The 144,179-nt window shown below is 44.0% G+C and overlaps 2 long non-coding RNA genes across 2 annotated transcripts; one reads left to right on the top strand and one right to left on the bottom strand.

Annotated features, from left to right (window-relative positions):
- Positions 1 to 78,133: 78,133 nt before the first annotated feature.
- On the bottom strand, positions 78,134 to 100,371 carry LOC129387013 (uncharacterized). The gene is made up of 5 exons (XR_011892951.1): positions 99,925 to 100,371; positions 92,566 to 92,650; positions 83,448 to 83,499; positions 82,385 to 82,509; positions 78,134 to 78,208 (listed from the first exon to the last, which is right to left on the bottom strand). It is a non-coding gene; the product is annotated as an uncharacterized lncRNA (long non-coding RNA).
- Positions 89,649 to 91,643, top strand: LOC140216246 (uncharacterized). The gene is made up of 2 exons (XR_011892952.1): positions 89,649 to 89,892; positions 91,056 to 91,643. It is a non-coding gene; the product is annotated as an uncharacterized lncRNA (long non-coding RNA).
- Positions 100,372 to 144,179: the final 43,808 nt, after the last annotated feature.

The raw sequence follows: 144,179 nt of genomic DNA, 5'->3' as shown, positions 1-144,179 counted from the left end.
CGCTCTCACAATGGTGTTCACAGTTAGTTCGAGCTTATCGGAGCAAAATTGACGCACAAGTTTTTCAGATTGCTCCCACGTTTCCGCTTTTTCGGTATCCTCAATTCCAAGGAACAGAACATTGGCACGGCGGGAGCGGTTCTCTAAATCATCAATTTTGTCTTGCATGGCCGAAAATGTTTTTTCGTAGGACTGAGGAACCTGCGCACAAGCTCCCACGCCACCCTGTGACTCAAGTGCAAGAACTCGCTTTTTAAGTATGTCCACTTCATTTTGCACGGTAATCTGCATGGTCAAAACTTTGTTGACAGAATCCAAAAGCTGTTTGTGGCTTGATTCAATGCGGGTAACTGCGTCAAAAACCGAGTTCAGTTTCTCTTCTTGCGCTTTAGTCATTGGTCCCGGGTTTTCCTCAATATCCCCGCTAAGCAATAACATGCTCCAGATACACAGTACTGCTCCACGAACACGTTTCAAACAACCAGGGGGCCACGACACTGCTATCAAGCATACATCATCACTCCGGAAGTTGCACGACGTGCAATAACTAACCTGAAGGTACATAATTGACGAGTGCGCTGACACGGCAACAGTGCCGCAGCCCAATGCACCGAGCAAGTGAGCAGGCTTTTGAAAGGTTGCGCCAAGTGACTCGGTGCGAGGTTGCCAGACAATGGACGAAGGAAAGGCTATTCTTGGCGGCGGAGCACACGGAGCGTCCAAAGAAAGGCCGGGCAGCACCTGGTTCCAGTCCGTGCAGTGTCTGTTAGCCAGGGGAGGCCCCAGATGAACCGTTGAAGCTGAGTGGGAACGCGGATGACCCAGGATAGCCAGCAGCAGCACCTGAAGGTACATAATTGACGAGTGCGCTGACACGGCAACAGTGCCGCAGCCCAATGCACCGAGCAAGTGAGCAGGCTTTTGAAGGGTTGCGCCAAGTGACTCGGTGCCAGGTTGCCAGACAATGAACGAAGGAAAGGCTATTCTTGGCGGCGGAGCACACGGAGCGTCCAAAGAAAGGCCGGGCAGCACCTGGTTCCAGTCCGTGCAGTGTCTGTTGGCCAGGGGAGGCCCCAGATGAACCGTTGAAGCTGAGTGGGAACGCGGATGACCCAGGATAGCCAGCAGCAGCACCTGAAGGTACAGCGATGAGCACAGTTAGGGTGAACACGCGAGCGCGTGGCCGACGACACTGTTGGCGCCGCGTCACGACAATCACTGGAAGCACTGCACATGCGCAGTACACGTTTAGCGAGGCTGTCTTTCTACCGCGCGCATCACGTCACTAGAGAGGCCCGTCCATCGTGTGCTAGCCGAGCTTCTGCCTTGTGAGCTGATACTTTCGGCATTTCAAGTGCTTCAAGAAAACAAAACTGAAAAAAACGCACATAGCTATGTGGGGCGTGACTAATATCTTCAGAGTTGTTCCGCATGCAAATGCAGCATATAAAACACCGAGCACCTACCGCAGACGTTCAGTCTGTCGCCACATGCTATTATGGCTAGAGTTCCCGATCAACAAAGACGTTCTATTGTTGACCTTTCACTAAAAGGTTATTCCCAGGGATACATCGGCTCTTTAGTAGATAGGCCTCTCAAGACTGTGAACCGAATAATTCAGGCATATAAGAACGAAGGTCGCATTCGGGATGCGCCACGCGCACCTCGTCCTAGGGCTACCACAGATGACGAAGATGCATGCATAATTGCAGCTGTTGTCGAGAACCCTTTTTTGCCTGCCGCAGCAGTTCGCGAGGAGTTGGATTTAGACGTTTCGGACACTACTGTTCGACGTCGCCTGCGCAGTTCAGGCCTTCGCAGTTACGTCGCAGCACAGAAGCCGCTGCTTACGACTGCCAACAGGGAAGCACGACGGCGGTTCGCTGAGCAGCACGTGTCGTGGACAACCGACGACTGGGGGCGTGTCATCTTTTCGGACGAGTCCGCGTTTTCGACGCGACAAGACCAAAGAGTGCTTGTGTGGAGACAGCCAGGAACACGGTAACGTAAACTTTTTCGTTGAAGAGTGGGTTTCTTACTTTATTTAACAACGCCATGCAGGAACGATCCAGACAACGTGCAACGTGTCTCTGGCAGCGGGAGAGCAAGTGTGAGCGTGTGGGGTGCGGTTTCGCAATATGGTTTAGGACCATTACACCGCATACGTGGGCACTTATCGTCTCAGCAATACTGCAGTATTTTGAACGATGTGCTGTTGCCATGTGCGAGCAGTCTATTCCCCGACGGCAACTATCTTTTCCAGCAAGACCGGTCGCCGATCCACACGGCCAGGGTTGGGAAGGACTTCCAGGCAGAGCAGCACATACCCATACTCGAATGGCCATCGAAAGGAGCGGACCTTAATATTATTGAAAACGTGTGGGGCCGCCTGAAAGCTGCCTTGGCAAGAAAGCCCCTTTATTCCGCGACTTCCGACCAGTTGTGGGCCGCAGTCAGCCACGAATGGGAAAGCCTAAAGGCCAATCACGAATATGTGCAGGCACTTTATGAGTCACTACCGTCCAGGACAGCGGCAGTCGTTGCTGTCAGTGGTGACATTACTCGGTACTAGAAATTCTAATATTTTATTTCCCTGTAGTACGTCTGTTCCACTTACACTGCGAGCTTGCAGTTTAGTTCAATAAACAGTTGAAACACAAAGTGTCTTATGCTGATTTATTCATTCACGCGCCACATTTTCTACCAGATGGGCTGCAAGTACTGAAAGTGTCAGCTCAGCAGACAAAAATGCGGCTAGCAGACGACGAACGAGCGTCTCCAGTGACGTGGTGCGCGCGGTGGAAATATTCTTTCGCAGAGCGCATACTGCGCATGTGCAATGCTTCCAGCGATTGCCGTGACGCGGCGCTAACAGTGCCGTCGGCCACGCGCTCGCGTGTTCACCCTAACTGTGCTCATCGCTGTACATAATTGACGAGTGCGCTGACACGGCAACAGTGCCGCAGCCCCTGGTCCAATGACGAAAGTGCAAGAAGAAAAACTTGACATAGTGTTCAATGCCGTACAACGCTTGGAAGCGAGTAATTCTAACTTGTTGGAATCAGTGAACAAAGTGTTACACATACACATTGGACTAAAAAATGATCTTGAAGTACTAACTAAACGCGTACACGAAGTTGAAGGTAAACGTGAGTCACTTCCCTCAGAGAGACCAATCTCAAGCCAAGACGTTAATCTAGCAAAAATGCAAAATCAAATCCAGGATTTAGAATCACAATTTGCATCAGGAGTGTGGCCTCAGTCCTGCAGCAGCAGCGAGCATGATATATCGATGATGCACAACAATGTAGACGATTTTGAAAACCGCTCGAGGCGCTCTAATCTTCTCTTTTATGGCATACAAGATACGGGTTATTCGGAAGACTGGGACACGTCCGAGCAAATAGTAACTAAACTCTGCAAAGATGAACTAGGAGTATCAACAGCTTCAATCGCACGTGCGCATCGCCTCGGATGATTTTCAAACCAACGTACTCGACCAATTATTGTGAAGTTTTTCAATGAAAAAGAAATCGAAACAGTGCTTAGTAATGGCCACAAGCTGAAAGATACTAACTTTGGCATTTCTCGTGATTACTCCGAGGCGGTTCGCGGTAAAAGACGTAAACTTTGGCAGTTCTCAAAAACCATAAAGACAGGAAAAGACCGTGTAAGCCTTGTCTTTAACAAACTAAAAATTAACAAGAAAGTGTACGTATGGGACATTCAAGCAAATTGTGCAAAGCTCGTTTCCCCGGTTGTGTCTCCAGTTTGACATAGCACCAACTTTTCAACTTCACCTAAGGTTCAAGAAACACCACAAACATTTACAAATAGTACGATTAATACTGAGGACGGTTGCTGCTTTTTATAGACTAAAATTAGAAGAGTTATGTCTAAAAATGTTGCACTATCTTCACTAATCGACTCAACATCCGTAACAGTTATAGCATTAACTGAAATTTGGTTTAAAGATGCTACTCCTAATGAAAACATATTCGTTTGTGACGCTGATTTTATTATCTTTCGTTGCGATAGGAAAAATTCCCAAGGTGGCGGTGTCCTCCTTGCAATAAACAGACAGTATATTGTAGTGCCCGTGGTTATTGCCACTTTCCTGGAATGCGTAGTAACTTCTTTTAAATTCAGATCAAGTAATGTAATTATTGGTGTCTTTTATCGCCCACCGGACCTCACTCATGGGTTCACAGCAGAATTTCATCGCATTTTTACCGAACTTACTCATCGGTTTCCACATTCAAATGTAGTCATTTTTGGTGATTTTAATTTCCCAGACATACCATGGTCCTCACAATCAAGCTATAGCACACACTCAGAGTCCCATGCGCTCCTGCAGTGTTTTCTCGATTTCAGCCTAACCTAGTTAATTTCAAGCCCGACACGATGTTCCGCGCACTCTTCTAATATTCTTGACTTGATCCTAACGAACAATCCAGATATATGTTCTGAAATAAATCATATTAATGGTTTATCCGATCATGATGTTTTAACTGGTCGCTTCGTTCCTTCACCTATCAAAAGGCAAATTATCAGCAAGCAGATTAGGTGTTACAAAAAAGCCAACTTTGATCGTATTAACAATGAACTATCGCTTTTTTCTATCGACTTTCTGAGAGATTATTTGTCGCGGACAGTAGACGAAAACTGGTTACTACTTAAAAACGCACTCACTAATCTCATAGATAAATACATCCCGATCATTTTCATAAAATCCGATAACACTGCTCCTTGGTTTTCGCTGAACCTTCGTCGCCTAAATAAGAAGAAAAAAAAGATTATTCAGGCAAGCTGGCAGAAATAGATCATCTGAATCCTGTCGTCGGTACAAAGCCTGTGACGAAGAATACCAAAGTTTACTCAAAGCCAAGCGCAGACAATTCTATAAACGGGACCTGTCATCGATGTTAACAACTAACCCTCGGCGCTTTTGGTCGAGTCATTAATCCCAAGCATAATCCTGACGTCGTCCTTACTGATCATGACGGCGCAGCGATAACTGGCACTGATTGTTCCCAACTACTGAACGAAACATTTTCATCCGTATCCAGGCGCGAATGTTTAGAACCGTTAGCCACCATGACTCACACTGATTCGTTTATGCCGGAAATAATAATTACCGATTCTGGAATTTATTATCTCCTTACTAATCTTAAGATTTCATCTTCCGCTGAGAATACTGGCTTAAATAAAACAATTTTAAAAAAAATTGCCCCAAGCATCTTCGCAATACTGTCCGCCTTATTTGCACAATCACTATCAACAGGCGTTATCCCTCACGATTGGAAGGTGGCTAAAGTAGTGCCATTCTTCAAGTCTGGGGATCGTTCTTCACCGCTTAACTATCGACCAATTTCTTTAACAAGTAACATTTGTAAATTAATCGAACATATTATACATTTCCAGGTCATTAACTACCTTGAAGAACATAACCTCATATTTAAGCAACAGATGGTTTTCGCAGAGGCTATTCATGTGACACTCAGCTCGCTGGCTTTATTCACGGCATACATTCATCAATAGACACTGGAATTCAAGTAGATGCCTTATTCCTACATTATTCAAAAGTATTCGACCGTGTCCCTCATCGTCGACTTATTCACAAACTTACACAGCTGAACATTGACTCTACTGTTGTCGCATGGATAAAAGACTTTCTTTCTAACAGGATGCAATTTGCATCGGTTAACAATCACAATTCATCTCTAGTCCCCGTAGCATCTGGTGCACGACAGGGAAGTGTGCTTGGGCCCCTACTTTTTCTAATTTATATTATTAATCTACCAGACGGCATCAAATCCAATATCAGACTATTTGCTGATGATTGCATCACATAGTGTAATATTCACTCTAACTGTGATCACGACATTCTTCAATCTGGCCTAAACGCAATAAACGTATGGTGTTCAACTTGGCTAATGTCTCTAAATCTTACTAAAACTAAATTCATCTCTTTTACTAATAAGGCGCCCCGAGCATCAACATCTTACATCTTAAACGACAGCCTTGTTGAAGAAGTTTCCAGCTACAAATGTCTTGGCGTGCACCTCACCCTTAACTTGACGTGGAATAATCACATTAACAATATCCTCGCTTCCGCAAACCTTTCACTTGGTTTCCTTAAACATAACCTCAAACATGATCCCGTACATTTACGCGAACTGGCATACACAACACTAATAGGCCCTTAAATAGAGTACGCGTCAGCCATATGGGATCCCCATCAGGCATACCTAATAAATGACTTAGAAGCCCTGCAGAACCGTGCTGTACGCTTCATCTTTTCAGATTATTTACGAGAAACCAGTGTAAGAGCATTAAAATATCGCGCCGAGCTTGAAGCCTTGTCACTTCGCCGTAATATATCTCGTTTAACACTATTCCATAAGCTCTACTATCACGTATCTCTTCATAACGAGCTCATGTGTGAACTCTCAGCCATTTTTCCGCGTCGGGATCATTCTTGCAAAGTCAAATGCATAATGTGTCATTCCCTCGCATTTGCTCACTCATTTAACCTCGCACCGCGAAAGAATGGAATAATCTGTCATCGCACCGTGTCACCGAAACAAATGCCTCGAAAGTTACACACGCTCTACGCAGTACCATGCATACCTAATATATTACGCTTCACTCTCTGATTTCTAAACAGATTATTTTTTTAATGCACCGTTAACCAAAGCCTCCGCGACAGTGTCATAGTTTGCACCTATCATTTAGAGTTGCTGTACTGATAACTATCATTATTTTTTGTGTGTTTATACGTTGATGCACTGTAATTAATTTTGTCCCAGTTTTGTTTTTCCACTGTATTTACATTTAGGCACTGAGGGACTTTAGGGTTATTGTGAAATAAATAAATATTTTCTCTCATTTGCGACTTTCAGGTTGAATACAATGTTTAAGAGGAGCACATTGAGGCATTAGACCTTACAGTGCAAAAGGTGTGCCAGAGGGAAGAATCGGCCACACCGTGTTTCACAACACCAGCAGGAAATTTGTCATGCCTATTGCACCGTGCTGAAGGACCAGACACTAGGGTGTGGTTTTTTGGGGGGATTCGACACAATGTCCTTAACACCCGGTGCAGTGAGATACCTCTGTGGCGTTTCTGACAATGTTTTCTCGCTCCTGTTAAGTCTCCTGCCTCATACGAGAGATAAGAGTACTGATGTCAGCCTTCCTACAAACCTTTAATATTTCTATTCAAAATAAAGCACGGAGTGCCTTTTAGTGCAATCGCGGTAATTTTTGGCATTCATGAAACAACAGCAGCACGAACGTTTCATGCAGTTCTGGGTACGCTTGCGGGTGCTGCAAGAAAGTGGATATATAAGCCACATATGCAAGTGATACAGGATAAACGTCCAGAGTGTTTTAAGGTCAAATATCCTGACTGCACATTCATTGTCGATTGCACTGAGGTGCGTACAGAAACACCATTAGAGGTGAGGCAACAACATGTCCTCTACTCCACGTACAAATGTGGCTTTACATTGAAATTTTTAGTTGCGATTGCCCCCTCTGACACCATTGTATTCAAGTCCATATCCTATGGTGGGCGTTGCTCAGACACACAATCGTGCTGGAATCAGGATTCTTTGAAATAATTGGTCAACATGATGTTATTCCTGCAGATAAAGGTTTTCCTGGAACACTAGCAGGTGTGGCAGGTAAACGTGCCGTGCTGATTACGCCACTATTCTCGACTGGCAACCAGCCTTTCTCACCTACAGAACTGCAAGAAACGTACAATATTGCTCAAGTGCGCGTCCATGTAGAGAGAGTGATACAGCGCATAAAAACTCATAGAATTTTGGAGCACCGTATTCCTGTCAGTTTGATTCCTGCCATGAGTGAGATTTTTCATATGTGCTGCATTTTGGCAAATCTGCAAAGTCCAATAATTCAAAGCAACAGAAAGTAAGGTGCTTTATTTTCACTGATATACACAAGCACAGAGTAACAAACGTATTTTGGCATAAGCAAGGCTCCCACCCTTTACAAAATTGTAATATTTAAGGCCAACTTTCCCACCGAGATTTTGAAAAACAATCCTGTCATGTATGTCTTTCATAATTTTTGACAATAATAAAAAGCGGACCAATCCATTTGTGTAAACATGTGTAGACTTATGTGCCTAGCTTGCAAACAAAATACTGCTGTTTTGCAGGCAAGCACAACACAAAAACAAACTACTGTGCTTTATTTTTAGAACATTAAGCGCAGTATGATACTGAAGAAAGAGCTGGTAGCAGTTATGTTTTAGCCAGCTAACATAGTAGGGCTCAGGTCACCAGGAAAGCTAGCAGCTGTATCTGTGATTGTAAAATTATAAACTTGGATGAGAAATTGTAAAGCAAGGGGACAGCACTAGGCTGAACAAATTTGCAAATATACCTAAAAAGATATGGTGTGGCTTTTAACCGTCATGCACACAAAAAATGGGAGACATCAATTAAAATTCAAGAAAACGTGATCAGGTCGACGGTGACCAGACCTCTGGTCTGATATAAATCCCTTGAATGGATGGGCCTCAAGGTTACGTTCACTACAGGCATCAAAAATGGCTTAAACACTGCAACTGTGAACTAGCCTTAACTGTGCAACAGCAAAGGCTCTCACTAAGCAAATACAGTCTGCAAGCTTACATATACAACTGAAAGAATCACTGTGTGATGACCCTAATATGGGGACAAAGGTTCGTGTACTCAAATGATTTAACGGTTCTCTTAGGTGGAGCCTCCGAGAACCCAATTGAGGACAAAGCCGTTGGTTTCGACACACACACAAAGACTTTTAATCAAACTAAAAAGAGGCATAATGTAAATAGAAGGAACTAAAAAGCATGCCTAAAATAAACAGTCAAGCAGACATTGCGGCAAGGAACACACATAGGGCTTGCATGAGGTTAACGAGTGCGCGAGTCCGGGCTTGCCACGAAGGCAGGGACGCGTCACAGTCTCGACGCGGCGACGCGGCGACAAGCTGGCGAAAGGAGTGGCGCCGGTCTCACCATAGGTCGCGGTGTAAGCTGACCGACCGGGCGACTGGAGTGCGCCCGCTCTGGCTAGGCGAGGAAAAGCAGGCGGCTTGTTGGCGCGAGTAGACGGCGTCGGCGTTCTGGCCGGGCAGCTGGGCGTAGAGTTCGGGCCCGTAGCCCGACTGCTCTTGTCCTGCCGACGGGCGCAGAAGCTTGAACGCCGGCCTTGGGCAGCAGGCGGCACGGCAGACGGGGGTGGCGTTCTGGCCGGGCAGCTGGCGTAGAACTCGGGCCCGAAGCCCACCTGTTCTCGTCTCGCCCACGGGCGCAGAAGCTCCTCAAGGCCGGTGAGCTTCTGCGCCCATGAGCCAGACGAGAACAGTCGGGCTTCGGGCCCGAGTTCTACGCCAGCTGCCCGGCCAGAACGCCACCCCCGTCTGCCGTGCCGCCTGCTGCCCGAGGCCGGCGTTCGAGCTTCTGTGCCCGTGGGCAGGACAAGAGCAGTCGGGCTACGGGCCCGAACTCTACACCCTGCTGCCCGGCCAGAACGCCGACGCCGTCTACTGGCGCCACCAAGCCGCCTGCTTTTCCTCGCCTAGCCAGAGCGGGCGCACTCCGGTGGCCCGGTCGGTCAGCTTACACCGCGACCTATGGTGAGACCGGCGCCACTCCTTTCGCCAGCTTGTCGCCGCGTCGCCGCGTCGAGACTGTGACGCGTCCCTGCCCTCGTGGCAAGCCCGGACTCGCGCACTCGTTAACCTCATGCAAGCCCTATGTGTGTTCCTTGCGGCAATGTCTGCTTGAGTGTTTATTTTAGGCATGCTTTTTATTTCCTTCTATTTACTTTATGCCTCTCTTTAGTTTGATTAAAAGTCTTTGTGTGTGTGTCGAAACCAACGGCTTTGTCCTCAATTGGGTTCTCGGAGGCTCCGCCTAAGAGAACCATCAGAATCATTTAGTACACGAACCTTTGCCCCCATAAGTGGGTCATCACACACTGCAACTCCTTCATTGACAAAATGGACATGTCAAAGCTATGGCACACGTTCAGAATCTTTTTGATGCAGTATTTCATGTTTCAGTTATAAAGCAGCTATAAGCAAAGGAATTGATGGTATTAAAGCATTGCTGTTCATTTGCAAGTTCGGGAGGCCAGGCCGTTTCAGAGGAAGATTCAGACTAAAACCAGCTTTTGCCATCAGGTAGCTCGACAGAGTTTAACATTCTAGTAACTTCCTTAAAGAACCGACAAGTGCAAAGAATGTGTCATGAAATGGTGGAAAGAAAAATACCTTATATTGATAGCAACAAGGATGCAGAACATGTTTTAAGGAGGAATTATAATTTTAAATTGGCACAGAAATCGAAAAACAGTTTGTCACTCTTACTGGAGGTGAAACCTTAATACTAACATACTGTAGGTAATTGAGCTGTTAATAAGTGCAGCATAATTTCCAAATCAGCCTTTATATCACACAGGCCTAGGGTCTGTTTCCAAGCTAGTTGGTACAGTGGAAGATTGAGAGAGCAACAAGTATTGGTAAGGCATGGTATGGCAATCACAATGTATTTTCTAATTCTTTCCTCTGTCTGTGTTTTATTTGTGCTTTGCCTGCCTTAAAATCACAGGTGCTTTAACTTGTGATTATTACAAGGTAAACAAGCATGCGTGGTGGTACACATGAATGCTTTAGTACACATGCAAATTTTCATGCAAGTAACCTAAGTTCTGTGGTCCCCCTATGAGATACAATAAGACATCAACTATGCTGCAAGTGGGCCAACTCATCGAAAATGAAGGTGGCGCTACTTTTCTGGACAGTATAAACGAAGCTTTATCTGCACACTGTAAGTCAGGAAAAACATATATTAGAAAGTATACTGCATTTCAGTACTAATAGAAAGGCCAGTAACGGCGTCCACTAGTAGAAGGTCACGTGGCAGACCTCTTATGCTGCTTCATGTGGGGGCCACGTGGTGGGCCAAAGATCATTTTTCGCAACTTTAAGTGCTGGATTAAAAACTTAATTTCCAAGTTTAAGGAGAAAAACATGGCTTGTTTTAGCCACTACGATGTGGAATCATTCCATAAGGAGGCTTATCTGAATTCATGTGCTGAGTGGCTGTATGTACCTTTAAGAGCACACTTCATTCCTGGAAGCCGAAATCTGGTTTAACGCATGAGATGTTTAATGTAACATCAATAATAAAGCGCCTCCAACCGAGGAATGTTTCGAGCAAGGAAATCTTCATCTCTGTCAACAACTATAATAATATCTTGCTTGCTTGTATACATAAAAAAGAAACATTCTGTAGTGTTAGTGACATACATGGCAACCTGAACCTGTGAATAATATCGGTGGCTGCGAGGCAACTGAAGCATTCCATCATGATATGTCACATAGCTAACGTAGCTTTCATACAGAGCATGATCTATGATTAATGTCATCTTTACGACTGTAGGGGCACTTGATTTCAAGCAATATGACACCACTGGTTGTTTGGCTGACAGCCATGGCTGACAGGGGTGAATCACAACGCCAACCTGCAAAGCATATTTTGTAAAGTTAGCAAATAATATGTACAACATGCACGAACACCATATTCAATATGTTTTTCCCAATAGTCATGCTTTCAAGTATCAGTAGCAATCGCCGTGTGTGCAGCAGAGGCTGTGAGAATTTCAGTATGTGTGAGCCAGCCTCAGTGTACCAGCACTTCAATGAAAATGCATTACGCTGATCTATTAATGTGCTCTGGGCGAAAATTATTGGTTTTACATTTATTTCAATAATGCATAGCGGAAAGGGCGATAGAGAGAGAAGGGCAACGCTGCCAAGCTCTACTAATGACCCACTCTTGCAGTCTATATTCTTTCAGCCGGGCTGAGTAAAGTGCACTTGTGCTTGAATTTTAAACTTGCCCTTATCCGCTGTGAACTCGCTTAGCAGTTCCTATAAAAGCACTACAAAAACAACTTGAAGCCTATATTATTAAACTGTAAGATTAGTTAGTTGCACAATTTTTAAATGCATTGCCATGTGACAACGTAGTTACCACCAGAACAGGAATTGGCCTCCCTGGTGCAGTATTCGGCCAGAATCTCCCTGATGATATCTACAATGAATCAATGGCCCTGAGTCCTCAGCAGCTGCAGAGCTCCTTACCAAGGCGGCGGTCAGACCTGTAACGCAGCAGAGGGTGCTAAGAATCTATGGGTCCGAACAGGCCGCCAATGGAAACAGACCCTGTCTACCTTTGACAGCTGAACTATGTCGAGTGAGGCTAGCTAGCTGAGGAACTATCAGACGTTGTTTGGCATATCATCAGCCTTAGTGAGATTAGAAGAACGGGTGAGGCTTATACATTGCCTAATAACGGCCATGTCCTCTGCTATATAGGGCTCCGAGATAAGAAGCAAAACGGGGTAGGATGCCTAATCCATAAGGACATAGCTGGCAACATTGATGAATTCTACAGCAATAATGAGAGGGTAACTGTAGTCGTAATCAAATTTATAAGAGGTATAGAATAAAGGTAGTACAAGCCTACACTCCAACATCCAGTCACGATGATGCGGAAGTAGATCAGTTTATGAATATGTTGAATTAGCGATGAGAAACATGCAAACTCGGTATACAGTAGTAATGGGTGACTTCAAGGCAAAAGTGGGGGAAAAGCAGGCAGGTGAACAGGCAATTGGCAACTACGGCGTCGATTTTAGAAACGCTAGAGGAGAGATGCCAGTAGAATTCGGAGAAAGGTCGTCCGTAGCTGAGAATAATGAACACCTTTTTCAGGAAACATAGCAACAGAAAGTGAACCTTGAAAAGCCCTAATGGTGAAACAAGAAATGGAATTGATTTCATATTTTCTGCCCATCCCAGCATACTGCAGGATGTAGAAGTGATAGGTAGGGTAAACGGCAGTGATCACAGGTTAGTGAGGGCTAGGATTCACCTCAATTTGAACAGAAAAAGAGGAAAATCGGTCAAGAAAAAAACAGGTCAACTTAGAGGCAGTAAGAGTAAAAGCAGGCAAATTTAGGCTGGTACTTGAAAATAAATATGCAGCCTTAGAACAGGTGATGATGATGACATAGAGGCAATGAATGAAACCGTAATGAAGCTGGCTTCAGAGGCAGCAATTGAAGTAGGAGGCAAGCTCTCCCAAGTAACAAAGGACCGAATAAATAAACGACAAAGAATGAAAGGGTCCAACTCAAGAGATCAGATAGAATTCGCCGAATTGTCAAAACTGATCAACAAAGGAAAAATAAGTGATGTTTGAAATTATAACTTAAGACTGAAGAAGCCGTAAAAAATGGACGCAGCCTGAAATCAGTGAGAAAGACACTTGGCACAGGACAAACCAAGATGTATGCACTGAAAGATAAGCAGGGTAATATCATCAGCAATCTCGAAGGTATAATAAAAGCAGTGGAAGAATTCTATACTGACCTGAACAGTACCCAGAGGACTCAGGAGTACTCCATTCGAAACAATAATGAATAGGATACAGAAACTCCTCCTATAACTAGAGATGAGGTCAGAAGGGCTTTGCAAGGCATGAAACGGGGAAACTTGGCAGGAGAAGATGAAATAACAGTCTATTTAGTCAAAGATGGAGGAGACATAATGCTAGTAAAACTGGCGGCTCTATATCTGAAGTGTCTACCGACTGCAAGGATGCCAGAAAACTGGAACAATGCAAACATTATACTAATCCACAGAAAGGGAGGCGTTAAGAACTGAAAAATTATGGGCCCATTAGCTTACTCCCACTATTATATAAAATATTTACCAATCTCCAATAGAATAAGGGCAACATAGGACTTTAGTCAACAAAGGGAACAGGCTGGTTTCAGGAAAGGATATTCTGCAATGGGTCACATTGATGTCATTGATCAGGTTATCGAGAAATCCGCAGAGTACAATAAGCTTCACCATATGGCTTTCATAGATTAGGAAAAAGCATTTGATTCAGTAGTGATACCAGCAGTCATAGAGGCGTTACGTAGTCAAGGAGTACAGAACGCTTACATAAATACATTGGAAAATATGTACAGAAGTTCCACAGCCACAGCTTGCCACAGCTATCTTGCCACCAGCTACCTTCATTCTACACAAGAAAAGCAGGAACATACCTATAAAGAAATGGGTCACACACGGAGACGCAATCTCTCCAATGCTATTCATTGCGTGCTTGGAAGAAGTATTCAAGCTATTAAACCGGGAAGGCTATAGGAGTAAGGATCGACGGCGAATATCTCAGCAACCTTCGGTTTGCCGATGACATTGCTCTATTCAGCAACAATGCAGACGAGTTACAACAAATGATTGAGGACCGTAAAAGACAGAATGTAAGAGTGGGGTTGAAGGTTAATACGCAGAAGACAAAGATAATGATGAATAGCCGGGCAGCGGTATTACAATTGCTAGTAGGCACAGTGGTGCAGGACATTTCTGCGCAGGCGCTAGTCTGAGCAGGTGCGAGAGAGAAAACCTGGGGGGCTTTGCTCCTTGCATATGTGAGTCTTCGTAGGCACTACGGAGGAAGTTTCCTGGCGTGTGTTGTATGCGTTTGTCCCCTAGGCGTGCCGGCATTGTGGAGTGCGGTCCAGTTGGCTTACGCTCCGCCGTTGGCTGCCGGCGCGGTGAGGCAGTGGGCACGGACGTCCCGTTTCCCCGTCTGAAAGGGCAAGGTTCTGACTGGTGTTGTAAAGTCGTGGGTCGCTTTTTTCGTCGTGACGATATATTACACTTTTTACAAGCACTGCCACAGGAGGGCACATGTAACTGACAAACGGAGGCCTCAGGAGAGCACATGAGGTTATAATAAAGCAGGCGGCGCAGGTCTCCAGGGCACCCAAGGGGTAGCGGGGGGATCAAAGCTGGAAGCAGGGTGGCCCGTGAGTTGGGGCCGCGAAGGCCGGAGCATGCCCGGGGGTGTTAGCTTAAAAAATGGGGTGTCTGCGATAGCAGACAGCCGATCATATATACACCCTTGGCAGGCGCAGGCCTCGGCGAGCCCCAACTCACGGACCAGTCCAGGTTCCAGCTTTTAAATCCCCGTTGCTAGTTTGGTGTCCTGGACGCGCAGCCAATAATGTGAAATAATGACACGTTGTTTCAGTTAGTACAATAGACGATCGAATAAATATTGTGACGTCCAGCCGCCAACTTGCAACGCTAAGTTCAGCACTACCGCACCTTGCGACTTCTGTCGGCAAGCCAACTGTCGGCATGCCTAGGGCCAAACACATAGAACACGCGCTAAGAAACTCGTCCGTAGTGCCTAGGCAGAGTCACGCATTCAAGGAGCAGAACTCCCAACATTTGTTCTCTCGCAGCCGCTCTTAATCGCGCATGCGCACAAACGTCCGTCGTCTGCGCAAGTGCCCCGGCCCGCTATACCTACGAGCAATTGTAAATACTGACACGTGTACTTATCTTTATCGAGCGACCACGTTTCGCCGCCTAACAAATGTTATCGCACAGCGCGGGACGCGCCTGCATGTATCCGAAGTTTCTGGAAAGTTATTTATGGTTCCATCCACTGTCTGTGACCTAACCTTGTGTAATCTGATTGCATGTGTGCACGACGCGAATAATGTAGAACGTTGTGGAAGGCGCGCGGGTCCCAGCGATTAGTCTGGAACCTTCGACGATTGATGTATAAAAGCCGACGCGCTTGACCCGCAGATCAGATTTTCGAAGATCGCCGAGTGTGTTCGCCGCTACCGTTGTTCTTTGAGTGTAGCCTGTTTTTGAGGGCACAAGTTCGCCCAATAAAACGCTCGTTTCGTTAATCACAGTTTTGCTGCCTTCTTAACAGTCACTACCACGTGACATCTGGTGGAGGTGCTAGTGCGTTCATGTACCGAACGCCCCCGCAAAGCCGCGATCCAAGCCCGAAGCCCGAGGACAAAACCAACATCGCCCAAGGCCAGCGTGCTAGCCGCAGACTGCAAGGACTGCCCCCAGAGCACGGACTTGGTGAGGGTTCACATTCACTAATTGATCATGTTTTAACAAACCTAGGCGTACCCATTTCGGCGGGCGTTGTCAACACTGACCTCACTGATCACTTTCCGGTTTTTGCAATCTTCGAAACACGTTTGGCCAACATTGACACCTCTTACTTCGCTGCAGTACTCGACACAGGTAAATTAATTTCTACCATTAGCTCCACTGACTGGTCAGATCTGAATTTTATTGAAGACCCTATAGAAGCTCTTAATTTATTCTGCAATTTATTCACTAAAGCTATCAGTACTTGCTCTCGAACTGTGCGCTGTAAAAATCGATTTAAACGCCCCAATATTCCTTGGATGTCAGATGGTCTGCTGAAGAGTTTGCACAAAAAAGATAATTTGTATAAGAAGACTAAAAGACAACCATTTACCTGTTCTCTCAGAAATCGGTACAAAATATACTGCAACGTTCTTAACAGGACTCTCAGAGAAGCCAAAAGGCTTTAGTATGAAACAGCATTCTTGCAGAATAAAAACAACCCTAAAAAACAATGCCAGTTACTGAATAACTTTTTCAACAATGAGCCGCCTAAGTTTATCTCTAAAATTACAAGCGACAATCTTACTTTTTGTCAGCCTTCTCAGATAGCAAACGCTGTTTCTGATCATTTTGCATTGCCTGAGGGAAACAAACTAACAACTTTTCAGCCTAAAATAGAACGCCTGAGCCATTCATTTTTCCTTCATCCTGTCACGCCACATGAAGTGCTTTCTATTATGCATAATCTTCGTAACACAAGTGCAGGATTAGATGGTATTGCAGTGCGCCACCTAAAGCTAGTCGCTGATGCCATATGTGAACCCCTGAGCGTACTAATTAACCTGATCTTTAAATCTGGTGTATTTCCGCCATTGCTAAAGCGTGCAAAGGTTATCCCAGTTTTTAAAAAAAGGTAATAAAGAGTTCATTTCAAATTACCGTCCAATCTCGATTCTTTCTTCCCTAAGTAAAATAATTGCAAAATTAATTTGATCAGATTAAGCAAGTATTTGGAAAAATTCCATATAATTAAATACTACCAGTTCGGTTTTCGGTCTGGAAGCTCCACCAACTTAGCTCTACTTTTCTTAACTCATTTTATTAGGAATAGTCTTGACAATAATGAATTCGTTGGTTCAGTTTTCTTAGACCTTGCAAAAGCATTTGATACTATTAATCACATGATTTTATTTCGTAAACTGGAAGCATATGGAATAACTGGCCCTGCCCTGGCCTTCTTAAAAAGTTATTTCTCTGATAGGGAATTTATTGTTTACGCGTGTGTGTGTGTGAGAGAGAGAGAGAGAGAGAGAGAGAGAGAGAAACTTTATTTGGTTCCCTCAAGGATTTAGCGTCTCGAGGTCTCCGTCGTCTTCTTGGGCGCCGGCGACTTGGAGCCTCTTCCGGCAAGGGTGGGCCCCTATTCCAGGCCTCCACTGAGCCTAGCTACCTCACTAGCATGCTGCACTAAAGCCATTTGGGTCGTGAGCTCGCAGCTGGTAAGCCGATTCTCCCATTGCTCCGCATTCGGGAATGATTGGTGGAATGATTGATAGTGTGGGTGTGGCGCCGCACCATGGGCAGGTGTCTCTGTATTGTGTTGGGTACATTTTGTTTAGGATGTATAAATTTGGGAAGGAGTCTGTCTGCGATCTGCGCCAACTCGTTGCTTCCTCCTTCGTTAGAGCTTTATGCGGTGGGGGATATTTGGCTCTCGTCCCTCTATATAAGTTTAAGATTTCTGTGCATCCTCCTTCACAAGCGTGTGGGTGACACTCCGGGGCGTGCCAGTGCTCCGCTCGGAACGTGGTCTCTCGAGCTAGGCTGTCTGCCCTTTCGTTACCCTCTATGCCTGCGTGTATGTGAAACTTTGTCCAGTCCTAAAAAACTTAACCAAGGGGTACCACAAGGCTCAATACTGGGGCCTTTGCTTTTTTCTCTTTACATTAATGATATGCCAGACGTCACTGACTTAAGTCATTACGTTCTATATGCTGACGATACAACTATATCTATAGCTGATAAGTGTATCTCTTCTCTAGTAATAAAACTAAATAAAACTCTTGACCACCTAATGAATTGGTGTAATGACAACGGTCTAGTCATTAATCCATCTAAAACGAAATTTTTAGTATTCCATTCGCACCAAAAATCCCTAATTATTCCTCCTTCGCTAGCCTTAGGCAATCATTCTATTCCCATTAGCGACTCCGTTTCATTTCTAGGGGTTATCCTAGACAGCCATCTGAAGTTTCACCTGCACATCAATCACGTCAAGCTGAAGTGCGCTTTTGGTATCCGTGCACTTATCAAGGCACGACATTATTTTTCTCCTTCTGCTTTGCTTTCACTCTACTTTGCGTTCATTCATTCACACATTAACTACGGATTAATCGTTTGGGGTAATACATATCTATGTCATTTGTCTTCAGTTCAGCATATACAAAATCGAGCAATCCGTATCACCACCCACTGTTCACCACGCTCTAATGCTATCGGCCTGCTTGAGCAGTACAAAATTCTATGTATAAAAAGATTATTCAACTAAAATTTAGCAATAATGTTTTATAACTTGCTTGATTCCCAGCTGACCTTTCAATATATTCAAAGCAGCTCCCTTAGAAATACAAACCCTACTATGTTCGCTTCTAATTATAATTTTCTGTTATCATCAGTTCGTACTAACTATGGTAAAAGAACATCTACATTCGCTACCATTACACTTTGGAATTGTTTGCCTGCTTCGCTTAAAATACTACCTTCATTTCAGCGTTTCAAAGCTTCGCTAAAAGAATTTTGCTAACCTCTGATAATTTTTCCTAATAAATACTTCTATTTTCATAGTTACCTAACTAATAAGTATCACACTTTCTATTTTTTTTTTTTGCAGTGTTCACATTGCGTCACATTTTTCGGTCCCTCTTTGTTCGTTCTTTCTTTTTGCTTTTTGCCTTTAACAATTGTATAAATTTTGTCACTCCCGTTGTTATATATGTTACACTATATCGATTAGAGCATAGTTTGTTTGGTTTTCTTCTTTTTTCTTTTCGTTATCATTTGATTTTCTTACAACTAATATATTATTATGTTATCCACTGCTATGCTGCCAACTATGTCACAATTCTGTTGTAGTTACTTACCGAGGGTCCTGTTTTCAGTATCATTACTTTGGGACCCTCGTCTGTCTATTACATTTATGTACCTATGTTTTTTCATATGAATAAACTTCAACTTCAACTGCCACCTCAGTCGACAAAGAAGATCGTGGTCAAAACAACCCCAATGGCTGCCCCAGCGTTCCCCGTTACCCTAAACCAACCACGGGACCCACAGACCTTCCATGGAGCAGCGACTGAGGACCTAGAATCCTGGCTGGAGACCTACGAATGAATCGCGACATTTAACAAGTGGGGCTCCGACGACAAGCTGCGACAAGACGACTTTGCCTTAGAAGATGCCGCCAGAACGTGGTTTGGGAACCGGGAGTCGACCTTGACAACATGGGACCTCTTCGGTAGCGGCTGCCTGCGCACCTTCACGGGCGTCGTGCGCAAGGAAAGGGCCGAAGTCATGCTGGACGCCCGAGTGCAGCTACCTAACGAGAACGTTGCCATCTTTACGGACGAAATGAGCTGTCTGCTCGGCCACGCGGACCCGGATATGCCCGAGGAGAAGAAAGTCCGCCTACTCATGCGTGGTGTGAAGAACTTCTCGGCGCAATGATACGAAGCCCACCGACGAATGTAGAAGAGTACCTTCGCGAGGCCACCGGCATCGAGAAGACACTCGAAATGCGGCACCGGCAATTCAACCGCCGTACAAACTATACCCACTACGCAGGAATTCAATCACTGGCCACGGCCGATCTGCGCGAGACCATCAGGGCCATTCGTGAAGATCTGCGCAAGGTCTTGCCTTCGTCGCAGCCTCAAATGGCCTCGATCGCCGACATCGTGAAAGAAGAGGCGCACCGATCGCTTGGAGTTCCTGAGGCGCAACCGGCCATGTGTGCCGGCCATGTGTGCCGTCGATGCCCATATCGCGACCTGGGATTGCGAGGCTTCGCCGTCAACGCACCGCACCCTCGGGAAGGTGAACGCCCTCGTGACATCGCCGAGTACCTCGTCGCTACTCAGTGGAGCCCTCGACGGCCGTCCCGGTCGCCGTCACTAGGCCGTTACCTGTCGCCGCATCGCCGACCATACACTGGCCCAGCCCGGGGCCGGTCTGCGAGCCCATAACCGGAAAACTAAAAGCAGCAACCGATGGAGGTGCGGTTGCTGTTCGTCGCACTGATGAAGATCCGCCGCCGACGAAGACGCCAAAGAGACAATCTCGACGACATAACAACGACGACACACCGCCGTCCCGGTGAAGTCTGGCAGCAAAGAACACGCTGATGAAAGACGAACTGACGACGCGACGTTCCAGCCACAGGTCAACGCGACGCAGCTGTGATCCGACGCCAAGACCTAACTGCAACACCAGACAAAGAACCACCGACCTCGACGTGCTTCTCGACGGCCACGCAGTTACCGCCTTACTAGACACAGGGGCTGATTACTCCGTAATGAGCGGACACATCGCCGCTCAGTTGAAGAAAGACCGCATGGGAAGGCCTCAAATTCGGTCTGCTGGAGGACCACCTGATCACGCCGACTGGAATCTGCACGGCAACAATAACCATTCATAACCGACCTTCGTTATCCTCCAACAGTGTTCACAAGACGTCGGATGCGGTCCTGCCGTACGTAACATTCGCTTACAACACGCGGTGCTAGAAACAACACAGCTCACGCCATTTAAGCTGGTTTACGGCAGGAACCCGACGACGACGCTCGACGCCATGCTGCAGCACGTCACTGACGAGGAAAATGTTGACGTCGCTACCTATCTCCAGCGCGCCGAAGAAGCCCGATAGCTCGCCCGCCTGCGGATCAAGAACCAGCAGAGTACCGACAGCTGACACTACAACCTCCGATGACGCTTCGTCGAGTACCAGCCCGGCGACCGTGTTTGGGTATGGACCCTGATACGCCGACGAGGACTCAGTGAGAAACTACTGCGACGCTATTTCGGGCCCTACAAGGTCATCCGACGTATTGGCGCACTGGACTATGAGGTCATGCCAGACGGCATTTCGCATTCACAGCAGTGCCGCGCACGATCTGAAGTGGTCCACGTAGTGCGTCTGAAGCCCTTTTACGCATGCTGACGAACTTCCTTATTTTGTTGTTTTCTTTGTTACGAGTGGTTTTCTTGATTTCGTTTGTTTGCAGCATCGGGTCGATGCTTTTTAAGAGGGGGGTAATGACACGTGTACTTATCTTTATCGAGCGACCACGTTTCGCCGCCTAACAAATGTTATCGCACAGCGCGGGACGCGCCTGCATGTATCCCAAGTTTCTGGAAAGTTATCGATGGTTCCATCCACTGTCTGTGACCGAACCTTGTGTAATCTGATTGCATGTGTGCGCGACGCGAATAATGTAAAACTTTGTGGAAGGCGCGCGGGTCCCAGCGATTAGTCTGGAACATTCGACGATTGATGTATAAAAGCCGAAGCGCTTGACCCGTAGATTAGATTTTCGACGATCGCCGAGTGTGTTCGCCGCTACCGTTGTTCTTTGAGTGTAGCCTGTTTTTGAGGGCACAAGTTCGCCGAATAAAACACTCGTTTCCTTAATCAGTTTTGCTGCCTTCTTAACCGTCGCTACCACGTGACAATACGCAGCCAGGCTAGGGAACAAGTGTTCAGGATCGCTAGTCAGCCTTTACAGTCTGTGAAGGAGTACGTTTACCTAGGTAAACTAATCACAGGGAACGCTGACCATGAGAAGGAAATTCACAGAAGAATAAAAATGGGTTGGATCGCATACAGCAGACATCATGAGCTCTTGACTGGGAGCTTACTATGATCAATGAAAATGAAAGTATAAGATCAGTGCATTGTACCGGTGCTGACATATGGGGCAGAAACATGGAGACTGACAAAGAAGCTTGAGAACAAGTTAAGGACCGCGCAAAGAGCGGTGGAATGAAGAATGCTAGGCATAACTTTGAGAGACAGAAAGTGATTGGTTTGGATCAGAGAGGAAACGGGTATAGTAGGTATTCTAATAGACATTAAGAGAAAAAAAATGGCGCTGTGCAGGTCATGTAATAACCGTTGGACCATTAGGGTGACAGAATAGGTCCCAAGAGCAGAAAAGCGCAGTACAGGACGGCAGAAGACTAGGTGGTGCGACAAAATTAGGAAATTTGCGGGTGCTAGTTGGAATCGGTTGGCGCAGGACAAGGTTAATTGGAAATCGCAGGAGAGGCTTCCGTTCTGCAGTGGAGATAAAGTAGGCTGATGATGATGATGTACGTAGTTACAAACCTGCGTTACTTTGGCACCAATTTTTTTTCTCGAATGCTGCCCTTACTGTTGGGTCCATAGCAGTACCTTCAGAAAAGCTGAAAAAAAAATGCAGATTCTCTGTGCACAAACTTCCATCGCATGAGTTCAATATAGAAACACTTAGAGAGCCTCATGCTCATTAATGATATCATGGATTTTGCTCTGAAATCCTTCCATAAATCGCTTATCGGTAACAGTTTTGAACATTTCAAGTGTGCTAAGGAGTTATGAGTGTATCCGTTTTACATGATGGCCCCTGGTAACATCAAACCTGAAGTGTCAGAAGTGAAAACGAAGAAAAGGTTGATGAATTTTTGTTGCTTCGAACAAAGAACATGATGACTGCCAAGCAGGTCAACACAGCTAGTTGGGCGAGTTCAGCATTCGATCGTGCATGTTCATGCGCTTACCAGACATTACAGAAGAGATGAAGAGACACACGTAACACACTAGCTATGCGCATCTCATTCTTTCTTTTGTCGTCTACAAAGCACATCTACACACTAGCAAAACTCTGAAACAAGGGCCCTACCAGTACACCACAACTACTTTTCATTCCAGGTGAAATAAAATTATACAGACAGGACTGAAGGAATACTACATGGTACACAAGCACTGGCTTACAACTCAAAATTTGATTAAAACCCAGTTGAGTACGGTGCACGCACAAGGCCAGCCATAATCACTCTTGCGAACATGGTAATCAAACACTACATGCAAAGCCAACCTCAGATATACAAGAAAAATAATTTGCAAAAACCTGTGTATTGCGCATGCCCAAAGGGCCATATTTGCGGCTCAAGACTTTATTTTTCGGTGAAACACTGACATGCTAGCACGGACGTCCAAGCCCCAACCCAAGCATTGCCGCCACTTCAACCTCCAGTTGTTTCTTTTCCTTAGAACATTGAGTAATGAACATCTCTTTTAATTCACTACGGCAGACACATGCCTTGTGGTAAGCTGGCAAATCGGCCCCACCAGCAGACAAACGTTACATTGCATGCCTCCTTAGCTGGTAATCAAGACAATGACCTGGCTAATCAATGTAGCCATGATGTTTCATGTATAACTGTATCTTGGTGTATATATGTTGTTGTTCGCGTACTGCACTATTATCAATTGCTGCTTTCATGCTGCCAGTATGCACCACGGAAAATAAAACCATTTCTTGAAGCCTACGTCTCCCTGTGTGAATACAACAAACAACAAGATGTTGGTTGCCTAGATGCTTGCCTACAGGCTCAGAGGGTGTATGTAGGCACATGGCATTCGAGTTCAATTGCCTGCAGAAGATTCTACGGCTGTCATAATCCTTGCTGTGTGTTCCCTTGTTAAAATGTGCATTTCTGGAGGAACTGTTCCTCACGCATGCATTTAACGGAACAAAGAGCTAAGAATTTTACTGTAACTGATAACCTGATCTACGTTGAAGTAGTATTCAAGCAAAGACCAATCTTTAGCATTGCATATGTAAACATTTGTTCAGTTGCATGATTCAGGTGTTCCTAAGTTATGTAAAGTGGTACATTACAGTGCTTATTGCTGTCACTGGCTCAGGGCTGCTGTTTAAAACAAAATTTATTCATTTCTGTTTCATGTTTTAAGTCCATCAAGTCATTAAAAAAAACGCGTGCCTGCAATACATCAGCGCCGGAACAAGTTGTGTCTTGAAATTCTGCAGCTGCTCGGCCAGGGACTCGAAGGCCTTTTGCCTGGTCAGGATACGGTGTGCAATAGAGTTGGATATCCTTACCGACCTTTCTTTGTGCCAACTGCAACACAAAGAGGATCGGTTAAATTTCATGGCTAGTAATAAAACGTAGAGCACATTCTGAAAGCATGCATCCATGCATGCACCAAGAAAGAGTATAGTGTACTACACGTGCTCATGCAGCAGAAAAGGTAAGAAAAAGAAAACATGCGAAATGTCAGAAATTCGCAGTGCTTTGTTACAAACCGGGGGCATTTTCCCTGTATTATAGTTTCAGCAGCTGTCATGGTTGACTCGGAGCCTGTACATGCCGCTTTTGTGGCAATAAATTGCTGCTGAATTGCAGTGATTGAGGCACACTGTCCTGCTGTATAGTGAGGTAGATTACATTCCCAGATCAACACCTCTTCTACAGATAATATGTCAGCATGGAGGGCTGCCATTGAAATAAGGTCTTCTAAGACGTCTTGCACGTCTCGTTCATTTCGCCCTTGCTCCTCACTTATCAAAGCTGAATTGATTACACAGCTTATGGCGGGGAAATGGTCCAGTAAATAGGATGGTGGTTCTTCTTTTGCGCACTTGCTAGCAACATACAGGGGCTTGTACTCTGCAAGAGATAACAGCTGTTTAATAAACGGTAGCAAAGGAATTGCAGTGATGACCGCTGCAGATGCAAAAGTATGATCTGTATTTAGTGCAACAATATAAAACATGATTGTGATTGAGTACAGACTAGCCAAACTTGTGCTAGGCATACACACATGCCGACTCCATGCTCAGAAAATACATGCTAATTAGATATGGCACTGTTGCGTTGCCAATGCAGGGGCGTCACTACGCCAGCGACAGGACCAGCAGCTTAGTGGTGCTGACCCCCTCCCTCTTGCTGCATACTCACACACATACACAAGCCGTGTGCACGCTTCCACGTGCACACGGCTTCCTTCCACATACGCTTAACATCAGCATGCCCAAAACCAGCTAGACACGACTTTGACCACGTTAATGTCGACTTGTCAAACAGGCATATCAATACGAAAATGAGATCGTGTTTCCAAAAGGCTTTCAATTTCCGCTGTACCGAGAACCAATAGTACCCCAAGCGACATCTTTGCAAGACAAAATGTACAGTGTGCCTCTAAAAAGCTCTTCAATGGACTCACTTTGAGAAGTGTTCGGCTTAGAGGACGGCCGACCCCACCCTCGAGGGCAATCAGTCGAAGCCGGCGCCTCGGCCTCGTTGACAAACAAGACGACGGCAGCTACTTGTTTGCAACCGCCACCAAAGTCGGCCTTGCACGTGCACTTCGCACCCAGTATTCACCGCTGCGATGACAGCTGCCGACGAAAAAATGTGATTATTTAGTCCAACAATAGAAAACGTGGTTCTTACCGCAAAGGGACGTAGCGAAATTTGCGCTCGGCATATACGAGGTAAGGAGCGCTCGAAATTGTTTAGTTTGTGAGGCTTCGCTAAGTCGCACAAAATATAAATAGGGATATCAAGTCCGTAAACGCTGCTCAAACTACACAAGACACCATTCTTCGCGGTCATTGTGAAATAAGAAGCTTAACGAATATGCGCGCTTACCTGAATGTTGACGTCGTACGTAGCTTGACGCACTTGCGAGTGGCATTTCGCCGTCACTTGTGAATCGCCGTCATAACGTTCCAATGTCTCCTCAACATCGCAAGGGTACTTTGCAGCGCACAACTTTCAGTTCTTCTCAAGCGCACTAGCACGGAAATATTCGTCGATCCCGACCACTTTTCTAAAACCGTAGCGCAGCACTACGGGTGCCATGCTGCAGCCGTGGAGGTGGCGGCGCAGCTTGTGAAATTTCTGAAGATGTTGCAACGCACCACGACACAACAACAGAAACAGGCGACAAAAACCTGCCCGCCGTGGGGCCCACAAAACTTACGTCGACGCGGTGGACAGCGGATACGAGAGTATTACTCGCACAGTGTGTGTTGCATTTGTGTTGTGTGTGTTGCAGTGTGTGTTGCCGAAAAATGCATTTCCGTCACTACAGACGGCGCTGTCCCGTTATTTTTGGGGCTCCATCTGTCGAAAGCTGGTTCCCCATAGTTTGCGTAAATTTATTGCATCTGACTATGGTGGCGACAGTTGTCGGCGCGCTCGAGGGGCCGTTCAGGACGATGCGGCGGCGCTGCTGTCGGCTCCGAGGTGCCTCCCGTACGCTGGCGCGCTGCGGTGATTTGGTTCCGCTGTGAAGTGCTTTCTCGCTCCGCGGCTTCTTTGGGCGCGATACGCGTACCAGAAAATCAGTTTATAGGCTAGGCGACATTATCACTGCAGCTGGCCTAACGTACTATGTCCTAAATTGTGGTCATTTTATCGCAGTGCTTTAGCTTCGCGCTCAGTGCAACACTTGTGAAACTCATAATTGCACCGAATAGAGAAAGCTTCCGCAGTAGGCGGTTGTTTGCAGTTTGCCAGTGCCGCTTTTACATTTCAAGGGATCATTATGAGGTGCCGTATGCAGTTCTGTCTCGCGTGACTTTATTATTGTCTTGAGCTACAGGCGCTTGTTCTCATCGTCTACTGGATGGTGCGCGCCTCAGCAGTTGAAACGGGCTGCTCGAGTGAAGCATGATTATTTCAAGTTAATTTAATTTTGCCATAAAAGGTAGAACTGTAGGCACCAATGGTCAAAACTTAACATAAGGAGGGCGCTAAGGGAAATTTCGTTTCCAATATTAGAAACCTGCCAAGAACTAAGTTCGCGTATTTAGTATTGCTCAGATAATGCCAAAAATGCCTAACAAAAAAAAAGAATATTTATTCTTAATAAAATAATACACACGACTCTATATACATGGTTATTAGCTCTCAAACAAACAATATGACACACAATGGAGCGCAAATCCAATATATAATGGAGGTATATACCCAGAAACGGCGAAGAAGGGACAGTGCAAACAATAACTTGTCGGGTGGGAAGTTCTGTTCAAATATGCAGATATGTTTGGGCGTACAATGTAATGTGAACAATTCCTGTTTTACATATAGAAACGCTTTATGTTGGTCTTGTTGATATAAACTTTGCAGTTATGCAGTTATGTTGTGCGCCTCAGCTTGAGGTACTTCATTTTTTCTCGCTTCCCTTGCTTCGATGCGTTCTCTCCTGCGACAAGTACGTGCAACCTCGTGATGACAAAAAACCGTATCACTTGGTTGGTGATCTCTACGCTATGCTGCGCACAGCCAAGCATATCCAGATTATTCATTGACAGGCAGGAAATAAAGTCCATGATGCTGTCAGCCTTCAACTTGTTAAAGCTGAAACAATGCGTGAAGGCATCTTCCATCGCAGCAACGAAGTCGTTTAGTGCCTGAGATGGGTAAACTAGGCCACCTCTATCCATGTCGTTGGTAAGGCACGACTCTTCCGGACGCAAGCGCGAGTCTTTTGCTTCAAGCAACGGCTAGAGAACACTCTTCGCACTTTGTTCTCATTAGCATTTTCCTGGTAAGATACCCGCTAACGTAGTAGTTTATGCGATAGTCGCTATTTGACCCCACAATTTCACGATGATCTGGCATCGCATCACAATGCTTTACCATTTCGTGAACTTCATTTAGGTGGCCCACATCCAGGAGATCATCCAGCTTTCTCTGCATACCGACCAAATTTTTGCAGTGGCGGGCGTCAAGAAGGCTACTCCGAACTCCTTGTGACAAGCAAACTAACGCGGGGCAGGCGAAGCTAACTTCACGACGCGCGCGCCGGAGAGATGGCTCAAACACAGCTTCGCGCTCTCGGAGACGACGAGCGAGCCACCTGTCGTTGTCATGAAAACAATACCGCACCACCATACTCGGCGCAGCCCAGTCGTTGATGACAGCTCTCCCTCTAACGACCATAATCTGGCGACGTCCGCCGCCACCGTTTACAAAGCTTTTTTTTTTTAGTTTCGAAACTGCTCCTCCCAGAGCGGGCGCGTTTTGCGCATAGGCACTGAGATGGCGCTGCAGTCGAAGTTTGCGCTACGCTAGCCACGCTGCCGTGCAGCAACGCTGCTAACGCTGCAGTAGCCGTGAGCATTTGCATCGCGTTTTCTCGTCGAGTGCTCCTGATTTTCCCCTGTAAGCGTGTGTGCATTATCGTGAGTAGTGTGCAAAAGTTGCACTTCAGCAGCTTTCGGTGTATGGTATGGTGTGGGCGCTCATGTTGCCATTAGTATGCAAGTAGCATGGGCTACCGCTCTTGAACGCCCGATTTTTTTATTTTTCGCTGTCAGAAGGTAGGTGGTGCGTGTGATTTATCTTCGTTACAATGGGTTAGGACTGGACAACCAAATACCAACGTGTTTCGTGCCGGGATGTACCAGCGGGTACCGGCGCCACATAGAGAAGAGGCACTCTCCGCCGACCGATCCGCGTCTCCTTGCAAAGTGGCAGAGTGCGATACCCCGCGCAGACAAACTGTTGTGGGAAACATCCAAAGTGTGCAACACCCACTTCCAAGAAGGGGGCATTGTGAAGTCGTATAAACTCATAATCAACGGAAAAGTGATTGAAATTGAGCACGGAGTATGGTCTCTCAGGAGTGATGCAGGTCATACCATATTTCCCAATCTCCCGCAATATACTTTTCCTCAAATCGTAAACGGCGAAAATCTCCGAAAAAGAGAGCAAGTGTCGCAACAAACGCAGGGGCAACTCAGAGCGACGCTGCAGAGGGCACCGTCCAAGAGCAACCGCAGCCCGTGCAAATCAGCTGTTTGAAAATTAATTAGTTGCTGGCGAAGAGCCCGTCATTGCGGTTGCCTCGACAGTAGAGATCGGGAGGTCTTGAAGACTAAATGGACAGCGATCAGAGATTGTTTATTACGAGGCAGGAATGGAGGGAGAGGTATGCACAATATTGAAGAATGTCGTAGTTCGCAAAAACATGAGCTACGTAGTATCTGCCCGCGGAAAAATGGTGCCGGCGTTGCCCATGGATATGGCAATCACTTAAAATCACATAAAATGATGAATGTCACCTGCTGCATGGAGTGCAAAAGGGATACAATGGCTTAGCAAGACTCTACCTCCTTAACCAATGCTTGTGATTGAACGCTAGTTTGTGACTGGCAGCCTTGTTTGTCCTTCAAGAAAACTGTTTAACTGCGTGAAAAGCATAGAACAGACCATTCTGCAAGCATCAAAAAAAGAAGCCTTTGGGGACCTTTTCTGGAAGGTTTTAGATGCACTTGCAAGACAGGGACAAACTGTATCGGTTGCCCAGAGCATAGCTGAGATTTTCCAGCACAGATTGTACACTTCTATTTTGTCACACGAATGCACTTTTTTTCCCGAAAGAAGAGCCAGGAGAACGACAATAGAGCTCGTAGGGAACGTAAAAAAGCAAAGCTCGTGTGAAAAGGAGGGACTCTGAAAGTATGTGAAGAGTTTTAATTAACTATAATATGCTAATACAAGTCCACTACAACATCTCTGTAATGTTTTTATTTTATTACTATTTACCAGAGGTAGCAAAGCAGTGTCAGCATGATATGCATTTATCAGGTAGCCCTCTATATGTGCCTTGAAAACTAAGAAGTCGCTTTATGGAACCACTCTAAACGACCCTGGAGGGTGCATCTCTTCCTTACTAATATCGGGGGAAATGGTCTAACTTCGTTGTTTCAATTTTTGTAAAGCTTGACTTGTGCAATATCGCGTTCGGAAAACAGGAATAAATATAATTGGCGATCAGCGTGATTGATACGGAGAGGGAGCGTCACCTTTCAAGCGCAAGTGCGAAGTAAACTCCTCATTTCTTCTTACAGATGCCGGAGGTATGAAATGCCAGCACCGAGATGCACAGGTGATCAATTAGCTTCCCACGATTTATAAAATTGTTTATAGATGTCTTGATCACTAAACGTTGATTCATACGCCATACATGCGGCAGCGTAGTTTTCCACAGTACGTTTAAAGCGTTTAAACGCATTAAAAACCAAAAGCGCGAAATGCACACGCAAGAAAGTGACTATGCTGCCGAAAACGAAGTGTAATCGCCAATGCACACTTTTATTATATCACTGATCGTTTGTACGCATACGTGGGCTAACTCCTAAAACTTGTACAGCGCAAATAATGACGCCGTGAAGCGTGAAAAATGCCTTCAGTTAAGCGCCGTGCGAAAGCACAACAGAACGTTGCTACGCGCCTGTACCTTGGCGCAAACTTGGACAGCAGCGCCGCGGTGGCGGGCACAGAGACTCGCTGTGGACGCGGCGAGGAGATGCGGAACTGAAAGTCTTCCATAAACGGTGTCCGCCACTGCGATGCGCAGTGTTGCTTGCGGAAAGCACCCGTTACCGGCGGGTTTAGGTTATCTTCAAGTTGGCAGCGTCTCGTGCGACGCGGTGCTCCCCAGACGACTCCACACAGAATCGACTCCTGCAACACACGGCAAGTGATGCAACTTAAAAAAATTAAACTAAAAAGAATTGAAATATATCAAATCTTACTAAACAATGCGTTGAACTTGCAACAATATGAAAGAAAGTTGTCTTATGCGTTAAATAATGTACACATTTTGATTAAAGACATCATTCCAAAATGGATTCGACTGTACTGTCATGCGTTTCTCCATAATAATAGTCAGCGTTCAATATCACAAGGCAGAAATATATTATACTGTCTATCAGGTGCCTGCACAGATAGAAATCCATTTTTTTAGCGTCTCGTGCGTCACCCGAGAGCCCAAGGAGTGTGGTGGGGCCGCAAGCACACGCAAGCTTCTCCGCCGTTTCCTCTCTGGAGCAGCAGACGACAAACGCTGCAAGCGTACAGCACATGCCCACGTTTACGTCGCCACACGCTGTGTTTACAGCAGTCTCTGAACGCCGGATATGGATTTATATACAGTGTGACGGATACGTGAAACTGCAGTCTTCGCACTGTCACTCGAATCTTTCCTCAAAGGGTAGAGCCCGTACTAGTTCTTTGCTAGCTGTCTACCACAAACGTCTGTCACCACGATTCGTCTTCGAGATCGAAGCAACCAGTGACCCAGTTTTGACACCCTATTTCCTACAGCGCCGTGCGTCTTAATGTCATCAAAGCTGCGCAAATATTACTGACTCGGATCGCGGAGAAACCGATGCGGCCGCCACCATTGTGCTGTAATTATAAACAGAAGTAAGCTTTCTTTTCTTGCGTTCCCGAGATTAGCCGTGTCTTCGTGCGTATCGTCGAGTAAAATGAGCGGGTCCTTGAAAGAATTGGGCTGGTCCCGAAGATCATCAAAATGTATTCAAGATAATGTATAATGAAAAGTGACCAAGTCTTGGGCCTTGCTTGCTGGGCTATACACAGAAGCAAACCCATGCTTTGCCATTGGCCAATTATCAAATTAAGGGAACATATTACGAGGTCAGGCAAAGAATGCACCTGCGGAGGGTGGGAGCTTCACATTTCGAACCTATTTCCTATAGTGATGCACAATATTAAGATTCTTTTATGTGAAATGGCTGAACGAAAACAAGTAAAATTCAAGTATGCTCCACATTATAGCTATTATCATCCTGATCGTAAAGCCTCCTTAAATTTCTGTAGTAAGTCTGCCCCTAGCACTTGATCGAACTATACATACACGAGATATTAAAACACTTGCATCTTGAAACACTAATGATACTTTAAATTATATATATAAAAAATCTGTCATTTCAGGCATCTTCGTTCTGTATAAAAAAGAAAGCCATTGTAATTCCTTTTCTCAAGGAAGCAAGATTAGGATCCCTCTTTGGCAGCTAGCAACAAGTCTGTGATACTTACTGTAACTGTCTATGCAAAGTCTTCGAGAAAATAATAAATCGTCATCTTCTACACTCTCTAGAAAGCTAAATAAGCCGTATCAATGCGGCTTTAGGGAGGGCAAGTTGACGAGCAATGACAATCGGTATACACTGAGCCCATCAGATTCTTTCTATCTACATATTTCCAGATATGAAAAAAGCTTGTTACACAACATGGCACTATGGAATCTTGTGAGGCTTGCCAGAAATAAGCATCTGTGACATGCTGAGCACAACAAAACTATGGGAGCCCACCTCACCCCGCTATTGGCTTTTTCGTCACGTACACGGCAGAAACACCCAACTCACTACTACTTAAATTGCAAGCCTCTCATGGTGCCATCTAGTACATCTGTAAAGCACCCAACATCACAATAGTGCAAGTCCCTCTCTATCACTTACGATAAAATATTCAATCACTTAATGCAGTGAAGCAGCTCAAACAAGTTACAGCTAAAAATGCTACAAATCTGTCAATAAATTCACAGACTCTACACTTCCTCACATCTCAGTATTGAGGTGCACTGAGCAGAAGGGCACATATGGAATTGGTTCAACCATTTGGGCAGACCAATTGGCTCAGTCAACGGCCTCATTTGTGACACCTAACTGTATTCCTTCCATCTAATCCCCATGCTCTTCACCACGCACTGGAATCTTGCCTCTGGTGGGACACGTATATATGTGCCTTACTTCCCCGATAAGTCTGGTCCTTGCCTGTGACCTTACCCGGACACAGGAAATATCTCTTCAGAGATTTTGTCCTGGAGTGACCCTTAGACAATGCATCACTTGGGCTTAGCGATTGCCTGAAGTTGACTAAGAAATGTGCCCCAAGTGTTCAACTCCTTTAGCAACGTCAGCGGCATATACCGGGGGGGGGGGGGGGGCACGAAAGACACATCCCCTCTTTCCCAAGATGTCTGTATGTGGCTGGCAAGGCCCTGACCCCCCCACCTCCCCCCCTACTCCCTCAACCTCTGCATCCCCAGTCAAGTGTGCCACTTAGTAACCTCATGCTAACATTCACTCAGATTCTGAACAGTGCGGCCAGACTGTAGTAGATGGCATGTCGAATACTCTGACCTATTTACACAGCCAACATGCAGACTGCCATTCGCAATGCATGTTAAGAGGATTGTCGCCCGATCTTGGACAGATCGATTCTTGGAAATCTTTTAATGACCCATGCTAAGCATTTGCCACCACAACAGTAACGATGCAAAGAGTGCGACACCTCATTTGTTAAACTTCCAAGCATGTGCTAGATGTGCATATATGCAATTGCAATACTTAGAACTGAAATAGAAGTATACATACCCGTAGTTTATCACTGGCGCATCAAAATCACAAGCAATAGTATTGTTTGCAGCACTGGGACGATCTTTTAATGCGTGTGAGGCTGTTAATCGGCAAACAAGCACCTTACAAGCAAAGCACTAGCAGTTATTTTCCCCATAAAATTTATTATAGGCACAAGCATTCACAAAGCTGTATTACAACACATTGAATGCCTTAGCACAGTGAAAGTAATGAAAACATATAAAAACCACAAAAACGTGGTACTAAACTAGTTAGAGAAGTATCTAAAACTAAAGTAATGTTTAACAGTCTTGGAAGGGAACAGCAGTTTACAATAGGTAGTGAGGCACTGGAAGTGGTAAGGGAATACATCTACTTAGGACAGGTAGTGACTGCGAATCCGGATCATGAGACTGAAATAATGAGAAGAATAAGAATGGTCTGGGGTGCGTTTGGCAGGCATTCTCAGATCATGAACACCAGGTTGCCATTATCCCTCAAGAGAAAAGTTTATAACAGCTGTCTTACCAGTGCTCACGTACGGGGCAGAAACCTGGAGGCTTACGAAAAGGCTTCTACTTAAATTGAGGATGACGCAACGAGCTATGGAAAGAAAAATGATAGGTGTAACGTTAAGGGATAAGAAAAGAGCAGATTGGGTGAGGGAACAAACGCGAGTTAATGATATCTTAGTTGAAATCAAGAAAAACAAATGGGCATGTGCAGGACATGTAATTAGGAGGGAAGATAACCGATGGTCATTAAGAGTTACGGAATGAATTCCAAGGGAAGGAAAGCGTAGCAGAGGGCGGCAGAAAGTTAGGCGGGCGGATGAGATTAAGAAGCTCGCAGGGACAACATGGCCACAATTAGTACATGACCGGGGTAGTTGGAGAAGTATGGGAGAGGCCTTTGCCCTGCAGTGGGCATAACCAACGAGACGGTCATTAGAGGAAACGCCAGTTCACGGGATTGGCCAGTCGTTTCAGCGGGTGCGAGAGAGAAAATCTGGGGGCGTTTGCGCCTGAAATTTCTCCCTTTGCCTAGGTACTACGGAGGAGAAGCCGATTTGCTTGTTTCGTATGCGTTTGTCCCTAGGCGCGCATTTTGCCGTGTGTCGGCTCGCGATCCTTCAAATCAATGTCTCCTTTCTTGACAGAGCCGTGCGTGCCGTGCGTCGTGCATAAGTGTTCCTCCTGCGTCTCCTTGGATGTTGCCGGTAGGTTTGTTGCGCTTTTTGGTAACATACGGAACGTGCGACGGGATCAGTGAACCTGTGATATCGAGGACCAATCGGATAACTTAATGCCACGGCGTAATGCCAAAGCATTACGCCGTGTCCATCATGTGTTGGTTATCGGTGCATACTGCACCCTTCAAGAGATACGCGTGAACATGCATGTCTGCATGTCGAAACACATTTAGCACCCTGTAGCTGGGAAAAGCGAAAGTCGTTATGCAATTTATGGCCGAGGACCACTCTGAAACGTGATGGCGGCCGCAGTGTTCCGACTGGTGTTACAGAAGTGGCGGGGTGCTTTTTTCGTCCCGACGATATAATGGATTTTTACCAGTACTGCGACAGGACGGCATACGTCACCGGCAAACGGAGCCCTCACGAGAGCACCTGAGCTTATAATAACGCTCTGTCTAAATGTACATCCGATCCCGGCCACGGCGGCCGCATTTCGATGGGGGCGAAATGCGAAAACACCCATGTGCTTAGGTTTAGGTGCATGTTAAAGAACCCCAGGTGGTCTAAATTTCCGGAGTCCTCCACTACGGCGTGCCTCATAATCAGAAAGTGGTTTTGGCACGTAAAACCCCATAATTTAATTTAAATGTACGTCCGACTTGCCTGCTTTGCTTCCGTTTCGCTAGCTCTGCGGCTCCCGCTTACCGATTTATTGTACATGGTTTTGCTGAAGAACCTTTATTTATATCGAAGGGGACCATTCAAATATTCCATTTAAAAGTCAGAGAGCAGCGTACAAAAAGCGTTGCACGAGCGAAGGTACTGCTCCAGGAAAGCATGCCTGGTCTACACTATGGCCCCTATTCCTCGCCCGGGAAGAGACACAAAACATATTTAATGTGACGAAAGATGGCTCATTAAATCAATAATCCGCCATCACCAACTCGGCACGAGCGCCGCACGGGCGAGAAAGTCTTTCCGACGTACACCCACTTTAGCAGTACATTTCAACTCGACATAGGCGACAGATTTCAAGAAGCACAGGCTGGTACACTTGGCTCACTGTAGCCCAGTACTGCCCGGTACTGCCATTTTTATGAGACACCTGCTGCTATCCCTTGCCACAACTGCGCCGTCACTTCCTTAACAGCGCCAGCACTGATGCTTGGCATCGGTAGCATTCGTGACAGAAAGTGCTTGCTCTTTGGCAACTGATGACCCAATTAATTTGCTACTTTCTTCTGAAATTTGTGCTCATAAGTGCTGCTCTTGTCGTCACTGTCAAACTGATCTCCTTTGTGTGATCCCTTGTAGTTTTTCTGTACCCTTCTCCCTGCACATGCTTGATCACTTTTTGTTGCTCTTCCCTGTCGCCATTCCTCTACAGTGGCACTGTCTTTTGCTATATGTGCCTGGCTGTCTATTGCTTATGCCGCATGTTCACTGTAATGATTTCCTTCGCCAGATACGTGAATTATTAATTGCTAAAAAAACTTTTATCTGCAGGGTCTCCTGGAAATTCATCCACAGCTGGAAACCAAAATTGTGCTTCATCCCAGACCACAGCTTATCTCCACATCAAAGCCTCATATCACCATTACATCTCCAGTCTCACTCACGTTAGCTCTGAACAGAAAAAAAAAAGAACAGTTGCTGCACTTCACAAGGCAAGAATCCATCTCATCATTTTCTCCTGGGGGGCGGAGTGTATTCTGTAAGAGTACACCTAGTGGGCTGTCCATTTCGGCCACTGCCGATTGGATTCAGCTGTGAGAGGAGGAGACGAGCAGCCCTAGCCAATCAGTAGCGGCTGAAATGGACAGTCCACTAGGTGGGCTCTTACAGAATACTCCTCCCCACCCCCCACCCCCCTGCTCACCACATCTTGCCTGCTGCTTTCTCTTGTCATGTATGACTTTGCACATACTTTTCGTTCATGTTCTCCTTTCTGCTTTGGCACTACACCTATGCTTTTTTTTGTTCAAGCAATAGCTCTTCATTGCCATTGCTATTTTCTCGGCCTTCGCGTATTCTATTGCAGTCACTATCATCATACTTACTAATCAGTGCGGAAACAATGGAAGACACACGGAAGGGCACTGGACGAGTGCTGTCTAATAACTGAAATTTGTTGAACACTAGCATTAAATGTCTCTTACCTTTGGTTGCTCCATATAACTTGCTAGAAATGCAATAGAAATTTTCATCATAGGGCATTCAGTCTTGGAGCATACTGAAATTATAGCTATTTGCTTTGTGATGAAGTATTGCTTTAGTAAAAAACAACTAATTAGCTTGGCAAGTTGTTTCCAAAGGCTACATCCTTTGCATGTCCAAATGTCCACACCTTGCAAGTTCCTAAAGAACTTCACAGCTTCAAAACTTTTGCTTCATAATTTTGCAGCTTAATTTAGCATTTTACCCCCGTTGTTCATCTCATTATTGTGGTTGTTGTGTGACAGTACCGAACTTAGTCCTTAAAATGAAGCAATGCTTAAAAACCGTTGTGCTCTTACACGCTTTATCAAATCACTGCTTTGTTTTAATGTTACTGGTGCTGTGGCTTTGGTGTTGGCTGCTAAGCCCAAGGCCGTGCGATCAAATCCAAGCCCCTGCGGCCACATTTCGATCGGGGCAAAATGCAAAAAATGCTGTGCGCCTTGCATTGGGTGCATGTTAAACCCAGGTAGTCAGAATTAATCCAGAGTTTCTCATTATTGCATCCCTCATCATCATTTAGTGATTTTGGCATGTAAAACCACTGAACTTAATTTTTAAGTATTGTCTTTGCCAAGTACAAATCTAGATTTTGGATGTCACTGCAAATGTAACCAATACACAAATTTAAATACTTTGTCATCTGAAGAAAAATGGGACACTATAAAATGCAGTAATCACCATTATATGCCTTGCAGCCAGAACAATATCAGCACGCTAGGAAGCACCATCGCCATTGCCTGTTGCTTGACGACTCCATTACACCTCGTCACAGTCAAACAGAACAGCTTTCACCTCCAACTTTTGTCCACTCTCCTTTGCCTGTTGTCTAATCATCTCGCCAAATTCTATGGTTGCTATCCTGTTCTCCAGCTGTGAATCGTGGTTGAACCACTTCAAACGTCTGTCGACTTGTTTATCTGACACAGTGAAGTAAAAGTGTACTTACTCACTGTGAAGTAAAAATGCACTGCAGTGATGTTGCAGTGATACTCTTGCCAGAATAACCTACTTTTCATGAAACCAGAGTAGTAGTCAGAAGACTGGCATTTATGCCAGCTGCATTGCCAAGCTCCTGCACAAGAGCAGAGCTTAGCATCTGAGCCTTCGCATCATTCTGAGTATTCTTGCATATCATTTTCGCTCGTTAAACCTTGCTACAAGACATTAATTTTCAGCAGCCAAGCCTGACAGCTTTGGTCAATCTTTCGTGCTCTGAGCTGGTTTGATGCAATACTTTTAACGGAATTTCTTTATTGCTGTTTATTATGTGGTCAGTGACAGGATTTTTTTTTATGCAAGAATGTTAAATGGTTCCTTCAGTGAAAAAGCCGGCAGCACCTGTAGCAGCAAAACGGTGCCTAATTTCCCGTTGACTGTGACGCCATGTGAGCACACGAGGCGCGCTCATGACACTAGCTTGCACTTGCTGGCTCGTGTCTCAGCAGAGGAAAGCGAGCGAAGGGGAACATCTGCTGCTGCGCTACTTCGCGAGGGGAGAGTGCATTGCTACGACAAAACATCACCTTCCCTCTCGCAAGCCTGTGTTACCACCTGTTCCTTGTCTACTCAAGCTCTTGTGTGTGTTCTAACTGCGCCTCGGTGAGGCTAAATCAATATGTGCCAAGCGTCTTGACGTGCCCGCTTGCCCGCGAGGAGTTCATAACTCGGACTGCTCAGTGGCGTTCAGTTGGACATTAAAGTATTCACAACTCATAAGAAGTGCTTAGGTATCCTCGGATTTTCTTCGTACTTAATGCACAAACTTCGAAGTCATTTTTCCTGGCGAAATTAGTTAAATATTATCGTCCTTTGTCTGCTGTCCGGCCTTTGTGTGAGCCTTATACATCTTCGCAGCCACTCCTGTCATGCACAGTAATTTGTGTACTTGTGCTTGTATCTTCCATGGCATATGATAAATTAATGCATTTTATTTGCATGATCCAACTAAACATGATCTCAAAAAGCTTCACTTGACTGCTCACTTGTCCCTGTGGCTACATTGTGTGGATGTACTATCAGCGTCAAATGAAACGCAAACAGCAGAGTGCATGCCTGTAGCATCACTGAATGTATAGTGCACACACTTGGCCAATCATCACCCTCACAGGCGTGCACATCTGGTTTCACAACACTGTGCAATGATGCCCTATACTGAGATATTTTTCTTTCTGTTTTGCTTCTTGCTTTCTTAGATTTTTGGTTTTTTTTGCTTTGAAATAAAAGGAAAGCATAACAGAAACAAAATTTGACTGCATTAAATGTGTTAGAAAATGTTCACTTCAATATTTTTTTCTCACACTTCAATCAAAAGCAGTGTGGCAACACTGAGTCTTGATGAAATGAATTGGCACCCTCGGAAACTGTTCCCACTGGTAATCGAAGCTGATCTTGAAGGCCATGCTTTTGTCTACTGCAAAAACTGGCACTGATTTCAGGAGCTGGGAAATACGTTATGGCCCTCATTCATTGTTTTGCTTTTGCATCTTGGCAGTTTGCTGCTGCTCTTTATAGCACAAGTGAAGGAATTGTAGCACAAGTAACACTGACACCTGTGCTGCCCTTTTTGGTGCCAGAGTGTGTGAAGGAAGGCTGCTATCTGGTCTTGAAATCCATCGAAGCAGCCTTATTCCCAGACATCACACAGCCTTGCCAAAATGGCGGTTGGCACGAAGGGTCTAGAGGCAGCGACTTGAAATAGAATTTTCGACTTACCATACCAGAAATGGTTTTATTTCCAACAAACTTTGTTGGGTGTCCTCCAGGCGAAAAGCTGCAACATACAGCTTTAATGTGCCTGAAGGCCCTCGCATGGCAGCAGTAAGTCTCCTATCGGCAAACGTATAACATACGAAACACTAATCTATTAGGATATACATTTACAATGTAGCAAAAGAAATGTGTGAAATCTAAAGAAACATTCATCTTTTCAGATAATTATATAGTATTTATAAAATAAGTTCTTCTTAATGCACAACAAAGCTAAGATGCATATTATATGTATTATACATCCCAAAGGATCACATTTCAAAAATAAGCACTACAGACAACATGTCTAGCATGTACACTCGCCCACAAGATGTTACAGGGTGCGCAAGCGTGTGGCAAAACGACCCTTCTTCCCTTCTAGCTGTGCACCCATGGTATCGAGTTTGCACGCATGCGCGTCCCTCTGAGACTGCAAGCGTGCATGTTTCTGCACTTCCTCCTTGTGCGCCGGCGATATCCGAATGTAGCCGTGAGGTGCCCCTCTTGCGGTGGGCGCGAAACTATGTGAAGCCTGAGCTTGCGCGTGCCGCTGCGGCTGCTTTTTGTCGAGTCACGAGCGCTGACGCATACGGCCCAGTGGCGAACCCAGCAAGTAATTTTTTTTTAATGAGCTGCACCATTTTGTGTCCAATCTTTGTTGTTTCTTTTTATGAATGGGGCATTCTCCCACAGAAGAGCATGTCAGAAAATGCCCCCTATAGAAGGAGACAGTGTCAACTCCCATTGAAGACCAGCAGTTAGGACACATGAACCTGTGACAGAAAAGCTGCCGGATGGATCTGGGACAGCGACGCTGGCCTGTACTTTCCTATTGTCTCCATTATCCATGGCAACCTGGTATGAAGAGCATGCGTTGGCCATTTATGCTTGAACTACTTTTTCCTGGAAACAGTGAACAAAATGTTTTGCATGGAACAAAGAAGGTATGTTCGCCTTCGCAAGTAGTGGCTCATAGGGAAGGCTGGCACATTGGCTGAAGGGATCAAGGTTGGACATGTTGATCTCGACTGCACTTTTAACTCGAAGTCTATGGCAGCCTGAAAGCAAGAGTGCTTATGCTAATTTTGTGTTTGCCCTACGACATAGAATACACTGCCTACTTAAAGTACTCGTTAAAGCTGTTGAACAAGTTCAACTTAGGAGGAATTGTAGAAGCCCGGTAACCTGGGAAAGTTGGTATGATTTCACTGAGAGGGAAAATTAATTTGCACCCATTCAAATCTGAACTACTGGAGGCACCAGCACCTAAGCCAGAGAACCAGGGTTAGAGAGGCTGGCCAAGACTGCTTTCATCAAAACTCGTAGTAACATGATGGGAAGACGTCTGCCAGCCAATAACCGCTTCAACTAAAACGTTGCAGCATAATGTGGACAAAGCAAGACATAAAAGCTATAGAGACAAGCCCACGATAAGTATGCTCATCCCTGTAATGTTGTTTTCCTTTTTCGACGATGCATGGCACAGTTTTACTTCAAGCTCATGTTTACAAAATGGTCTCATACTATGTTTTATTGTGGAGTAACTGTTTATTCCATCACATAGTCAGCGAGATCGTTACAACAGTCAAGTGAAACGTTTACCTCTGCAAGCAGCAACAAGCTTTCAGCACAAGCTTGCATGGGCTGTGAATATGCACAGAGTAAGTGTACGACATGGCTTGTTGCGTCAGGTGCACTGTCACATTGGCCAACTGTATGAGGAAGCTGGGAGATTCCAAGCTTGAGAGTATTAGTCATAGTAATGGAAAGAATGTCGTATAGCAGTAATTCATTACAATTAAACCTTATTATATGAAACAATTATAAATAGAATTACTGCTTAAATAACAGGTAGTGAATCACCAAGAGAATTACATGTATATGAAACTTCATACATAAAACTTGCTCAGACATTAAATGGATATATTGAACTCCGTAGCATTGGACATTGGGACACATATTAAAGGCTTCACTGCAGTACATCGGCAGATCCTGGTGGCGCAAATAGGACCTACAAATTCTGCATGGGCTAAAGGGTAGAAAGCGCTGCTCTGAATGTATCTATGTAGTCAAACGCCTTTTTAACAAAGTGCTCGCACCTTCAAAATCCTTCGCTATGCAGGTCACTTTGTTTTAAAGGTTGCGCAGCTCACTGCTCACAATAGCTAAGCACTTTCAACAAAAGAAAATCTTTAATAAGAATTCAAGAGAGACTTAATGAAATAGACCGCTAATTTTTCTCTGCAAAATGCAGGAACCATGCAAAGCAAAGCCCCCGATTGTCTAGTGCCCCTAAGCCTCCCTTGCTGCAAAATTTTTGGTCGCCTTCGCTGACATTCGCGGCCTATCCATGCATTCGTCAGCCGTTGATCCGTCACAACAAGTAGCATACGAGGTGAGTGAATCCTGGAGCAGGGCAACAGAACTAGTAATATCAGCACGCTCTTCAAATACACTGCTGTTAGCGCTAGCGCACAGCTTACCCTGGTGACATCTTCGCGGGGCAGTGGCGGCACTGGTGCGGCATTCGTTTTATAAAGGTAAATCAGCCGCCAGGGACGCATAAGTTTCTTTGTTTTACAGGCAAATTAATTGTGGTCTTCATTGTAGAGCTGTTCAAGTGTAATCTAGTGCTTATGCTGACGCTACTTGCTGCATGCAGCGGTTCGTTTTCCTCACGTGATAGTGTGCGACGCTGTTGTATCTCAGCTTTCGAACTTTAAAACCAGCAAGCATCTAAAATGTGCTGCATAATAGACAGTTTTAGCTTAGCGTACGCTATAAAATAGTGGGTCATCACTGCGCATGCGCAGAACGCTAAACGACCCATTGCGTATAGCGTACGCGCACTATTTCTCAGATTTAGCATTAGTGTATTTACGTGGTTTGCGGAATTTGCGTGAAACATGGCGGCGGCCCCGGCTGCCAGCTTCGAATTGAATTTGGCGTTGCTTTTGTAAAATGGACTTCATTCTTTGCAACTGACTGTGTAAATGGCTTTCGCTTAGTCTCAGGCTGCTTCGACGACAGAGTATTATGGGTAACCTTGTGGTGTTTTCGAGATCACTTCTCGTTTCGAGTGAGTTGAAACCTAACGAAAGAAACATCCGACATGTTAGCACCACCTATAGCTACAGTCGGGAGATAGCCGCAATGACGGCACATGGCCTCTAAGATCTGAACATCTCACAGGCCAACTCAACCTAAAGAAATGTGTGCTGCTTAGCATACGCTATATATACTTTAGCGTATAGCATACGCTATAGTTGCGTACGCTAAATTAAAACTGTAATGTCAGAGCCATAAGTTAGCTTCATCCCAATACAGTGGTGTTACGCATTCAACCATGCACTTAGCATTGTGATGAAGTATACCAACAGTGGGAAGGGGTCACAAACACTGGACATAGCAAGGTTACGCGGTCAAGCATACCATAGCGCTGAAGCATACTGAAAGTGGAAAAAGATAAAATTACATGCAGAGTATCCTGTGGGAGTTATCTAAATGGTGCATAAGCATTTGCGACTGATCACCTACTGTTTTGTCGTCATATGCTGCTGCGTTCCATATAATTGCGAGAAACGCCACGAAAAAAATCATGAAATGGAGAAGCGCATTTGCAACACCAAAATGTTAAACTGAGACCAGCATGAGTATGAAGCAGAGGCCAGTAGTAGCACTGTTCACTCCTTTTATATCATGGTGCATTTGGATGATGTTGCTGCTTCATGGAAGATGAGCATTGGCCAATGAGTGCTGTTCTACGTGACGTAATTGAACAGTGTCACGTTAGGTAGACGTCATACGTAAATCTGGTCAATGATGCTGCCTCCTCTCGATACAAACCATTATCAACTGTACATCAGCGGCCGCTGCTTATGGCACGGCTGCGCAGGCCCGATCTTACAATTCGCTCGCTCATGCGGGCCTTATCTTGAAAGCAATCATCTTACGTGACGGACGGGTTTCCTCATTGGGTAAGCATAGAAACCTTTACGCATTTTGTTTTAAAGTGAAGCTTTCTTTGTCTCTTCCTTTGACTTTCCCACTCCAGCTGCTGCTGTCGACTGCTGCTGATGTCACACACACCACGTCGGGGGGGAGGGGGGGGGTGTTCAGAGTGTGTATATACATGATAGGCACAAGTAAGAGAGGAAAGGAGATGGGAGAAGCTTGTTTTCACCCCACCGCATCGAATGTGCACAATGTCCTCTGGAGCTCCCTGGCCATTGTCACATTAGCCACCTGACAGCTGCAATTATCCGTGACTCCCCTCAGAAGCACTGAAGAAACTGCAGCGCTTATGTGCGAGGTGAGAGGGGACACAGATAGAACTGTAGAGAGAAGGAAAGGGAGGAGAAGAGGCAGTTCCCATATAAGATGGGGGAAGTGACAAGAGAAGGCAAGGAAACTCCACTAACATACAACAGCGGTTGCGGTGTGCTTATGTTCAAGGCACAATACAATACGTTGCTGCTATTTCTGAAAAAATAAACACAATGAAAATATGTCAAGTGGGCAATTCACACAGGGCGTGCAGAAGCAGAGCCGCATTAATTAAAGCACACTGCAGCGTCCAGGAAACACTACAGAAGTGGTTAACCGTCAAATCAACACTTCTGTGCCCGCTGCATTAGCTCTGCTGCTATGGCATTGCGAGAGGTCATGGATTTGATCCCAATCGCGAGAGCCACATATCGACGGGGGCGAAATAGAAAACCCATGTGCACTTAGATTTTGGGACACATTAAAGAACATCACGGTGTCAAAATTAATCTGGAGTCTGCCACTATGCCGTGCTTCATAATCTGAGTGTCGTTTTGGCATGTACAGCCCCATAATCCAATTCAAGTTTAAAACTTCTGCCATAACGCGATGTGCCATATGAGGAAATGACAACACTCAACCCTCTCGGGTTATAAGATATGGCCCACAACAATGCCTCATGCAAACACCTCTCCCTGTGTGTTCTGCCTATTACGCAGACAAACAGCAGTGGTGCCCACAAGGTAACGTTTAACATCAATTCGCCAATCTCGTGTTAGCCTAAACGTTGAAGAAATTAAGCTTTAGCCGTCAACACTGCTAATTATCGTCAATCAGAGCATCCAGCATGGAAAGCTTCACTTACATCAATTCCCACAGGGTGTGGGATCTGCATAATTTTTCCCTTATTCCTCATTTTTGTGTGCATAGCATGAACAGGAAGATGTTCCAATGAGCTCACTTTTGAAAATATAGTATTATATGTGCAATCTCCGTTTACGGTAAAAGCACCGAAACCCTTAGGAAGTGTACAGGCAGGGATTTAGAGCTATTTCCAGCAGGGTTGTGGTGATTTGGGCCCTTGCTTCGCCCATCTTGCAAGCTCCATATACGAGACTGCAACACAGCCTTGCACATGTTCCCGACTATACATGCGCACATGTGCCGTCATCTGTCACAGTATGAGCCCGAGACATCTAATAACTCACATGACACCCATTCAAAGCTGGTTCTGACGTTGCTGCAGTGATGGACCGCAATACATTACAGAAGCTCCAGTGCATAACACAACTGCATTGCGGTGAAGCTCAGCCTAGGGCATTGGCATTGAAACTTGTTTAAGAAATCACATTTCCTCAAGCCACAACCAGCATGCGTATTCGTGCTCTTAAACTGCACAAGGGCCATCCATATGCCGACGTGTCGGAATGTTAAGTCAGGTGTAGTTCTGACCAGAATGCACATATTGTTTGCATTTCTAGAAAGTGTTCCTAAAGTCACCTCTGCCGCATTACAGTTGAGTTAAGCAGGGAAGCTTATGTAATGTATTGCACTGAAGCATATTAAAAGCGAAAAATTGCAATTTCATTGCTGTGGTGATTTAAACCCCTTGTTTGGGGGGCTATGACCGTGCCCCTCTGAAGGGCACAAAGGAGCGAGGAATCATGGTTGGAGAGCATGACACAAACCCTGGCGATGGAGAAACAGCTTTGATGACCTGCTCTATCGAAACTGCACTGCTTGTTCAGCAGGTCTTAATCAAGAAGCTAGAAAAATGAAACCTAGTAGTTCGGATATTTATTGACTACAGCAAGGTTTTGACAGTCTGCAACACAAGATTCTATTAACAGAGTTGACTGCCAACGGTGTACATGGAATGACATATTTTGTTGTGTTCGTATCTGCTTGATTGCAGGCAATGCGTTGTCATTGGAAATAGTATTTCCTCGGGCGGCAATATTGTTAAATGTCCCACAGGGCAGCATTTTAGGTCCCCTTCGACATTTACGTTAATGACATGATAGACATACGAGGGTTGATCCAGAAATAAGGTTCCCATCAATTTTAGAAGTAGAGAATATTGTTTATTCTTATAGAAATTTACATTATTGGAAAGATGAAACTTACATAATCGCCATCTTTTTCTATGCATTTTTGTATACAGTGCTCCAATTTCTGTATCCCAGTGTCTTAGAAGTCTGCCGCCGACCCATTGAGGAAGCAATTCACCTCTTCGACTTCATCGCTCCGGAAGCGTTGGCTACTCAAATGTTTCTTTAGCTTGGGGAACAAGTGATAATCACTAGGTGCAAGGTCCGGACTGTACGGTGGGTGGGGCATGACAGTCGACCCAAAGTTTGTCAAAGGTTCCTGGGTTTGACAGGAGACGTCAGGTCGTGCGTTGTCGTGAAGCAGTGTTACACTGGCTGCCAGTTGTCCTCGCCGGCAATTCTGAATAGCTTGCCTGAGTTTTCATAGTGTTGCACGATAACTCTCAGAGTTGATTGTTGTCCCACGTTCCATTAAATGGATCAGCAGTACTCCCTTATGATCCCAAAAAACAGTGGCCATGACTTTGCCAGCAGAAGGAGTTTGAACTTCTTTGCGACTGGTGACTCTGGGTGACGCCACTCTTGGGATTTTTGTTTCATATCAGGAGTGAAATGAAACACCCACTTTTTGTCTCCCATAAAAATGGAGTCCAACAATCCTTCCTTATCTTCTTGACAATTTTGAAGAAACTGGCGAGCACAGTCAAGGCGTTTCTCCTTGTGGTCTGATGTCAATAGCCGCGGTATCCATTGAGCACAACACTTCTGATACCCCAATACTTTAGTCAAAGCTCTTTCCACTGTACCGTAAGAACTTCCAGGAATCTGAGCAATAAGTTCACAGATGTTGATCCTCCTCTTCCGAAGCACTTTGCGTTGGGCCATCTTGATAACCACCTTCGAAACTGACGGTCTTCCACTCCGTTCTTCATTGTGGACTTTCTTTCAACCGGCACTAAACTCCCTAAACCACTTTCGGACGTGTTGAACGGACATGCACTTGTCGCCATACACCTCTGTCAACTGATGATGAATATCCACGGGGGAGTCCCCTTGGCGTGCAAAAAGCGAATTGCGGAACAAATCTCGTACTTGGCGCAATCAACAATGGGAACCTCCATATCGGACAGCTGCTGAGCCAAGAATTAGCGGTGCAGCGAAGCAAAGTGCGGCTGGGGGGAATGGAGAGTGGGGGAACAGCCGCCTGCATGAGTGTTGCCGGATTTCACCTCGCACCTTCCCGTGCGGCTGGAGCTCTTTGGGAACCTCATTGCTCGATGAACCCTTGCAGAAAGCGAGGCAACAACCATTCTATATGTGGATGATACCAGCCTGTTTGTCTCTGGTCTGGAGGCTTGCGATGTGATTCCTAAAGCGAACGCGCTCCTTTCCACTTCATTGGGATGGTCCAGTCACAACGGCCTTAAAAATATTATTTCTTTCCAGAACAGTTGAAATTACAAATTTACCACGCACTATTTGCGTCTCATAATAACTACTGCATGGATGTGTGGGGCACCACTGTGAACACTAACACAAGCTTTTTCTTCAGAAACGTGCACGTCGGAATTATTGCTAACGTTCCATACCTCCACACAACATCACCACTTTTCACCAAATTTAACGCGATTTCAAGCTGCCAGATCTGTATGGCTTTCCTTTACTCTATTCATATTTTTTTCCTCTAACAAAGTCTCTTCACTTGTAAAATCACTGTCGGGACTACAGCCAGGATAGATGGCTCGTGCCAAAAAGGCTAACAATTTATCTAATGCAATCGCTAACCTGTAATGTTCCTTTACTTCTTAATAAGTATGAAAACCAAGGCATTATTAATGTTCATGTATTTATCCGGAAAGAAACGCGAAATATTTTTTGGTCTACAATCATTCATTACATGACGCCTGCGCGCAGGAACAAATGTATGGATATCCATAACTGGGAGTTACTAATGCGCTGTTCTTTCTCTCTCTCTCTCTCTCTCTCTCTCTATAATATATATATATACATATATATTTTGATGGGCTCAGACACTGAACCAGTGTTTACAGTCGTCTTCTCTGAAGAAAGACAAGAAGCCCCCGGAAAGGCTGGTGACGGTCATCGGAGACGTTGATCTTCCCAACGATGTCAGGCATGTGTTGAACAAAGGTCCGAAATTCAGCCACGAGCCACGGATAGAAGCACATGAGTTCCTGGCGTTTAATAGGCGCATAGCAGGAAAGGCGTTGGAAGAAAACCGTGAAAGATGCCTTCTGGATGGTGTGGATACGCTTATAAGATCTACGACCAGCACTAACACGTTGACTAGCAAAGATTCTATGGGAAAAGTCGTGTCGTATTTCAGGAAGAATAGACTCCGGCTTCTTCAAGCTGACAAGGATGGTGGGTTTGTGGTGCTCACCAAGGAAGAGTTTCAAAAAAGAGCCGGCGAAGCAATTGCAAAGAACTTCATCCCTCTGAAAGCTAGTGCGACGCGAGTGAGAGGCAAGGCGGCTGCGATGTGCAAAGAATTAGATCTGAGCACGCTGGCCAATGACATTGGTAACAGCAAAAGCAATGCCCTTTCCATGTTCTTTACGGCCAAAACGCACAAACTGTCCGTGCCATTCAGAACAGTGGTCAGCGAAAATGGAACTTGGCTGATTGTGTTAAGCAAGTTTCTTCAAAAGCACCTTACATCCCTTAAAGTTCAAGATCCGTACGCCACAACGAGTTCAAAAGATGTTGTTAGGTTTCTTGAGGAATGTACTTCCAATGGTTATGTGTTTTCAGTAGATGTTGAAGACTTGTTTTACTCTGTGCCCCACGATGCCTTATTTCGTTCTGTCAGAGATGCTATAGAAAGTAACGGTGCAGTAGAGTTCCAAAACTCCTCTGGCGTGTCAATATATAATTTTATGAAAATGCTAGAATTTTACCTTGATGTGACGTTAATCTCTTTCGATCACAAGTTTTATCGACAAAGACAAGGGATTTGTATTGGATCCTGCGTAGCCCCGGTGCTTACTAACATTTTCTTAACCTGTATTGACGGCGCCTTGGAGCCAATTTTAACATTGTGCTTGTCTTGTGTCGTTCTCCCCACTTGTGAACGTCTTCGTTGGCGCTGTTCCTTCCTAAATCAAGTATGCACCATCTAGCCCAAATGAATGTTGTCCTGAACTTCTAGACTCGTTGATTTTTTCATCGCCGCGTCTAGCCATAACCACTATGGTCTAGCCCCAGGGAGCCCAAACAGAGGAAACGAAGGTAGAAATGAACGATAAAGGTAATCTAAAATGACGCAGGAACTAGGCAGCCATCGTACCTGCGGTTAATCAAACATTCAAATTTTGACACTTCACGTGCCAAAGCCAAGAACTGATAATGAGGCACACCGTAGCGGTGAACTGCGGATTAATTTTCACCGCGCGGGATTCGTTAACATGTATTAAATGTACGGTACACGGGCATTGCATTTTTACTTCGTCGAACCCCGTCGAAATGCGGCCTCCACGACCGAGATGTGATCCCACAACCTCACTTTCGCAGCGCGACGCCAATACCACTAATACAACATGGTGGGTCTAGAAGCCATCAGGACAGTTTCAGTTGGCTGGACCAATAAACCATATTGCTTTTCACAAAATCCCGCAAAAGTTGCGGAGTCCAACATGACGGTCTAATGTGAGGAGCTTATTTTAAACTTGTTTCAATGCCAGGGCAGAGTACTCAGACTTCGCCAACGTTACATCGCGATTGCATCTTCTGTCAGAATAGTAGATGCTTTCGGATTGCTACAGGCGCGCCCGTGCAGCCCACGCACTTCGTGCGTGGTTGCGGGCCGGAGGAGAGAGATATGCACAAGAGAGGATATCTGCCACCGCCTTCCGACGTCACTCATGCTTCGCAAAGAGTGACGTCAGCATCTCTCAGCTTTTTCTTTCCTCCATGGTCAGAGCACCTGCAGATATAAAAGGCCCGCTTGCACGCACTGAGCGTAGTTACGTAATCGGTTTTTAGGAAACCCGATGCTTCTCTTCGCGGTCTCGCAATGGCGAAAGTTGCTTCCTTTGAATGTCAGTACTGCGACCGGCGGTTAGCGAACAATCGCAGTCTGCAGAGGCACATAAAACTTGTGCACAAAATCACTCACCCGAAGTACAACTGCGACGAGTGTGAAGTAGCCCTGACTTTGAAAGAACTGGAGTACCGCCATATCAGCGTGCATTTCTTCGAGCCGGAATATGAGAGGTATCACTTTCTGACAATGCCAGGTAAGACACTTGCTTATTCTCTCAAAGCAACGCGTGATTACCGCTGCACCTGTTATTTTTGCATTACGGGCTTGCAGAGTGAACGATTCACTTATTCACTTATTGCTTGAAATGTGCTCATTTATGGTGCTTTCATGCTTAACATTTTATCTGACCATGCACTAGCTGCAACGTATACCATCATACATTAAATTGCATGCTTATCATTGCTGTTTTGAATTGAAGCAACGCAGAATCATTGCTGATGGATCTTTTTTAGGAATCTCATATTTAAGTTTTAAAAAAATATACCCGCCGCGGCGGCCGCATTTAGATGGGAGCGAAATGCAAGAAACGCCTGTGTGGCACGTTAAAGGGACACTAAAGTGAAAAATTATTTCTTCTGGATCAGTAAATTACCGTTCTACAGCACCAAAAACACCACTGTTACAATGATAAGACGTTTGGTAAGCCAGAAAAAGCGCAAGAACGAAATACGGGTGGCGACGCCTACTTGAGTTCCCGCACCTGGGGGCTGTGTCGTCGTGGATTTTGATGGCATCTTCTAGGGCCTACTAATTATATATAGCGGTACAGATTGACTATATTGAGTTCTAAAGGAACCAAATATTAAACATGGCAAGTTTCAGGAACCTTTATTCAGTCAACACGGCCCAAATGCGAAAACATACTTTGGAATCCCTGACGTCACGCTAACGTACCGGCGCTGGGGTTTCGGCGCGAAATTCAAATACTGATACTTGGACCTTCATTTTCTCATCTAATAATCAAACTATTTTTTTTAAATCACTGCCTGCAGGGTTCTCAAACAATGCTTCATTAGTCTAAACTGATTTATTGTTTCGCTTTAGTGTCCCTTTAAAGATCCCCTCGTGGTCAAAATTAATCCGGACTGCGCCACCATGGCATGCCTCATAATCAAATCGTGGTTTTAGCGCATAAAACCCTAGAATACATTCTATAAAAAAAAGTGACTGGAGGAGCATGAATGAAGTTAATGATTTGCTATTTTTACTTTAACTAATGAAAGAAAGAAAACAAATATACAAAGTATGAACCCTGCTTCTAGTTCCCAACTTCTGTAAGGTAAACCATGCGATACAATATATGCAGATTTGGTAGCATGAATATTAGCCATAGTAGTGGCCATGCCATGCAGGAAAGCACTCGCTTTGCAAACTTGGAAATGGGTAAGCACCTATAGTATGGTTCAGGAAAAATTTGTTTCTCCCCATTGCAGCAAGCATCTACTTTTTTTTTTTTTACTGCATTCTTTAGGGTCTAGAAGCAATAGTTGTCAGGTTAGGTAGCATGGACAAGCCTCCTTGTGCACTAATAATGTGTTAAATCAGCTTTTCTGTTCAAGAAATCTGGTCTAATCTTGTGCCTTAAGCTGGTGCTGGTGCTGGAGCTTTCATATGCTTTACAGTCGTCGTATAGTTATGCACAGGCTTGCGCGGTATTGCACACTAATGAATAGAGGCAAGTGCACAGGTATGAGATTGCACTTCTGCCTAAGGTCGATCTGCAATCGAGTACATGGCTTTGTATGAGTGAGAACTCCATACAATGGAAAGGATTGCGTCTAAAAACATGTACACGCAGCAGAAAAAACAAAGTAGCACTTCATATCAATCTTAACACAATAAGTAAAAGCTGAGTCAACCAAAGCGCAAATTTTGCATTGTTTGATTAAAGAAGTGCTAGAAGTACTGTACACTAGTTCTAATGATAGCTCCTGTCGAAGTTTTATATTTCCTGAATCCCCCATGTGCAAAAAATTTAAATCTACTAATTGTTCAGTTAAAACACGGGGAAAACATGGTGTCAACCACGTGCCAACGCACGCGTGTTAGCCGGCATGTCAACGGCGTCTGACACGCCGGCTGAGAAAAAGAAGAGGAAAGAAAAAAAGAAGGATACGCCAAGAAACCAAACTAAGTGTTGTTGCCTATAACTTGAAATTTAGCATAGCGGATAGATTATAAAGCTCCTTTCGAAATGTTTATGCCTATTTGTTGCAATGCTTTGAACCTATAGATAAGGTATGATTCTCTGTATTTTCTTTCTCCTTCAGAACGGAAATTTCTAAGATGCAGAGTTGTCATTTTCAGTTGTCATTTCATGCAGTTCTTGGCGTTGCTCACGAAAAATGTTTGATGGCAGTCACTTTGTGCTGCTATAATTAGACGCCATGTCACAGTGTCAACCTCAAATTAATAAAGCAAATTAGCTTACAGTTTCTATACATACTGTCTTCGCAGGAGTTTGATCTCTGTATGAAAGCTGCAAAATGTACTCAAACAAAGCATAGTTTAAAAATATACAAGAAGCAACATCATTCTTGTCACTTTTTTATATCTTCTTTTTCTTCAATTCCATTATGCTTCGCTCTAAAATTTTGCCCTGAGAAAACAAATGCTTGATCCTCATCAGGAAAAGAGAAAAGATGTCACTGAACCTCTTCTTCATAACTACTGAGTTCCACAACATGTCTACGATTCAACTTTGTAACGCTAGTTCTGTGCATTACACACCCTGAAATGCAGACTGAACATACAAGTGTCCAGGGTACTTAATCTTCTTTCTTCTTCTAAATTACCCCATAAGATATTCTGCACAGCCAACGTGGGCTTACAATAAACTGATTCCCCTTGACACACTGCATACATGTAACATTTGCTTTATTTTATTATCCTGATCAGCTTTGTAGTCATAGAAGGAAAAGGTGGAGAAAGACACACGCAGTCACTTCATTGCAAGGACAGGTACAGAGACTTGCGGCCACCTGAAAAAGAAGCATTTCTACTTCGTCTGTCACCGGTCTGGATGTTATGCTTCACAAGGTATCGTGAAATGCCCGTATCATGACCACCAGTGTGAGTCTCTGGCTTTGATGGGTTTTTAAAAACCACAGCGATTTTTGTTCAGTCATGTTTATACGATTACTCAAAGAAGCGTTAACAGGATATCGGAATGAACCTCAACCTGGACAGTTATCTCGGTATGCTCACCCAAGCTGGGAATCATGTGTGCCTAAAGTTGGGCTTAAACATACTCCAAGGCCATCTTGGCCAAGATTATACATATGATTCTATTTCCTTCCTATCATTCAACACACCATCTATGCAGTAACACTGAATGAAGTGCTAGTGATGCGAAAGAAAATAGAACAGGATAAAAATTGTATACACTAGCCTGACCCTGGTCACCTCAAAGCCTATGCATCAATATTAAACTACTTACACCCGAGTCCAAGCGTACCACTGTCCAAGTGGCTGCCCTTTAAACAAAGCTCTAGTAATGCTGGACCTTGCTGTTAAAGAACTCCTATAATCAACCACAAGACATCGGCTGTAATCGCAAACCAGACCTATGACAGCACCAATGTTAAACTATTTGTTGTCACCAATATGAGTTAAGCACATTTGTTTTAGAACTACACTGTACTATTTCTATGTCAGTGATTGCAGGGGAGTCCTCGTGTATCGTGTTAGACATAAAAGGATTTAAAGAGATGCCTACAGAGACATTGCGAAAGTAGCTGGTATTAGTAGATTGCACCAATGATTGGAACATCTTTTTGGAGCACATGTTATAAGCACATGTAATAAATAATGAACAGTGACACAATACATCCAGCGGTCAGATGCAAGTAGTACTGCTCAACATGACAACAGATCACTCTATTCACCACTGTCGGAGTGGCAAAGTTTAAAGTTCGTTTCCAAAAGCATTGCCTGCCTGGGTTACATGTCGTCATAACCTTCCCATGTTATGAATACGTAAAATTTATAGCAGGCCCATCCCAAAAATTTGGGGACGTCCAAAGCCAGTATATCAAAAAAATGTCTTCTGTTTGATTCTACTCTAACCTTATAGTCCACCGATTTCAAGTGACTGGCCCAGCTAGTAATGCAGGTGGCATGCAGCTCTAACAAGTAGTGCGGCTGGAATAGGAATACTTTATTGTGGCACTGGTGGCCTGAATTCAAAGCCTTTTCATTAAATAACAAAGCTCAAAAAGAACAGTGCCACAGTTATTTTTGTCTTACTGAGACTTCGCTAATACAGCCCACACCCACAGTGGGTGGTGTGTCAGCATGTAGCGGTGGCCTAGCCAGTTAAGGATTTGGGCTAGGAAATAAGTAGTCATGGTGCATGTTGGAGCAGAAAAATTGGCCCTTTTGGAATAATTCGAGTAGTACAGCATTAATGTGTAGCCATTTGGTGCAGCTCATTATTACTGTGCACTCACTAAATGCTGCTCAACAGCAAAGGAAGACACCAAGGCCAACAGCCAGCAGCAGCCAATTAGTACCACGTCAGTATGTTGCAAACGCTTTTCTTTGAATAGGTAAGAAACCTTCATAAACAATTGAAAAATTCATGCAGAAACTCCTCTGGGACTTAAGTACGCTTAAGCATTGTACCACTTGCTCATCTCCACGCAGCCCAATGTCATTATCAACTAATTTTCAAGGATACGGCAGCCTGTAATGGAAAATTTCAGAAAGGCATCCTAGGAAAAGTAAAAGACGTCCAAACGAATGTTACTGAACTTCTTTCCTAAATGGAAGGAACCTCTGGCGTCACGAGGTAATTCATATGCTTGACACCCAAGACAAACTGGAAAGCATAAAATCAGGGCAATTGCAACACACGTTTGGTGGTAGACGACCTCAGTAACAGATTGCGTCACAACAACCTTATCTTTAAAGCAGTCATTGAGCAACTCAGAGACGTGGCAGGAAAAGGAAGGGCTTGTAATTGAGTTAGTTTCTAAATATTTAGGCATTGCAGCTGGTGAAATTGAACGTGCCCATAGAATAGGACAGAAAAGACAAGGCTATACTTGGCTGATAATTGTGAAATTCCTAAACTTAAAAAAGAAAACACATACTGAAAAATGCATTTAAACTAAAAAAGGTTTGAATCGTCTCATGTGGATTGATAAGGATTTTTCAATGAGGATGCAGTCCAGAAACTTCGAGATCTCGGACGTTCCAAACAGAAGCCCGCTGAAAGGTTCAAACTTCTGTTTGACAAGCTTCTACTAAACAACACGATTTGTCTTTGACCATACCACTAATGAAGTAAGTGCCCTCCCGAAACGTCACGTCCTCGTGAGAACCCAGTGATGTAAAAAATGAACGCTGTGATGCATGTGTGTCAATTCTTGTGTCAAACTTCCGCAGCTTATTTCGTAAGCAAGATCACCTCTGTTCTTATCTTGAATCCTGTTCAGGAGACGTTCTAGGCACCGAAACCTGGTTGTCATTCGACATTTTGGATCGTCCTTGTCTCGTCAGTTTTCATTATTTAGAAAACATAAAACTGAATCGAGAGGTGGCGGTGTGTTAATCGCAGTAAAATCTAGTTTGGAAGCTTGCGTTATTGAAACTAATTCCTGCCTCAAAATTGTAAGGGTTGCTCTCTGTCTGCCCACACATTCTACCTCTGTCATTGGAGTCTGCTATCGTCCACTTGATTCATCCCACTACTTTCCGGATTATCTAAACAAGTCTTTAAGTTTTGTCCAGAACAAGTACCCGACATCACCAATATTTCTTGTCGGCGATTTCGACTATCCCAATATTGAATGGCATTGATGCCGACCCCTGTATGGCACAAGAAAAACGTCACTGCCAATATTTTCCTGATATGCTCTCAACTTTGAATTTGCATCAAATTGTTTCTGTTCCCACTCATGGTGATTCACTCTGACCTCATACTAGCCACAGAACCAAATCATGTCACGGAAAATGTATTGGATGGTATCAGTGGCCACAATATCTTGCATTGTGAATTCATAGGTGCCCTAAAGAAACATGAAAATAGAAAGAAATTAATATTTGATTACACCCGCGTGAATGTCAGCGGGCTTGTTAGTGACCTTTCCACCTTTTCTGTCGGCTTCTTGCAGTCATTCCCTCATTGCAACGTAAACACAAACTGGGTTTTTCTTCATAATGGGCTGATCACACTTAAAAAGAAAAGCATATTCCAAAATTCAAAATAACAGCCTGCACAGAAAGCACTTGGTTTGCGACGCATGTGAAACCTATATATTGCAGAGATGAACTATGAGCATCTGTGGAAGATTGCAGGCCCTATCGTGAGCACGCACACTTCTGCAGGACCGTAACAACAACAGCCAAAGATAAATTTTTCAACCATGACATTTCAGACATGCTTAGCAATGACACAAAAATTTAGGAAACCCAAATTATCGAACTTGACGGTACCGTTATCTAAGGATGGTAACATTCTTTCTCTGGCACGTGTTGCTATTGAATTCAACAAGTTTTTTTCATCCGTTTTCACAAATGAGACTCCTGTACCCAGTAGCTTTCAGGCCCCTATTTTGCAGTCAAGCATGCACAACATTAATATCGCTTCTGAAGTAGTACAGTCCTGTATCGATTGTCTTCCAACTAACTCTGCTCCTGGTCGTGATGGCATCTGCCCTAAACTTCTTAAGATATCCAAACCTGCAATATGTCGCATTTTAGCCAAGCTTTTTCAGCAATGTATTGACACGGGATGCGTCCCAAATGATTGGAAGGCAGCTTGCATAATTCTCATATTTAAATATGGTGATTCGTCTAACCCATCAAATTACAGACCAATTTCTTTAACGAGCATGTGCTGCAAACTTCTCGAACACATCATTTCATCTGCTCTAATGAAGTTTCTTACAGAACATAACTTTTTCTTTATCAGTCGGCATGGACCTTTACACGATTGATTTGAATTATTGACTTGCATAACTCCACTCATTCCTTTTATCGAATCGATGTAATATCTCTAGACTTCGCGAAGGCTTTTGACAAGGTTCCTCAATTCTGGCTTATTCATAAACTGACAGATCTTAACATGTGAGGATAACTAGGTGGACTACCATCTTTTTAACTAACCGGTAGCAATCAGTTTTCATCAATGACCATTTGTCTCCATTAAATCATGTCAAATCTGGAGTACCGCAAGGTTCCATGCTCAGGCCTATTTTGTATTTAGATTATATTAACGATATTAGTAATAGTAGGCATTTCATAGACTATTTGCTGATGATTGCGTGATCTACTAACCCTGAGGACACCTGCTACCTTCCATCTTACTTAGACAATCTCCGTAAGTGGGGCAGTAAGCAAGCGGAAATCAACATTAATATAACAAAAGCTATCAGATTCGGGACTACAGCTAAACCAGTGTTATCATCATCATCATCATCATCATCAGCCTGGTTACGCCCACTGCAGGGCAAAGGCCTCTCCCATACTTCTCCAACTGCCCCGGTCATGTGCTAATTGTGGCCATGTTGACCCTCCAAACTTCCTAATCTCATCTGCCCACCTAACTTTCTGTCGCCCCCTGCTACGCTTCCCTTCCCTCGGAATCCAGTCCGTAACCCTTAATGACCATCGGTTATCTTCCCTCCTCATTACATGTCCTGCCCATGCCCATTTCTTTTTCTTGATTTCAACTAAGATGTCATTAACGCGCGTTTGTTCCCTCACCCAATCTGCTCTTTTCTTATCCCTTAATGTTACACCTATCATTCTTCTTTCCATAGCCCGTTGCGTCGTCCTCAATTTAAGTAGAACCCTTTTCGTAAGCCTCCAGGTTTCTGCCCCGTACGTGAGTACTGGTAAGACACAGCTGTTATAAACTTTTCTCTTGAGGGATAATGGCAACCTGCTGTTCATGATCTCAGAATGCCTGCCAAACGCACCCCAGCCCATTCTTATTCTTCTGATTATTTCACTCTCATGATCCGGATCAGCAGTCACTACCTGTCCTAAGTAGATGTATTCCCTTACCACTTCCAGTGCCTCGCTACCTATCGTAAACTGCTGTTCCCTTCCGAGACTGTTAAACATTACTTTAGTTTTCTGCAGATTAATTTTAGTCCCACCCTTCTGCTCTGCCTCTCCAGGTCAGTGAGCATGCATTGCAGTTGGTCCCCTGAGTTACTAAGCAAGGCAATATCATCAGCGAAGCGCAAGTTACTAAGGTATTCTCCATTTACTCTTATCCCCAATTCTTCCCAATCCAGGTCTCTGAATACCTCCTGTAAACATGCTGTGAATAGCATTGGAGAGATCGTATCTCCCTGCCTGACGCCTTTCTTTATAGGGATTTTGTTGCTTTCTTTATGGAGGACTACAGTGGCTGTGGAGCCGCTATAGATATCTTTCAGTATTTTTACGTATGGCTCGTCTACACCCTGATTCCGCAATGCCTCCATGACTGCTGAGGTTTCGACTGAATCAAACGCTTTCTCATAATCAATGAAAGCTACATATAGTGGTTGGTTATATTCCGCACATTTCTCTATCACCTGATTGATAGTGTGAATATGATCTATTGTTGAGTAGCCTTTACGGAATCCTGCCTGGTCCTTTGGTTGACGGAAGTCTAAGGTGTTCCTGATTCTATTTGCGATTACCTTAGTAAATACTTTGTAGGCAACGGACAGTAAGCTGATCGGTCTATAATTTTTCAAGTCTTTGGCGTCCCCTTTCTTATGGATTAGGATTATGTTAGCGTTCTTCCAAGATTCCGGTACGCTCGAGGTCATGAGGCATTGTGTATACAGGGTGGCCAGTTTTTCTAGAACAATCTGCCCACCGTCCTTCAACAAATCTGCTGTTACCTGATCCTCCCCAGCTGCCTTCCCCCTTTGCATAGCTCCCAAGGCTTTCCTTACTTACCAGTGTTATGCAATTGCATAATTATAAAACATGCCCATAGCCTCGGTATTCACAACATCTGGGTGTTCATTTGTCATCCGATCTGTCATGGAACATTTGCGTAGATGTGATTTTCACTAGAGTGTTTTAGTTTAGTGTCATTACGGTCCACCCCGCTCCAAGTTGCCCCGCTAAGCCACATGGTGGAGTGGTGGGTGATTGCATGTTTTAGTTGTATGTCTAGCCTAGTGGAGCAGAGGGACGGATGGATAGGTGCTACGAGTGTCCCCTTTGGAAAGATGTGTGGGTTGCGCCATGAAGCTCTTGTATTGCCTAATGTTCTACCTATGTTAACAAAGAAAAAAAAACCCCACGATGACTTCCCATAACCAAACTTTCTGAACTTTGTCTTTGCAAGCCTCTGTTGTTTGACGTTTCCCTACTTTTTGTCCACCAATCTTCCATTCGCTGCTTACCAATCTTTACTGCATACATTTTTACTTTCCCTCTGCTTGTGCTGAACCCAAGGTCTTCAAGCAGGCCAGTGGTGTATGTGTGTGAAAACATTTATTGTAATGATGTCCGGAGGCTAGACTTCTCAAGCCAAGGCGGGCCGCTCCCACGTTGGCACTGTCAGGTCAAGCCTTTCAGCGACATCATGGGCCCCCTGGACTGCCCTTAGTTGGTCCTGAAACATTGGGCTTTGAATCCTTTTCTCCCACTGTGTCCATCCTTCAACGAGTTTGGTGAGAGTCGCGGGACACCCCGCCAGCATATGTCTGATTCCAATGGTGCCATTACAATCATTGCAGTCCATCTTAATCTCCCTCTCTGGATATATCTTATTAATGGTATATAGGCCAGTGGTGCCTAAATCTACTGCTGGGGAGATATTTCACATTCTAGTAAAGCATGCTCTATTGTTTCCCTAGCTTTACCGCAGCAAGCACATGCTTCTTCCTTCTTATATCTCGCTGTGTAAGTGCGTGTTCTAAGGCATCCCGAGCTCATTTCAGAAAGTAATAAGCTTCCCTTTGAGTTATAATAGATTGTTTCTTTCCCGATATTGTTATTTCCTCTTCAGTAGTTACTCATAGCAGGTTTATTTTCCATTGCCGCCAGCCACGAGATTATCTCGGCCTCTCTGGCTTTCCGCTTGATGTTCCTTTCGTATTTGCAGTGCCTTCTGGCCGAATTCAGGGTAATGAAACAAAATAAAAGCACCTATAAGTAAAACTTATAAGTAAAGCTTTTATAAGTAAAATGAATACATATAGCTTATTTGTCCATAAAGCATCTAAACGTGAACTTGTAATGCATTACTGGTCCATCTTATGCAGTGGAAAATAAAGCACCATCTTGGGAAATGCCACGTGATAGCCAGCGAGCTTGCATTTTGCATCCAATCTGATCCTTTCTGATGCCAACATGTTGCACAGCATGCATCACATACTCCCGCGCTGCGAGGTTTTCAAATGGGTCAGCATGCGCACCTTCTAGCAGACATAAGCCTTCGTCTGTGCAAATCTGTCTTGTAAAGAGCAAGGCAGGCAAGGTGCCTCGATGCACGTGCCAGAGTGGGTTTGTGCATCGACCACCCTTGCTAGAAAAAAATGGCAGCAACCTTCTGCTCAGGCAGCTTGTAAGCGGACCGTGTTTCTGACTCCACCAGACTGCTTGCAGCTAAGCGGAGGGCGCATGTGCATTCACGCTTTCGCTCCGCTCAGCTGCTTAGCCGAGTGTAAAAACGGCAAGCTAGAACACTCTACTAAAGCAACCAGATCACTTGGCTTCATAAGGCACTATTTGCACTCGGCTAACTCCGAGACCGAATTTCTGGCTTACACCACCTTAGTATCCTCTAAAATCGAATATGCCTTCTTAATTTGGAATCCACACATGAGGCCTACCTCGGACACAAACTAGAGTCTCTGCAAAATAATGTTGCTCGCTTCATCACAAGAAACTACTCGCATACATCTAGTTACGGAAATCAAATATTAGATTAATTTAGCTCCTCTCAATATACGCAGGCTTCTGACACTATTGTCCTTCTTTCATAAACTTTACTCCAATCGGTTGTCCCACGTGAGTCTAAATATCAGACTAGCTCATGACATGTGTCTTGACGGCTTGATCACCAACTTAAAATCGCACCCATCTTCACCCACACTAATCCGTTTTTCCACTCACCTCTTCTCCTCGTTATTTGTCACGACTCATTTGTACATAATTTGAAGTTGTTCCTAGAAATCTGAACTACCTCTTACCTTGCTGTTCCGTTCCAGTTGCATTTCTTGATGTTCTTATTTAATATGCAATTTTGCTTTCCTGTTTAGTAATGTATACTTAAATTTTTTTCCATTGTTTTGTAACGTAAAACAGCTCATTGTGATAAGTCAAGTATTTTAGGAACCTTGAACCTCGTCATTACTATGTTTTTTCACACATTGTATATACCCTGTAATAAGTCGTTTTTTTGCACTAATTCATGTTGTTCCAATTCATATTTCTTGTTTAGTTGTGTACTTTTGGTATGTTTTGCTCCTTTCATTGTAATCCCTGTAAGAGATGGTGTCTGCCCTGAAAAGGGTACTTGGCCCATACCATCGTCCGACTCATTCATGCTAAGGATGTTGTTGAAGGGAGGAATGAGGAGTAGGGGATTTATTTACAATATCTACATGAAGGGTGGAGAACATTACATCTGATCAGTCTAGCATGACTGAAATGCACACTGAACAGCCGAAAATGTAAACACTCTCTGTCCTTACTAGATCCCTAGGCCAGGGAAAGCTGCCATCCAACCTTCATCCAATCAAAGCGTCCAAAGTCGTCGAAGTACCCGCCTTTGAGGGCGAAGGTTCACACACTCTCTTGCACTTTTGTTTTACTGAACACACCAAAACCAGTGAGGCCTCATAGACAGGTGTTGTCACGCTTGACTCAAGCTGGCATGTCGTTCCTGAGCTGACTCTGCAGTTTGCTGCTGAATCTATCATGACCATGACTATTACCAGAGTACATGGGGGAATGCCATAGAACAAACATTTCCAGGAGTTTTCTTGCTCCAATTGGTCCCTGAAGGTGACAGCGAACCAGCTAACAATCCTGTCCGCCAAACGTGTCTAGCCTTACTGGCTCCGAAGGGCTATTCAATGGGGGCGTGTTGTTGGCTTCACGAAGCGATTCATTGCAGTGAAGCCAGAAGGTCACTATCCGCGCTGGCCAATCGTAACATCCCCCACCCCTATGCCTCCTGGGCTCTTTAGGGTACTTGAACAAAAAAGACTGTTATGGAAGTTAATATGACCGGTATAAACAGCAGCGTCGCAGCAACACGGACTGCTGCAGACGGCGGCGCCAGGCGTGCTGATGACGTTCTGATCATTATAAGCTGATACTGCTCTTTAGTGCCTTATCCATCCACGTCAAACCATTATGCGCCGCGTGGACCATATCTTGAACTCCGTGTTCTCGTCGCTTGGCCTTGAAGAGCGGGCCCATATCTTGAAAGCGATCTGCGAAAGGTGCAGGATGCGGTGTGTGCTGAGAGATTTGCGAGCGCTGCTTCGATCTCGTGGTAGCGACAGGCAGAACAAAGGTAAAGCCACTCGCTGCTGCATGCTCTATCTATATTGTATGCACTTTTCACTTTGTTGGGTGCTTGAAGGCTGTTCACCTCCGCCGTGGGTCGGCCCAGTATTGCACTATCTCTGGGATTGGCCCACATTTTTATCTTGCGTGATGGACGTTTGGTAAGCATAGAAATGCTTACACATTTAAGAAAATTTTAACACCCAGAACCAGCCAATTACTACCATGGGAGTATGTTGCAAGTACTTTCATTTGAGTAGGTAGATGCCTTTGTAAATAAATAAAAATTTTGTGGGCTAATGAAAGCAGCTGTGTGCCTAGGCGTCGGAGAGGCAAGAAATTAAAACTGCACTAGAACAATTTGCTCTGTCACACATAACAAAAGAAGTGAAGGTGAATGTCTTATGTGCATTGCAAATGACACATGTGCTTTCATATGCACTATGGCATATGCACAAGTGTATTACACCCGATAACAATGCAAGAAGCTCGACAAGAGACTGCCGCGAGGCTATGAACGGCGTCCAGAAGGTGGTGCCATAGCACAAATGGATGCAAAGATGGCAGTGGTGGACACAAACCATTGCTACCATTCCATGCACTCAATTTTGTTACAAGGTGGTTTGCTGGCCTCTGCAAATAGATATGAGTCGATTCAACTGTAAATAGATATGAGTCAATTCATCAGCTAACTGTAGCTCTAGTTACTGATACCCAATCGACCTGATGAAGCAGTGCTGATTAGGGCCAATGGTCAGGGTAGTGTGCCATGAAATTAGCTTTTGGTGATTGTGATATGGGCTGCAAGCAGTTACACGAAGCTTGGTGTTAATATATTGGTACGATTGGCAATTGTTTCCGAGATCATTAGTACGAGTTTTTGATAACTGATGAAGCACTGCTGTACGAGTCCACAAGATCACAGCAGATCTGCTTTCCATGTGAAGCTTTCATCACTTTAACTTGTATATTATTCTACTATATGCAGGGCTCACAAACCATATACAATATTTTCCGGACAATAATTTGAACCTGGCACAAGTAACCTCCCCCTCTTTTCACAAGTCAGCAACTATCACAAGTGTGCACAGAAGTTAGTTCCTGTACTTAAAAGATCACAAATTGTCATACAGTTCTGAACCACGTGCAAGAACACATGTATGCAATGCAAACTGTGTGCCTTCCAGTGGTCAATGGGTCTTAGCGCATGCCATTGTGCTTGCTATGAATGCTGCTTTTGTCACCGTACCCTGTTAGCATCGCATATAGTAATTGCTTCGATTGGTGTTGACAGCCAGGACGAAACTTATACTGAGAGAGGCATGCCTGATAATCAGATCGTGGTATTGGCATGTAAAAACCCAAATTTGTTTTATTTGTTCTTGTTTCGAGACAAACCAAGTGCCCTTGAAATGCTGCATGCAATGCTTTGACCTCGGGCAATCCATTGCATTACTGCAAATATTACTCAATATTTGAAAAGTCTAGTAGATGATCCATCTCAAACTGAATTACTTGCACGTTCACTATTTGTTTTTTACATTTAAGTCTTCTCTTACCCCTGCTGAAAACGCTGCGTTGCCCTGAAAGCGTGAAAATACCACACCTTTGCGCAGTTCGCGTAGCCAGGTTTCAGGCAAGTTGAATTGTAGCTAAATGGTGTAAATGGTGTAGTAGAACCACCACTAAGCATGTGTTGGAAGTCCAGTGCTTAAGTTAGAATAAACTACCCGGTTATCTTTTTCCACAGCTACAAGTAAACAAAAGCTGAAGCGGCCTTCAAGTGTCAAGTGTGGAAAAAGATGTCTTGCGGCAATGGCTGTGACTGAAGACAACACAGGTGTGTATGTGGTTTTCCAATTCAAGCACAGAGGCCACGACTTTGAACTGGGTCGTGTTTTTCTGTCGAAGTCGGAAAGAGCTGCTATTGCTGGTAAGAAACCGCTTTTGCCCTGCTTTATAATACATAAAGAGTGGTTGTTGAGTTTTCAACATCCCAAATACAAGGCAATACTCATGCCAGACCATGCAATGAACTTGGAGCACATGAAATTCATTTGAAATTCATAATTTCCACATAATTCGAGGCCACCTTTACTGACTGCAGGGCATTATAGTTAGTTGACATGATAAACATGTTTATCATTTTGCTACATTGTATCAATGCCTGAAGGGTTCAGAGAGAGAGAGAGAAAAAAGGGAACCGTTCTCCAATTTCACAGCGGTAACAACTACCTTGGCACAGCCAGTGGCCTATATTTGACCTATATGGCTATTCTTATTGCAGGCAACGACTTTAGTTATATTATACTTGTTTGCATCACTTCATGTACCAAGCAGGAAGGTGTAGTGCCTCCTGGTGCACTGTAGGCCACGCAGCAGACTGTGGCTTTTTCTTTTTCTGTTTTATTTTTCAGGCATTCAGTTAACTGTATTGGTATGACTTATGATCCTAGTGGGATTCAATGTCTCAAAATAGCAGTGAGCTGGAATAATTTCCACTTGGGATTACTTAAGGTGCATTGTACATAATTATGTCTGCCATTTTGCCTAAACTGAAGTGCAAGTATTACAGACATCGATGAAACTGCGACCTCTCGCCACTACTGTAGGTCATCCACAGCAGATGTGCTTTCCATGTGAAACTTTCATCAGTTCAAGTTGTATTTTACTCTACTATATGTAGGGCTCACAAACCATGTGCCATATTTTCTGGACTATAATTTGAACTGTTGTACAATCACCCCCTTTCCCCCCTCTTTTCACAACTTTCAAAGAAAAAATATGTGTATATAACTCATTGTATAAGATGGATCTATCTTAACTTGGGTCAGCATCGTGAAATGCGATTGTGCATGTTTATACACTTATCCTAATATATCGTACTTACCCATTTCAGGGCACTAAACTTCAGTAAAAAAAAATTTTATGAGCCACACATTCTAGCAGACAAAATAAACTGCAAGTACATTGCTGGAGAAAAAGAATGTCTCATGTTGGTCTTGCATATATAAATTACACTGTTCTACAATACGCTTGGACGTAAATGAAAAGAAAATGGTGGCACCTATGGTTTGGAAAATATGGTACCTAAATATTTTGAATGCTCATGAAGCAGCTATGTGAATGAAACATGATTGAAACGATCACGATAATTAGGCTTATACCCCTGTCACACGGCGAAAACTAATGTCATTTGAAAATGATGACAATGACGATAGTAAAAAAAAAAAAAGACACGCCTCAAACCCACTTTTGTGCAATAATTATTTTCCAGTATGCTAAATTCCACTAGAATATGTGATCGTTGCTTTCAAACCGTAGTGTTCGATTACTAACTTGTCGACAATGCCAACGAAGTCGAGCCGAGCTAAGGCAAGCAACAGGGCGAAGAGAACGATAGGCGCGTCCGCTACATCTGCTAAAGTGGTACGAGAAGGGCAGTTGCATGTCATCGCCTTTCTGATGTGCATGCGAGCTTTTAATATCCTCATTCTTGGCGCGTGCCACAGGAAAAAACGCGCACGCTTTTATGCCAAGTCAGTTGAAGTGGCCGCGGCCGATGCTCCGGTGAGAACCAACACGACTGCTGCAGCGAAAGCTAAAGATGGCTGTCTGGTCACTGGACTGAGAGTGGTTTTCTGTATTTACCTATGTGATGGACTTCAATGTCGTTAAAGCTATAATTAGGTAATAAAATGGATAGAATAATAGTGATTTTTTTTGTTAAAACAACAAAAGAAGCACGTACTGTTTGCGAAACACTGGTAAACTCGTGGTGTCGAGGATACACATTCAGTTCCAAACGAATGCGAATGAGTTTGGCGAACAGATTTGTTTGTAAATGTCATTTTCGAAAATGTCCTTACGTTTTACCGTGTGACACCAAAGAAATGGCATTATCAGCGAAGGTCATTCGTTGTAAATGACATTAGATTTGCTGTGTGACAGGGGTATTAGACATGAACTCGTAAAACAGCTTCAAGTGTCCAGTCAGTACTCTACTTGACTGAAATAATACTAAATAAATAATACCTTTAACTCAAAAATCCACATGACTGCATAGCCTTCAAAGCATACGTTCACAGGTGTGTCTGGTCTGTAAATATGGATGAATGACTGATAAATCAACCATTAAAAATAATTGCTGAAAGCTTTAATTGACAATTTTTATATTGACATTAATCAAATTATGTGCATCAATTCAGTCAGTAACAGTGATGTTTATATTTAAGTTAATCTAAGTTAATCTGGAAATGCTGCACATGTTTTCGATTGCAGACTGTTGCCCTTCTATGGTGGCATGCCACTATGGAAGTGGCAATAACTTAGGCTATGGAATGTAATTGGAAAATTAAGTTCTAACTGTAGGATAGAAATTGATAACAATGGCAATATTTAGTAAAGGAACTAAAAGTGGAAGACATTTTTGCCCTGGGTAGGATCTGAACCACAATCTGCACATGTCCAGTCCAGTGCAATGCTTTTACAATGGTTCAGTAATGTATTTTGTGCGATCAAGGTTACCAACAGTGAAGGATGAAATTGGCAGCCTAGCTGTAAACTTGGTACACACAATAAATTTCTTCACTTACGTACCTGATAACACTGGTGCAGATAATCCCTATGACGGTTTATCAATGACACCAAACATTGAAACACTTAAATATGTAATATTGCCTCTTCAAATGTAATGTAATCGTGTAGTGTAATTCAGAAATGTAATCTTGCCTCTTCAGCAGCTGAAGGCTGCATAGCACCATGTCCTTGCAAAGAGCTGACCTAAAAAGAACAAAAATTGCGACAGCTTGAACTATTTAACACACCATTGCAAAAGGTTTTTGTAAGTCAATGTAACTCATTATTCAATTAAAGGAAGTCTAAATAATGATATTAAAAATGTTCATCAGTGCCTATTTCACTTCCTTGCGTGCTCGGTAATATTTACTTATGCTTCAACTAATATACACTTTTTCTCCACTCTCTCAAGACAAGCTGCGAGAAGGCGTGTCCATGGATGCAGTACTGGATAATGTGCGGTCCAACATGGATGAGACATTCCACCGCATTAACCTTTTAAGCAAGCAGGATCTCCGCAATATAATGAGGGATGCCAGAGTCTCGAAGACCGAGCGGCTGCGCGATAATGACTATGTGAGCGTGCAACTCTGGGTTGAGAGGATGCATAGTGAAAGGAAAACCCATTGCTCTTCTTTAAACACCAAGGACAACCTGACAAAAAGTGACGTTTTTTTAGAGAAAAAAATGAGGACTTTTTGGATGACAGAGATTTTATGCTAGTCATCATGACCACACCACAACAGGAGCTTTTCAGGAGGCTTGGAACTGATCGTATATGTGTCGATGGAACACATGGAACAGCAGGTGAGCAGTACTATATAAATGCATTAATAATAAAAGCAAGAAAGAGGGAATGCTGTCCGAGAATAATTGCAATAGATATGATGAGTAGTATTCCTTCACACATGATATTTCTCTTAATTTTTCATTTGATGGAGTTCTCAATTATCAGTAACAGAGCAAGAATGAATTTAGCGCTCTGTACACTGGAGATATCATTCCATTGCTACTGTCCTCATCGCTACATGCCCTGCATATCCTGTCTGTATTGTCACCACGGAGTTATAATAGGTCACATAATACAGCTCTTATCACATTTGTCTTGTGGGGATGCGCGACTGTCACACGTCCCCTGATATGTTGTTTTTCCCGCATAGCTTCCGTCTCCTGCATTGCGGCTTTGCCGCGGGCCCCAGGCCACGCGAGAGATGGCGCGAGTGTTGCGCTGCTAACGCCGCCTCATGGCAGGGTTACTTGGGGGCGCAAGGGAGAACACGTTTCCTCTTTGGTTCGGGACGGCAAGCAGCACGGACGTGCCGCCCGTGCGCCGATCCATGCTTCTGCGAGATCGTCTCGTGAGGCCTTGTGCGAAAGAGCCACCGTTCGCGTGACCGTACGCGTGAACGACCGGGCATTGGGATCCAGCAAGGGGCGAACGTATTCGCTCGCTATCCGGTCGCAGTGAGTCGGACTTGCGCGATTTGTCGCACGCCCATCGGCATGTTTTGTGGATAGCAACTCGGCTAGCAGGCATTGATCTATGAAAGGTGCAATAAATGCCCTTGTGATTGTCGTTCCTTTGACCCAAGGTACGGGATGAGAATCCCACAGTCTAGGGTGCAGAAACAGTGCATTGCACTGTGTATTAGTGCCTTCTGTCAGAGGTACAGCTGTCTCGAGGCTGTTTAGCATCCTGAACTGTTTGCCAATTAGGCGAATCACTGATTACTGCTACAGTCAAAAGTGCTTTTTCTTGGTGGCGGTGGGTGGTTCCCGGAGGACCGCAAAAAGAAAACATTTAGAAAATCAGGCAGTCGAAAAAAAAAATTAATGCACGCCTTTTACTGCCATTTAAAGGGAGGTGCTAGTCTAAAACATAACAAGAACCTAGAACTATGAAACCCCAGCTGCTTACATACTCTTATGGTAATTTCAAATACTATATAAATCAGTTTTATAGCAAGTTCCATAGGTTGTGTTCTGTACAATGACAATGTGTAAAACGTAGGCATTATTACCCCCATTTTTTTATCTCTAAACTTCCATAATTGCAGACCAGTGATGGCGCATAATCCTCCAAATCAACTGTAGAATACTGAAATGTGTTACCGAAATCGTTATTCACTGTTGTTTTAAAAAGTGCATATAAGTGTTAAATTAGAACCTGTGAAACCATTTCAAAATGTTTAGACAACCCGTAAGTGTTACTCAAGATTTTATCTTAAATATATAAGTGATGTTGAAGATCAACTCCTCAGTGGTGGTCAAGACAGTTTAGGGTTTCAAGCACAAAGTTGACATTCTGGAGCAGTTTAGGAGCAGAAATATTTTTTCTACTTCGTGTTCCAAAAGTCTTCTTGGAACACTTGGAGTAGTACAGAAGTAATCTAGCCATTTGGTGGAGCTTATTATTACTGTGCAGTCAGTAAGCGCTGCTCAAGAGTGAAGCAAGACACAAAGCCAACAGCAACCAATTAAGCTTGCCTTCCCAAGGACGGTATTCCACGCACATCATGTTGCAAACATTTTTGTTTGGGTAGGCAAGGAACTTAATTTGTACCCGCCCTAGTTGCTTAGTGGCTGTGGTGTTGGGCTGCTAAGCACGAGGTCGCAGGATCGAATCTCGGCCAGAGCTGCCGCATTTCAATGGGGGCAAAAGGCGAAAACACCTGTGCACTTAAATTTACTGTAGGTGCATGTTAAAGAACCCCAGTTGGTAGAAATTTCCGCAGTCCCACACTACGGCATGCCTCATAATCAGAAAGTGGTTTTGGCACGTAAGACCCCATAATTTAATTTTTCTTAGTTTTGTCGACCAACCACAACACTTATCAGGCTTCTTGGTGCTTGTGCTGTAACGGAAGAGAGTATGTATGTGTGTAAATAAAAAAATTTACAACATGCCATCTTACAATGGCCCCTTTTCACTGCTGGTATGCTCCACCACGATACATTGCATAAGCCTCTTCCCCAGTGGCGTAGCCAGAAATTTCGTTCGGGGGGGGGGGGGGGGGGGGCTCACTTTGCAGCTCGGCCTCCTCCTCATAGAAAGAGTCGATGGATCAAATACATTAAACATTAATAATAACTGCGTTGCCATTGCCAAAGATGCTGCAAACGAATTCTTGAACGCTACGCACTGTCAAGACAAGTAAAATGTGTATTTTTTTCATAAAAGAATATAATCGTACGTCTCAAAATTATGCCCGAAATATCTTATATCATGTTTTCTGCATATTTAATAAGGTATGCAAATGTCAGACGAACTTTACAACTAAATCGGTTAGAAACCAGCAAAGCAGTGCATGCCGCTGATATGAAAAATGTAAAGGCCATGAAATGTACAAGTTGAGGGCAAATATTTGAATGAAAATTTGTTAGCCTCCCGGCATTTATGTCATTTGCATCTCTCTCTCTCTCTCTCTATCTTTCTCTCCATGTCATTCAAGAACCTTGTTTACATTTTTGTATGTATGCAACAGCCAGGGAAAAATCTCAATGACGCTGTCCTTTGTTCCAATGTATTGCGCAGCAGCAGCTGTCATCGGTCATGTATTGTGAGTAATTGCACTGAAACTATAGTCAAAACAGAGAGCACATATAAATAGCAGGAGTTCTGCTAAATATAAGAAGGCGAGTCAAATGAAAGGGAGCCAATGCGAATATGTGACAAACGGGGTACTTTATTTAAAAGTAGTCTCATCCATGAGCATTTCGACATTTGTCCCACTGACTAACGAGTCGCGTAATGCCCGTCTCATAAAACTCCTTGTGTCGCTTCAAAAATCTGTAACTGACTCTACGTCATCGTCGGACACGAATCTGGTTCGTTCCCTTGAGCAGTTTTTTCAAATGCTCCCAACTGTGGAAGTCGCAAGGCGACAGGTCTGGGCTGTATGGCGGATGTTGCGGCGTTTCCCCCTCGAACTTTGCCAATTTTGTATTAACCACATCAGCGACGTGGCGACGGTCAATGTTGTGGAGCAAGATGATCCCATTGCTCAATTTTCCACGTCGCTTGTTCTTGATTGCGACGCGCAGCCGATCCGACGTTTCACAATATAGGAAACTATTGATAGTCTCTCCAGGTTTAGCAAATTCGACCAATAATGACCCTTGACGATCGAAAAAAAAAAAGTCCACAACACCTTTCTGCCAGAAATGACGGTCTTTCCTTTCCTTGAGGGTAGTGAATTCAAATGTTTTCACTGTAAGTTTTGCCGTAGTGCTTCACGCTAGTAGTAGCGGCACCATGATTCGTCGCCGGTCCCAATAGCAGACAAAACGTCGTCACCCTCATCGAGATACGGGATTAGATGAGTCAAGGCAGCGCCGAACTTTTCCGTGTTCTGGCGATGGCTCAAAGTCTTGGGCATTCATTGCCCACACAAGAGCCGATAACAGAGATGTTCATGACATATGGTGTGACCCGAACCGTGACTGATGTTCACACGCCCTGCCAATTGACATCGATGCTTATCCTCCGTTCTTGTCTAATCAGCCTTCGCAATTGTGTTGGGCGTGATTGCACGGTGGTTTTGGCCCGGTCATTGATCGTCTTTGGAACTTTCACGTCCTTCTTTGAACCGTTCGCTCCAAAGCTTCACAGTGGCCAATGAAACGCAATGTTCAACACACACGGCAGCCATACGGCGACTAATTTCTTTTTAGGAAACATGTTCATCTGTCAAAAACCTCAGGACACCACGCTATTCAACTTTTAGAGCGTCCATATTTCACGCAACCATGTTCAACCCAGTGTATGAGAGCATTAAAGAACATTTATCCTCACCCCTGCATGTCCCTTTTGTAAATGAGATGCCTATGTGCTATGCGCATGCCTCGCAAATAATGAACGGAACCATTATTGCGCGGAGTGAGTTGGCGCTCTTTCAACTGACTCGCCCTCGTACGTTAGAAATGCGAAGATACAATGGAATATACAAATGTGAAGACATAGCTTGATAAAGGGCAAAAAAGTGTGACTGGAAACAAAGTTCACTGCATATACACAAAACCTCGCAACAACATATTTAAGTATACGTATAAGTCTTCAATAGATCTACGTAGTAAGAAAAATCACTATATATGATGCGTCAAACAATGCAAATATACATGTTGCGCAACCACAGATTCACAGACCACAGCCCCCCCGCTCCTCCAATCTCCCATTGTATCGCGTGCGACGGAAGGTGGCGCGCTTCCTCCCCGCTTTTCTCCCTTGCGCACACAAGACTAAGCCACCATCATCGGCTCACCCATGTCGCCCCTCCCCTGCCCTCACGCAAATACAGCATGCGGCGCGCGGTCACGATGTTATCGCCCTTGGACTTTATTTATACAAAACATGAGGGCGACGGCGACGGCAGGAATGTTCCTGGAGTCGCCGCATAGCTGCTATCGCAACATTATAATAAGAGTATTCGGCAACTGAAGCGTCCCGTGGCCCATTATTTCCGCAAAAGACGTAACAAAATAGAACTTTCACCATGCGACAATTCGCTGCGCCGAAACAATCTTTTTTTTCCTTTTGTGGGGAAGGGGGCACCGAAATGAAATAGCGCAAAGGAAAGCATGTTGGCTACAATTGACTGCCTACTTTGGGCACCTAGTGTGGCTACCGAAGGGATATCGAAGAAAACGTGAGACGCTCGGTCCACAGAGAACATTACGCATAATGCTGGGTATCCTACACCGGCGAGACAAAATTTTCCAGAGGTTGCGCTCAAGCGAACGCGTTGCAATCCGTAGAGTCCCCGCAGTGCTGGTGGCGAGCGACTATGCATTGTTTCTTTTTCTCGTTTGCTAAGCAGAAAGTGCCCAAAACTCTGCCAGGTGAAAATCCAGTCGGCCAGAGAAAAACGAACGCGCATCGAAGTGCGCCGCGCGGTGGTCGATGCAGCAAGAGGAAAACGCATGCGCTCTGTCTGGATCGGCAGACGGCGGGTATCGAGAACAAAAAAAAGAAAAGAAAATGTGGCTCAATGTGCCCTCGCAAACAAAAGTCCAAGTAGAAAAATAAATAAGAACTTAGTTACCTTTGCTGGCTTTAGTGTCTTGACATGCATGCTTTGGCGCAGGTGAAAAAAAATGTTGATATTCTTTTATGACATGAAGGCACAAATGAAGCACCACAACGCTTCGTCTCATCGAACCTCGAACCTCGTTGCGTGCTTTGTCAACTTCTCTGATAATGTGTTGATTTGGCTTGTCTCGTTGTATGGTCCAATGCACGACTTTAGAAAATGCAATGCACTTTGGGCATCAAATGTTTATAACAGCATTAAACCCACAAAGTTTCGGAACTGAAAATCTAAAGCACGACTTTGGAGACGTCAATGCACCTTTCGCATGAAAAAGTTATGAGAACTTTATACCCATAAAGTTTCAGAATTGAAATCCAAGCGCTCCGTAGATTCTGCGGCCTCCGCGAGATGCCGAGACGAGCCCGCTCGACATCAAAACGCCCTCGAAACTTTGTGCTCGGATGGGGTTCCTTGCGTTACGATATGTGACTCCTGATGCATGGACATTCCCGCGAAAGCCAGCCCGATTTCGCAATGTTCACGCTAAAATGTCTTTCCGAGCGCGAAAAGGACATTCTAGACAAAACCGAGCATGATTTCCGGCCCCGGAAGTTGTTTCGGTCGGCGGCGCATGACAACACGAAAAAATTTCGGGGGGGCTCAAGCCCCATAAGCCCCCCCCCCCCCCCCCCCCTGGCTACGCCCCTGCTCTTCCCGTAGGAAGCTATATTGCAGCAAAGTTGACGCTTGAAAACCGGCATTATACAACACTTTCTACAATGGTTGTGCCTTCCGCACTTTGAAGGCAAAGCATTTCAGCATCCGAAATTTCAGCTTTGCTTATAATTAATTGCCTCTGTGAGGTACGTGGCAGTGTTGCAAGGATACCCGAATTCTCATGCATGTCCGAAAAATAGTTTGTTGGGTGTATTTCTGCTTGGTAATGAAGACGGCTACGACAGTGCACATTAGTGACACAACAGTGGCCAAATGCTCAGATTCCTTTTAAGTAGAGTGCTGTGTGCTTTTATGACTTTGATGAAGTTAGCATCTGAATTTGCCATACACACACCTGCAAATTATCTATTCATTAAACTCACGCACACATAATATCACTATAATGAGAAATGCATAGTGTTTTAGCTGTTCCTTGCAGAATGTTTTCTGACAACTGCTTTGATGATGGATGGATGAATAAATTTCTTGACGTCCGTCGGTACGTGCGATTAGTGCGCAGTGGGCCACTCCCACGTCGGGACAGAGAGGCCATGCCCCTCCGCCGCGTCGCGGGCCCGATGGACAGCCCAGAGCTGTGCTTCAAGGTCCGAGCTGTGTGGAGCTCGGTCCCACTCTTCCTTGGTGGTCCTGGCACCAGGGGGCAAGCCCAGAGCTTGTGATCAAGGCTAGCTATATCCTTACAGTAGTGACACGCATTGTGAGGGTGCACTTCCGGAAAGATATTGTGCAGGAAGGCCGGGCATGCGTAGGTGCCTGTCTGAAGCCACCTGTACGCGACTTCTTGTGCTTTATTGGGTGCTTTGTGCGGTAGCGGCATGGTTCTCTTGACTAACTTGTAATGCTGGGTGAGATCGTTGTGACGAGGGGATCGTGATCGCTTGCCCATCCTGCCGAGAGGGAGTCCGGGCTCACACGGTGAGTTAGATCTTGTGCAGTCTCGTGTGCTGTCTCGTTGAGGTCACTTTTTAAGAACAATATTTGATCACGAATATACTCTTAATGCTTCACACACAAAACAATTTGTTACCTTGTTGAGTCCATGAAAGGGTTGTATTAAGAATAATTTTTGGCAGCCTTGTTGACAGTTTGACAGCATCAATCAGTGAATCCTTAACAGGCACTCTGCAACACTTTTTCGAGAAGGAAAGCCAACCTACTGAGTCTCCAACACATGTGATTTTACATTTTGTCACAACCTTAATGCAGCTGGCACATCTGGGTTCAAGCTTATATAGTGCTAACTTAGGCAAGTTGGCACAGGTTGCAGCACTTCATTTGTCTCCTTTATGTCCTATGTGTTGTAATGCTATGTTATTTATTCAAGCTCATACTTCTGAGCAGCAAGCAAAATGCAGTTGACTTCATTCCGTTAATTCGACTCTGACGGGACTGACGAAACAGATTGAATTATCTGGTGGGTCAAATTTAAGAAGATGCAGAAGAAATGCCAACACACATGACTGGCCATGGTTTACGTACAGATTCTAACATGCCCCAGAGTGAAACACGCGCCCGCTGTCTGTGTGTCCAAAGTGTAAACTAGCATAGAAAGGACAAAAGCCCCTAAAATGAAAGAGAAATCAAATGCGCACACAATTTTTATTTAAAAAAAAACGGACAAGGCTCCAATGTGTTGCACATTGCAACCAATTTTCCAAAGTCAGCTTCGCCGCAATACATTTGTGTTATGCGGTAAAGCATACGAAAATTGCCAAGAAAGTTCTGTTAAAGATGGCACATTAGAAATGGGTGAATACCACAATCAGACGCTTTGATCTGTGATTATTGCTTGGAGCTCCTCCTGGGCAGGCAGAAAATAGGCATTTCCTGCAGGAGATAAAGTCTGTTTCACACATCTACTGTCCTCTAAGGTATGTCACCAAAGGGGTCGCTTATTGGGTTCACTGTAGGGGTCAGCATGCATGCTGACTGCTCAAGTTGGAATTATTGGGTGAAGGCCTATTTTAGTATCAACATAACCGAAGTTTGGACCTATAGAAATGCACGTGTGTCGGCTGGGACTTTCAGACGGGATCAAATTTATAGGAGTCTACTGTTCTGCAGCCACTGAGCACTGCAGCATGCCAATATTCTGCTATGTGTAGTAGGAGATACATTCTTGCTGCAAAGTCCACTGCCATATGGTACAGTCGACTTCTGTTAATTCGACTCCGGGTAATTCAATCCTGGCCAAAGGTCTTGGCCGGCAGTCATACATTTCTACAGTCCCGAATCTCTTATTTTGATTGTAAAATTGGCCTTCACAGGATAACTTGAACTTGGAACAGTGACTCGCTGTTGACCCCTATGGTGAACCCAATAGCGACCCCTTTAGTGGCAGCACGTCTAGCTCGGCGATGCTTAGGAAACAATGTATGCATTCAACACGTGTGATCGCGTGTCGACAACTCCCATTTATGCTTGCCATAGGAAACTTTTGAAGCAAGAACCATATATCACAAAGTTTAATTACGGTATTTACCCGATTCTAATGTGTGCCTCATAAGTTAGCACTAGTAGAATGCAATAGTTGTACACTTTTCTTTTCAGTGGCACCCGCCGTGGTTGCTCAGTGACTATGGTGTTGGGCTGCTGAGCACGAGGTCGCGGGATCGAATCCCGGCCACGGCGGCAGCATTTCGATGGGGGCGAAATGCGAAAACACCCGTGTACTTAGATTTACGTGCACGTTAAAGAACCCTAGGTGGTCGAAATTTCCAGAGTCCTCCACTACGGCGTGCCTCATAATCAGAAAGTGGTTTTGGCAAGTAAAACCCCATAATTTAATTTTTTTCTTTCAATGACAGTGGTAAGCTCCCAGCCATGATTTGGTAATGCCTGCCATATGCATTCCACCCCCTTTTTATTCTTAGGTAAATTGCCTTTTCATGATCAGGGTCCCTTAGAGCAACTGACTTACTCCTGTACAGACTTCTTCAACATTGTCTTCTGCATATTAATCTTCAAGCCCACTCTAACACTTTTTTTGTTAAGGTCCTCAATCACTAGTAATTTGTCCCCACTGTTGCCAAGATATTCACCATTGATCCGCACTCCGAATGTGCTGCAACTGCAGATTTGATATGGCATTAATCAAAGCCAACACCGCCGTGTTATCTCACCACCTTGAACTGACACTCTCACACGCAGATCCACTGGCCACTGTAATCACCATGGCGGGAACGCTAGGCCTAGGTATGCTATTACGGTTCTTGACATTCGGTGCTGTCTTTTTCATTGAAAGAATTCACCGCTGTCAGCAAAGGTACCCACTCTGCCTCTGCAATCCTCGTAAAGCACGGCGCGTTGCATATTGCTAGTCCTCGAAAGGCAGCTTTGCCTCAGCATAGTGATGCTACGCGGTGAAGTGTATGGGACGCAGCACATATATTGTTAGACTCACGTGCACCTGCCGTCTCCTGTCAGAGTGCAAGCACCTATATGCCTAATAAGTGTACTGGCAGACCTTCAGAGCTTTTTCGGACGTGCCTGTGGCGATTTGGGTCCTTAAGGGCAGTAAAAGACATGCATTCATTTTTTTTCGGACATTGTAGCGGCCCTTAGGGAGTCTGAAAAATCGGACTGTACAACTGACCAAAAGGATGCTTCATCCATAGGGCGAACACGCAGCGTAACAAGGACAAGAATAGGAAGGACCATTGCATTGAGGAATAATCAGGAAAGGAACTGTGCCGCCGCCTCTTTGAAGGAGCTTGCGCTCAAAAAGCAAAGTGTTGGCTGATGCTAAGATGCAGGTTACCCACATCCAAACCAAAATAAACCCCTTAAAGCAGTGGAATGCAACACTGAGGCATTATGCGCAGGCTGAGAGTATGTCAGAACAGTTGAGGTTGACTTTCCAGTTGCTTGGACAATCTCATATGTGACAAAGTTCGGGCATGATACCAATGAGCTTGCTATCAGTTGATACAAATAGCTCTATTTGCTTTTGTATGCATCTCTTTTTATTCGCATTTTAAAATGTTTGACTCTATTTGCCGTGAGCTAGACCACTTTTTTTACAGTGAAGCTGTCTATGGTGAGGATCTGGCAGATCGCATCCGCGCATAGACCAACAATTTTTCATACGGTGGGCCGATCCCGAAGAAAGTGCAATACCAGGCCAACCCGAGGCAGAAGTGAAGCAAGCATTAAGCACTCCCCATATGTGGGCTGATCCCGAAGGTCGTGAAATGCCAGTCAAACCTGCGGCGGAGATGAAGCAGGCTTTAAGCACTCCCCACACATGGGCCAATCCCATAGGTAGTGCAATACCAGGCCGACCCGCGGTAGAGGTGCAGTTCACCATTAGGGGCCCACGTACGCAGCTTTGCTGGTCATCCTTCACAGAGTAAAAGGGCACCGAGTTTCTTTCGAAGATATTTTAGTAGCTGTGCATTTTACAAACCCCTCTTTTCAGTTTTCTATTTTGAATAAAATAAACACTACTCCTTACTGTTCAAAGTAGTTTGTTTTCATTTTTTTAACATGCTTACCGGAGAGTGACAACATCAGGTGACATGGTGTCAGCCCATCTTGACATAAAACAAAGTTCTGTGAAACTTGGCGAAAACCTGAAAAAATCAGGGAATTTGAAAATGTCAACTTGGTAGACACGTTCTTCTAAGCATGCAGTATGGCACATAAGCTTGGAGGTTAACAAAGAATCTCGAGAACATGTTAAGGACCGCACAAAGAGAAATGCAATGATAAATGTTAAGAGACAGGAAGAGAGCGGTGTGGATCAAAGAGCAAACGGGGATGGTCGATATTCTAGTAGACATTAAGAGGAAAAAATGAAGCTGGGCAGGCCATATAATGCATAGGGTAGATAACCAGTGGACCATTAGAGTCGCAGAATGGGTGCCAAGGGAAGGGAAGTTCCATCAAGGATGAAATTTGAAAGCACAAGTTCGCATCAGCTAGTGCAAGACAATGATAATTGGAGATTGCAGGGAGGCGCCTTCATCCTGCATTGAACTTTAAAATAGGATGATGAATGCGTGCAACTCTGTAAAAAGAAATTTGGGCCGGAAATAGCTTGCACAGTTCACCAAGACACGAAACCAAATTTGTATGCTTTGCCACTAACACGGATGTATTCCAGCGATGCTAACTTATGAAAAGCGGCCACCATTGTGCAATCATCTATTTCATTGTTGGAACAGCTTGCGAAACGTAGCATGTGTTGGAAGGAGCCCTGTAACTTTTTTTCTTTATAGCCGGCTATATGATGCACATGCTGAATTTTTCATAATTAATGCTAGGTGATGTGCAAATTAAGCAGTAATTTTATGCAGTATTAAAACATACCTTAGTGTAACAGTACAATGAGAGACGTAATCAAAAATTTGTATGTATGCACATCTGAGTTCGCATGCAATGCGTGCTGTCATCCTTGAGTGCGCAGAGACGTGAAACTGGTGCACTGGTCTTAGTGCAGCTTGGTAGCTCATAGTTTGTGAGGGGATTCGTAATGGCAGTGCTCCACCACGCCACAATGCAGCAGTCAACACTGAAGAGAGGAAATGCTAATCTTACCAACACTACACATGCTCAACAGGCCAATGAGAGTGCTGACAGGTGAGCTTGAAGCTCGCCAGATCCATCTCACAATTTGTGCGTCGTACATGACAGCATAATCAACATTTTTTCATCGATTTATTTCAACTACCATGTACGTCGACGTTGCTTCTTTAGTGTTAATACTTTGTTGGCCCCCCTCCCTTTTTTTCTTCAAGGATACTTCTGACAGTGAAAAATAACACTGAATGTCCACATGAACAGGAACTGGCATAAGATGCAACCATTTGTGACCTTTTTAACAGAAGCTTGTATTGCCTCACTGGTGTCCGTGTTACCGCGCGAAAAAAGAAATTGCTTAACAGGCTGCGGATTCGAACCACCGACCTCTGGGTTGCGAGAACACCATGCTAACCGATTCAGCCACTGTCAGTTCATCAAACGCTGCCTTTAAGGGGGGTAAGTAGAAGCAGTGCAAGGCATGAGCCAATCACGGGCGTCCCCTTCCTCCAGAGGAGGGAAAGGGTGTGTTCGCTCGCCTGACACCCGCAGTTTCCCACACCAGTTCAGGCCCAGCAGTCAGATGGGGAGGCTGCGTTTGGTCTGTTCTGCCGAAGAGCAGGCTGTGTTGAAGGAATGGCAGTGGGAGCAGGCCACGTGTTGTGCCTTTGGCCAAAGAACAGGCAGTGTTTGATTGATGCCACCGGGAACTTGAAAAAGGGGTCGACGTTGACGTGCCGCCCTCGCCGTGAGGTGTTACAAAGAGCCGCAGATCCCAAGTTTCGCTTGCACCCCACTTCGCAGCAGTGGAAGGGCAGTAACTTTTTGGCCTCCATCCTTGTGTCATAGTCCAAGCATGCTCTTGCTAAATAGAATCATTCTTGGCAACTAAAGCTTAGTGTTTAGGTGCAATTAAAGTTCGTCATTGGAACAGTCTCCAGTACTTCAGAATTTCACAATAAGTAGAATACCATTTTGTTGGCAAGTACCACGGCAGAGATAGTGACCTATAGGTAGATACTGAAAGAGCCAGTATAGTAAGAATTTCATTTAAAGTTGGAGGAATGGTACAACTCTTGGCATTCTGGGGAGTTAAAAAGAGTGGAATTAAGAGATCTCAACTTTGTCAAGCAGGAATGAAATGGAGGGCCCGCCCCATTCTGCAACTTTACTGTGGACCAGTGTATGCCAACATGGCAAGTAAGAAAAAAAATTGGGTATTTCATGGTGCGTGTAGATCCATGGACTTTTGTTCCCAGTGGTATCTTTTGATGACATGCCCAGGCTTTTTTTTTCTAGTCACTTGTTACACTTTAATGCGATAAAATCTACTTGAACCTCTTGTGGTTGCAAGATCCGCAGGCGAGCTCGTTCCCTCAATCGGCTGCCATCACCCAGTCTCTACTCGTCACATAACCATATCTTGTGAACATTATATACATTTTTTTTTGCCTCTTAGCATTTTGGGTGATATCCTGAGTGATGAAAACAAGCACTACATAAAATCAGCAACATCTATCACTACGACAGATTCATAACAATAGTGCAGCCACTACATTGTTTTAGCTTTCCATACTAAATAAACTCACTGTGTCTGCGTTCAGTGTGGGCAGAGGTAAGCTTGCACACGTGTTTTTGGTAACATTCATAACAAAGCAAACAAGCTTTCAGGACTATAAACCTTTGAGTCACATCAGCTATGTGGGAGCAAAATATACATTCAAAAAACAGGAAAAAAAAGGCACACTGTTATGTGCCACTAATCCTTTCTTAAAAAGCTGCAAGGATTTTAGGCGGTTTTGATAGAATTATAGCATGGCACAAAACTGATGGTCCTGTGCATTTGGTCACCGCAAGCAGCTGTACATTGTTAACCTCTCTGGTCAATCATGTCTGCTGCAGAAGCATCCCTAGTATGTCTCCAAATTTCAAGATACTTGATTTAGTGCAGTATCACTCTTTGTTGGCCTTTTTATCAGACTGACGCAGAAGTGGGAGCACTGTACACTGTTCACATTTTCTTTGTGTGCAAAAGATAAATATGCGTTGCATTCACCACTAAGAGAATGTATTTAATGCTGTTCTTAAGTTTACAGCCTTACAGCACATGACACAGATATTCATGACAAATCTGTGCATGTCATACAGACAGCTGAAATTTCAAATGAAACGCCACTTTCCTCCCTCTCGAGAAAGCGCCACACCCAGCCAGAGTCAAGGCAACACAAACAAACAGTGCGACGCAAAACACAGTCGTGTCGCTCGCCATGACGCATTACTTCGGTAAATCGCCCAATTCAGAATGCACAATGCCACGGTGGAAAATGTGCCACGCAGCAAAAATGGATAAGAAAAAAAAAGCGGGTGGTGCTAGTCACGTGAACCCGATGTGGTTCTTCGGCTCAAGTATGTGACAAGGCGAGGAAGGAACGTCGCTTGCGGATGCTACTCAAGGCAGAGGGAGAGTGTGTCTCTGTTGGCAGTCACGCTCACCTCATGGTGGTGTGGTAAGAGGGCATTCAATTTCTTCTGTCTCCTCTAATACTAAACCAGTTTAAAAGATTATTTCGGTAAAGCAATGCCAGAAGTCTGAAGTCATTACTCCAAACATTCATCATGGATATGAAGTCCAATGCATGTGGAACTGTCGAAAGTGGTTCACTCATATTCTTCTCATCTACTTTCAAGAAATTTCACACTAAATTGATCTAGACCTCTGCATTGTCACAAACAGCAGGAAGCAACCTTGAAGTCTGTTTTGAATTCCTCATTAATGCATGAAAATCCAGGATGCAGCAGCCAAGTAACAGTCTACTACACATAACTCCATCTTCACCTCTGTGTTCAGGCAATGAAATACAGTTTTTACCATAGCGAACATGAGATGTTCACTTGTTGGAGATGCAGCTCTTAGCCTGTCTACGCATGACTGTGACATTTAAAGAAGATGCCAGTTATTTAAAAGTATGTTATTAAAAAACATATCTTTCATGTTCGTAACATGCCTGGAGGCAATAATAACCAGCTTGAAAAGTAATTATGTCCCATGGCTGTATTCGGGTCTCAAGAAGCTTTAAATTGCAGTGTAAACTAAAACTTGCTAGGGGGCCTGATGTAAGGCCCTCAAAAAACAGGCCAAACGGGGCTAAATGTTTCTTCAATAGGATAGAAAGTGCGCTGGAAAGTTAACACCAAATATAAATGAAAATATATTAATTCAGGCTTACCACCAGACTTTCACAATTCGAGTCTTGTTCTCCAAGGTGCATTGCTATTCCGACTTGTCCAGCTAGTGAGAAATGCAGTTCCTATTGCCTCCGCCAATGTGTTGCACATGCACAAGTGATGAACTCTACAAAATGAGAGCAGCATTGAAGATAAACTGAGCAGCTGAAAGTGCACGCACTGTTGCTTCTACGCACAATATGGAAACTAAACAGCAGAGGTAAATTTCGTTAATAGAATTGCGTAACACTTCATTCCCGTTCATATGGAAGCATAAATCGACTCTGAATATAAGACAACCCCCTACTTAAAGACATCGCATTACAGTCCCCTTTATAATGGAAAACTACATGTTCTATAAAAAATTGGGCACCGAAAGCACCATGCCCCGCTTTGCTTCAATTGTTTCGCTTAAATCTTTTGTGTACCCAGCAGAAATTCTAGATTCTAAGCTTTTGTTTTAAATGTAACAAACCTCGTCAAATTTGGTGCAGTGGTTGCCGAGAAAAACGAATACTGCGTTTACATGTATTTAGATTGGAACACCCGAGCTAAAGCTTTCTCTTAAACGCGCCCCCCCCCCCCCCCCGCGGAGGCATTGCCGAGCCCAAACCGACGGAGCAGTACGGGATCCACATTTTGTCTGCTGGAGGCACCGCCAAATTATACTAAACAAAGAAACGTTGCGTACACTTAGTACACGTACAAATTTCCTCTTTATAGCGACAATGTAGGCGACTGCGGCTTGCAGTGGCAGCCGGCTTTACCTATGCGCCGCCAGTCTGGTTCCTCAGACGTGTAACGATTGCGACAGTGTACGCGGCGGAAAAAGCACCTGGGACTCCTGCAAGACCAGACAAAACCTTGCCTCTGTGCATTATCTAACTCCTTCTCATTACCATTAAACGAAACTCGAGAACGCAGTCAAGAATTTCGTATTGAGCTGAGAGTACGCTGCACAAGGATTACTGAAAGACGGAACTTTTAACGACAGCTTGTAGGCTAACTTCAAGATGTATCGATAAGTAACTGTTCAATAACTGTAGAATAAATACGTCCACTTGCCTGTCTGTTCACGCCAATACCGCAAGCTCTTTTCAGAAGCACGAGACGGGCGCTGAAAAGCGTCGAGACATTTCATTTGGCGAAATTAACGGCTTGCGTTTCCAATGCAGCGACAAATCAAGTGAACGATTAGAGTGTATTAACGATTTCGACGATGCAGTCAGCCATTTTGGGAAGCTTTAGGCATGGATCGGCTTGGCTATAGATGCGCACAATCTTTGGAAGCGACTTTTTTTTTGTCACCAGACGAAAATCACTGTGTTAAACTTTCTTTTTTTTTTTTTACAGAGAAGATATGTTTATACTAAGGGTATGGTGGCTAGCATACACTCTTAAGCATAATTGCACCCTTTTGCCACACAACGATAATCGTCATCTGCTTGTCCGCATTTCCTTTCTTTAACGCGGCGAGCCCGGTACTTTCCAGTAACGAACGGCATGCGCGTTATCATTCCCGACAGGAAAGTAACAGGCAATGCTATCATGCTGATAACGCGTGTGCCGTTCGTTACTGTAAACGCCGCCAGAAGCGGGGAGCAATTCCGTGCATCTTGAATGACGCTTGTACAGTTATCAGTCAAACCACCTAATGTTGCCACTTCTCTGTTGTGCTTATGTAGGCTTTTTTCTAACCTTCACGGTGGGTGCAGAATGTCCAGAGCCGCAGCGTCCTGCGCTCTATGCGGTTGCACGGGACTGGCGGCCACGCATCGTTACACAACTTCCCAAATAACAATAAGAGTCAGTTTTGGCACTTGGTAGAGCAGTAAACGAGGGATCCAAAAGAAATGTGATTGTTCCGCAAATATATATTTCTCTATAATTCTTCTAGAGGTAATTCAAAAAACGAAACTATAGTCGGATGCAACTTAAGTATGCAGCGAAGCCCCACCCACGGCCTCATAACCGCCAGCCACTGTTACTCTGCGAGGCTGCAAATAATTCATACTTCAAACTTTTCCTGTTAGGCAAATAAGGCGGTAACCACAAAAATAATATTATTAGCGCATAATTTTATGCATTTTCCCTCGCCCATTAAAGTATAATAGGCGAGTATGAGTACAAATCTATCGTCCTCTACTGCGTCACAAACTACGTGCCCACTAAAACCAAGCGGCCGCCAAAAAATAATCCCTGGATAACCCAAGAAGTAATTCAGGCAAAGCGCCGTCTGAAAAGACTGCGTAGAACATTAAAAATTAAAGGAGGAGACGAATCCAGGGTGACGAAACTTCCTGATGCCATCGCGGAATTGAAGCTTGCAGCCAAACAAGCAAAAGAATATTATTTTAATGTAAAGTTACTGAGCTTTCTTACTAATAATCCCGGAAGATTCTGGAGGCACTTTCGCACCAACGATGGAGAAGCGTCCCACTTAAGCCCAGAGGAATAAACTGCGAAAGCCAACGCATATAACATTTTTTTTTCAATCAGTATTTACTACAGACAATAACATTATTCCCCCCATTCTAACGAGACAGGGCGTAAGCATTGGCGAATTACACATTACGGACGCTGGCATACTTAATCTTCTGCTTAATCTTGACCCTAAAAAAGGAAGCGGTCCTGACAACATACCTAACGACTTTCTGAAAAGGTATGCGGAATGGTGCAGTAGATACCTCGGCATAATTTTTCGTAAATCACTCACGACTTCACAGCTACCGAACGACTGGAAAATTGCAAAGATAATACCTATCCATAAATCAGGCGACACAGCAGAAATTTCAAATTTTAGACCCATTTCATTAACTAGTACATCCTGTAAGCTTCTAGAGCATATAATCTTAAAGCACATAACGGTTTTTCTAGAGAGCATTGGCTTCTTGTCTCCCTACCAACATGGTTTTCGCAGTGGTTTATCAACAATAACCCAACTAACAGAACTAGTCCACGATCTTGCATATACTATCAATCACCGCGGCCAGACTGACATAATTTTACTTGATCTATCTAAGGCATTTGATTGCGTATGCCATAACAAATTAATCGCTAAAGTTGAAAGTGTTGTTGGGAAAGGGCTCCTTTCAGCCTGGATAAAAGAATTTCAAGCCAATCGTTCGCAATTTGTAACCTACGAAAAAATGCCACCTAACACTGTCACCGTTACTCCCGGAGTTCCCCAAGGCTCAGTTCTTGGGCCATTACTTTTCTTAATAATCTATATTAATGACATCACAGCTAACATTGGTTGTAATATAAAACTGTTCGCCGACGACTGCGTTATCTATAGTGAAATCAGTAATTATAACGATAACATTGCACTTAATACATCCCTCAACACTCTAGCTATTTGGTGCTCTAATTGGCAGATGTCAATTAATGTAAAAAGTCTGTGGTCATGACAGTAACAAGGAAAACAAGACCATCTAACTTTACATATGAGATTAACGGCATACCACTAACTAAAGTTGAACAACATAAATACCTGGGAGTTACATTAACCTCAGACCTCAGGTGGGATAAACACATTTCGAATATCCCGGCAGGAGCATTACGCAAACTATCCTTCCTCAAAAGAAGCCTTGAGCTCTCTACAACATCAACGAAGCTACTGGCCTACACAATGTTCGTTAGGCCGGTTCTCGAATATGCAAATACAGTCTGGTTTCCTCATACAACAACTAACATAACAAAATTAGAGGCAGTACAAAGAAAGGCTATAAGGTTCATTCACAACAAATATATACGCACTGACTCACCGATTAATCTTCTAACGCAGTCTGGATTGCAAATGCTATCTACCAGGGCAAAACACGCTCGCCTGAAGTTCTTGTTTCAGCTTCTAAAAAATAACTATAAGATAGATGTGTCCAGGTACATTTCATTTTCTGAGGCTCGAAAAACGCGTAACAAACATGCGCACACTTTAACGGAATACACATGCAACAATGACACGTTTAAGTATTCATTCTTCCCCCTTACAATTGCTGAATGGAACCAACTTGATCCTGCTATAACCGCCATCGAATCGTTGTCCGAATTTACTACACAAGTGGAAGCTGCAGTGCGTAAATAAAACAATTTATCATCGCACGTGTCATCGTCAGAAATTTCGCATTGTGTTGCTTTCGACTTCCCACTTTTCTTTTTCCATTTTTGTTTGATTGTCGTTATGTGGACATATGGTACACTGTGTTCCCAAAATAAATTTTCATTACTGTACTACTGCTAGTCCTAAGATAATTGTTATAACTGCCATTTCCTGCTGATTGCTTGCCTAGATTGTTCTTTCTTTTTCCATTCGTGTCTTCTCGCTCTCAAAGTGTATGCTTTAAAGCGTATCCCTTTACACAACTTTAATATTTCTTCACGCGTTAAGTGTTATCTTTCAGTTCGCTCCTATTTTATGTATAAACTAGTTAATTACGTGTTCTTAACTCCCAGAATCATGTTAATTAACTGTCATGTGAAAACTTGCATTTTTGTTTCTAAACTCAGCTTCTTTCTTATATTACCATCCTCGGGCAATTGTTTTCTTTTTTCTTCCTTTTTTCAATTAACCGTTCTGCCTAAATGCGTATTCATATACATGTCTACTGTATCGCCCAACTGCCATGCTCTCAAATGAGAGTAGCAGTATTGTAAATAAAATAAATAAATAACATAATGGCGAAAGTCGAATTCTTTATTCAACTGAAAATTATAAAATGCTTGCTTTGCTGCAACTATTTGTTTTCAAGTTTCAGTGCAGTTGGCAGTGAAGTTTCATGAGTAAAACTGGTTCAGCAGTGAAATGAACTGTACCGCAGATTTTTGAAGAGTGAAATGCTCAGACTCAATACACTTTGTCCATGTCTGTTGCCCACCTCATTGCTTCTGCCGATAAAAGGCTCTTCAAGAACAGCAGACCATCCGGATCTATCAAGTACGACGCATTGTTGAAAAGGCCACATGGCGATGATTTTGTTTGCTTTTGTGATTGGCTGGCTAAGTAAGACAACCCCGCGCGGTTCATGTGCCATGGTTGCTATGTATTCTACTGTAGAAATCTTTAATTTACATTTTCACTTGTTTACTTGTTCTTGGCAGTGTTCTTCCTGCGGTTCTTTCCAGTGTGATTCCATTTGATGGGGTTCCTTGTTTGCCATGTAAAGGAGAGGTGCATCTCACAGGCCTACCTGTTAGATGCACCTTATTTCATTTCTCTTTTCGGGTTTATGTGTCTTTATGGTGAATGGTCGGCATTATTCATATTTGTATAATAAAGGTACCCTTCCCCTAATTTGCATAGGAAGGAGACCTATGGTGGCCCCCCCCCCCAAAAAAAAAATTACTGCATACGCGCCTGCTCTGTTGCCAGTGATGAAATGACACAGAGGAATGCATAGAGCAAACTTTAGAGTCTCATGGCTCGCATCGATGTCACTGGTTGTCCTTTCCCATTATGCACCATTAAAAGCACTCATTGTGGTTAAAACAATGTTTGACTAGTTGCTAACATATTTCATAGTTTCCTTCCAGTGCAGACCCTCACTCCAGGATGCTGCAGGTCACACTGAACATTAATTTCGAAGTTTCAGTGCACTTCCTGAACCGCTCCCACTGCCAGATCCATCCACAGTAATTTTGGGTAGTTATTCCCGTAAAACTTCCGGGTTCCTTGCCTTGGCACTCAACCTCAGTACACTGTAGCTACTAGTATAGGTGAGAAAATTATGCTGTATAAACAGAATGAAAGGCAATTTGCTAAACATGCAAAAGCATGCAAGTTCCTTTAACGCGCAAAAAGCATGGATAGCAGGCATATTTCTAATTTAGTGTGTTCACTGTGTCAAAGCTTACATTTACATATATGGAAGCATAGAACAAATGTTTCAAAGCATTAATTACATCCTTGAGCTTAATAATTAACATTAAAAAATTCTGTATAATTTGGGCAATTTAATCTTACACATAAAACCAATTCATTCAGTTTTGCAGACACTAAGTGGGCTCACAAGTTTTACTATGCCTTTTGGAAGGATGACACAGGAACATAATTTCTGCTGCAAAATGTTTTGCAGTAAAACATCCAATTGGGAAGAAAAGCATTCTAAAAACAATACAGGGTTTTCAACTTACTTATCCCAAATGAGTTATGCAGTAATTTTTTACCAGTGTCTTTTATAGTTCTTTCAACAAAGAAATTATTGCCATGTGATGCTTTAAGCACTACACACAAAATTCAGTGAATGACAATGTCATTCATGTTTAAAATAAAAAAACACTGCTTCCCAAGTGTTGCTAGCGGCTACTTCCTAATATAGGTTATAGGCACTCAAAGTTCAAAATTCTCAAGTGGAAATGAGAGTGAAGAAAGGCAAATAAGGAGGTTAACGTGAAAACACTGTATTAGGCACACCTGCAACTAATAGAGAAGAAAACTCAACTAACAACTCCATGGAGGTAATAGCAGAAGTGACAAAGTATGGAAAAAAATAAACGAAGCACTAAATCGGAAGTCAGTCGATACACAAACAGATACGTTGAACATTGATTGCACTTTTGTAGGTGGTACAGAACTTGCAGACCATTTTAACAATTTTTTTGTTAAAGTAGGATGCATAGATCACGACATTCAAGTTACAATGCATGCCGCTTCATTAAGAGAATCTTTATTTCTAAAGATTACTAACATCCCTGAGGTGATTACAACATTTTCATCCTTGAAAAATAGCCATAGTCGAGACGTAGATGATTTAGAAATTAGGCCAATTAAGTACGTCATAGACTTACTTGCACCTGCAATAATGCACATTTTTAATATTTTCTTGTCAACCGGAGTTTTCCCGCGTAATATGCAGGTAGCGAGAGTAATAGTTCTCAAAGGAGGTGACAAAAATAATATGGGCAATTATTGGCCAGTATCTATACTTCCTGTGCTATCAAAGAGACTAAAAAAAATTGTTAACTTTTGTATTAATAAATTTTCGCAAAAACATAGCCTGCTAACCGACTGTCAACACGGGTTTAAGAAAAAGCGGTCTATGGAAACTGCTTTAAGTATACAGAAGGAGCTTATTCTAGAGAACAGTGACAAAAAATTTCTGACTTTAGGGTTATACTTAGACTTCAGCAAAGCCTTTGATAGGGTCAACCAGAAATTGCTGCTGATAAAGCTGGAAAAATATGGCTTCCGAGGAATAACACTTGAACTTATCTGATCTTATTTAGAAAGCCGACATCAGTTTGCTGAAATTAATGAGAATAGATCGCAGATAAAATCTTTGACAGCGAGTGTGCCCCAAGGTAGCATTCTTGGCCCGATACTTTTCCTGTATTACATTAATGATATTGTACAAGTGAGCGATATGTGTAAATTTGTCACGTATGCAGATGATTGCTCTGTTTTCTTTACAGGCAAAGATTTAAAAGAAATAACGCCTATAGCAAGCTCCGTTTGTTATGGACTTCGAGCATGGTCTAAGGCAAACGGCCTCATCCTCAGTGAAACCAAAACAAAGTGCGTTATTTTTCATGCTCTGGGAAGTTCTACTACATTGCCAGATAATATTGTGTGGGGTCTGTATAAAATTAACCTTACGTCATCCATAAAAACCCTAGGCATAATACTCACAGAGCATATGTCCTGGAATGAACACGTTAGTCATGTTTGCTCAAAGGTACGAAAAGTTGTTGGTGTGTTAAATTGCAATTGAAGTGCATTACATTTTCAAGTTAAGTGTCTCATTTATCATGCTCTTCTCCATTCACACCTCAGTTACTGTTCACTTATATGGGGTAACACTACAGCGCAAAATATTCAAATGCTGGAAATACTTCAAAAGAAAGCAATTCGGGCGATAGCGAACGTTTCTTTTTTCGAGCATACGCAAGAGCTTTTCCAACAAAACAGAATAATCAGAGCCCGTGACATATATAAATTCAAAACATTACTAAGCTATAGAAATGCTATGCTGGGAAAACTCGATTCATTCCTAGCCCCCGCAAGTCTACAACAAAATAGAAGTGCATATTCATATCGTCACCAGGCACCATGGCAGATCCCTTTCTCACGTACTAATTATGGCTGCCAATGCCTTAAACATACACTACCGTCCCTACTTAACTATTTTAACCAACAACATGTTGATGTGTTATCTCTAAACAAAACTAAAATATTGGATTTGTTCTTATAGATGTGTATTGTTAACTGCTCCAACAGTTCCGCAGAACTTATCATATATTCTCATTTTGTTTATACATTCACACTTGTAACTACTATTCCTAGAATCCGGGTTTCCGCTGCAGTGATTGTGCCCGAACCACGTGGCAGGGTTTCGTGTTGTAAACTGGATGCTGCAAAGGGCGTCTTCGCGTTTGTTAGAATTCAAGGATGTGATGACGCCCTGGGCTACGTTGCCGTGATGTCTGTCGCGAAAGCAGCAGCCTGTATGCAGATTTTCTTTTTTTATGTTTTTTAACATAGATGCACATATATATTTGCAAGTATGTAAAATAATTTCTGAAAAAAAATAATGTTTCCTGATGGTAACTTAACTTGTGTTTATTGTAAACTTCTGTGAAATTTGTTATATTTATATATGTATGTGTGTGTATGTATATGTATGTATACATATATTGCTTTTGCATTTTTATTTATTTATTTATTTTACAATACTGCAGGCCAGCGTCGGGCCCATGCAGGAGTGGTTACAACATGGAATACAGTACAAAAAAAGAATAAAGTGAAACTAGTGTATCCAAAACAAAGAGCATTAGCACACACAAAAAAGAACACACTCAATAAATATATACACTGTTTAAATGAGCCGTCCGGGAAGCAGGAGAAACAGCGTTTACCATAAGAATGCATCTACAGAGGCTGCATATGAAATACAGGTAATATCACCATTCGAATTCCAGATTCTCAATACTGTCAATAATTGCGTTGGGAGATGGGCAATTTACGGCTCTAGAGGGTGGTATGTTCCAATGGGAAATGGCGTGTGGGAATAAAGAGTACTTGTGATTGTTATTATGGCTGGGATGGTGTCGTATTGATTTATTATGGTTGGTTCGGGCAGAAAGTCTGAATGGCGCTTGAATGTATGTTGCTTGTGGTATTCGATAGGAGCCGTGATAAAGTAAGTATAGAAAGTTTAATCTGGAAATCATTCTATGTTGAGCCAGTGATTGAATGTTAGCCTTGACGCGCAGGTTCGTAATGCTCGTTTGACGTGAATATTGTGAATATATAAATCTCAATGCTAAGTTCTGTATGCGTTCTAGTTTCTCGGTTAAATACTTCTGGTGTGGGGCCCAAATAATGTCAGCATACTCTAAAGAGGGTCTAATGAGGGTTTTGTATGCATTTAATTTAACACTAGGAGGTGTGTTTCTAAGTTTTCTTCTCAAGAAATGTAGTTTACCTAGGGCCTTGTCATATATGTTATTTATATGAGTTTCCCAATTTAATTTCGTTGTAAGAGTGACCTCGAGATATGTGACCTCCTCGTATTTTCTTAGTGATATATTGTTCATTGTGTATGTAAACTGAAGCACATTTTTCTTGTGAGTGAAGGAGATACTGGTAGTTTTTGATGCATTCAGTTTCATCCCCCAAATGTTGCACCAATTTTGTACAGCAGCTAACGAATCATCTAGTTTTACCTGATCCCCTCTGGTATTCACTGTTGCGTACACTACGCAATCATCGACGAATAGGCGGCTGAACGCATGAACGAATATCATTGATGTAGATCAGAAATAGGAGGGGCGCAAGAACCGAGCCTTGTGGAACACCAGAAAAAACGTTGACGTAATCAGACGTAATATCATTCACAGCTACGCATTGCTTTATGTTTTCGAGATAGTTCTTGATCCATGATACTGTTTTCTCGTGTACACCAATGGCAATTAGTTTAGTAATAAGATCTGGATGAGGAACAACATCAAAGGCCTTTGAAAAATCTAAGAAAATGGCATCTATTTGGCTTCTGTTATTTATTGTGGTAGCTAAATCATGGGTTAACTCAGCTAACTGAGTAATAGTACTTAGACCTGAACAGAATCCATGTTGCCGGCTGTATAGTAGGTTATTATTCTCTAAGTGCAATATTATGGCCTTATAAATAATATGTTCGAACAATTTACTGGATGCACATGTTAATGAAACAGATCTATAGTTACTTACGTCGAGTTTAGAGCCAGATTTGTGCACAGGTATTACTTTGGCCCTTCGCCAGTCGTCAGGTATCACTGAAGTTTCCAAAGATCGCCTGTAAATTACGTTTAAGTATTTTGACGTCCAAACTACATGTTTTTGCAAAAATGCATCTGATATAAGATCAGGGCCACAGGGTTTCTTTACATCCAGTTTTTGTAAGAGTCAAAGAATTCCTTGTTGGTCGATATCTATTTCAGGCATTGGATTCTCGAAATGATAATGTAGTTCTGTTAAATACAGATAGAAAAAATTCATTAAATTTGCTTGCTACGACGTCAGGCTGAACAACCGTCTCGTTTGAAACAGTAATCTGCGATACGGTGTGCCACTCCCTCGATAGGTAGCACCAGGATTTTTGTGGTTTATTCGTCATGTAAGAAGGCAGAGTGATGATGATGATGATGATGATATGTGGTTTTTAATGGCGCAAGGGCCACTTATGGCCAAAGAGTGCCATGACAAATGGTAATTCAAAGGATTTATTATGAATGGCGTGGACTGTGAATTTATTATGGTATGTGTGACATGGCAGTATAAGGGCCTAAAAATTTTCGCTGTAAATGGCGTAAATATATAGTTTCTAAAATAATGACACTGATTAGTTATGGACGTGGACGATGGCAATTGTGTTTTGATATAAAGAACATACGAAGATGAAACAACAGTTACACTAGAGCATCAAGACAGCCCTGGTAATCACTGTTCAATCACTGGGCTGGTAATCATGTGTTAGAATTTCCTGGCCAAATTATTTTCAGAGTGTCGGTTTCGGCTAAGAAATCTAGGACTACTTGCAGTTTAAAAAACGGTTCATCACTAAGAAAAAATGCAGGATGAAGAGGTATATTTTCCCGATATGCAGAAAGGAAATACTTTTTCCTCTCTGTTTCTAGTGCAGGGCACTGGATTAGAACATGGAGGACTGTCAAACTATCGCCGCACCTGCTACAAGTAGGAGAGTCCCCGCCAGTCAACAGGTAGGAGTGAGTACTGTAAGTGTGCCCTATTCTTAATCGGCAAAGAAGTACTTCCTTGTACCGTGCTGTTTTCTCACTTATCCAATTCCGCAGCTTTGGTTTTATAATGTGTAACTTATTCAATGTTTCTGTATCCCACTCTGCTTGCCAGTGATTTCTTAATTTACGGCGCAGGAAGGGCTTTAGGTCTATGGCAGGAATGGGGATATTTCCATCTGTGTCGCTAAAACTCACTGCCGTAGCATTTTCGTCAGCAGCTACGTTCCCTTTTATACCTTTATGGCCCGGTACCCAGCATAGTATAATCACTTGGTTGCACATATATGCGGAGCACAGCAAACTATACAGCTCATTCAGAACGGGATTCTTATGCTTTCGTAAACTAATTAGCGCTCTCACGACACTTAATGAGTCTGTAAAGACGACAGCTATTGCGACATTTCTACGCCTTATGTGTTTAATAGCCGAAAGTATAGCGTATGCTTCTGCCGTAAAGATACTGGTGTGTGGGTTTAGTGCCCCAGCTATTGAAAATGAGGGTCCGAGAGCTGCATAAGCAACACCAGCAGGAGACTTCGAAGCATCTGTGTAATATTCGTCACAGGAATACTTTTCTTTAAGTTCAAGAAAATGCGATTGTATGTGAGCCTCAGGTGCTTGTTTCGATATTTCTAAAAAAGATATGTCACATCTTATGGTCTGCCACTCCCAAGGCGGTGGAAGCCGTGTAGGAGCCATTAAGACATTGTGTAAAAGAGGGACCCCTGTGTTTTCTGAGAGTGCTTCCACCCGGAGGAACAGAGGAGGCCTAGTGGCCGGGCGGTTACGAAACAGCCTTGCAGTGGAAAAGTCGCATATAGTGGAATGACAAGGATGTTTAACATCTGAGCTAACTTTCAGGGCGTAGGAGAAAGTTAAGTATGTCCTTTGGTAGTGCAATGACCATTCGTTTGATTCGACGTAGAGGCTTTGCACAGGGCTAGTCCTAAAGGCGCCTGTAGCAAGGCGGATACCTAAGTGGTGAATAGGATCTAGCATTTTCAAAGCGCTAGGTGCGGCAGAATTATAGACTATTGCTCCGTAGTCAAGCCGTGTTAATATGAGACTTTTGTAAACTTTTAGAAGGCACCGTCTGTCACTTCCCCAAGATGTACGTGATAAGAGCTTCAGCAGATTCATAGTCTTGAGGCACTTTGATTTCAGATACTTCAGGTGTGGTACAAAGGTTAGCTTGCTGTCTAAAAGGATACCTAGAAATTTATGCTCGTGGCTCACACATAGCCGTTCTCCATTTAGATCTATTGCGGGGTCCGCCAGTATGCCTCTCTTGTTAGAGCACAGGACGCATGTACTTTTTTGAGGGTTTAGCTTAAAACCATTTTCGTCAGCCCACTTAGACAGTTTATTTATGCAAAGCTGTACTTGTCGCTCGCACATACTTAGATTGCATGATTTGAAACCTACCTGGATGTCATCCACATATACAGAATAAAACATAGTACGTGGAATGACAGTCTGGATCGATTTCATTTTGACAATAAAAAGAGTGCAGCTCAGCACACCACCTTGTGGAACACCGGCCTCTTGTGTAAATGAGCGAGACAGAACATTACCAACTCTAACACGGAACGTCCGATTGGCGAGGTAACTCTGAATCACGTTCAACAAGTTGCCTCGAACTCCCATTTCAGACAGGTCACGGAGGATTCCAAAGCGCCAGGTTGTGTCGTATGCCTTTTCCATATCTAAAAATACTGACAGAAAAAACTGTCTATGGACAAAGGCATCACGGATAATTGTCTCGATGCGTACAAGGTGATCTGTTGTGGATCTACCTTCCCTAAAACCGCACTGTAAGGGATCAAGCATCTTGTTGCTTTCCAGAAAATGGATGAGGCGACGATTAATCATTTTCTCAAACAATTTGCATAGACAACTTGTCAGAGCTATAGGCCTATAACTGTCGGCTGAGGAAGGGTCCTTGCCCTCTTTGAGAATGGGGATTACGATTGCTTCTTTCCAGGCAAACGGAATGTAGCCTGCGGAGAACATACAATTGAAGAGTGACAGTAGTGTTTCTTGGGCTTCAGGGTGTAGGTGTCTGATCATCTCATACACTATTCTGTCACTTCCTGGGGCGGACTTGTTGCAACAGTTCAGTGAGGCCTGGAACTCAGCCATTTCAAATGGGCGATTGTATACTTCATTGGATGAGCTGTTCCGACCCAAATTCATCTGTTCTGCTAGTCGCTGGTATTTTAGAAATGTATCTGTGTAATGAGATGTACTGGAAATGTGCTCAAAATGTGATCCTAGACAATCTGCCTGATCCTCAAGAGTGTCTCCTTGTGTATTTAATAAAGGTAAGGGATGAGTTTCGCGGCCTTTTATTTTATTCACCCTGTTCCAGGCTTTTCGTTCGTCTGTGTATGAATTGATGCTGCTTATGTAGTTTTTCCAACTTTCGCGTTTAGCGCGGCGGCGCGTTCTTCTACCTTGCGACTTGATCGCCTTGAAATTAATCAGATTCTCTGTGGTTGGGGAGTTACGAAGGAGGTTCCAAGCCTTGTTTTGCTTTTTTCTGGCTTCCCTACACTCCTCATTCCACCATGGAATACGTCGCTTCGATGGTGACCCATTTGTTTCGGCAATGCATACTGATGCAGCCTCAATAATGAACGCGGTTATGTATGCTACTGCATCGTCTAAGCTAAGATCAGAGATATCATTCCATGGCAGCTGTGTTAGTTCGCGAAACTTTGTCCAGTCGGCTGAGTCAACTTTCCATCGAGGAAGATGTGCATGACACTCACTTTGTTTTTTAAGATTTAGAACGACGGGGAAGTGATCACTTCCTTAAGGGTTATTAATGACATCCCACTCCAGATATGGCACAATTGTACTAGACGCTATGCTTAGATCTATCGAAGAAAATGTTTTGTGTGTAGAGCTGTAAAATGTTGGCTTTTGCTTGTTCAGCAAGCAGGAACTTGAAGAGAATAGAATGTTTTCTACAAGCCGTCCTCTCGCATCACAGCGAGAGTCGCCCAACAGTGGGCTATGCGCGTTTAGATCACCGACGACTATGTAAGGGCGATGCAGCTCATCAATAAAGGTTTGAAATGTTGTGCTAGAGAGTTGATAACTTGGGGGGATGTATACGGACGCGATAGTAACTAGTTTATTGAATAGCACTGCTTGGATAGCAACTGCCTCAAGAGGAGTTCGGAGTTGCAGTTGCCGACAGGCAACGCCTCTGCCTACTATTATTGCTACCCCTCCGGACGATGCAACAGCATCATCTCGGTCCTTCCGGAAAATAGCGTATTGCCTAAGAAAGTTTGTTTGTGTAGATTTAAGACGTGTCTCCTGAACACAGAGCACCTTTGGATCGTATTTCTGTAAGAGTTCTTTGACATCATCGAGGTTCTGGATCAGACCTCTCACGTTCCAGTGTAATGTTTGTGTATCCATATTGTTTGTGTTTATGTGCTGTGTGTCAAGAGGAGTCAAGTTTGAGAAATGACTCACGGAGCCGTTTCAGGCCCCGTGATTATGGTACGGGTTTTGTCTTTTTTGGAGCGGTCGCGAGACTCGTGCCGCTCCCGAGGCGCTGGATGCGCTTTCTGGCTCGGGGTTGTGTCCATCGACTCTTGGGAGCCGCTGGACTTCCGCTCACACAAGCGGGGTGTTTTCACCTTAGGCCTTGCTTCGAAAAGCAGGGCCTTGGAGGCCACCAACCCAGAGGTCGATGGGCCCTCCTTCAGAGATGGCGCAGCAGAGCCGGCTGCTGTCGCCTGGGGGGCTGGTGGCTCTGCCACGGCCACATTCTTTGTGGTCCGTGCCGAAGCCGGAGTTTGTTGCGGCGTAGGCCCCTTACGCGCCGCAGCAGCATACCCTGCGGTATGAAGAAAGGAAATGCGCTTTCGCGCTTCCTGGAAGGGAACGTTCTCTTTTACTTTGAGGGTAATTATTTCTTTTTCTTTCTGCCATGTAGGGCAGGCCCTAGAGAAAGCTGCATGGCCGCCGCCACAGTTGGGACAGTGGAGTGCGCCATTACAATTATCTGAAAGGTGATCCTGGACACCGCACTTTGCGCAGGTTTGTCGACCCCGGCAACTTTGTGAGGCAGAGTAGGCAGAGAAGGCAGAGTAACAGTGAAAAAACGCTCCTTGGCCATATGTTTATCTTATATTGTAATAAGCGTACGAGATCTTGAAGGTCACGTGTGATTTTCTTTCTGCGCTTCCTTTTAATTTTTCGTTTTAAATGTATTATTTCGCGCGATACCCAAGGATGTTCTCTGTTCACTCTTTTCTTTCTGGAGGGAATGTAGTTTTCTTCACAAAAGTGTACAATATGCTTAAAACGTAACCATAATTCATTTACGTCATGAAGTAATGAAACCTGCAGAAAGCAGGCATTTAAATATTCTGAGATAGCATTGTCATCCGCTCTTGAGTAATCCCTGATAACAGCAATCGATGGCTTAACGCGTTCACAGTTTCCTAAAATCGGACAGGAGAATACAATAGTTTTATGGTCCGAAATGCTATCTTCAACGTTTAATGTGTTATTTTGAAATAGACTGCTTACGAACATCAGATCAAGCACAGAACATGACGGACCAGCTATTCTAGTCGGTTCGGAAACTAGCTGGTCTAGAGAGAAGGTAAATGACATGAACAATAGTGATTCAGCACTTTTTGCGTCGGAGCTGTTTGCGAAAGATTAGAACAATTGATTCCTGGTAAATTGAAATAACCCGTGATAATAATATTGGAACGTGAATAAGTGTGTTGTGCAATGTAATCATGCATAACGTCTAGGTATTCAGGGGGCGCATTCGGAGGTCGGTATACGCCACCCAGAAATATGCTTTTTACATTAAATGTAAGGTTACACCATACGCTTTCATGGTCAGGTATGCTGTTTAAAACTGTGAATTTTATGTTAAATTTAATTGCGACAGCTACACCTCCCCCCCCGCGATTCTCTGTCTTTCCGTATGAGCCGATAAGAAGGTGGAAACACTTCGGAATCCTGGACGCTTTCCTGAAGCCAGGTTTCCGTGATGACTATAACGTGCGGTTGATGTGCTGCAACTGTGCTTTCAAGTAGGCTGGACTTATTGACTACGCTGCGCGCATTCAGTGATAACACTCTGATACATTTCGTACGTTGTTGTCACGTGCCATCGCAAGCTGCTGGGCCAGCGTGTGCAGAAGTTTTCGGTTTAGATAGTTCAATTCTTCTGACCTCACACTCATTCCATATAAAGGTGTTGCCAGTTATTTTTAGTTTATCAAATGACAGAGATACCTTTGCCCCTTTCGCCTTGTCACTTACTGCACAACACCATAATTTAGCACGTGTGTCGCATACTTTCTTTGAGAAATCCTCGGATATTGAAATCCGGGTGTTTTTCACCTTGAAGCAGCTTGATAATATTTTGTTTTTCTCAGCGAAGTTGAATAGCCTGATAATAACGGGGCGTGTCCTTTGGCTTTGCTTTGTACCAATTCTGTGAACTCGTTCTATTGAGTTAATTTCTATTCCTAGGATCTTCTTAAGTATACCGTGCACTTCTTCAAGTGTTTTAACATCTTCATCAGAGCTCTCTCTTAATCCATAAATTACTAGGTTATTCCGCCTACTTCTATTTTCTAAATCATCGACCTTCGATGCCAGAAATTCTACTTGCATCATGGTAGATTTACAAGATTCCTCGCAGTGTACTATCCTGTCTTCACATTCTTTCCATAATCCCCTTTCATTCTCAATAACTGTCATTCTTTCTTGCAAATCTGCAACTATTGTCTCCACATGCTTGATATTTGAAGACAGTTGTTTCAGTGTTTTGTTAATTTCCTTTTGTTCTCTCAGAATGTGTTTCATTAGTTCCCGCTGCGAACATTCATCTGAATCAGAGTATGGGCCTGGATTTTGTTCGTCTCCGGACGTTAGTAACATTAAGCGGACAACATTAAAACAACCCCGCATAATAGCAACACAGCATTGTGGACTTGGGAGCACCGTTAACGTTACGCCGTTGTCTCTAACTGAAGAGACTAAATGGTGGTCACTAACCTGTGCGATCACCCGCCGTGGTTGCTCAGTGGCTATGGTGTTAGGCTGCTGAGCACGAGGTCGCGGGGTCGAATCCCGGCCACGGCGGCCGCATTTCGATGGGGGCGAAATGCGAAAACACCCGTGTACTTAGATTTAGGTGCACGTTAAAGAACCCCAGGTGGTCAAAATTTCCGGAGTCCTCCACTACGGCGTGCCTCATAATCAGAAAATGGTTTTGGCACGTAAAACCCCATAATTTAATTTTTTTTTTCTTAACCTGTGCGATCAGAAAAAATTTGATCAGCATCCGTGCTCGTTCGTTGCTTCCAAGTCCACTGAAGGGAACGTCGAAAAGGCTGCTGCTTTTATTCGGGTGCCACGATGTCTCCGTCGACGTCACCGTGCTGGTCAGGTGGTCCCAGTGCAGTGCACGTGGTACAGCTTCCTGCGACTTGTTTTGTCCGATGAAGCCAGCAGGGCAGACAGCCGGAGGTAGCAGTAGATAGGCCTGATGCAGTGCATGCTCAGACCCTGCGTCGACGAATCCGGTCCTCGACAGCACGATCTGTGCGATCAGAAAAAATTTGATCAGCATCCGTACTCGTTCGGTGCTTCCAAGTCCACTATGATATATGCAACTGAGTCTGTGTTAAATAATAATATGCAAGATAACAGATTATAATTGTATACTGGGAGTCATTTGACACAACTGTATTACAACTAGTTTCCATGTATTAACATGAAAATTTCTACATGTATTTGTGTTTAAAAAACTCTTATATCCACACTTTATGCGTAATTGTATTGCTACACCAGCCGCTTCCGTGCCTGCCTGGGAGACCGGAACTTTGTCAAGCCGAAGAGATTTCGGCTTTTTTCCCGGCTCTCCCTTTTTCACCTTGTATCCAGTGGTAAAAATAAAAATCATGATGATGATGTAGCAGAATATGATCACAGAACTGAAATGCCACTGTACTGAATTTTGTTAAACTGAAAGGCAGTTGCATTGGGTTGAATGGGGTTTCGATGGGGGATACAAAAAAAGTTCGTACAGCTGAATAATTTGCTTAAGTGACGTTCAAGTGGTAGTTTACTGTATATTGGTTTTCTTGGATAAAATATTTAGTTGGAAACAGTGCCTTGTATGTCCTCATTTTTTCTGAAGCATTGCTCGATGAACAAGAGGCGCAAAAAGACGCCTTTCTATTTTGTCTCTTCCGACCTAACTGGCATTTGGCGAATACCTCTTGCGTGCGGGAGAAAGTAAGGAGGGGGGGGGGTATATATGAACCACTGCTTAGATAAATCGAACTCGGTACCTTTTTCTCAGTACAAACATTCGTGAATGTTAACTTCTTATTCTAGCAGTTTAAAAATGTCTGGATAGGCCCTATATCAAAATGATGCAAGAACGGCTGTTCTGCCATGAACAATTTTCAATATTGTAATTCTGAGAAGCGGTTATTAAGTTTTGAGGAGAAAGTTTGTTGAATGTATGTTCCAGCTTGTAAACCGCGCACAAACTATTTGAGGGCGGTAAGAAGATTCTCTATTGTTTAATATCAAGAGTTGACGAACAGCCACAGTTCAGCAATGTCATGTGTTTTCTCATTTTGAAGAGCAAAAATTATTTCAACATATCTGAGCTATCAACACTACAATAGTAATGGCGCTAGCCAATAATCAAGTGGGGGACCAAGATGACAATTTTTTTTCAGGGTGGGGGGCTCAGCCCCCCCCCCCCCTGAAAATCTCCGGAGGGGGCTCGGGCCCCGGAGCCCCCCACATAGTCACCGTCTATGCTGCTATGTTAACATGGATGGTATTATATGTGCATTTCTCAAGTGAATAAATTAAACAAAGTACACGTAGTTCATTTTCATGGGAAGCAACATTGAAGCAATCAATTTTGCATCTTTCCATTTTAAGGTGAAAGCCTTAGATGCCTATGCTTTAAGGTCTCATTGTGAGGTACAGAAAATATCATGTGACCCAAGGAAGGCCAGAAGCGAACGAAAACATGTCCAGCCATGTATAAGACATGATTAATGATTATCAGAGTTATCACTATGTGGTACCTGTTTCCAAGTTCCTGTGATGATGTCAAAGGTTATTTCAGATACACCGCTTCATCACTATCATTATATACAGTTCTTTCATATGTGAATGCATAGCTTGTAGAAGACAGGTAGGTAGAACCATAATGCAGAATGGACCATTTGTTAAAGAATTGGTTTTCTTCAAATGACGATCTATCTATAAGATTTTTATAATGAGTGGGACATTGCACCAAACTGGTAGCCCATGGCGGTGAGGTGCTCAATGTTGCCAACCTTCTAGTGAAAAAAATATACTTTCGAAGAACTCCCAAGAAAAGAAATGTATAGATATATATAGAGTGGTTAAAAGGTAAACAAAAACCCGGGGCACTTCGCCGACCAAATAAAGATTTAAAAGAAAAGAAGACGTTTCGGCTCCCACACGGGAGCCTTGTTCACAGGTAAAATAAACAAAAGTGCTCGAGCAGCTCGCTTAAATAGTCTAGAACACGTGACGCAGGCAGCGCGCATACACTGACGGCAGATTGCCATCGCTCCTGTTCAGAGCGTGTGGCGTAGTCTGGATCATGAGGGACTCAAGATAAAGGCGTCGAGATAGCCCTTTTTCCCTGGCAAGGACACGTGCCTTCCCCGAGCCGATTGCGTGGCCGCTTGAAGTGGCATGCTCAGCCAAGGCACTGGATTTCACATTTTCTTTTTTGACGTCATAATTGTGCTGTTTAAGACACCTTTCAAAGTCACCAGTTTCGCCAATGTACACGTAGTCGCAATCTGCGCATGGGATAGCGTACACAACACCTGGGAATTTCTCTTTTGGTAATTTGTCCTTAACATTGACGAGTGATTGCCGTAGTTTCTGGTTTGGAATGTGTGCCACTTGAACATTGTATGAACGCAGAATACGGCTTAGAGCTTCACTCGTCGACGGGATATAGGGTATTCCGGCGCGCTTTTGACTAGAGGCAGCATGGGGTAACTGCGGACGTGCCATTTGTCGTTCGACAGCATTCAAGTGAACAAGGCTCCCGTGTGGGAGCCGAAACGTCTTCTTTTCTTTTAAATCTTTATTTGGTCGGCGAAGTGCCCCGGGTTTTTGTTTACCTTTTAACCATGTTTCATCCCGACCAGACGGGCTTCCGTCAAACACTGAACTTCATATATATAGAGTGAAATGCACATTATTGCAGGGACCTGAACTTTAATCAAAGTGGTGACAATAGTGGTCAAAGTTTTCTTATTATTTGTACTAATGCAATGTGAAGATGGGGATCACGATCCTGGCAACGAAAAATGAAAATCAATGATGACAGCGGTCGTTGTCAGCTTAAAGAACTGTGTGGACAGACAGACATAGGAAACCAGCACTCACGTGGTGTCGGAGCAAAGCTGGAACTTATGGCTGAGCCAAATAACTTATAAGGGCTGTGGCGCACACGATAGCTGCGCGCGGGTATGATATACTAGAAATCATCAAGCAGTATCTGTCACATGGTGTTAGCGCATGCTGCCTGCACTAATAAATCTCCCACCGAGCTCCTACATCTATACGAATACACAGCTACAAAATGCATGCCGAGATGCAGGATCCATCCAGTAAAGGGAACAAATTCGCCAGTCGCTTAATATGACATTGACCGACGCCTACAGAAGTCGCTTAATCATTTAAATAATTAGGTGAGAATGACTTGGTTCGACAGGCAAGGTTCTGACTGGTGTTGTCGCTTTTTGTGACTGTTGTCGCGGGTCGCTTTTTAAGTCGCGACGATAGATTGGATTTTTTACAAGCACTGCTCCAGGAGGGCACATGCAACCGAAGGCCTCAGGAGAGGACCTGAGGTTATAATAAAGCAGGCGGCGCAGGATCCCCAGGGCACCCAAGGGGTAGTGGGGAGATCAAAGCTGGAAGCAGGATGGCCCGTAGGATTGGAGTGGTGGAGGCCTAAGCGTGCTGGACTTAAAATAAATATTATTACGTCCAGCCGCCAACTTGTGACGCCAAGACTTCTGCAACAGCAGTCAGAAGTTTACCGTTTGACATACTAAGGCAGCAGCGGAAGCGGACGAAGACACAGAAACGTGAAAAAGAGACCCCACGCTACAAGTTAGTAGTATTTTAATATTTAAATTATGGCAATTGAATAACGCGCATCTGAGCCCTCTCGAAGCGTTCGACGCATGGAAAAATTCGCGAGGACGGTAAGATACCAGTGTGGCAGGGGCACAAGCAAGGAACGAAAACGCACACACAAGGAAAACTGTGAAGATGCTATATATTTTGCTATATATGTAAGATATGCTATATCTATCAAGTGACTAGTGCCATGCTATAATCTTCAAAGGTCGCAATGCTTTCGCAATGAAATTGTTGACAGTGTGCGCTGTGTGTGTATCTTGTGTTCCGGCTCACTGCTCATCGCGATCAGCCCGATCCTGATCGAATTTCGCGGTCGTGATTGCCTTCTTTGGACAAAATGAGCGAGAGACCCAATCACAGTCGAGAATTTCGATCCGGATCGGTGCCGATCGCGATGAGAAGTATACGTGTGACACTGGTAGTGACAGGGCAACGCCATATCATACTCGCCTTCACGGGAGACCACTGACCAAACGACAACAATTGTTCGCGCCAGTGCACTGCGCCAGCAACACCCAAGGAGACGCACGAGGAAAACTTGTACGCGACGCACAGATCGCCAGCCAACACATGGCAAAATGCCGGCACGCCAGGGCACGCCTAGGGACAGAACGACCAAAGAAACTGCTCCTCCGTGGTACCTAGGAAAAGGGAGAAATTTCAAGCGCGAACGCCCCCAGATTTTCTCTCTCGCACCCGCTGAAACGACTGGCCGATCCCGTGAACTGGCGTTTCCTCTAATGACCGTCTCGTGGCATAACCAGGCTGATGATGATGATGATGATGATGATATGTGCATGGCCTAATTGCATATGGTGCCTGCTCGCCGTGGCTTAGAATGAAATGTGCTTGCAGCACCGGCAGATTGCGATTCCTGAGGGCCCGGGCTTCCCCTGAGAATGCTGGCATTTTAGCGTTCATAGTGTGCAATGTGGTCCCCATTCTCTTTTGCATATTTTGACGTGGGCCCCCATGTAGAGGCTGCCGAGGATCCACCTCTGGCTCACAGATTAGGAAGAAGCATCCAGCACTTATAGAGGCCCTGAAAGTGGAGCTCACGTTTCATTCACGAACCTAAAGGTTTTCTCGCGCAAAATGTTTAGAAGCTATTTGCAATAGACATGGAATATATAAACGTCAGTAATGAATTACCCACAGTGCAGAATAACTGAAAGGTGGGCAAGGGGATGCCGATTTATAGCGATGCTTTGCTTGGCAGCACGACGCAACACAGACGAAAGAAGAGAGGGTGAACAAAGTCTTGGCACTGTATCCACAAGAAAAATATTTGTTTAAGGAGAACACTAATATATATATAAATATATATATATATATATATATATATATATATATATATATATATATATATATATATATATATATATATATATATGTCCTGAAGCAACAGTATACACAAGATCCCGGCCACGGCGGCCGCATTTCGATGGGGTTGAAATGCGAGAAGATGCTCAACAATAGATTATATTCACACTATCAATCACGTGATAGAGAAATGTGCGGAATATAACCAACCCTTGTATATAGCTTTCATTGATTACGAGAAAGCGTTTGATTCTGTCGAAACCTCAGCAGTCATGGAGGCATTACAGAATCAGGGTGTAGACGAGCCGTATGTAAAAATACTGAAAGATATCTATAGCGGCTCCACAGCCACCGTAGTCCTCCATAAAGAAAGCAACAAAATCCCAATAAAGACAGGCGTCAGGCAGGGAGATACGATCTCTCCAATGCTATTCCCAGCGTGTTTACAGGAGATATTCAGAGACCTGGATTGGGAACAATTGGGGATAAAAATTAATGGAGAATACCTTAGTAACTTGCGATTCCCTGATGATATTGCCTTGCTTAGTAACTCAGGGGACCAATTGCAATGCATGCTCACTGACCTGGACAGGCAAAGCAGAAGAGTGGGTCTCAAAATTAATCTGCAGAAAACTAAAGTAATGTTTAACAGTCTCGGAAGAGAACAGCAATTTACAATAGGCAGCGAGGCACTGGAAGTCGTAAGGGAATACATCTACTTAGGGCAGGTAGTGATGGCGGATCCGGATCATGAGACGGAAATAATCAGAAGAATAAGAATGGGCTGGGGAGCGTTTGGCAGGCATTCTCAGATCATGAACAGCAGGTTGCCATTATCCCTCAAGAGAAAAGTGTATAATAGCTGTGTCTTACCAGTACTCACCTACGGGGCAGAAACCTGGAGGCTTACCAAAAGGGTTCTACTCAAATTGAGGACGACGCAACGAGCTATGGAAAGAAGAATGATAGGTGTAACGTTAAGGGATAAGAAAAGAGCAGATTGGGTGAGGGAACAAACGCGAGTTAATGACATCTTAGTTCAAATCAAGAAAAAGAAATGGGCATGGACAGGACCTGTAATGAGGAGGGAAGATAACCGATGGTCATTAAGGGTTACGGACTGGATCCCAAGGGAAGGGAAGCGTAGCAGGGGGCGGCAGAAAGTTAGGTGGGCGGATGAGATAAAGAAGTTTGCAGGGACGGCATGGCCGCAATTAGTACATGACCGGCGTTGTTGGAGAAGTATGGGAGAGGCCTTTGCCCTGCAGTGGGCGTAACCAGGCTGATGATGATGATGATGATGATGATGATGATGATGGAATGCGAGAACACCCGTGTGCTTAGATTTAGGTGGACGTTAAAGAACCACATTTGGTCGAAATTTCAGGAGTCCTCCACTACGGCGTGCCTCATAATCAGAAAGTGGTTTTGGCACGCAAAATTCTCTAATTTAACAGTATACCCAAGAAACATAAATCACAAAAGTCGGTTCACAAAGCCACGTCATAACGAAACAATGACAGAGAATGGTAGAGTAGACATGTGTAAATATCAAAAGAGGGACAAAAATAAAAACGTCACAATAATTAATTTCGCTCTAACACACACATCTAGATAATTGAATTTCTTGGTCACAAGGGAGCGCAATTTAAGCCTGGCTTATACATTTGTCTTGTAATTTGTTGATACCAAAATGTTTCAATTATTTCACTCATTAATTTGTTACAATGATAGGAAAGCATAAGTGTGTAATTGAGAATGGGGTTACATCCACATGAGTGACAGTAACTGGCCAAATGGTAAGAAAGTTGAGACGAAGTGAATGGATGGTGGTGCTACTGCACTTTCGTGTTACACCTCGTCACAAGATAACGGGATCAGGTATACCAAGTCTAGTTAGCAGCCTACACACTTGGACGCATGTTTCTTTGGCAACCAGATTTTGCTTTTTTGTTTTTACCTTTTTTACACTTAGTGCAGCCTGATCCCAATGGAATGACAAGCAAGGTGGCTGAAATTTGGAATGTGGAGAATAAAAGTGGATGGCATGTACACATTCTTACCTTCTGATGAGCAGTAAGCCATCAACATGCAACAAGTTTGGAGGGTCCACCTTCTCCATGTCTTTATGGAGAACAGGTAGTTTAGCCATAAAACATGTCTATAAAATAGGCCTATCCCTAAAACACCATAACAACAATTTAGTATTACATTACATTTTTATTTTTATTTGTTTATTTGACAAATACTGTCAGCCTTGCATAGGCTGTGACAGGAAGTGCGATATAATGTGCACCTGCTTACCTTTCAGTACAGCCCTTTCTCTTGGAAACAATCTACTTTTCAATAACAAAACCGTCAGGTACTTTTCTCAGTGATGTAGGTATGATAGATATGTACAGTGTATTCAAAGACTTAAATCATAGCATTGCCTCCAGTCGAAGGCTTAAGCTGCAATTCTGCAGTGCACATGGAGTGCCAGCTTCCAAACCATTGTGTGTAAGAGCTATGGAAAGGCCCAGAGTGCATGGTAAAAGACCACACCAGTTGAAATGCTTTATCTTCTCATCCCCTCATGCATTTTAGCAAAGACAAACATCACTTATGGCTTGTAATTTTAACAGTAGACATATTTTACACTCCTATACAGCTAGTAATTTTAAGCCTGTATACGGCCAATATTTATTATTTATAGCAATCCATTTTTAAGTGTTAAGTGTATCATGCAACATTAATGGCATTGTTAAGTCATTCCAGGCCCTTGTACTATTAAACATCAGACATAATCAGACATAAAGGGACATCAGCGTAAAAAGAATATGCATAAGGCTCTGACTTGCCTAAGCTTGACCATGATTGCCACAGAAAGGTAGTTTCCGCAGTTTTAGGCAGCTGGCAGCTGGAACATTGTGCCAGCTAACACTGCCACAAACAGCATCATTGCCACTCCCACCACCGCATCTTAGGTTATATAATGACGTTTATATAATGACCAGTGCGACATTTTCCGAGGCATTCACCTGCCGTACATTCTGTTACCTGGGCACATCCACAGTTAACCGTTAATTCTGTAGCACGCAAAGAAATACAAACCTTAGTTAAAAATTATCTACGCCATAAGCTGCGCACATATGCTGTTAAATAAAAGAGCCATGTAAAGGTTATGTTGACGCTTCTTTTTTCCCATTAAAGCGAATGATTATTGTAGTGAATGCACTTTTATGTATATGTATTACCCACAAGGCCAAAACTGTCTTTCTGTCGCAATCATGGTCAAGTTTAGGCAAGTCAGAGCCTTGCGCACGTTCTTTTTACCCCGATGTCCCTTTTTCTTAGAGCGTCGCCAGAATACAGCAATGTGCTCATTTCTACCACCTATATTGTCCTTACAAACAAAATAATTCAACTTGTGCTTAATTTACGATGTTCTTTCTTTATTTTGATTTTTATATCGCATTCATTTTCGTCAAAACTTCACATTTGAAGTGAATTGTAAAACTGATGTTTTGTGGTACAACAACAATGCTGCGCGCAGTTGTTGAATAGGTCAACGTCTCACAGTCCGCCAAATTTCCACAGGCTCCATGGATTGGTATAGTTGACGAAAAATCGTAGATATAGCAACTTTAAAATTGTAGCAAATTAAGCAGTTATGCTGAAACACTCCCGTTTTGCACGGCTAGCTGGCCGTTCTTTACGTTTATGTTTTACAGACAAAAATATATTCCTTGTAGCTGTAATATATTGTATTTCCCATTGTTGCGAATTTATAAGAATGCCTTGTGCATGAAGTAGGTGCCTCCACACTGAGGAATTTCCCTATTTTTTTTCCTCCTAAATATTCTTGCGGCAAAGAAGCAATGTTCACTTTTGTGCTGCCGAGTGATATGCGCGTAAAATATAAAATATTCTATCGAATCTGAAATGTTTCTCTCGTGTGATCACCCAGCATGGAGACGATGGAAACTGACACAATTTAAACATCAGTACGCGAGAGAGGTTTGTGACCAAGATTTTCAAAGTTGTCTGCATTCCTGCATGCTTGACTGCAAAAGATGTCTAAATGTGTAAGCGTGGTGCTGCCATACCAATACAGAGCATAGACATTAGTGATGGCCAAGGCTTTACTAGCTATCGAAATAAAGCTTTACATGTTACCTTAGATATGATGTGCATCTTATAAGTATGCAGCACTTTCCTGTGAAAATTGTTTTAAGAGAGCAAGATACCCTTTGTCACGAATCGAAGCAAAAGAAGTAGCCTCAAGGCAGCTTTTGTAGGCTAAAATAGCTTCACTGTTCAGGGAACATGCTGGTTTACCCACACAGGTACTAATGCAGCCTATACTTTCTAATAAAGCACATATCATAGAAGCTGCCATCCTTGCCTAACTTCTTTCTTTTCTCATCACAAAGACATCACATATGAACCTAGAGTATCCTCATAGTAATAAATGAGAGCACAAAAGTACACATTAGCCTGCCCTTCTCAATTCTTCTCGCAGGTCTCAATTTTTCTTCTCTTCGATGCTGTCTAGAATCTTCGCCAACTTTCCTAGATGATTTAATGTGGCAGGATCTAATAGCATGCATAATTAGTGTCTCACAGTCTTGCAATAAGCCTTTTCTTTCTGTCAAATGGAGAAGTGTGTGCATATAAAGGAAAAATTATTTTTAATGCTGTAAATGGGACAATGATGGCGATCCATCCTATGTTGCCCTGAAAATCATAGTCTGGGTAAATTATCTCACGTAAGAAATAGCTGCATAAAATACTTCTCCTAAACATTATTCTTGTATTAGTGCTAATATAAGTACAGTGCCATACAGCAGGAGGTCAGAAAATGTCATTATCATGGGAGGATTTCTGTAGAAATGAGAAGAGAGAGCTGCAACTAATAGAGAGATCTGTTACCGTAGCTGTCTTACTTGCTAGCACAGAATGACAAGTTCCATAATTGTGCTAAGCTGGGCATGCAATTTAAGCATTTGGATTGAGATAAGGCATGATTCAGTATCATTATTGCCCTCACTTCTCAGATGGCGAAATCTAGTACAGCCCACTGCTGAGCACTCGATCAAAGAAACTGTGCTTGATAGGCGATACATGGTCAAATTAAAAAACTTGCAAACTGGTGTGTCACCTCAGTGGGAGCTCTACCAGCACTTGGTTGAATTCTGTATACTAGGTCCAAAGTCAAAGCTGATGACATCAAGATTGGCTTAGGCTAGTTTGAGCCTGAACCAGAAAGATGAATTCCAAGGCTAAGGAGTGGTAGCTCATTCATTCTTAGCATGACTGACAGGTTTAATCCTAGCTCAAAGTCAGTTTCGAAGATTGACCTTACTTTCCCTTATCCTAATTGTTAGTAACATGAATGCAGCAGGACTTCCCTATAGAAAGTTGGGGACCAACAGTCTCTGCATATTCAGTGAGTACGTCAAGAGCATTTCGCAGCTGTTTACATTGCATGTCAAGATTCCCATACGTTGATCAAATCGTCATGTCATCAGCACAGATCAAGAACTCAATGCTTGTGATGTCTTGCAGCCCTCCATGCAGGACGAATGATGAACAAGCCATGTGGCACACTGTGGTTTGAAATGCAGGTAGGATCCAATATGAAAACAATTTACATGCGCGCTAATTCTGCTGACTCAAAAATATGAGTACCACTTTTGTTACCTGCTGTGGTTGACAAAAGTCTTCCATGTTTCAAAAATTACCTAGATTATGTGCCACATTATTGTATGCATTGGTTGTATCAGTTGCCACCACCGTCCGCAACTAGTGGCTGTGAGGGCAGATAAGCAGAACACCATCTGGCAGGAGAGACAGGCCATCCTCTGTGCCTAAGTACTATCTAAATCCAATCTGTGCTGCTGTGTACATTTAATTATTATATTCAAGCTCCCATATTTTTCAAAGTGCATAAATGGCCATCATTAACTTCATTAACCAATTTATGTCTGCTGCAGGATTGAAAGCTTCAGTCATATCCTTTCCTTGCGTTAGTTGACTCCATTCTATGCCAGTGAATTATGCTATATCGAATTACACCTCCCAATCCTCTGCTGCACATTGCTGCCCTCCTTTCCTCTAGCACCGATTTTGGTACTCTTACAGATTATCAGTTAACTGTCTTGCATATTATATACAAAAACTGATTATTTATAGTATCTATTCCATGTTAATATATAGGATATCATACCTCATGCAGCACATAAAATTGGTATGTCCAGTAGTAAGTATTATCAGTGCAAATGTAGCAATGTATAAAAGACAGAGTGAACAGCAACAACGCAAGCAAATGAAGTGGTGGCTGACTGGCTGTGAAATGAGATGCATGCGGGGGCTAACCAACATTTTTTTTAATACAAAATTTGCCACATATATTGCGGTTACAAGGCAATCTTACAATTTCATAATAAGAGTGTGTAAATATTCAAAATTTTAAATATGAATCAAATAGCCTTTGCTATTCAATTTGCATTCGATTCGAGAATTCACTATTTGAAGTTGTCGAATAGTACATTTGTTTTGTTCGAATACTGTAAAGGACAACAACACTTCTTGCAGTCTATCAGTCTAAGACTGATATAAATGGAGAATCATTGAATGGTTACAGTGCAGGATAACTGTGATTGGTTGCGCAGAGGATCTAGTTTCTAAACAAAGATATGGAGGAGGTCATTTACATGCTATAGTTGGGTAAGCATGTCCTGCCTTAGGAAGACTTTGCATTTGCTCTGTCTAATCAGACAAAGCAATTTATTGTTTGGTCAATCTCTCCATATGCTTGGATTTCTTCCAAATGATATGGAAGTAATGCACAGAATTTACGTGCATTACTGCCGACTATGAAGTGCTTTGCATAAAGAGCAATATTAACATGTACGTGGCGTTTTACCGCCCACGGTCTGGTGATATAAGTGTATTCCTGGAATTTATTGAGGAGATGTTACAATAGTCAACAATTCACCAGTATAACACTCTAATAGGTGGCGACTTTAACATAAACCTTCTCAAGGATAATTTGACCCCCCGGGAATTCCTTAATAATCTTTACGCTTGTGGCTACAATAACGTCATTACGACGTCAACACGCGTAACGACAACTTGCCAGTCCATACTAGACTTGTTTATCGTCAGCATAGACACTGATGTAAGCGCAGCTGGCACGGTATGCGCCGGCGTAAGTGACCACTGTCCTGTCTTTATTGCTTTTCCTAAAACTACTGAAAATGAAATAACTTGCCAGGATATCGTTAAACATAGATGTATGTCTAGCAGAAATATGACTTCATTCCGCATGCGTATGCTGAGGGAAGATTGGTCTTCTGTTTACGATAAGCTAGACCCAAATGAGAGCTATCGTGAATTTTTATCTATATTCACTAGTCTTTACAACACATCTTTTCCTTACGTAAGCACCAAAGCTAACAGAAAAAGAAGAAAACCTTGGGTAGGGCGCGAGCATATCAAAATGATCAAGAAAAAAGGTAGCCTTTTTAAGAAGTTTTTGCGCACACGCGATATTAAGGAATTTGAAGCCTTTAAAACTTACAGAAACAAACTAACTGCCGCGCTGAAAAAGGCAAAGGCCTCCTACTATAACCACATGTTTTCTGACATCTGTCGACGGCGCCCAAACCAAGTTTGGAAAGCCATCAATCAGGCACTGAACCGCAAAGCGGGTCAGAATACATTAACGGAAATAACCATTAACGGGAGCAAACTTTCCGGTGTGCATCTAGCCGAGCACTTCAGTGAGCACTTTGCTAATCCGGTACAACCACTGGGAAGCATTGCTCATACTCACATTACTTACCATAATACTGACACAATTTTTCTCGCACCTACAGATGAAGCAGAAATAGTATGCACATTTCTTTCTCTAAAAAACAGTAAAGCTGTCGATGTCGATGGATTTCAGGCAGAGGCGATTAAGCACGTAATTGACCTCCTTGCTCCTTGTCTAACCTACGTGTTTAATCTAGTCTTTCAGTCTGGCTGTTTCCCAAATCTCATGAAAATCTCAAAAGTTTCTGTTATATTTAAAGGTGGAGATATTAATGATGCTAATAATTACCGACCAATTTCTATAATTCCTGTATTCTCCAAGGGATTAGAAAAGATAATACTCTGCCGCGTAAATAGCTTCTTCAACAAACACAATATACTTTCGGAGTATCAGCACGGTTTTCAACGTGGTAAATCTACACAGACTGCACTGTTAGCTCAAAAAGAACTGATAATTAATAACATCGAAGAAAGAAAGCTTACGCTGGGCGTTTTCATTGACTATAGCAAAGCCTTCGATACCCTAAACCATTACATTTTACTCGGGAAATTAAGTGCTTATGGGCTACGTGGTGTAGCTAATTCACTATTTAGTTCTTATCTGTCTGAGAGAAAACAATGCGTCTCCATTGCTAACTCTTTTTCATCTTCTAAAACCATTTCTTGTGGCGTACCTCAAGGAAGCATTTTAGGACCAATGCTCTTCAATATCTACACAAATGATATTGTTAAGATAAACAACGACGCCTCATTCCTGCTCTATGCGGATGACACTAGTATTTTTGTTTCTGGACAAGATCCAACTGAAATTGTTGCGAGAACTCAAAGTGTACTTTCAGATGTGCTGCAATGGTCTAGAGCTAATGGTCTACGAATAAATGCGACAAAAACAAAAGCTGTCTTTTTCAGATCCCGAGGCACTGAAGTCAACGTCAACCAGTCATTAACACTTGAGGGAATACCCGTCGAAATAGTGGAAAAACATAAAATTCTGGGCGTGACTTTTTCTGCTCATATGACATGGACGTGTCATATTGAATCACTGACTAAATCGTTATCACGTGCTGCTGGTGTTCTGTCACGATGTAGGCACTTTCAGAAAATGCTAAACTTCAGATTTATCATGCTCTGTTTTCTTCCCATATAAATTACTGCCTGTTAGTCTGGGGCACCACAACCCTTAGTAACATAAATACAATTCACCTATTGCAGAAAAGAGCACTTCTGTATATTGCAAACGTCCCGCGCCATAGTTCTACAGTTACATTGTTTACCCGCTATAAAATATTCAGTGTGAAACGCATGTTCGACTTTCGTTTAATGTATGCTTATTTCTTTTCAAACGAACAATTCAAAGTGTTTATTAAAGATTTATCTAATATAAGCATGCATTACACTGATTCACGCACCCGCAGCACCGACAAGTGGCTTGTTCCTCGTTCCCGCACGACCTATTTTTTTGCAGTCTCTTAGATTCACACTGCCGTCCCTACTTAATAAATATGAAGAGAAAGACGCCAACTTTTCTACGTTTACAAAAAAAGAAATGCGTGATTTTTTTCTAACTCTTCTCTAATGTCTTTTGTACTGCCCGAACATGCTCAAGTATGTTTCATTATTCCTTGTAACACGTTTATTTTCGTCATTTTATGATGTGTGTTCACGTGAACATTGAATATTTCAACTATAATGTACAACTGTTCTGGAGTGTACTTATATATTGACATCATTTGTTCTGTTGTTCCGTTGTTGTATTTTCACAACCTCTTATTAAATTTTTTTTTTAACTGCATTTTTTACTTGATTACTGTAAATTTGTTTTTTGAACGTATGAATCGTAATACCGCTGTCATGTACGTGGGCCTTTCGGTATTTTCAAGTGGTGTTATTACCGCTTTTCGCCTAAGGGACCCCCAACTGTCGTTGGGAATAAAGATTTGATTGATTGATTGATATGCAGGGCTGCAGTATTGCCCTTAGCTCTTTCACTGAGCTGTATACTCTACTATACTCTACTACATGTGTCTGGGACAGGCTGTTCATTTTTTTTTATTTTTGTCATGGTCATTGTGCACCAGATATGATTGTGCTTTCCTTTGCTTCTCATTTACAAGCTTCCTAGTTGACTTGACATCTAGTTGGTAATGGCACTACATGCATCCAAAAAGGCCAGCAAGTCTTTGTTTCCTTAACAGACTCCACTGAATTTTTTATTTCATTATTTTAGAACTTCGGAATATTCAATATTTGATTCGATATTCAGAGGAAATTCTTCTTGAATATTGCTATCGATTCAATGAGAAAATTTCACTATCTAAGCAAGCCTATTCAATATTAAAACTGCAACAATAAAAAGCTTAGGTTTCAGTGCATAAGAACAATGTCACTTATCATTGCAGAATGTGGCTTACGTACTGTGTGTATAACTTCTCCGCTTATATTATAAGTAAGAAAGGAGCAAAAAGATTGCTTGGAGACAGGGGACCGCTGAAAAGGGAAGCTTGGTGGACATCATGTCAAGCATTGGGGGTCCCCAGATGGTAGTGATGGCTAGCAGGAAGCTCAGGTATAAAATTGGTTATGTCTTTTTTTCTCCACAATGGCTCTGATGAAGTGACAGGAGCGCTGCGCTAAGAAGGCTGCATCAGAGAGAGCTCACAGTGCTTTGCACAAAGGGAGTGAGAGACTGAAAGGAGTTGAAAGATATTTCTTAATTTTGACAGCTGATGCTATCTTGGCATGCATGCTATTATCTGAAAGTTGCACATATCTACCAGGAGTTCCTTAAAATTTTTATTTTTTTATACATGCTGTGATTTGTGTGCAAAAAGGCATGGAATTTTTTCGCTCATCTCATGAATAAAAGCACTGTGACGAAGAAGATCGGCAGGCTGAAAATCCCCGCCATCGCGTAGCACGTATCCAGCTCGTTCGCTGGCTGCGCCCTACCTGCTGATGCTTAGTTTGTCGCTGCTGCTCTACGAGCCGAAGAAACCCCCCTTTACTATTGGTGGAGCTGCTGGGTACAACCAGAATTCTGGAACTTCGTAATCGGACACTGCAGCCCGTCTTCATAATGCCGGAAGAAGGACCAACACCTCAACAAAAACCCGCTGCCCCGGTGACTACCGTGGTCTGCCCCGGTCCGTTGCGGCAACGCGACCCACCCATCTTCAGTGGTACCGAAGACCATGACGTAGAAGACTGGCTCGCTGACTAGGACCGGGTGAGCATCCACAACCACTGGGACGACACCAAAAAACTTAATTACGTGTCGTTCTAATTGAGCGGTGTCGCCAGCGTGTGGCACCGCAACCACGAACGTGATGTGACGACGTGGACGGCCTTCAAGACTAACGTGACAGAGGTATTTGGGCGCCCCGCGGTTCGCAAGCTTAGCGCCGAGCAACGTTTGCGTGGCCGTGCGCAAAAGTGCGGGGAGACATTTACCAGCTATATAGAAGATGTTGTCGACCTCTGCAACCGCGTTGACGTCGCAATGGCTGATGCCGAGAAGATCCGCCATATCTTAAAAGGCATTGAAGACGACGCCTGTTGGCGAAAAATCCCTCGACAGTCTCTGAACTCGTCAGTCTGTGTCAAAACTTCGACGAACTGCGCAAATGACGCGTAGCCACCCGCCAATCTACACCTCAGGCAACTTCAATGTCGAGCTTGGCTGCTGCCCCGCATAACTCTTCGCTGCTGCTTCAGATCAAGGAGTTCATCCGTGGAGAGGTGGCTCGTCACCTTTCCTTGATTCCACTTGCACACGGCCAGCCGAGTACTCCGTTGGCGCCCGCTCTCCAATCTGTCATCAAGGAGCAGGTAGCCGACCACACTTCGCCTTCTCTTCAGCAGGCTCCGACGGCCGCTCCAATGACGTACGCCGAAGTCGCGATGAGGCCTGCGCCCCAGACCTACGGCCCCCTTCGCCCACCTTTGCGCCCACCCGTATCCCCTCCAGTCCTTCCACTGGTGCACTATGCACGACCTTAAGACCATTGGCGCACGGAAGACAACCGTCCGATTTGTTTTTATTGTGGCCGTGCTGGACACGTGGCACGTCACTGTCGCCTGCTTACACCGAACGTCCCGAACAATGTGTGTCCGTATGCGCCACGTTTCCAACAACGCCGACACTATTCGGACGCCTTTGAATCTCCTTCTCCCGTCGACACCGAATTCTCCGCCGCTCGCCGTTCACCTTCTCCTCGCCGCCGCTCGCTTTCCCCCGTGCACCGGCGGCGGAGGCCTTTGCGCCAGGAAAACTAAATATCGCAGTTCAGGAGGCGAGAACTGCGGTGCCAGCGAAATGTATAAGGCCTCACACTTCCCCGAAGAACGTTATCGAAGTTGCAATAGAAGGAACATGGACACTAGCATTTGTCGACACCGGCGCTGCACTTTCAGCGTTAGATGCCCGTATTTGCCGCAAGATTGGAAAAGTGACGCCGCCGCTTTCTGGACTGTCTCTTCGAACTGCCAACGCGCAGCGCGTCGAGCCATCCGGCGCCTGCACTGCTCGTGTCGTAATTAAGGAGGTCCTCTATATCATAGAATTCATCGTGTTGCCATCATGTTCACACGACGTCATATTAGGTTGGGACTGTCTCTCCGCACATCATACGATCATTGACTGCACCCGCGCCGAAAACGAGCTGTTTCAGTTTTCGACCGATATTATCACTGACCATAAGGACCATTGTCGCAAAATCGCTGTATCAGAAGACACCATTACACCTGCCTGGTCTTCCACTCTTGTCAGTATCTCTTGCGAATCTGTAGATGACGGCACAGTACTCTTCGCTCCCTCCCAACTCTTAGTTCGCCGCCGTTCACTACCACTGCCGTTCGCCGTCCTCGAGTTCAAAGCCGGCGCCTCTCTCATGTGCGTCTGAAACCCATCGGCTGAACCAATTACTTTACGCCGCCGTGAAAGCCTTGGCAGAGCAGAGCCACTGACCTCATCTTCAATATTTGACACGATGGACGACTCCACTTATCTTGCTGCTCTCGAGGCATCGCCTCCTCAGTCACTGCCGCGTTCTCTTACGCCAGCTATTGCCAGTGACCTTACGACGACGCAGCGCGACGAACTTCTTCGCTTGCTCCAAGGCTTCTCTTCGTCTTTTGACTACCAAGCAACATCACTCGGCCGCACAAAGACTGTTTCGCACACTATCGACACTGGGAGCCATGCACCAATTCGACAGCGTCCCTACGGAGTATCGGCACCTGAAAGACGCGTTATCAATGAGCAGGTGAACGATATGCTCAATCGCGGTGTCATCCAGCCTCCTAGTAGTCCTTGGGCATCACCAGTCATCCTAGTTAAAAAGGAAGACGGCACCATACGCTTTTGCGTCGATTATCGAAGGCTTAACAAGATTACCCGAAAGGAAGTATACCCGTTGCCACGTATTGACGACGCACTTGACTGTTTGCAAGGAGCGGAGTTTTATGCGAAGCATATTACTAGAGCTCAACCCAGCTCCTCAGGCGCGGCGGTGTCGCCTTCAATACCACGTGACACCGTGACGTCACGACAGAGGAGAAAGCGGGCTCCAACTCGCGCCGTCGCTCGCGGCGTCGCGGCAACTCTTGCAAGATGGGCTCGGTGGGAATCGAACCAGGGTCTCCGGAGTGCGAGACGGAGACGTTACCACTGAGCCACGAGTACGATGCTTCGAAGCGGTACAAAAGCGCCTCTAGTGAATGCGGTGTTGCCTTAGAAACGAGCTGTTTCTAAGGCTCAGGCGTGCGTCGCTTGCTCAGGCGCACATTTCGTTGCCGCGCCGAACGCTGCGTTGCTCGACGCTCACCGCGTCCAATGCGGGGCGCGCAGTCGCTGCGCCGTAGCCCATTGTCTTACACCGCTTGGCGGGTCGACGGGAACGCTGTCGCGTTCCACTCTTGAAGGCGAAGCAGAGTAACGGATGAGTTGTTTCTTCTACTTGCCGAACCAAATATAGCCAAGCAACAGCAGTTCACCAGGCTAAACAGTGGTTCAACAATTAAATAAAGGCTAGTATGCTTCGCATCCTGGGCTTAACCTTAGCTAAGCCACAGCGATTTTTTTTCCTCCTTAGATCTCCGCTCTGGCTACTGGCAGTTGCCCATGGCTGACGCTGACTGTTCGAAAACCGCGTTTGTAACACCAGACGGCTTGTATGAATTCACTGTAAGGCAGTTCGGTCTGTGCAATGCGCCCGCTACCTTTGAACGCATGATGGACGGCTTCCCTACGCGGCCTGAAGTGGCATACTTGCCTCTGCTACCTCGACGACGTTGTCGTCTTTTCTCCTGATTTTACGACCCATCTACGGCGTTTACATCAAGTTCTGACCTGTCTCCGGAATGCTGGTCCCCAGCTTAACTTCAAGAAGTGCCTATTTGCAGCTCGAGAACGGACTACATTAGGCCAGGTTCTCTCCAAGGAAGGCATTCCTCCTGATCCTGCTAAACTTCGCGCCGTATCTGAATTTCCGAAGCCCACTAACTTGAAAGCACTACGCAGCTTCATTGGCCTATGCTCTTATTTTCGACGCTTCGTTCGCAATTTCGCTACTGTGATTGCACCACTAACCCAACTTCTCCAAGGCGACAATTAACTTTCTGCTTGGTCGGAAGCCTCTGATGATGCCTTTACGACTCTTCGTCACTTACGTCTCCGCCAATCTTGCGCCATTTTGATCCAAGCGCACCTACAGAACTTAACACTGACGCCAGTGGTGTCGGCCTTGGTGCCGTGCTCGCACAACGCAAGAACATTAATGCCGAATACGTAGTCGCATATGCCAGTCGTGCCCTCACGAAACCTGAGGCCAATTACTCAGTAACAGAAAAAGAGTGCCTGGCTATCGTATGGGCTCTTCAAAAATTTCGTCCATATCTCTACGGTCGACGCGTTGACGTGGTGACGGATCATCGCGCTCTTTGCTGGTTGTCCAACCTAAAAGACCCGTCGGGCCGCCTCGCGCGGTGGGCCCTCCAAATCCAGGAATATGATATCCGTGTCGTCTATCGCTCTGGACGCAAACACGCTGACGCCGATGCCCTCTCACGCTCCCCAGTTACTTCAGATACCAGCACTTCTACGGACAGACATGACATCTCACCACTTGACATCCCGGACATGGCATCGGAGCAACGAAAGACCCATGGATCGTCATGATATTCGACTTTTTGTCAAATCCTCCGGCAACTTCGGAACCTCAAGCGTTACGCCGACAGGCGCAGCATTTCACAATCCGGGAGGACGGACTTTTATATCGGCGCAACTACCTAAATGACGGCCGCAAATGGCTCTTAGTAGTGCCTCGCCACCTACGAGAAGAGTTCTGCTCCGCTTTTCATTCTGACCCGCAGTGTGGTCACGGCGGAGTGTCAAAAACTTACACACAGCTTCGCCTACAATATTATTGGCGAGGGATGTACACCTTCGTCCACAAATACGTATGCTCCTGCATTGCCTGCCAGCGACGCAAATGTATCCCGCATCTCTCCACCGCACCTCCCCAACCACTTCCCTACCCAGCTCAGCCATTTGACCGTGTCGGCATTGCTATATACGGGCCTCATCCATCTACTGCGATTGCGCCGAAAGGACCGCCCCTCCGGCGTGATGACATGATACGACCTGGGGTACGTCGACGGTTTCAGAACCTGTGCTTTCGTGGGCCACGTGCCGGTCTGGACTCGCACGACATCGCCTTCGTGGAGCGGTGCTAGTGGCTGCGCGGAGGTTTGAAGCTGACGGTGCTTGACAACTTGGTGGGCTGGTCCACATTCGAAGGCAGGCAGCAGTGTCAGTAGCTGGCTGCCTTGGAGGATCTCTGCTGGCGACCGGCCACACTCCAAGGTGGAAGTCCTGTAAGCCATAAGTTCCAACCTGTGTGTGTCCCTTTGTACCAGCGCTGTGTGTGTCTCTTTGCGTCTTCTTTTGTCCCGTCTTTGAATCGCGCTACCATACTCCCCTTGATGTAGCTTCGGTCGTTTTCGTTAGGAGTCGCTTCACCACCTGTACCCCCTTTTCCGATAACCCATGGGAACGTGGGAATCCCGGACTTGAAGTGATGTGTTTGAAGTCGTAAGTGCGCAAAAGCGTGGCACATTCTCTGTTCGAAAATTGGGGACCATTGTTCGAAAGAACCTTGATTGGAATGTCATAACCAGCAAATATAGCACTAGTCGCTTTAATGACGGTCCTGGCTGTAGTGTCTCGGAGGCATTCTACTTCTGGGAAATTAGACAAGGCGTCATAGATGCACATGAAGGACTTACAGCCGTAGTGGAATATGTCGATTCCTACGCGATACCAAGGCTGGTCCGGAACGGGACGCATCAGAAGTGGCTCCTTCGGCAGGTTATACGCATACTTTTTGCATGCAGCGCACGTCTGAGCGAACACCTCCATTTCCGAGTTCATGCCAGGCCAGAAGATGAGACGACGAGCCCTAGCTTTACATTTGCCGATTCCTAGATGACCCGCGTGAATCCTGTGGAAAGTCTCTCGCCTCATACTGCTTGGAATTACTACTGCCTTCCAACCACTTGCCTTCAAACCGACTATCGCGGACAACATGAGTTTCTTTCCACGTAAGTGTGACGCTCGGAGCAGGAGCTGTGGCGCTTGAAAGTAGCCTGGGGCCTGACGAACCAACCAACTGAGCTATCTTTCAGGGCAACATCGAAGGGTCACGAGTTCAAATCACCTGTTATGTTCCTTGTTTTTCGCCCCTTTTTCTTTCTTTTTTTTTCTTTCTTCTAATGTCTTTTCCTTTATTTTATCACTGTACGGGAACCCTCCTAAAAAAAAAAAGATATACATCTTCAAATATGTATGGCCTCACATGTGCAGGTCATAAATACCAGGTTCTCTAGCCGAGTGCCATCCATGCGGTATAACCGAGCTCAGATTGGTCCACCTTGACTGATCAAATAGGGCACCACTGTAGGTTAAATGAGGCGTACAACTCCTGCGGGGCCCGCCGTGGTTGCTCAGTGGTTACGGTGTTAGACTGCTGAGCACGAGGTCGCGGGATCAGACCCCGACCACGGCGGCCGCATTTCGATGGGGGCGAAATGCGAAAACACCCGTGTACTTAGAATTAGGTGCACGTTAAAGAACCCCAGGTGGTCGAAATTTTCGGAGTCCTCCACTACGGCGTGCCTAATCAGAAAGTGATTTTCTCACGTAAAACCCCATAAATTAATTTTTAATTTAACTCCTACGGGGACGGTAGAGTATACGTCTCCAGTGCAAGAGGACCGTGATCCGAATCCCGGTGCCGCGCAATTTTCCACCGGAAAATACAAAAAAAAAAACCGTGTGTTGAGAAAATTGCACAAACAGGCCTGGAGTGCGGCCTGATCCCGGTGACCAGAACCGGTAACGCACTCTCTCACCAGAGCAGGATTGGCCACCCTGGTGCAGTACTTGGCCACAACCTCCTATATAAATACAACAATCGAACCCCGGCCCTCAGTCCCCAGCAGCCGCGAAGCAACTGACCACGGCGGCGGTCAGATCTGTGACGCTGCAGAGGGTGCTAAGAATACCTGGCTCCGGACAGGCCGCCATAGGAATCTGAATCTGGCAACGTTTAACGTTAGAACGCTATCTAGTGAGGCGAGTCTAGCAGTGTTATTGGAGGAATTAGAGGGTAGTAAATGGGATATAATAGGGCTCAGTGAGGTTAGGAGGACAAAAGAAGCATATACAGTGCTAAAAAGCAGGCATGTAGTGTGTTAGCGGGGCTTAGCGGAGAGACGAGAACTAGGAGTCGGATTCCTGATTAATAAGGAAATAGCTGGTAACATACAGGAATTCTATAGCATTAACGAGAGGGTGGCATGTCTTGTTGTGAAACTTAATAAGAGGTACAAAATGAAGGTTGTACAGGTCTACGCTCCTACATCTAGTTATGATGACCAGGAAGTCGAAAGCTTTTATGAAGACGTAGAATCGGCGATGGGTAAAGTCAAAACAAAATACACTATACTGATGGGCGACTTCAATGCCAGGGTAGGCAAGAAGCAGGCTGGAGACAAGTCAGTGGGGGAATATGGCATAGGCTCTAAGAATAGCAGAGGAGAATTATTAGTAGAGTTTGCAGAACAGAATAATATGCGGATAATGAATACCTTTTTCCGCAAGCGGGTTAGTCGAAAGTGGACGTGGAGGAGCCCGAATGGTGAGACTAGAAATGAAATCGACTTCATACTCTGCGCTAACCCTGGCATCATTCAAGATGTAGACGTGCTCGGCACGGTACGCTGCAGTGACCACAGGATGGTAAGAACTCGAATTAGCCTATACTTGAGGAGGGAACGAAAGAAACTGATACACAAGAAGCCAATCAATGAGTTAGCGGTAAGAGGGAAACTAGAGGAATTCCGGATCAAACTACAGAACAGGTATTCGGCTTTAACTCAGGAAGAGGACCTTAGCGTTGAAGCAATGAACGACAATGTCATGGGCATCATTAAGGAGGGCGCAATAGAAGTCGGTGGTAACGCCGTTAGACAGGAAACCAGTAAGCTATCGCAGGAGACGAAAGATCTGATCAAGAAACGCCAATGTATGAAAGCCTCTAATCTTACAGCTAGAATAGAACTGGCAGAACTTTCTAAGTTAATCAACAAGCGTAAGACAGCGGACATCAGGAACTATAATATGGATAGAATTGAACAGGCTCTCAGGAACGGAGGAAGCCTAAAAACAGTGAAGAAGAAACTAGGAATAGGCAAGAATCAGATGTGTGCGTTAAGACACAAAGCCGGCAATATCGTTACTAATATGGATGAGATAGTTCAAGTGGCTGAGGAGTTCTATAGAGATTTATACAGTACCAGTGGCACCCACGACGATAGTGGAAGAGAGAATAGCCTAGAGGAATTCGAAATCCCACAGGTAACGCCACAAGAAGTAAAGAAAGCCTTAGGAGCTATGCAAGGGGGGAAGGCAGCTGGGGAGGATCAGGTAACAGCAGATTTGTTGAAGGATGGTGGTCAGATTGTTCTAGAAAAACTGGCCACCCTGTATACACAATGCCTCATGACCTCGAGCGTACCGGAATCTTGGAAGAACGCTAACATAATCCTAATCCATAAGAAAGGGGACGCCAAAGACTTGAAAAATTATAGACCGATCAGCTTACTGTCCGCTGCCTACAAAGTATTTACTAAGGTAATCGCAAATAGAATCAGGAACACCTTAGACTTCTGTCAACCAAAGGACCAGGCAGGATTCCGTAAAGGCTACTCAACAATAGACCATATTCACACTATCAATCAAGTGATAGAGAAATGTGCAGCATATAACCAACCCTTATATACAGCTTTCATTGATTACGAGAAAGCGTTTGATTCAGTCGAAACCTCAGCAGTCATGGAGGGATTACGGAATCAGGGTGTAGATGAGCCATATGTAAAAATACTGGAAGATATCTATAGCGGCTCCACAGCCACCGTATTCCTCCATAAGGAAAGCAACAAAATCCCTATAAAGAAAGGCGTCAGACAGGGAGATACGATATCTCCAATGCTATTCACAGCATGTTTACAGGAGGTATCAGAGGCCTGGAGTGGGAAGAATTGGGGATAAAAGTTGATGGAGAATACCTTAGCAACTTGCGATTCGCTGATGATATTGCCTTGCTTAGTAACTCAGGAGACCAATCGCAATGCATGCTCACTGACCTGGAGAGGCAAAGCAGAAGGGTGGGTCTGAAAATTAATCTGCAGAAAACTAAAGTATTTTTTAACAGTCTCGGAAGAGAGCAGCAGTTTACGATAGGTAGCGAAGCACTGGAAGTGGTAAGGGAATACATCTACTTAGGGCAGGTAGTGACTACGGATCCGGATCATGAGACGGAAATAATCAGAAGAATAAGAATGGGCTGGGGAGCGTTTGGCAGGCATTCTCAAATCATGAACAGCAGGTTGCCACTATCCCTCAAAAGGAAAGTGTACAACAGCTGTGTGTTACCAGTTCTCACATATGGGGCAGAAACCTGGAGGCTTACGAAAAGGGTTCTGCTGAAACTGAGGACGATGCAACGAGCTACGGAAAGAAGAATGATGGGTGTAACGTTAAGGGATAAGAAAAGAGCAGATTAGGTGAGGCAACAAACGCGGGTAAACGACATCTTAGTTGAAATCAAGAAAAAGAAATGGGCATGGGCCGGACATGTAATGAGGAGGGAAGATAACCGATGGTCACTAAGAGTTACGGACTGGATTCCAAGGGAAGGGAAGCGTAGCAGGGGGCGGCAGAAAGTTAGGTGGGCGGATGACATTAAGACGTTTGCAGGGACAACATGGCCACAATTAGTACATGACCGGGGTGGTTGGAGAAGTATGGGAGAGGCCTTTGCCCTGCAGTGGGCGTAACTAGGCTGATGATGATGATGAATATGAGATCGCTCAGATGAAAATGGTTTCAACGTACCGTCTATTGGCTCATTCGTTATTATGTTTTGCAGTACCATTTTCAGGTAACTATCCTTCACTGTTTCTGCTGCGAGGCGCTTCCATGTTTCGTCGCTGATGAGTGAAGACACCGTACTCACGGCGTGCACTTCTACGTCAGTGGTGCCAACCGCATATGGGTCGAAATTGCTGGGTGCTCGAGACCGTATGTCCGCGAGCACGAGCTGTTTTCCTGGAACGAATTGCAGGTCAAAGTCATATCTGAGCAACCGCATAAAGAAAGCTTGTAGCCTGGGTGGCAAGTCACCGATTGCTTTCTTACAGATACCAAGCAAAGGGTCGGTCTCAATGACGATCTTTCGGCCGTACACAAAGCGATCGAATTTTTCGCAGCCGTATGTAATGGCTAGCGTTTCTTTTTCGATTTGCGAATAGCGTTTTTCCGCTTCCGAAAGTGTTCACGATCCATACGCGCCCCATTTCCAAGTGCCGTTGCGGCTCTGCAAGAGTGCGGCGCCTACGCCACTGCGTGATGCGTCGCAGGAAAGTTTTCTTTCTTTGGCTGCTAACCTACTAATCTTGCATACTTCTCATACTATTGTGAAAAAAAATTATTGAATATACTTCAAAATTTTTTTCTCACAATAGCATGAAAATAACCTTATGCACTTATAATTGTCCTATACTAACGAAATTTGGCATACGTACTCTTAAAGATATGCAGAATGCTGACATCTAATTGAAATTGCAATCTGTAAAATTAATTAAGGTAGCCTAATATCTTTTTGCACACTTCCACTAATTGTACAAGCCGTTTGGATAGGTATCACCACTTTGCAGTAAACAACTAGCTAAATAAGATACAGCATGATGCTATTTCTGAAAATCTTATACACAAGAAAGCGCCCACAAAAATATTTTGCCACTGCGTAGGACATAACTAAAAAACAGCAGCTACACAAAAATCAAAGACAATTCAAATCTAATAAAACACTCTATGAATGACAGTACATTCAAATCTCCAGTACAAATATATAGAAAGTTGTTTCGAGGAGCATTTCCCCTTAATAAGTGGGTGCCAGTGTATTCTACCAAAGTGTTAGAAAATGCCTTCAGGCATACCATGGGGAGTTTTATAAATAGCACATGCACGCATCTGCCTAAAAAGCCCCACGCCCTGCTTGCATTCCTTAGTCATATTTGCATTCCGTTGTATGTCACCATTTCCATCCCTTAACATTGAGTGCGCAAAACCAAAAACAGCCTATTACCGTATTTACTCGCATAATGATCGCACTCGCGTAACAATAGCGCCCCTAAATATTACCGTCAAAATTCGATTTGTTTATTTCCCGTGTAATGATTGCATGAACTTGCCGCAGCGATATGTCATGTGCCAAGTCTAGCTAATAATGATCGCGCTTACCATCTGTCGACTGCTACGCGAACGACTCTTGAAGACAAACCAAGCTGTCTGCACGCACCAAACATTCTTAAGCAGATGCCCCATATCATTCCTTTCATCACTTTCCGCACTTCTAGGACAAAAAAAAAGCTACAACCAAGCTTGCCTCTATTATGTGCAGGCTTTATAATGCTTGGGGTCAACAAAAACAACAAAAAAGGCGTCTTTCGATTCTTCTCGTCTGCACTCGTGGGCACGCAACAAATCGCGAGCGGCAATGATAGCAGCCACGTGTACACTGATACGTCAGAAGTGTACCCTATTCATTCGCCGACGTTTGCAACGCAGCTAAGATATTCGCCCACCCTTAGCGGAAACGTGCCATATTACGATAGTGGTGAAAACAAATGCCGCAGTTTCCGCAGCATGCCCGCCATGTGTTCCTATGTCACTGGCAGCTAAGCGCGCCCAACTGTTTCTGTCCCCTCAAAGTGGACATGGCTATGTTATTTCCGCAAACTTGCCGATATTATTCATTACTGATACGGAAGAAACTGTTTGAATGCACGTAATGTACTTACGAGAAGAAAAAAAATCGCGTTCGGCACGTTCGGCATCCTCTGCTGGCCGCCATTTTTTTTGTCCCGCACTACATACAGCGGCAGCCGCCTATTTGTTGACCTGTTGTCAGTCCGTAGCAAATGCCGTAGATTATCTTTCTGCGGGAAATTTAACCCACCTAATGAACGCACCCCTGAATTTGAGTCAATTTTTTTGACAAAAAAGTGCGATCATGAAGCGAGTAAATAGGGTAACACACTGAATTTTTAGCCTGTAAAGGGGTTGTATACAAATGGAGGCAGCCAACTCTGGTGTGACAATAAACAAATATTTGTTCTCGCAATAATGAAACCAGTCATAAAATATATGCTCACAAATTTGAAAATGAATGCACAAAGAACCTTGCTGATTGTCACATTAGTGTCCTAACCAAGATCTTTTGACGTTTATAATTCCTAGTTTGATTCACTTTCTCTAGTAAATGGACTCTGACCTAGAATACTCAGTGTAGCAGACTAACCCAGGCCTGGAAGCCAATATTTTAATGTGAAATAAAGACATTCATCCCACGACCACGTCACTGCTATGTCATCAGAACCGTGCATCCATGGACATATAGTCCGTAAAATGATTTTTACGTGATCTGTACGGTTACTCTCGTACTAATAAAAAAGGAAATGCATTTGCTATTTAAACCAATGCTGTAAACCTTTGTGTTTAAGAAATGCAATACTCAAAAGTGTAACACAACCAATGTGTGCATGAAACCTACGATGTCTTTGACATTCGTCAGTGTGGCAAATAGGCACTGAGAAATGCCAAGGGCACCATAGCTTTCGTTTCTCAAACCTTGTATGCGAGTATTACTGGTATCTTTGCAGTGAAAGGAAGTCACATTATTATCAGACTTATGGGGGGAACTCATGTTTCTCTAGTTTAATATTTTCTTTTTTGTGCTCCTATATTCTTCACTTTTCCAGAAATAATGGGTGTTTGAAATAAGTACTCTATATTCCTCTTAAAATTTTCCTAGACCAGAGCCCACGTTTGGTTACGTTTCTGGAACACTTTGCAGTACTGTAGATTACCAAAAGGAAGAAAAAAATGCAATAGTTTGCATTTTAGCCTTCTGTATAACAAGAGATATGAACCTATCAATTACATACACAAGTACAAAAGAACTACGAAAAACTAGGCATAAAGACAGACATACATTATAATAGCAGGAATCGATGGTGAGAATTCTAGAAGAAAGGGACCATTAAAAACGAGGTACTAAAGAAACATATGAATTATAATAACACAAGTGTTTGCTAAGAATTTGAAGAGACAAATAGAATGTCTCTTCAAATCACTCCACCCCAACATTCATCGACGGTTCGATAAGTGACCACAGCTGGTGATGCTGTTTGCATAGACGGTAGCTCAGATACAGCTGTGAAGTAGGTGGAACATGTAGAGGGGTCACCGAAGGTTGCACGCTGGTTGCACAGCAGGTTGCCTTGATCTCCGGACTCACTCGACACTCATGCTTTGAGCCTGGTTATATGTCGTTTGCAAGAGGCCTGGCCCGAGTTTGTGGCATGGCTTGGGTAAAATTTCGAGGCAACCTGAAAAACACAGATTCATATCTCTAGGGCAAACCTGAAGTTTACCATCGGCACATAGCACATAACGAAAACAGACACAAGTCACCAGACTCGAAGCATACAAATGTGCAAAAGTGTAAATGAGTGTGAAGAGCTGCTTATAGGATGGAATGTTTCATTTTGCCTTTTGTAGATCAATAATAGTATCTTAACATAAAGTCAAGTGTACATGGCCTTCCCTAAAAAAATTAAATTATGCGGTTTTACGTGCCAAAACCACTTACCGATTATGAGGCACGCCGTGGTGGAGGACTCCAGAAAGTTCGACCACCTGGGGTTCTATAATGTGCACCTAAATCGAAGTACACGGGTGTTTTCGCATTTCGCCCCCATCGAAATGCGGCCGCCATGGCCGGGGTTCGATCCCGCGACCTCGTGCTCAGCAGCCCCACACCATATCCACTGAGCAACCACGGCGGGTATGGCCCTCCCTATTTGTGTAAGTAGGCTATTCCATGCGAGCTGTCCCGACCTGGCACACGACCACTTGAAATTTCTTTTTGAAAAACTGGAGGCCCTTCAATAGAGGACAAATGTGAATTTCAAGAAATACTTCAAAAGTTTTTTTACTGGCGCAAGCACTAAGTGAGATTTTCTGTAACGCACCAAACTATGCATCATAAAAGGCATAGCCGAAAAATTGGTTCCTTCATTAAGGGGGCTAAATTTTTCAGGACAATAAAGAGAGGCCTTACACCAAAAACTGAACTGCTTATTAGCCACTGCTCAGTTCATTATGCTGCATTAAAATTGGACAAAATAGCTTATTAACTGTATTTTCATAGAACTGGCTTACAGCAAAAGCTGCAAATTTAAGTAATCCACGTGTTTAGGACTTGTGCTGTATGCAAAAACTGGTTTCAGGAAGATAAATTATGCAGCAGTGCACAGAGATGAGGATAAACTTGCAAAAAAAGTCAGTTTTGGTGTAAGTTTATCGGCATACTTACTATTGCGGCAGCCCTAGTAAATTTATGCCCAATACCATGTATGAGAGTACATTGTATTGTTTTTAAATTGCTAAGGCTTTATCAAACCAGTTTTTGTGTTAAGCAAAAAAAATTGTACAAGTGGTCTCCTACTAGTTTCAAAATTTGCATCGCGTTTCGCCTAATCCACATAGCCTCTTGGCGGCTAAGACAAAATACATGGACTTGAGCATTACTGCACCAATAGCAGGGAGTCTAAACTGCTTTGAAGTTAATTCTTTCATTGCTGAGTGGCTACAAGCCACTTCACTCAAATAGTTGCCACTTAATTACATGTATTTACTTTAATCTTCCTGTCGGCTTCCAGCCTGCTTGCCATCATCACTAAGGCTGCCAACTCCCTAGTGGACATAGTTGTGACACGGTGGTGGCAGGACGCTGTGGCAGGAGCCGCCATAGGCTTCGAACTCCCTAGTGGACATAGTTGGGACACGGTGGTGGCAGGAGCCGCCAAAGGCTTCGAACTCCCTAGTGGACGTAGTCAGGACACGGTGGCGGCAGGACGCAGTGGCAGGAGCCGCCAAAGGCTTCGAACTCCCTAGTGCACGTAGTCAGGATACGGTGGTGGTAGGATGCAGGGGCGGGAGCCGCCAGAGTGTACCAGCAGCAAGTTTACACAAATCCTCTTAGCCCTACCATGTCACAATTTACAAGAAAAATTTAGCTGTCTGTGTAACATGGATACCAATACAAATAAAGGTAATCGTTTAGGTCCTACAACACAGCTAGAACGTCGACAAAGAAGAAATGGTACTTATGTTTATGAAAATCCAAGCAATGACAAAAAAGAATGTGCATCCGATTTGTGCATGGAAGCTCGGTGGAAGCCTGAGCTCATACCATCAAGTGATCTGCTAGTCAACTGCAAGCCTCTTAAAACGTCATTGTATGTTTTTACACGCATTATGTTAAGCTGCAATAAAATAAGTTCAATATTTCTAAACATAAGTAAATCACGAAGCTAATTCGAGTAATGAATTCCAGTGGTCGTTAATGCAACAAAGTGCAAGCTCTGAATGAAGCTGGCCAAACTGGGCAGTGAAAAATAATAATGTGGTTCTCTACATCTTGTTTTTCTGGCTTTCGCTGTAGCATTAGAATACACAAGAAATTTCACATTCCTGACATTTCACCCGGTTAATTTTTATTCCATAGTGCATAATACTTCAGCAAGAGCAATAATGCTGTCTTTTAATCGTAAATGTGATAGAACAAGAAATCTTACTGGGGCCAATGTTTTGACAAGAAAACTTATCTCTTTCTCTTTGTCGAAACATTGGCTCCAGCGATGCTCCTTGTTCTACGGCTCTTCATCATTTCAAGTGTCTGTCTTCTTGTGCACCTCTGTACTTTCAATGTTGTATCAATGAAATTGTCACAACGGAGAATTAGTAAATGTAGCTGATGAAGAGCTGGGCTTGTTGGTCGATAACAACAGAGTAACTGCGCAACATTGAGATACGGACAAAGGAGGCTTATGTGTGTCGTCGTCTCCAGCCATGTCTCTCCTTTGGACAATTACTCTATCTCGATGTAAAAGTATTACCCTTTGCACAATAATGCTGAAATGAATGAAGGCCAGGAAAGTGGACACAATTCGAACAAATAGCATCATATGCTAATGAGATATGCGAAAGTGCCTGCTACGATCTGTCTCACCCATAACGTGCTGGATAAGAAGGCGTCTTCTTCTGGATGTTGCCATTTCTTGAGTACCTAAAATAAAGTACATTTCAAAATTACAAAAATACACAGAACACCAGTAGCAGAGGAGATAACGCATTGTTTAGTAAAAGAAAGTAAACTAACTTCTGGTACACCGCAGACGAAATTTCTTTTATTGAATTAGTAGAAAAATACACCACACTTCATTTCATTCAATGCTGTGAGCGTTTCTTGGTACAAGAAAAAAGGTATTCCTGCATGAAAAGAGTAAAATAATCATAGCCTTCTACTTTTACAAAATACGCTACAGTGACTAAGCCAACTACAGCTGTATATACTTAAAATTGTTATATGCGCAATACAATAGCCAAGACAGGATAAACTTGGGTTCATATGCAGCTCACCGGGAGGTACAACTTTGCAATCAACTGATTTCTGCTTGCCAAATATCTGCACTAACATCAGACTACAAATAAAAAGACCTTCTTTTTCATAAAACACTGGACTCAAAATAGAAAATCCAGTTGGAATGCCACAAATTCTCTACATAACACAGCCAGGTTTTGTAAGCCTAGTAGGATTTACTATATAAAGGTTGCAGCGAATTCGTGCTTTTAAATATTTACAACCGTGAAAATAAAGATTACATAAAAAATAATAACATTATACATCGGCTTATATTGTGCGCTAATGTGTTTCCGACTTGCAGCCAAATGCACATTAAATTTGTTCTATTTCAGCGCTTTGTGTCTGTTCGCTCGTGCATGCAGCCGACTTACCGCTACGAAAATATCTGTGCTGCCACATCGCCTTACACTGCCATACAGCGTTGTAGCGTTTCTATTATTCGCGGTAATATACCTAAAGCGCTAGTAAATTTTCGGGATACACAAGCTGTTTTTTCGATAACCTGTCTTCGCCAGCGAAAGTTACACTGGTGCTAGTACTGTATTTACACTTCAAGTTACGCAGTCCTTGATATTCTACGGATTTTTCGATGCGAAGGCCACTCGTCATTGGAGTCGTTAAGAACGGTGTTTATCTATGGCAGTACAGCTTTGCTATAATTTCAGATGCTGTCCTGAGGCTTCCGTCGGCCAGTAGTATTTTCGCATACATACGCGCACGCATGCGTATGAAACGTCTGTGAACTGCCAAGAGAAACGTGGCGCAAAATGTAGCCGTACCGGAAGGGCCGAGTCCGCGCCGTTTGTAAACTCGGAACAAAAGCTGATATGCTTACCTGAGAGGTTAAGAGAAATATGGCACAGGTCACTCTCCGCTGGTAGTCTTTCGTACCATCTGGTCGTCTCTGCGTTGCAAACTCCCATACCACAATGAAACACACAGTGCAAACCGCAACACTTCGGGCGCTTGTGACGCTCCGGCGAGCTGCACTTGCTCGATGTCGGACGAAATCGGCGACACGCCGCTGCTGGCGGCGGTCCTCCTCGTCGCAATCATACATCACGGACAGAAGTTCCCACCGTAACTTGTCGCAACGCCTGGTTGCAGTCACCCCTAACCACGGAGTAAGACATATAGGAGGTGAAACTCCCGTCAGCGCGAGCGGGCGCGGGCGATCAGATAAAGTCACAATTGTTGCATGCGCCGACGCTACCGTATACAGTGGCGGCACCATGCGGCGCGTCGTAGAAGCCGCAGCGGAAAAAAAAAAAAGCAGCGCCCGGCAGGCGGCTCGGCGGCTCCGGCAGCTCCGGCCACTCCGTGGTAGAAGTCAGGCGCGCGCGGCCGAACGGGAGCAACACGCTCAACCGGTTGCCCTGGCAACCGAAACGGCGGTAATTTCTTCCCATGCCGCCAGGTGCCGCCAGCATGAAAACATATCCGCGGGCTTGTGACCTTTACTGGTCGCCGCAAACAGCGGAGTTTCCACTCCTAAATATTTCTTGCTCCGTGCCCCTAACGCAGCGCTTTCAGAACCACTCAACGACAACGTACGCGAGATGCAACGCAACTGCAAAATGGCGTCATGCTACTCACGGCTTCGGCTTTGGATCATTTGTATCCGCACAACTGAGCAATACAGTTGCGCTAGTTTCGGTTTTTTTTTTCCTTTTGTTGAAATAACTTTTTCTCACTGAGTAATGTTCACGAACGAAATAGCCATGAATTTAACACGCGTCTCGAAATACCCTCACTTCGCAGAAGTAAAATTTGCTCGTCAAAGTGTGGTTACGTTTGAAATATCTATCGTTGGGCTGTCGGAGCATGCTCGAAGTAGGAAGACGCGGCGTAATTGTGCTTAATTTGCTTAGCTATAACGGTGCGGCTGCCCTTGATCTCTGTCGAGTGCAATTTGCTCTGATGTAAGGTAGAACTATAAAGCCGCCGATGTTACTGAATAATCTAGTGCACCTGAAGCTGCCAGATCTCCGGTATTTCCTCCACAATTTCTTGCGACTGCGTTCCACTGTCACCAAATGCGAGCGTAGTCATTTGGCGGAGATTTAGCAACCCATTTTCCAGAAATATCGTTCACCGCTCTATCACGACGTGGAGAAGCAGCGTTTCCAAAAGAGGGCTGTAGCGCCGAAAAACACAACACACAGCAAGCGAGACGGGACAGGCGCAACTTCCAACTGTTTATTCACCGCGTATGCGAATGAATATAAGGACAAATCAAGATAGGTAGCAAGAACCACACATGCGCGCGTGGGTTTTTACAAAAAAGCGGATAAAGATAGGTGAGGCACACACGTATCTGACGCCCGTGTATCTAAAAAAGCAGTTTCATTCTTATAAATGAAGATAGATGGGGCGCTAACACAATCGCTACAGTTTCTTTCAATATAGAAGGCCTCCAACAGTTCACGGGCTGTCTGGTCCTTACTTCCCTGTGTCCACTAAGGCGGTGACTGTGTAGCTGCCGAGAAGCACGTCGAGGTAGGTGGTTGTTTGTCTTTTGTTACAGTCAGGTCATGGCATTGCATCACGGTTGCGTCGCGTCGACCTGTGGCTGGTATATGGCGTCGCCAGGTCTTCTTTCGTCGGCGTATTCTTTGCTTACAGACTTCGTCGGGACGGCAGCGTTTCGTTGTTATGTCGTGGAGATAGTCTCTTCGGCGTCTTCATCGGTGGCGGAGGATCTTCGTCGGTTCGACGAACAGCAACCGCACCTCCATCGGTTGCTGCTTTTAGTTTTCCGGATGGGCTGACGGACCGGCCCCGGGCTGGGCCAGTGTATGGTCGTTGTTGCGGCGGCAGGTAGCGGCCTGGTGACGACGAATGGTACGCTCGTCAAGAGTTCCACTGAGTGGCGGCTAGGTAATCGGTGATGTCACATGGCCGCTCGGCAAGCTGTTGACACGGTGCTTTGACGGCGAACCCTCTCAGTCCCAAGTCGCGGTATGGGCATCGGCGGTACACATGGCCGGGTTCTCTGCAGTGACAGCAGAGCGGGCGGTGGTCGGCAGCTCGCCAAATGTCCGCCTACCTCGCGCATATATGCGCTGAGCGACGGGTGGGCGTGCTGGTGGCAGTGGCGGTGGACGACGGAATTGCCGTGTTAGAAGGCTTTGGCGCGGTCCCTGAGGGGGACCTTGACGCCGTGCAATGGCGGTGTAGATCATCGCTTCCGGCTGGGGCTGCGGTAATTGTGGTTACATCTCAGGAACTCCAAGCAATCGCTGAACCTCTTCTTTCACGATGTCGGCGATCGAAGCCATTTGAGGCTGCCATGGAGGCAAGACCTTGCGCAGTTCTTCGCGCACAATGGCCCTGATGGTCTCTTGAAGATCGCTGGAACCCAGTCCTTTGATGGTGCACTGCGGCCACAGAACTTGTCGGTCATAGTGACGAGTGCGCATTTCCAGAGTTTTCTCGATCGTCGATGCCTCTGTACAAAAACTATGGTCTTGGGTGAGTTGCGAATCAGTCCGGCGAAAAGTTCTTGCTTGATGCCCCGAATGAGGAAGCGGACTTTTTTCTCCCCCAACATTTTCAGGTCGGCGTGCCAGAAAAGACGGGCCATCTCCTCCGTGAAGATCGCTATGGTCTCACTGGGAAGTTGTACTCGTGTTTTTAGTAGCGCTTTGGTACGCTCTTTACGCACAGCACTTTTGAATGTTTGCAGTTAGCCGCTTAGGAAAAGGTCCTACGTCATTTTGGTGGCTTCTCGATTCTCGAACCACGTCTTGGCGTCGTCTTCCAACGCGAAATAGACGAGCCGTAGCTTGTCGCCGCTGTTCCAGCTGTTAAACGTAGCGAGCCTTTCATACGTCTCCAGCCAGCTTTCCGGGTCCTCGCATATGGCACCGCGGAACGTTGGTGGCTCACTGGGCTGCTGCAGAACTATTGGGAGCGCTGTCGCTGCCATTGGGGCTGTCTTGGCCACGATCGTCTTGGTCGTGTCTGGTAGAAGCTCGTGTCCCGGGCGCAGCTGCTGTGGCCGGCGGCATGCGCGATGTTCCAGGACGACGTTGGTGCTGTATTTGCTGTCCGGGCTTGCATCACGGCTTGTCGGGGGCTTCCGGCACATGAACGTAAAGCACATCCACCAGATGTTACGTCGTAGTGACGGTGAAGAAGGCAGCAAAACTGTGATTAATGAAATTAGCGTTTTATTGGGCGAACTTGTGCCCTCCAATAGTAGGCTACACTCAAAGAACAACGATAGCGGCGAACACATTCGGCGATCGTCGAAAATTGATCAGCGAATCAAGCGCATTGGCTTTTATACATCAGTCGCCGAATGTTCCAGAGTAATCGCTGATACCCGCGTGTCTTCCAGAAAGTTCTACACTATGCGCGTCGCGCATATGTGCACTTAGATTAAACAAGTTTCGGTAACAGACAGCGGATGGAACCATCGATAACATTCCAGAAACTTCCGATACATGCAGGCGCGTCCTGCGCTGTGCGATTACATTTATTATGCGGTGAAACGTGGTCGCCCGATAAAGATAAACAAGTACACGTGTCAATATTATGCAGCAGTACACAAAGATTAGGATCATCATCAGCAGCAGCAGCCTGACTACGCCCACTGCAGGACAAAGGCCTCTCCCATACTTATCCAACTACCCGGATCATGGGCTAATTGTGGCCATGTTGTCCCTGCAAACTTCTTAATCTCATCCATCCACCTAACTTTCTGCCGCCCGCTGCTGCGCTCCCCTTCTCTTGGAATCCACCGTAACCTTTAATGACAATCGATTTTCTTCCCTCCTCATTACATGCCCTGCCCATGCCCATTTCTTTTTGTTGATTTCAATTATGATGTCATTAACTCGCGTTTGTTCCCTCACCCAATTTGCTCACTTCTTATCCATTAAGGCTATACCCACCATTATTCTTTCCATAATCATTGCGTCCTCCTCAATTTAAGTAGAACCCTTGTTGTAAGCCTCCAGGTTTCTGCCCCGTTGCAAGTACTGGTAAGACATAGCTGTTATACACTTTTCTCTTGAGGGATAATGGCAACCTGCTGTTCAAGATCTGAGAATGTCTGCCAAACGCATCCCAGTCGATTCTTATTCTTCTGATTATTGCAGTCCCACGATCCGGATGCGCGGGCACTACGTGCCCTAAGTAGATGTATTTCCTTGCCACTTCCAGTGCCTCGCTATCTATGAATTTGCAAAAAACTCAGTTTTGACGTTGTTTATTTATATATATACAATGTAGGTTGTCCTAGTAAAAATGTTCAAATTACCACGTCTGAGCACACAGTGCATTGCTTCTTTAACCGCTAAAGTTTATCGAAGTAGTTTTGGTATTAAGCAAGACAAAAAAAGTTGTTTAAGCGGTCTCTAACTAGCTCCAACTTGAAGTTTGCGTATAGCTTCGCCTAATCCAGATGAACTCTTGGCGGCTAAGACACTATACGTGGAATTGAGCATTCCTGACTGATAGCGGGGAGTTTAAACAGTGGCTACAAGCAGCTTCAATGAAGAAACGCTGCTGTATTACATGTATTTAGCCTCATCTTGCTGTATGCTGTCGGTCTGCTTGACATCATAGCTGAGGTTGGCAACTCTCTGGTGGACGTAGCCGGGACAGGGTGGTGGCAGGAGGCAGGGGTAGGAGCCGTCAGGCTGTACCTGCGATAAATTTGGACAAATCTTCTTAGTCCTACCATGTCGCAATTTACAAGAAAAATACAGCAGTTGTCTGCATAACATGGCTATCAATAAAAAAATGTAAATATTTAATTACCACAACACTACAACCCCGACAAAAACGAAACAGTAGTTATGCTTATGAAAATGCAAGCAAACGTGAAAAAGAATGTGCAACCGAGTTTTGCGTGAAGGCTCACTTGAAACCTGAGCTCATGACATCAAGCGATCTGCTAGTCAACTCCAAGCCTGCCATCGTAAAATTTTATTGTATATTTTTAACCTACATTATCTTAAGCTGCAATAAAACAAGTTCAATATTTCTTGGCGTAAGTAAATCCCCAATGTAATTCAAATAATGAATTCCTACGAACGTTAATCCAACAAAGTGCAGGCTGAGAATGGAGCTGGCCAACAGGGTAGTGAAATATCACATTGTACTTCGTTATACCCTATTTTTTGTTTCTGCCTGTTTGTTGCTCTTCCACTACAAAGCATAACAACTTTTACATTCTTGACATTTTACCCTGCTTTATTTTATTCAATATTGCGTAATACTTCAGCAAGAGCAATAACGCTTCCTTTAAACAGAAAATAGGGGTAGAACTAGGGATGTCACTGGAGCGCCCATTTCGACAAAAAGCTTTGTCTCCTTGTCGCAACATTGGCTTCAGCGATGCTCATTTTGTCTACTGCTCTTCATCATTTTAAGACTACGTCTTCCTATGTACATCTGTCCTTTCAAGATTGAGTTAATGAAATTGTAATAACAGAAAATTAGTAAACGTAGGTGACCAGAAATTTGGGCTTGTTGGCAGATAACGACTGAGTAACTGCGCAATGTTGAGACACGGACAAAGGGTGCTTGTATGTCTTGTTTCCTCCAACCATGTCTCTTCTTTGCGCGATTACTCTGTCTCTACGTAAACGTATTACTCTTTGCAAAATAATACTAAATGAATGAAGGCGGGAATGAGGATACAAAAATATTACAACAAATAGGAAATAGTACATATGCCAAAGCGCCTGTTATGATTTGTGTTACCCATACGTGCTGGATGCAATAGCTACTTCCTGTGGCTGTTGCCACTTCTTGAATACTTGAAAAGTGCACTTCAAAACTACAAAAGATATGCAGGACAACAGTAGTAGAGCAGGAGCTGTCACAGCATTGTCTCATACAAGAAGGTAATCTCTGATACACGACAAAAAAAATTTTTGAATTACATAAGTAAAAGAATACACCACACTTAAATATATTTCATTCAACGCTGTCCGAGTTTCTTGGTACAAGAAAGAAGTTATTTCTCCATGGAAGCAGTAAAATAAGAAATAGCCTTCTCCTTTACAACAAAATATTCTACAACAATTAGTCCAACTACAGCTATATTTATTTAAAGTTGTTACAAGCACGTTTCAATAGCCAAGACAGAGTTAACGAGTTCATATGTAGCTCACTGGGAGGAACTTATTTACTCATTTAGTCAGTTTGCCCTACAGGCTAGGAGGAGCATTGGGGAGGGGACAGTTACAGAGAAATGGCAATAATTAAGGCAAAAAGGCAACTACATTGTAGGAGAAACAAATAAATTTGTACATTGGAAAAAAGGGAACACTGCAAAACATTGAAAAAAAGAACATACAAAGCCAAAGGAGTACAATACAAAACAAAGTCGAAAAACGATACAAAGGCGAATACAATACAAAGTCGTACAACATAGGGAAGCGAACATGTGAAGTTCCAAAAGTTCACAAAATTCGGCAGGATATTTTAATGAAACAATATCATTCGGAAGGCTATTCCATACTGCGATGGCGCGGGGAAATGCATAGTTATTGAATGCCTGTGTGCGGCCGAAAATGCGCCTGAAACTGAGATGATTACGAAGTCAAGTAGATATGCAAGAACGAATTCCAACCGACAAAGAGCTGGACCACGTGTTATAGTAGCACTTATGAAAGAGGCATAGAAGTGCAACAGAGCGGCGGGAATCCAAGTCAGGAAGGGGAACATCGGGCTTAATTTGGGTAATGCTAGATTGACGACTGTATTTAGGAGTAATAAAGTGGGCAGCACGATTTTGGATGGAGTCCAATTGATCGATTAGGTATTGTTGATGAGTATTTATTTTATTTATTTATTTAGTACATACTGCAGACCCTTTTCAGGGTCCAAGCAGGACAGGCATATGTTCTTAAAACTCAAAAGATACAGAACACAATGAAAAGAAATACACATAAAAATGAGGAGACAAATATTGCAAACTATTAAGATGTCATAACATGGTTCCAATCGGATATTGTCCGCGGAAAAAAGGAATATTTAAAACAGTCAGTTTTCGCAAAATACGGTGTCAATGAGTGAATGTGATGATGTCGGGTATGACGTGTGGTTAGAGGGGATATGTACTGTGAAGGATCCAAAGCAAACTTATGGTTAAGTAAAGAATGAAGAAACTCAAGGCGATACTTTCCTCTTCGCGTTTCAAGTGTTTCAATATTGTTAGCCGCCATGAGGTCAGTGGGGGAGTCGGTGATTTTAAATTTGGAATAGATAAACCTAACAGCTTTTCTTTGAACCCTTTCTAATTTATCTATGTTAAGTTTAGTGAATGGGTCCCAAACAACCGAAGCATACTCGAGCTTTGGCCTGATGTAAGTGTTATACGTTAGAAGTTTTACGTGAGAAGGTGAATTTCTTAGTTTATGCCTCAGAAAACACAGCTTTTTAAATGCAGAGGAGCATATGTTATCTATATGTGAGTTCCAGGAAAGACGGCTTGTGATTGTTACACCTAGATATTTGTAGCTATTAACCTGCTTTAGTGTTGATGATCCGAGTGTATACACGTGGTTAATTGGGTTCTTTTTATGTGTTATTTGCATCGAAACTGTTTTTTCAGTGTTAAGAACCATGGAAAACTCGCTGCACCAATCAAGAACATTTCGAAGACACTGGTCAAGTTCGTTTTGATCGTTAGTACACGTAATTTGCCGGAAAATGACACAATCATCAGCAAACAAGCGAATATGAGTTCCTGGAGTAACCACATTAACAATATCATTTATGTAAATCTGAAAAAGCAAAGGCCCCAAGACGCTTCCTTGGGGCACCCCAGAGGTGACTGGGAGACAACTGGAGCTGCACCCATCGACTGAAACAAATTGCACTCTATTCGTGAGGTAATCTTGAATCCATGATATTAAAATGTCTGGAAGATTAATGTTTTTTAGTTTTTGAATCAGTTTTTCGTGGTGAACTTTATCAAATGCTTTGCTGAAATCCATAAATATGGTGTCTATTTGACCATTCATATCCAGTGTTTTAGCAAAGGTGTGTACTATTGTAACTAATTGTGTTATTGTAGAATAGCCCTTTCTAAACCCATGCTGAAAGTCGCTTAATATGGAGTGTTCTTCAAGAAATTTGTTAATATGTTTAGCAATAATATGTTCGAGCATTTTACAGCATGCGGAAGTTAAAGAAATAGGACGGTAATTTTGTAGTAATGTGCAGTCACCTTTTTTAAAGATGGGAACAACTCGAGCAGTCTTCCATTCAACCGGAAGTTTTGATGACAGCAGAGATTTTTTGAACAACACAAAAAGAAACTTCGCAATTATTTCGGCATAGCGTCGCAAAAATACATTGGGTAAATTATCAGGACCAGAAGAAGTTTTAGGTTTCAGTTCTAAAAGCAAAGCAAATACACCAGGGAGGCTAACAAAGTCAACCTCCGATACAGGAAAATTTGATGCGCTTTGTACAGTTTGTACACCTGCTTCAGAGAATACGCTGTGAAAAAAATAATTAAAATGGCGTGCAATGTCAATCGGATCAGTCAAAGTATCTCCCTCCGCTGTTATTTTTGAGATATGTTTCTTGCTGTCACTCGGGAAGTTCCAAAATTTACTTGGGTCATTTTTAACAAAACTGGGTAATGTTGTGTTAAAGTAGAAGTCTTTTGACTCACGAACCGCACGTTCAAGATTATTTTTAAGCGTTTCAATCTGACTTAACTGGTGGTTTTTTTTCTTAGATCTTTTAAGTTTTCGCTTCAGTTGAATAATCTTCCGCGTCATCCAAGGTGTGCGTTTGTGAACTTTTTTGCGTTTATTCGGAACGAAGGCATTTAGACAATATTGACACATTTCGACGAATCGCTCCCACAGCTTGCAGACATCGTCATTATCATCGGAGCTCGATAAACAAGTTTCTATATGATCAATCACTGCGGCATCATCAGCCCTAGAATAATCCTTGAAACAACCAACGTGACTGGCTTTTTTGTTGTGATAAGGGGACTTAACTAAATCTATCGATACGCTTACGAGGTGATGGTCTGAAATGCCCGTTTCGACCGATACAGTATGCATAGAATATTGACGGCTAGCAAAAACTAAGTCTAGTATAGAGGAAGATGAACCTTGTACACGAGTAGGTTGATTTACAATTTGAGCTAAATCATGAGTAAGCATGACATCAAACAGAACGTCTGCATTGCTCCCAGACTTAGCATCGCCTTGTAAGCGGTACCAGCAAACATCTGGCAGATTGAAGTCACCTATTAACAGTATTTTCTTATTTTGGAAATGAGACATGTGATGTTGTAGCTTAATAAGATAGTCGGGTGCGGCATCTGGTGGCCTGTAGCAACCATACAGTATGAAAGAATGACCCCAGCAAGAAATTTTTATGCAAAGGCATTCAAGGTCAGGAACATCATATACAAGGTCGCATTCTACAGAGTCTTTTAAGAGAATGGCTACGCCACCACCCCTTGAGGTCCTGTCCTTGCGAACAACTTTATAATGAGGAGGAAATACCAGGTCATCTGCTAAGTCCTCATGTAACCAAGTTTCCGTCAGGACTGATATGTGTGGGTCGAACTCCAGTAGTTTAAGTTCAAGCGAGTCTTTCTTGTTTGCAACGCTGCGTGCGTTAATGTTAACTATTCTCAAGCTTTTTATACTAGATTGGCCCGTGTTACTATGGCAAGACAGGCTATCTGTCTTAGTGAAGAAAGAAGCTGAGGTAAATGAACCACTCACTTTATCGGTGAGCGGTTTCGCAACTGCGTACAACTTCGCGTCACGGGCCGACTTGCGCCGATCCCGTCTTTTTTTTGAACCCTCACTTTAGTAGACTAGATCGATGAAGCATATTCAAGTTGAGGGCGTACAAAAGCTTGGCAGGCCTGTTGACGGGTGGTAGGCTAAATGTGCAGATGACGACTCAAAAACCCTAAAGTTGGGTTAGATTTAGCGCATACCTTCTCGATGTGAGAGCTCCAGGCAGGAGTAGTACAAGATAAACAAGATATTTGTAAGTAGAGTGACGAGAAACTTCCGCCGAACAGGTCTGGTCAGGAAGCTTAGGATATGACTGCATACGAGTGAAGGAAAGAACGCAGCACTTAGATGTTCAAAGTGTCATTTGCCAACGGTCGCACCACTGGTTAACTTGGTGAAGGTCATTTTGCAGGGTTATATGATCATCTTGACAGTTAATCATTCTGTAAATTAGGCAATCATCCGTAAAACGTCGTACGCAGGAGGAAATGTTGCTCGGCGAATCCTTGATAAAAATTAGGAATAGAAGGGGGCCTAACACATTATCCTGGGGTACACCTAACGTTACAACTGATGTGGTCGAGCGGGAGTTACCCACAGGTACGAGCTGTCGCCGATTACATAAAAAATTGTGAAGCCAGGCTGATGTTAATAAGTCAATTCTAAGAGCACATTGTTTAGCTAATAAATGACAGTAACCAACTCTGTCAAAGGCTTTTGCATAGTCCAGAAAGACGCAATCAATTATTTTGCTGTTATTCATGCTATAATTTAAATCTTACGTAAATTCCAATAGTTGAGTGTCACAAGACTGTGCTTTACGAAAACCATCTTGATTTTGAAAGAAAAAGTTGTTAGATTAAAGATGGTTGCATATATGGGAGGAAATGATGTGCTCGAGAAGCTTGCAACAAATACATGTTAGCGAAATGGAGCGGTAGTTACCAGGTGAGTGTCTGTTTCAATCTTTGAATATGGGAATAACTTTGCAGGAATAAGTACTGTTGACAAAGACTGCTGAAAAATTAAGTAGAAAATCTGACTGGATATAGCTGACGTGTTTTTTTAGAAGTTTAAAATTAATATTGTAAATATAACGCGATGCAGACACCTTTTGATCGCGTATTAGTTTTGAAATGCCTTGAAAACCAATACTTACAGGGGATATGAAGCGATAATCAAGGTCGGAGACACAGGGAATGGAGGTCTTCATTAGTGAAGACAGAGTGAAAAAACAAAAATATGTAGCACGCTCACATACAGAGACAAAAAAATTGTCAGCGTTACGTAGTGTAACAGTATTAGTGTCACGATCAGGAGAGATAGCTCGCCAAAACTTTCTAAGAGTT

Source organism: Dermacentor andersoni, chromosome 2, assembly GCF_023375885.2.
Source record: "Dermacentor andersoni chromosome 2, qqDerAnde1_hic_scaffold, whole genome shotgun sequence".
In the NCBI taxonomy this organism is placed as follows: domain Eukaryota; kingdom Metazoa; phylum Arthropoda; class Arachnida; order Ixodida; family Ixodidae; genus Dermacentor; species Dermacentor andersoni.
The sequence above is the reverse complement of the archived record's forward strand: the minus strand, read 5'-3'. Positions and strand labels throughout refer to the sequence as shown.